We start from the raw sequence: 124720 nt of genomic DNA on the forward strand, positions 1-124720 counted from the left end.
CCTCATCAATCTCGGCCCACAAGCCCACCGAGTTCCTCTTTCGATCACCAGTCGTTTCCTCTAGAGGCACCCTCGTCCCTACCTCTAGAGGCACCCTCATCTCCACCTCCTTCTCTTCGGCCTTCACGCCTCCGTCGTCCACCGGCGCACCTATACGATTGTGTTTGTCACTCCTATCCTTCTTCTACTGTTGACTATCCACACACTAACTATCTTCACTTCAATCAATTTTCAACCTCTCACCAGGTTTTCCTTTACTCTGTAATCTCTACAGTTGAGCCTACTTCATTCTCTCAGGCGGTCAAATCCCCTCACTGGCGTGAGGCAACGGAACAAGAGATTGCAGCCTTGGAGGCTAATCAAACATGGACCATTACAAACCTCCCTTCCGAAAAAAGGGCAATTAGTTGTAAATGGGTTTACAAAATCAAATTCAGAGCTGATGGCTCTATTGAACGTTATCCATCAATTAGATGTGACAATGCCTTTCTCTAAATTAGTAACAGTTCGCGTCCTGCTATCCATTGCAGCTGTTAAAAAATGGTCCCTACATCAATTAGATGTCAACAATGCCTTTCTCCAAGGCGACCTCGACGAAGAGGTCTTCATGAAACTACCTCCCGGTTTTTCAAAACAGGGGGAGTCTAAAGTTTGTCGTTTACAAAAGTCTCTATATGGCCTAAAACAGGTCTCCTGTCAATGGTTCTCTAAATTCTCTTCAGTCCTTATCAAAAAGGGCTTCACACAGTCCCTTTCCGACTACTCGTTATTTTCCCTCTGCTCAGATTCTGTCTGTCTCTACGTATTAGTTTATGTAGATGACATCGTTATTACTGGAAATGACGAAATCGCCATTTCTCAACTAAATTTTTTTCTTCACACCACTTTGTCTCTCAAAGATTTAGGTTCTCTTATATACTTTCTAGGAATCGAGGTCTCTCGCTCCTCTACAGGCATCTTCTTGTGTCAGCGAAAATATGTCCTTGACATTATTACAAATTCAGGTCTTTCTGCCTGCCGTCCCTCTCCATTTCCAATGGAACAGAAACTTCGTCTAAGTCCTTTTGATGGTGACCCTCTTCCGGATCCCACCATCTACAGACGACTGATTGGTCGTCTCCTCTATCTCACTATCACCCGACTTGACATCAGTTATGCAGTGAATAATCTTAGTCAATTTCTTCAAAAACCTAGCACCACTCATCTCGATGCTGCTCATCGTGTTCTGCGATATCTCAAAGGGTCCATTGGTCATGGCCTACTCCTATCTTCCACCAGTTCTTTTCACATATCTGGATATTGTGACTCGGACTGGGCTGGCTGTCCATCCACCCGTCATTCTACAACGGGTTATTTCACTATGTTGGGTTCTAGCCACTCTCTTGGAAATCTAAAAAGCAACCTACCATTGCTAAGTCTTTTGCTGAAGCAGAATATCGTGCCCTAGCACATTTAACTAGTGAACTTCAATTGTTGAAGTATCTACTTCGCGACCTTGGTATCGACCACTCTTCTCCTATGTCGGTTTACTGTGATAATAAAGTAACACTCCACATAGCTGATAACCCAGTTTTCCATGAACGTACAAAGCATATTGAGATTGACTGTCACTTCGTTCGGGAAAAGATTAAAGCCAACGTCATTGCTCCCCGTTTTACACCTACTTCTGAGCAACTCGCGGATATTTTCACGAAGCCACTTGGAGCAGATGCGTTCAAAAATATTATTGGCAAGTTGGGCATCACGTCCCTTTCTGCTCCAATTTGAGGGGGAGTGTTAAGGTATATCACCAGGCCCAATAACACACAAGCCCACCGACGTCATGAGGATGACCGGCCGACTAAGAAGAGCAAGCCCAAGCCGGCTATAATTAGGGTTTCCTAATTATTAATAGTTTCCTAACTATTAATTGTTACTTTATGTTATAACTTGTATAAGGAAGTTTCCATGTTTCCTAGATTTACTTCTATATGTAACTTACATGTAAACCTATAAATACTTATGTAAACTATATGAATAAACACACAGAGAAGTCTTTCTCATATCTCTCTATCTCTCTCCCACACGATTTCTCTCCCTCTCTCTGTGTTCAAGTTAACTATTATCTCAATTATTCAAGAGGTGTTTCACCTCTTCACAATAATGAAGTTTGGTTCAAAATTTGGTGAGTTTATTCAACATTTTCAAAGTTATTTTGGGGTTTTTTCGGTTTGTTGGGTTTAGGGTTTATGTTGTTCAACCGAATTTGTGTTTTTTGTGAACAAAAACGTGTTATGTATAATGAATTTTTTTAGAGCTTTTGAATTTAGGCTTTCTATTTTTATTTTTCGTATATTATTTGTAAGAATGAAAGTTTATAGACAAAAATGAGTTCCTGATTTTTTAATAGTGTATCAAATACTGAAATATTGGTGATTTATATAAAATTTCGAATAATGTAAAACAAGTTACCTTGTTTATGTATGTGCAGGAGATTAAACATGGCACCTAAGCCAAAAAACACTCCAAAAGCTAGCAAGGTAACCAACAAGGATAAATCATTTCAAAAGAAAAAGCAATGTCGAGGAAAAAGTGCAAAGGAAAATGGTTAAGAGCAAAACACTTTCGATTGAAGAGGTAATATATGTGAGTCTGGTATATATTTTATTTTGAATGATACATTATTACTAAGTAAAAATAGATAAAATTGATTTTACAACCTTTTTGTTAGCTTAAAACAGATGCAAAGATGTTTTTTACACTACATTATATGAAACTAGGGCACAGACACTTGTATCAATCAAATGTTACGAAATTTATTGTTATATTTTATTGAGAGAGGAGACATTTTTATTAGTTATTATTATTTTTGTTTCTTTTCTCTTAAATTAGTTTATATTTTATTGAGAGGGAGAGATTTCAATTTCTTTTCTTCACCCTTGAAATTTATTTTGTTTCTTTTTTTTCTTAAAGTAGTTATTTTATTTCTACGAAGGTAAGGATTATTGTTTTTTAAATAGGTAACTTTATTTCTACAAAAGACTATATCTTAAATTTTGAGAAGGGTTTCTAGACAATATGTTTTATTACAAAAGGATGTTTGTCCTAGTAATCGTTTTCCCTTCTGTTTTATTATATAGATTTTCAATAAATGATGAATATTGTTAGTCTTATGAGGAACATTCTATGAAATTTCATTATAAAATCAAGTAATGTATTATGAAGAATGTGTTTTGAACTTCTTATTTTTGTTTCCTTCACAATAGTTTTGGGTATGCATGCACACTGATTTGTACAAGAAGTCCTCAACTTATACTGATAAATACACAAGGCTTGTGAGATGGTTAGTTCATGACTTCATAGATGGGACGGAGAAAGATCTGACTGGTCTTGAACCAGAAAAGGTATATATTGATGGAATTAGTACATGTTTTTTATTAGGAACAAAACATGTTGATTGAAAAATTTTCACCCAAATATATTGTCCATTGTATTTCAGAATCTGTTAGAATAGAATGGTACGGAAATCTAGTTTGGATCAGAAGATGAAGATAACTATGATGAACACAGAGGGTTTATAAAAAAAATCTAAAACTTAAAACTGATAGATAATGAAAATGAACTAAAAACAAGGAGATGAAGAAAACATGATCGAAGATATTGAAAGGGGAACGGATTTAAACATGATGAATACACAGATGATGCATTTTAGAGAAAGAAAACGTTAAGTTGAGACGATTCGACTTATATAAGCAGTTGGAGTTCTTTTCAGTGATACAAAACTGAAGATTTAATGATGGAGAATCAAATATCGATAAACGATGGTGGTTTCTGGAGCTGGAATAAGGTTGAAGAAGATTTGGAGATTCAGGAATGGAGAATCGATGGTTGTTTCAATTATGAAGTAGGGTTTCGATTTTAAAGAGAGATAATAAAGAGTTCGGTTACGGTGAGAAGATTGGAGAGAGAAAATGTGAGATAAAAAAAGAAATAAAATTTTGGGGATTGATTTTCAAAGGAGGGTTATATCTTATATGTAAGGTCATAATGGGTATTATAATTAAATATGTAACATAAAGATCTGTGTTTTCTATAGAGATTGACCTATTTAGACTAGATTTTCATTTTTATTACTCCCTCCGTCCCATTTTGTTTGACCCTTTGGGAGATCCAACTTATTAAGGATTTTCATTTATTGCTTCGTAACTAAATGTATTTTCCTAAATTACCCATATTTAATTTAGAGTATTACAATGAAAACTACATTGGAACTAGTGTAGGACCAAAATAATATTTTTTATTAGTATTAAAAGTAAGGGTAGATTGGGGAACATCAATAAAACTAGTAATAAATGAGTCTTATTTAAAGTAAGTGGACAAACATTTTAGGACTTCCTTAGAAGGAATAACACCCAAACAAAATGGGACAGAGGGAGTAATATCTTGGCTTAATATCCTATATTATTGTTAGAGTGGACTGAATGTGGGTTTAGGGGTAGATTTTGTTGACTACAAACCCATAATTTATTGTTATTTTCGTAAGTTTGATATAAATAAGTTTAAAAGTAACGTGTAAAAAACGGAGAAATAATTCATAAACTTTTTATGCAAGTTTTTGTAGACTAAAAACCTAAGGCAATAAAATGCCTTCTAAAAACTAGTTTAAAGTATGAATTGGAAATTTGGAGTGTGTACAATACCTAGGTTAACAATACCTTGCTTTACAAGCATAAATTAATTATGGATTGACACTTTTTTACTTTAAACGGAGTTCTTATGCATAAAAATGGTTGTAAGCACAACAAAAATGTTTTTTATTTTTTCGAGAAATTGACTATGTAGTCGTTAGAAGGCCGACAACTTATTATATTATTTATTACATATTGTCTAAATTACATGGGGTAAATTTTGATGACAAATTACTTCGACCGAAATTTGATCCCACGACCTCATGGATTTAAGAGGGGTGTCCAACCGCTACACCAAAGGTCGGTGGACAACAAAAATGTTATTGTACACCACAAAAATATAGGCAAGAAGTCAACCTACAACCTTGAGCTTTCACTAACAATTTACTTAAGAAGTGTGATACTCTGGTATCAATATCAAAATCAAACACCTCCTTCAATTTTTTATTTCTTTCTACTATTCAACTTCTCTACAAGCCAGGGGTAGCACTGTAAATACAAAGCAACTAAAATTTGAAAAACTATAAAAAAATGCTTTTAATTTCGGCGGCTTTTGCTTCATATTTCAAACGTTGAAACCCCCCTAGTAAGCAATAACTTCCTATAAATACAATTCTCTAACCGATCAAACTCTTCATCTTCTTTTTCTTCTATCACTAGATATCAACTAATTCACTTGCACATTCTCTCTCTCTCTCTCTCTCTCTCTCTCTCTCTCTCTCTCTCCCTGTCTAAGGGCTAAGGCAATAGTGAAGAATGGGTTTTCCAAAGAAATTTATTCTAAAATTAATGTATTTGATGATTATGTACTCATCGTCAGCTAATGCAGTTTACAATGTACAAAAACTAGGAGCTAAACGAGACGGTCGAACCGACTCATCTAAAGCCTTCCAATATGCATGGACTAGAGCTTGTGGTTCATTTAAACCCTCTCTGATTTATGTACCACCAGGAAGATATCTAGTTACAAATCTATTATTTTCCGGGCAATGTAACAATACTGATATCACTATTCGGATAGACGGAACCCTAGTCGCTCCGTCCGATTATTGGCTACTCCATAATAGAAATATTGATACCTGGATTTCTTTCCAGTCAGTCACCGGTGTTTCTATCCAGGGAGGGAGCCTGGACGGTCAAGGCTCGTCTCTTTGGGCTTGTAAGCTCTCCCCAAATAGCAAATGTCCCGGTGGTGTAACGGTAATGTCAATTTTAATTACTTTTATTTAAATTCCATTACGCGTTGACAATCTACTCAATTTAGTATAAAAAATGACATTTCTACTTAAAGGTATTTTTGGTTTGAAGTCTTATAGTTTGACATTTTTATCTAATAGTTGACTTCTCTCCCCAAATTTCTACCCAATTAATCACTTTTTTATATGATTTTACATGAGATTGGATTATTAATAAGATATATTTGCCGCAAAATGCAGTCTTTGATGTTTACCAACTCGAAGAATATATTGATCCATGGATTAATATCGCTAAACAGTCAATTGTTTCACTTGGTGATCAACGGTTGTGATAATGTGGATATAAAAGGAGTGCAAATAAGTGCGTCTAGAAATAGTCCTAACACAGACGGCATACATGTACAATTATCCACCGGAGTTACAATTATGGGCTCAGGTATTAAGACCGGAGATGATTGTATATCTATAGGTGCGGGTACCCGTAATTTGTGGATTCAAAATGTTGCATGCGGGCCTGGACATGGTATTAGGTAACACATTTATCTCTTATTAGAAGAACCATAATTTCTCTACGAAATGAATGTTTTTCCGGCCGAGTATCACGGTTGTTTCTTTAACTTTAAATGAACTACTTCGTTTCGTGCAGTATTGGAAGTCTTGCCAAAGATTTAGATGAACCTGGTGTGCAAAATGTGACAGTTAAAACTATTGTATTTACTGGTACTCAAAATGGGGTGAGAATAAAGGCTTGGGCAAGACAGAGTAAAGGATTTGTCAAAGGAGTTCTTTTCCAACATGCTGTGATGAGGAATGTCCAAAATCCCATAGTAATCGACCAACATTATTGCCCTAATAATGAAGGCTGCCCAAATGAGGTATTCTTCTTGTCCGAAAGATAAATTTTAATTAGTTTTAAGTGAAATTATTAAATAAAATTTCTATTAAAATGTTATTTTTTTTCTTCCGTTTTAATGTATAGGCATCTGGAATAAAGATAAATGGAGTAACATACCAAGATATTCAAGGAACATCAGCAACACAAGTTGCCGTACGATTTGATTGCAGCAACAAGAACCCGTGTCGAGGGATTCGATTAGAAAATGTTAAACTTACTTATCAAAATCAACCTGCACAATCTTCTTGTGTTAATGCAGTTGGATCGGCACATGGTCTTGTTGTACCAGCAAGTTGTTTGTAGTTGTAATTGTTTCTACTATGTCCTTATGTATATTATACTGGAGCTTTTTTTTTTTTTGAGTTAATTCCTATTTGGCCCCCTACTTTGTGACCAGCTTCTTTTATGGCCCCCTATTTTCTGTAAATTCAAATTTAGCCTCCTATTTTCATGTAAATACCATAACTACCCCTCACATTAATATATTTTCAAAATAAGTTTAATTAGTAAATATCTCTCTCCACCTCACTTCCACCTCACATCCCTCTCCACCACACATGTCTCTCCACCTCACTTCTTTCTTCTCCGATGAAGGTTGCCGACCGGAAATTTTCCGGCCGGCGACCTTCAACATAAAAAAAAATAAAAAATCTCTCTTCCTCTGTCCTTTCTTCTCTCCCTCTCTCTCTCATTTCTTCTCTCCGTCTTTCCATCCCTTCTCTCTCTAAATATTGCGGCCAATATCACTTTGTATCGTGGTGAGTTCGTCTCAGTTCCAGATTCTCGAGACAAAGGATTTTTAAGGGAATGGGAGAGAGAGAGAGTTTTTAGATTTTTGTCTTGTAAAGTAGATTATGATTGATCAATATTCAAGGATGAACATCACAATCTAGAGAGAGAAACCAGATTAAGTTCTGAACAAACACCTAATTTCTTCATCTTCCTTGCATTCTTCTGATTTAATTTTTGTCTTGTAAACACCAATCAGCGAGAGAAAACCAAATTTAATTTCTTCATCTGAACAAATACCAAATCTAGAGAGAGAAAACAACATTTAATTTTTGTCTTGTAATGATGATGATGAATATTTAAGGAAGGCCACCCTAATTAAACACCAAATCATCAGAAATCTAGCCCCTATACAAGAATTACGGCGGCTAAATGATGCATCTAATTTCTCAACAAACAAACATTCAAATATGACCTTCAAAATCTAGAGAGAGAAACCATATCATAATATCCCAGATCTCTTGTTTTACAAGGTGATGTAATCGATCTCTGCAACTCATAGCAACATGAGAGCATCCATATTCATCATGACCATATAATCAATTCCAACCATTATTAGGCAATGTAATCCCACCATGCATAATTCAATCATGAAAAAGAAAATATCACCTACCTCAATCCCATGAACATTTCCAATCCTATTCCTCAAATTTGTTTTGAATGAATTCTTCATCGTTATTAATTGTCCCTGCTTTTAAATCTGGTCGGTTACTAACTCATGCTCCTGGTTGTTCAAGTTCGGCAAAGGAAATAGCAAAAAAGAATATGATTTAGGAAGGAAAATTCTATGCCGAGTTGGGAAGCAATTCAAAATCATCTGCTTCTTGTTTTGTATCGTAAATGGAGAAGAAATTTGGACTATTAACCTAAAATTCTACCCCCAACTTGTCATAGAATTTCCTTAGTTCATCACTATTCATAGGTTCATAGCCTCATATCCATATGAGACGCCCGGATGCCTGGTGAAGTTCATCAAATCCCTTACTTTGGTCTATTTCTGTCTTTTATCAAATCACAACAAAATCTAAGGGTATTTCCAGTGGTAGTATAACACAAAGATGGGGAGGAGAGAGAAGGTAAAGAAAGATCTAAAAAACAAAGAAAGAAGAAGGAATTTGGGGATTTTGGTTTCAACCAGACCTTGAAGGTCCGCTTTTTCCGGCGAAGAGGAACCCCCTTCGCCGGAATATTTAGAGAGAGAAGGGAGAAAATTTTTTTTAGAGAGAGAAAGAGGAGAGTTGAGTGAAATTTTTTTTTTTTTTTTTTTTTTTTTTTTTAAGTTTGAAGGTCGCCAGCCGGAAAATTTTCCGGCCGGCAATCTTCATCGGAGAAGATAGTACTGACTTGGAGAGAGAGAGAGGTGAGTTGGAGAGAGAGGTGACGTGGAGAGAGATGAGTGGTGGAGAAGGAAGTGAGGTGGAATTTAGGTTTTTGTTTTTAATTTTATTTTGAAAATATATTAATGGGAAGGGTAGTTATGACATTTCTATGAAAATAGGGGGTCATATTTGAATTTACAGAACTTTGGAGGCCATAAAGGAAGTTGGTCACAAAGTAGGGGGCCATATAGGAATTAACTTTTTTTTTTGTTGAAAGGAATATTATACTCAAGCTAGTAATTTAGCATTAGGTTTAAAGATAGTTTTTTTTCTTGTCTTGCAAATTGCAAAACTTATATATCATGCATGACCTATGGGCTTTGATTGGCATTGGTTTTAGGGTTTGAGATTAGAATATGTAAGTGGTGTTTCTCTGACTAAACATTTGTCTTACTGTCTATTTAAAACATTGATAAATCAATAAAGTTTTTTAGATTTTTATTTCCCAATGCAGACTTTTAAATTCATTTTGAACTACAAATTTACTTTTTTTTGTTTTGGATACATATTTTTAATTTCTCATTAAAACGAGAAGTTAATATAAACATGCAAAAGAAAACGCATATTGAAACCCTTCCAAACTTGTACTCTCTATCCTTATGATGATGGGTCAAGGGGGTGCCGCCCTTGACCCTGTGAATTTCATTTCATTGAATCGGAGGTCACGTTACGCACTTGTTCACCACTTTGTTCTCAAATGTTCCCACCTCTTGGGTGGGTAGCTTTATCCAAATCAGAAGCAAACTGTGCAAAGGCTTCTAACTTTGCGAACGTTTAGAGGATACCCGTGAATTTTTCCTTATTATGTTAAAACTTTTCAAAGCCCGCATCATGGTATCCACGTTGAGAGAGACTATATTAAAAACCAACCACTGACACCGTTGGACTAAAGAAGAAAGATATGGCACATAACCCAAAAGCTAGCTCCCCTTTTGTTATATGGAGACAAAAAAGAGATCATCTCTGATCTAAAACATATGCTAAAGAAAACCATAATGAAAAGGATTAGCAAGAGGAATATATTCCATCAAGAGAAAGGAGGCAGACTGGTAAAGTGCCGACCTCTCTTTCTGTGGCCAGACATAAATCTAAGCATAGTGAAGCCTTTCTGAATCCCTTATTTTCGGAATTTCCCCTCGGGGTTGAAAGAGTGGTTTAAGTTTTTCCCTCTTTCATATGAGCTCCCCTCCGATCTAAGCCCTCATTCTAGTATGAGATAACATAAATTAATCAGGATGGATCGATAGGTTTTCCAAACCAAACCTACGGGTCTATTCCTCGGACCTAGCATTGTTACCTGACATATCAAGGCGATGGGCAGGGCAATTTCATGGGTCAATCACAAGTCTGGGGGCTGAGGGCGACACTTGGCCTACGGAAGCTCAGGGCTCTGGTGCAATTTAAGTCAGGAAATTTTCTCAAGAGGTAAAAAGCGCTCAAGAGCCCGTCGATAACTTTTTCTTTTCTGGAGATGTAGCCCTTATATATGGAGAGTGCTCTTGCCAGCTATCTAGTCTGAGATAACATAAATTAATCAGGATGGATCGATAAGCTTTCCAAACCAAACCTACGGGTCTTTTCCTCGGACCTAGCATTGTTGCCTGACATATCAAGGTGATGGGCAGTACAATTTCATGGGTCAGTCACAAGTCTGAGAGCTGAGGGCAACACTTGGCCTAGGGAAGCTCAGAGCTCTGGTGCGATTCAGGCCAGGAGATTTTCTCAAGAGGTAAAAGGCGCTCAAGAGCCCGTCGATAACTTCTTTTTTGGAGATGTAGCTCTTATATATAGGGAGTGCTTGTGCCAGATATCTTCGAGAAGTTGGGAATGTCCGTGAGGGATTAGATTGAAGTTCTTCAAGTTCCCGAACCCTCATTTTGTAAAATCTATATGCTAGAGGCTGGTTTATTTGGTGGAGAACTTGAATTTTCCTAGGTACGTAGGGAATGTACCTTAGGGCCTTTCTTTTCTTATTCACTTTTTCTCCTTTCACTTGGACGGTCCGGGGAGGGAGAGGTTGAGGTTTGTCCAGGGTTAGCCATGAGGTTTATCACTACTCTCGGAATTGAATTTGCTTGAGAGTAAAAATGTCATAAAGTGCGAACCAGCATTCGTGATACGAAAATCAAAACTATAATAAGGAAGAACATGATATCGTGATGCAAGTTCATTATTCATTGTATCATAGGTAACGTTAGTTTTTCTAGTGGTAGTACAGATTCGTTGAATACTGATTGAGGCGGATGACTTCTATAAAAAAAAGTAAAGGTTGGGGGTTGTTCACCTTTGTTAACTCGAATAAACCAGCAGAATAAACAGGGTTGTTTTCCTTTGTCAACTCTATGATGCCTTGGATTATCCACATCTCTGGGCCAGGCGTTGATGAGCACAGGGTCTGAAAAGAGGAAATAGAAAACCATGCTAGACCTTTGTAAATTGAAATTTGAAGCAAATTTTATGTCTATGAAATTTAAATGTAGGTTATTTAAAGACTTGGGAAGAGAACGAAGTGAAGTTGCTGAGCATGATATAGGCCATCTCTCTTACGATCGCGAAGTACCCGCTTTCCCCTTAGCCAATCTCGTACAAAAGATAGATCACGATTAAATACTACAAAACTTCATTATCAGAAGTTAACTAGGAGACAGAAAGTAAGTTTTTAGTGAAAAGGGAACATGAAACACATTGTTGAGAGTTAGGGAAGAAGCGAGTGACGTTAGAGTGAGTTTATCGGTGTTTTAGACGGATAAAAGAGAACCATTTCCTACAACCACCTGGTCAGGTCCATGTTAAGGATGCAAGTTAGTCATCATTGATGCATCACTAACCATGTGATTTGAGGCTTTTGAATCTGCATAAACACTTCGATCATAATAGGGGTTATTTTGATATGAAGAAATTTTTTGGGGAACATCACAAGGTTAATAATTTTGATTTTGTCGTTGATAACAATATAGGGCAGTATTGTGACGTCCAGTGCCCTAAAATTAGGCACGAGCATGCCCCGACAATTCACAGATGAGACTCAAATCCGGTAGAATCTCCTCTGTAAATCGAACCGGTCGCACCTGTAAAATTTGTCATGCAAACCATACATTCGCATACACAAACACAAAAGAAGCTAAAAAGAAACAAAAATCAACTAACAGACTCTGGTTCCAAGCCGAACCACCAGAACTCGGTTAACTCATCCTGCACACAACCATATATCTCTGTACAACTTATGTGATACATAGTAGTAATTCCGGTAAGACCAGGTCGATCCGCAAGTATACGACCGGGTGTCAAGTAATAATCCCCGGCAGTGGCGCCAAAAACTTGATGGGCCTAGAATGTTTCCTAAAAAGGTCACCACCCGCAAGTATACGGGCGTCAAGTAGTAATTCCGGTAAGACCAGGTCAATCCGCAAGGACTAAGTGAAACTTACTCTTAAACCTACAACTAACTTGGTTTTCGAATTTGATTTTGACGATTAAATAGTAAGTATTAAAATGACGAAGATAAGTAATAACGGTGAACGGATAAATGGGGGTGAAGTTTAGGGTTTTGAATCTATTTTAGTCATGCATAAATGTCGATTTAAATCTATTATCTTTTTGTAACTAAACAAATAATCAATTCTTAAGGACTCTAACTATTATCTATCAACTATCAAGTATCCAATATTAAAGAATCTAATCTAAATATAATGGATGAAGACTATCGAAGTATAAATAATGAAAGACTCAAAACAAAATCGAAATATGTCTAACCACCTAAGTTGTCAAAATAATCATCTAATAATCAATCATGCATAATTAAAACGTCATCAAAACCCTAAACTAGGTGTTTAGCTACTCATGATAAACAGATAAAAACTAGTAAGTATGAAAGAGAACAAGAGAAGCATAAGAGAATTACCACAATTTTCTCGCAAATTTTCCTCTGACAGCCAAACAGAGCCTTAGGGAAGTATTTTCCTTCTGTTTTTGCTATTTTCCAGATAGACAGACCAAATCGACCCTAAAAGAAATCGATTTTCTCGTCGTCTTGAAAATGATTTCTCTGTGGGAAAATTATTTTCCCACTAATTTTCTCGTCTTCCCCAACTCTATTTCTCTCTCTATTTTTTGAAAATTCTCTCTCTCTCTCCTTATAAACTCTTCTTTTCTCTCTTTATAACTCTCTGTTTCTTTCTTTCTCCCACAAAAATCAGAAAACGGGAAAAGAAGAAGAAGAAAAGATGATTAAAACTCTGAATTACAATTTTCTTTATCAATCTCTTTACAATTCTTCTCACTCTCTCTAACTCTCTGTTTTTACTGAATACCTCCAATCCTCTCTCTACAATCACTCTTTCTCTCTCTAGTTATTTCCCTTTTCTTTCACAAAAAAGAAAGAATACAAAAGAAGTAGAAAGTGAAGAATAGATGATAATGGTGGTTTTCTGTCTTTGTTCTTTAGCCGTGAGTATCCCTGCTCTCTCTGTCTTTCCTGTTATATAAAGAGAATAAAAATTCCAAATCCTCTCTCTGTCGTTCCAAAGAAATCTCCAGCCATCTCTTTCTATCTTTGCCAAATTCTCATGATTTCGTTCTCCCTAATGTCTATTGTCATATGAGAAACAAATAGATATGAGAGATAGATAAATATGGTAAGCATCCTTGGTCGACTTCTTTCTGTCATAATGTATCTTCATAATCTTTCATTCAAAACCGACTTCTTCATCACTCTTCCCATTTCTGAGAAAGTTTATCTTTTGTTTCCAAAAGATAGAAACGAGAGAAGGAGAAAGATGGTGATAAATCTGCCCAATCGAATCTCTGTTTCTTTCCAACCTTAGCTTCATCTCTTTCTCTCTTTCTATTATTAAAGTATCTCTGTTGAGAACTCAAAAAGGAATGAAATCCTTTACAAAAAAAAACAAAGATAAGAGAAGAAGAAAGGGATAAGTACTGTCTGGTTGTCATCGGCTTCTGGTTATGTCCAACGATTCCCTACATCGCTGCCTATCGAGAGGAGAAACAACAATCGTCTGATCTGGACGCTTCGATTCAAGCTCCGTTGGATTTCCGCAGGGAGTACCGAAGTAAGAATATGTAATGCACCGAATCATGTTTCTAGGAAAGCCCAAGTACCGTCTCGCTTCACCCGACACCATACCGAACATTTCACGTAACCGTCTGATTGGACCAAATCATCTACTGGATCATTGCCACGTGTCCTGTAGTACATTGTCAATTGATATTGGACCCAAACTTTGTCTTTCTCTAATTTTGTCCTCCGAACTCCGATTCAACCCCATTTTCTCCTACGGACTCGTCATGGACCCCTCTATTCATCCGAGCATCAACATTATCCAAAATTACCATGCTACCCTTGTCACCAAATGACCAAAATGCCCCTAACATCAATTTCTCCCGATCTCGTCTATTTTTCACACTGAACCCTGTAAAGACAACTGAGAAAGAAAAACAAGTAATTCATCAGAGTAGCTGCTCGAAATGGACTAACTAACCCGAGGTAAGAGATTCAGATGAGACATTTTCATGTCTCATCAATATTTATATGGGTTATTTCCCCAATAACCCCCAACTTTATGACCAGTTTCCTGCCTAGCCCCCTACTTTATCGAAAATAGATGGCCCCCTTTTTCAGTTACCGTTATATGTCCGTTAACTAGTCATCACCTCCATGGCTCCATACCTCTCTCTACCACCTCATCCTCACGCCACCTCATCGTCTTCACTGGGAAAGGTCGTCGACCGGTCAATTTTCCGATCGGCGACCTTCGAGCATAAAAAAAATTCTCTTTTCTTCTTCTTCTTCTTCTTCTTCCTCTCTCTTCTCTCCTATTTTTTTTCTCTCTAACTAATCCCTCCCTCTCCCCAATCCCTAACTGAAACTACATCAACCCACTTTTTAATCCAGCATACATCAACCTAATCACAACAATTCGATTTCCATTTTTCCTTCCAAAATAACCAGGTGAATTAAGAATCCTATTGGTCTTTAGCTTCAAAGTATCATCTGTACCAAAATCAATCCAATAAGAAAACATGTTCAGACATTTAGATGAACTCAGAGAAATTTCACCCAAAATTCAATCTTGATGTGTTTTGAATAATGAACTGATTCATTAATGAAAATCAATCAAGACCCTTGAAATTATATTAAAATTAGTGATCAAGCATTAAAATTGAAGACTGCAATGAACATTACCTGGTTCTGAAGCCTTAACGCCAATGATTCAAGTGGTAACATGAAATCCCCCTCTTTCTCTACACTAACCATCTATTTCCCTCTCTAAGAACTAAATAAAAAAATGCTCTCAACTCGATCTCTTATCATCATCGGAAGCAAGAAGCTCAGGTAAAAAACTGGTCAGATACCACTTCAACCTAAAAATGTTCCAGCCAATCCGGTTAATGAATCTGCAAAGAAAAAGTCAAATCAAGACAAGATCGAGATCTCATTAGTTGGAAACTCAGACAAGGAGAATCATCATACTGTTGATACTACACCACCATCACGGATAACTAATGAGGTAATCGAATCAATTGATTCATCACTTGCCGAGGAACTAAGTGTAATGTAAGCTTCCTTAATAGAAAGATTCAGATCAGAACTTAAACTGCTTCAAAAAGAATTTCATGTATTCTCGCACCGACAATCTGAAATTAGAGACTAAAAGAACTGTGGCAGTGGTTCTTTAATTGATCTCTCATCTCATCATGATTTGAGGTTAATTAGGCAGCTCGGCGACGGGCGCAGGGTTGGAGTTGAGATGTGATCTGGTTGTTGAAACCAGATCCCGGTCTGGTTTCACTTCGAAACCAGACCTTTAAGGTCTGGTTTTTCAGCGAAGGGGCTCCTCCCCTTTGCTGGAGTCATAGAGTGAGAGAATAGTTAGAGAGAGAGATTGGAGAGAGATAAGAGAGAGGGAGAAGAAGAGAGGATTTTTTTTTTTTAATGTTTGAAGGTCGTCGGTCAGAAAATTAGTTGGTCGACGACCTTCGTCGGTGAAGACGATGAGGTGGTAGAGAGAGGTAATGAGATGGAGGAAGGAGAGGTGATGAATAGTTAACAGACATATAATAATAACTGAAAAAGGGGGGTATCTAGGTATTTTAGATAAAGTAAGGGGGCTAGACAGGAAGGTGGTCATAAAGTTGGGGGCTATTTGGGAAATAACTATTTATATATACATTATATGGTTCTTAGTGTATAAAAGTATAACTTTGAAATATAATGAGAAGAAAATCAAAGAAACCAAATAAGACAACTGTGAAGCCACCCCACGCCCTCTACGGACCACGAGCCTCAGCTGTCTCACAACGCACACTAAGAACTGGTAGGGGGTCAGTAACTAACCGACACGAGTTAAACCGGTAGAGGAGTCCCAACACAAAACTACGATAAAAACCTTTTTTGCAAGTAAAACATGCACGCCATAAATATATAACAATCTTACTCTAGCATACAATAGCAGACTTAACTGCCCACCCATGGTATGTTCCACAATCAACAGAGAGTTACCCACAGAACTCTATAGTGCTTTTGCTAGTACTATCCCATACCAGCACTAACCAAGGTACTAGCATTCTCTCGAGAAAGTGTCTTGCCCCTAGGTTGGTATGCCACTATCCCACTACGCGACTCCACAGTCATTGAAAAGCCAACTTCGTGATAAATATATATACCTAGTTTAACTAGATACGTTTTAGCTTCACCGAAGTTGAATAGTCAAGAAGTCCCTCTAGTATTCGTGTGAGGACAAAAGGTCTATTCTCATCGGTACCCTAACATGCAACTATTTTGTCTGGTTTTGGAAAAGTATTTAGTATGTCAAAAGCAGAAATAGTACTTTTTTCTTATAAAACATCCTTCACCCACAATCTCAGCAGATTCAGAACTCGCCCGTTACGCCCTCGACTGAGATATGCTTTTTAAAACATAACTTATCTTAACACACAAAAGTGTCACACCAAAGAATAATATCATAATGTGCAAAGGGATCCCAATCACCAAACCCGTCGGGTGGTCCGAGGTGTTTAGCCCCTGAGCCCCGAGGGTAAGAACAAACAGACATACATGCCAGTCAAGTGGTCAGAGGGTAGCAAATCCCTGAGGCCCGAGGGAGAACCTAAATAGAGAATCCTAGCCAGAGAGTGGAGCACTACAACTTCCAAGACCCTCATGACTTGTCTCAGTCCACTTCACCAATTATATACAACATACGAAATCTTTATGTTTTCAAAACATCGATTGTTACAATCCGTTTCAAAACCCGTTTATCTGCAAAATCATTTGTAAGACATTTTTGCATATATAAAACCATCTCATTAAGTAAGTAAAGTTCACGATACGAATCTCATCGAAAAGAGTCTAAATCATCAACACCGTCAGTAATCAAAAGCAACGACATAAGTTCCATTGAAATCAAGGGTTTAAATCATGTAGATATGATCACCTACCATCTACATATAGTGATGCATGCATATCTCCTACTACTAGCACGAATCTAGACAATGATATAAAAGAAAACAAGAGATCACCCCTACCTAGCGAGTCAGGACTCCGTCCTCCTTCGCTTCGCCTTGAGCAACTCGCTCTACACTTGTTTCGACTCCCCCTCTAACAAAATCAGCACAATAACCATAAATGTTGGATATTACAACAAGTACTTTGAAATAAAATAAATAATCAAGAGAACAAGACCATAAAACATTCATAACCCAAATCAAACTCGCTTAACATTGGAAGAACCCACATGTGACTCTATCCTGTCTTAGATTCAAAACAACTACAATTTAGGTTCCTTTAGATCATACCATATATTGATGGAAAGCTTATTCAATTTCTAACATTTCACTTCTAGTGTCTCGGTCAAATTCCAATTATATAACCCTCAAAATAGCTAAATATACGCAGCAGCAACACAGATCTTTCCTTACAGCGCGCTACGCACTATAATAACCATAACTCCCTCATACGAACTCGAACCGACTATTGCCATATCATTCTGGAATCCTCTTGAGACAAGTTACAAGTTTGTAGAGAAGACTCTAAAAGCTTCTGAGCTCTCTATATCGAGCTACGGACTCAAACAGTATACTGTTACAACCTGAAATCTGTGTACCTCGCTAATTTCGACCTTATTTTTATCTCTATGTTCAACCATCACTCTTAAATCAAGCATCACACTAAGACTACATGAAATTCCCACTCATTCAAACCCTAAAATCAGAAAACCCCAAATCTCTAACCATTTAACCCTAGATTTTCACAACAAGATAAATCAAATCATCAAAAACTACAAATGTTACCTAGATTAAGTATTCCTGATTTGCTTCTTCATGCATGCTTCACACACTTCCTACAATTTCGAATTCAAACTCAATTACAACTCAAATCACGGAATCAATCTAGAGAGAGAAACAATAAATCTCTTACCGAAAATCAATAGACTTAGGTCAAATCACATCCCAATGCTCTTAATTTGACCAAAACAAGATTTCCCCTTTGATTTTCACTCAAAATACTTCCTTTCATCGATTGATTCATCTTCAAACTGTAACCCTAAAATGAAAATGACGACTAGCTCAATCCCATCTGAGTTCTCCTTTAAACAATCGAATTTGCACTTTAGTCCCCATATTTGTTCTGATCGCGAAACACCCCTTATTCTGATCTGATTGCACGTTTAGTCTATGTTTTGACTTAGTCTGAATTCAGAAGGGTCCCTCATCTAACTTAAAACTTTTGGATGTTACAAGTATGCGCTGTCGGTCACAAATTTATCATATGACAGACCCGGTTGAGGCGAAGGCAAAGCCAAGTATTGATTTCTGAGATTGATTACCAAAGGGACCAGAAAAAATATGGTTTGAAGTAGATTGTCCATGACCACACCATTCCTTCCTCCACGAAATCCAGGACGAGAGAAACCCGAATTGGAAGACCTTGGTTGATTTCCTTCACGAGTTTGGGCTGGGAACTGCTGAGTTTTAGCCACCAAAGTCGATGGTTGAACCAAAGAAGATTGAGATTTTTGTTGTGATAACCTCATCCCGTGATAAAATAATCAAGGTAGCAATTGAGCAAACGTTGGGAAGTTCTCCTAGTCTCAATGGCAGTCATGAATGAGGTATACTTAGAGCCGAGTCCTCTAAGAATATGGAGGTAAAATTTGGTGTCCTGGTGCATTGGAGGCAGCAATGGCATCTGAGATATTCTTGATCTTTTCCACATATTCGGTCATTGGCATGGTGTGCTTCTGGATTGTCTGAAGATGGAGTAATAGTTGAGACTCGTGTCTGTATTTTACGCTGAAAAGGAGGACTCTAGGTGAGAGAAAAGAGCTTTGGGTGTCATGAACTCTAGTGTTTGGGAGATAACTGACAGTGATAAAGTGGTGTTTAACCAACTTATTAGAGTCTGATCCACTCGATTCTAGTGGTGAAATGCCGGATTCAGAATCTGTTGATTTGTGGAATCGTCTGGGATAAATGGTGGTGGTGGTTGTGCGGCATCATGAGATATGAAGTGGAAGATATCTTGTGACTTCATGATAGGAAGTATTTGCTTCTTCCGTGTGAGAAAGTTGGTGTTGTCCAATTTTAAGCGAGACAAGAGGGACCAAGTCGGTAAGAGAAGGAATGGTGGTAGCGGGAGAGAAAAGGGTGGGGTGTTGTTGATAAACAGAATCAAAGGAGGTTGTTGTGGTGTTTGCGGCAGCCATTAAAACCTTAGAGATGACATACCATGAAAGATTGAAAAGTCTCGGTTGCTTTTCTTAGACAAACCTATATGAATTTATAGATTATTGTAATTGTTTATACATGGGAAAAAAGAGAAAGACAGTGGTAGTTCATACTCTCTCTCCTAAAAAAACTTTTTCTTAGAGCTTCTTACAGCGAGTTTGTGCTTCTCCGGCGAAGGGTCTTCCCTTCGCCGGATTCCTTTCTTAGTTTTCACAATAAAGTTGGCTACACCATGTTTTGGTAGTCAACCATTATAGCGGTGGAAGTATTCCATTTGCCATAAGGGCGAAGCCTTGGTGAGGATGAAGAACCTCCGAAGGATTTAGGGCCATGGATCTCTTTGTGGTAAAAAATGTAAGTTTGTTTCATTAGGAAATGAAACCTCTCTGCAACTCTGAGATCATAACTCCGGTGTGGATGGATGGGTTTCCATTCCACCTCTGGATCGACAAGGTTTTTGCTCATTTAGTGGAGGATCTGGGGGAGCTGGTAGCTTTCAACCACGTAACCACTCGCCTCCCGAATCTTAGTGTATGTTACCAGATTTGGATCTCGACGGAAGTTAAGGAGAGAGGCGACAGAGTGTTCAGGGTCTCTCGCCGGTAACCATGGAGCCTCAGCCGAAAAATCATCAGAGCAGTACGAGTAGAAGAATAACCCCTGGGTTTGATGAAGGTAAGGTAAATGTTGATCGCTGATGGAGAAAGCTATAATATTGGATCTAAGCAAAGATTTCAGCCGAAAATAGACAGGGAGATCAGGTAATAACATCGCCGGAAAACCAGAAAAGGAGGGTAGCTTCACCGGAGAAGATAACGATTACTGGTAATCCGGTCGTTGATAAGCCAACCTAAATCAGGTAATACATCCCCGGAAAACCAGAAAAGGAGGGTAGCTTCACCGGAGAAGATAACGATTACTGGTTATCCGGTGGTTGATAAGCCACCATAAATCAGGTACTAGGCATGGTTGAAACAGTAGGGACGTCATACTCATTTGGAGTTGTTGGAGTAATGCTCGATTGTGACCTATCAATAGGAAAAGTAGTTGCAGGTGATGATATCCTGTCTAGGATTGATGGCTTGGGTATCTCCCAAAAGTTTAAGGGTAAAGTAAAGTTGGATGTTGACATAAAGGCAGCAAAGTATGAGTCAGCAGTAAAGGGGGACAATGGTAGGGTCGGCGTGGGTACTTGTCTGGTGCCAGCAAGAATAGTATGATGTGGTACTTTGGGAGGTAGTTTTGATGGCTGAGTCAGTATTTTCGGCTGATCGGGAGGGGGTTGGGTGTTGGTTGTTAAGGTCCCCCGGTGGGAGGCGTGGGTTGTGAGTAGTGGTAGCAGTTTTTTGTTTTGTTAGTTGATGCCCCAGTGGGCTTTTGAGGTCTGTCCTGTAGGTGCCTTCCTCGGTTGGGTGAAGTTGGCTTGTTTTGTTTTTGGTGCGCACCGGTGCGGCCTGTACGGGGGAGAGTCCAGCTCGTTCCCCCGTCTACTGTGTTTTCTCGTTCTTGGTCGTTGTTTTTGTTTGTTTACTTTATCTTGTTTCATTAATATATTAATTCAAATCGTTCAAAAAAAATACATGGGAAAAATATAATTTTTTACAGAATTACAAGATGCAGAATTAAAAATAAAATATTGCAATATTGAGAATAAAATATTGCAATAAAACATTGTAATAAGTATCTATTTTATAAAATAGGTGGATGAGTGTTGACTAGGACAAACAATGGACAAACAAGGGACAAATATATGGATAAATCCAGTCGTTCGTTATCCCGTGCTAAATCTCACCCTCTATGTATTTTAAGATTAACATGGAAAAGAAAAAGTGCATAACTCTAATTTATTGCTATTGTCATTAGCTTTCTTTAATGGGTTATAACTATTCTATTGACCAATCTAAGTCGTTGATCAATCAGATTAGCCAATTGAACTGTTGAATCATTTCAAAGCTCATAATCATGATTCTTCCGTTTCCCCTGAATACGTTACACTACCCATCCTCTTCAACAATAAATTTTTTGAAGAGAGTAAAAATTTCGGTTACAAATCAAATATTTTCACCAACATTCAAATAAGTTCATAGTTTATAGTATGATAACATGTATGCGTGGAAGTGATTTATTTTGTACTCTAAGGATTTGGATATGGGTTTCTTCTTAGAGTAGTTAAATGGATAAACCTTGATATGAACAAATCACATACCCTCGAATTTGAGTGGGGTGGTCCGTAGTGTTTATTCGTGTTTTAATCGACAATTTCTGAAGAAAAACGAGTTAGATTTTGACTTTGTTTCTTATGTTTCTACAATTCAATGTCAAATCAATATCTTCGATCTATATATTGAGTTATTTTAGGTTAGGTCTTTATTATTTTGGTCACTCTTTGTATTGTACTACTTCTACTTCAAAGACATTGAAGATTTGATGAAGGTTCCTTGAGAAACGGGACAAAGCTTGGTTGCCTGTCTTGGTTGTTTACTTTTTGGATGGTGTTCTTTGCTATGTTCTTCTTTAGTGGTGTTTTTCTTCAATTTTGAGGATTCCCATCTCTATATCTCTTCAATGTTGCAGGTTTCACCTTACTGTATGTTATTCTTTTTAGCATTGTTTTAATTTTGAATGGTAGTAGAATTAAGTATATTGAGTGGTTCCTCAGTTTTTTTAATGGTGGTGGTGTTTTTCTCCCAATTTCCAATGTTGCAGGTTTCTATTTCTATCTCTCTTACTATACATCTTTGTAGTTTAGAATTCCTCAGAAATTGATTTAATGGTTGTTTTAAGTTTGTAGAAACCCGCTGATGTGACACGAAAATGTCACATTTAGAGAGCCTAACTTAGACTAATTAGTCCTTATCGAGAGTTATCAATAATATTTTATGTGTTTTTCTTGTTAGGTATCATTTTTGGAGATAAACATGTAAACCGGAATAAAGGGAACGAATTTTCACTATCATTTCATGTGCCGAAAACGAGAGAAAAAGGTTTCAAGCAAATCATATGACAAGTGGAGTCAATGACGAGTCCGACGGTGAAAACGGAATTCAATTCGGAGTTCGGATGGGAAGATATGAAAGAAAGAAGCCAAGGTCTTTTCTTGAAGGCACTCTCCTTTGTTTCAAGTTGGGAATCAAAGTCAAGCCCAAAGAAAAACCAAAAGCCCACAAAGAAAAGGATTAGAGATTTTAGAGGCACCTCTTTAGGGTCCAAGGTGAAATGGTCTTAAGACTTAGTCAAACTTTGACTAAGTTTAGGGTTTGACTCAAGTTAGAGAAAGGGGTCAAAAGAATCTTCTATCTATGAATCTACTATTCATCATCTTCTAGCTTGGGAAAGAAACAAAGGAGAGAGAGAAGGAGGTAGGGCTTGAAGTTTCTAGGGTTTATTGTTCTTGAGAGCTAGAAAGAGAGCTTGAGGAGAGGCAAAGAGAGAAGGTGAAGGGGGCCGGCCAAGCTTAGGCCGGCCAGCACTAAGGCCGGCCAAAGCTTGGCCGGATCAGCAGCACGGGACAGCAGCTGCTCCGGCATAGGAACATCACGGGAGCAGCAAGGTTAGCTCGGGCTACTATTCATCTGTGCACGGGACAGCCGGACGCGTCCACGGGAGCTTCTACAGCAGCAATGGAGGTCGCACAGCAGCAACGCACATCAGCTGCTCCGGCGCGACAGTAGCTTACGTGGAAGCTTCCCATGCTCGGTTTACTCGGCACAGCAACACGGGACTCAAGGGACGGCTCAAGAAGGCTCGGATTTGCTTGATTTGGCCGGAAACTCCACTTTTCTTGGCCGGGATTTTACCATCTTTGACCGGAAATTTCAAGGGTTTCCGGCAATCTTCTTGGTCCAAAACCTTAGGGCTTTTACTCCCCTCATCCTTGGCTAGCTTCCCATGTAGTTTGATTTTGGTTTGGATTGAAGATTGCTAGAGAGAGAAAACTAGGGTTTAGCTTTAATGGAGGTTGAGTTCTAAATGGAGAAGATGATGATGATCGCTATAGGGAACCCAGAAAATTGCTAAGGGGAGATCGGCTGCAACTAAAAACTCATATTTTCCGACGATCTTAGCCTCGAACCACATCGAAAAAGGGGGATTCTCTCACCATTTCCTTTCCATTTCTTATTCAATCACCATGTTTAGCTAATTTTAGTTTGTCGATTATATGAGATGAAATGTGATGAATTCGTGACTATGTTTAATATGATTTGATGTTTTGATTATAAATTGATGTTCATTTATTTCGATTATCGTTTTGATCGTATTTTCATGTGTCTTGTCAAGCACTTCGCATAGTTAATAGACGAAACGAAGTATTCGATATCGATCGTAGTCTAAGTCATAATTTCATGTGTCTTGTCATGCACTTCACATAGTTAGGCGACTAGACGACACTTTCGATGACTCGGGATTAACCGATTTAGACGTTTGTTTGACTAAGTATGATCTCCGGATATACATAGTACTTAGAGACATCTACTTTAAGAGTCGAATATCGATTGTACCTCGACACATCAAATCGGACTATACATAGTCGTAGGTTTATCATTATGGATTCTCGGACTTCGACACCTCTCTCACTTATTTGTGCCCGGATCGAGTCTTACCGTCTCCCGACTCTTGTTGCCTCCCGACTCTTGTTTCCTTCGACACTTCTCTCGAATCTCTCTAACCCGTTTACATATATCGTTTAATTAGTTTATTTGTTTTCTTTATTACTCTCACAATCAAAACCCCCCATTTATCTTTGTTTCTCTTCCTTTTTAGTCTAAGTTAGCTTTTAATATCTAGATCGAGGGATAACACCCTTCGATATCCAAATTACCTTCCTATCCTTGGATCGATCCCGGCTTTGCCGGATTACTACTTGATACCTCCGCTTGGGTGTGCAACCTTTTCGGGTGCATCACCCGCCCTGTGTACAGTTTCTGATGTTATTTATTTTGATTATCGATTTTTAGTCCATATTTTTATTGAGGTTTAATATATGGGTCTCTTCCTTGAAAAGTATTAGGTATATTTCTACACCCTCACTCTTCACTCTCATAAAATTTTTGTTGTTGTTAAATGTTTTGATCTTATCACAGATTCCACTCCTTATCCAAAGGATTTGGTTTCAAGTTGCAGTATGTTGCACCATATAGTTCTTTTGTTCATCTTGATAATGACAATGTGTCACAATTAGAAAGAATATTTCCATCTCCTCCTTTCGTTTTGTTGGTGTGAATTAAGTAGACATTTTTTTGTCATTCTATCAAAAGATGTTAAAATGATTTTTAATCTTGCATACTGTGAGGAAGAATACAAAACATTTATTCAGTAATTCGAAGTTGTTGATGTGAATTAAGTAGTTATTTTTTTGTCCTACAATGAAACGATGATCAAATGAGTTTTTTGTCTTACGTCGCGAACTCCATAAGAGAAAATAAAAACATTTTAATGAGTAATTTGGAGGCAAACAACTAAGTTAGTACATACTGATAAGCAATGATCGACGTCAAGCCTCAAATTGGCGTAAGCAAGGGGCTCAAGAAACAAATTCAGTATGTTTCTTTTCAAAACTCCACATTGCAAATTGCACTTGGCATGGGACTTCAATTTGTTGTTTTTTCTAATGAATTTCAGGTTTCTAAATCCATCGACGAACTTGAAATACATGGTATAAAGATACGAGGTCTTATTGCAGATAACGTTGGAAACTACCATCAATATAGGGTATCGAAATTCAAATGTTATGATCATTTGCAGTATTATGTTTACCATTTTATGTATCAGTTAGCCAACATTGGTGTCTCGAACATATTTTATACATTTTCATGTAGTTTGTTTAGACAAGGACATGAAACAAATTATTACGAATTCAAAGACTACACAAATTAAGGCAACGAGAAAAAAGGTATCAGGTCTACTATCAGAAGGGTAAGAAATCAAATTTGATTTCCTCTCTTTACTTTTTCTGATGCGAGATTTGAGCCAATAGCGCTAAATGGTTACTTCATTTTTATTGGTGCGCTAGCCATTGTGCTAACTCTAAGTCGTTAAAGGAAAGTGTAGTCCGTTAAATAATCGACGCAAAGATATTAATCACTTCGTTTATAAGAAGCTTGGATGCATTTGATTTGATTATTGACGGGAAATTACTTGTTAATGCTCTAAAAGATGTGAAAAATCATTTTCTCGATGTAGCTATTGGTCGTGCATATTTATTACCAGTTCTTTCCTGAAGCAGATCGTAAATTCTATTAGTTGTTGTCAATTTTTCACCAAAGAAGAGAACACTTATATGTTCGTAACCCTCAAATAAATTTAATAAGTAATGCTCAAGGATTGATTCAGCAATTAAGTGGTTTGTAATCTCTCATTTTTCTGCAACAACATTATCTTATGTATTTTTGCTTTTTGCACTTGTTCTTTCTAATTCATCATCTGCACACACGTAAAGTGCTCAATCTAAACTTTCGTGCCGAAGGCACGGGTTATACCTAGTCTATATAACAAAGTAACCTGATTGTGGCAAGGACAAGGTGATTAGGACAAGCTGACTAGAGAAAAATTCCCAACTAGATTGGAAGATTATACTTTGTATCTAATCCTCAAACTTCACTTTGTATTAACACTCCATAATTGCTTAGATGTGTTGGCATTCCATAACCCTTCCAACTAATGGCAATCTCTAAGCCATTAATTACATATAATGGAATTTCAACCAACCACTTCTCCTCCATAAACCCCAAAAAGTGTTCTCCCAAAATTCAAAGAGAAGCGTACCTTGATCCATAGCTTGAAGATGGTTGGGTAGGGTTGATATTCCACTTAGTTCTTCTTCCTCTAGAATCTCTCTTGTGATGAAGGGATTTCACACTTAACCAAAATTGTAGAGATTAGGGAAGAAGCCCAAATGGGGACCATAACCCCTATTTATAGACTTTTATTTCTAATTTGTCCCCTCATCAAATTAGAAATCACTTAATGGTCTCTACACGTTTATTCCATGACACTTTGATACCTACTGGTCAAGTCAATCCATATTAGACCACTTTACGAGTTGACAATTTACTGAGATAGCCATACATATGTCTATGCATATGTGAGCCCACATATGTTGGAATTTCTTCCAACAATCTCCCACTTGGGCCACATATGCTATTTAGAAATGTCTACATCCTTGTGAGCTCAAAATGTGCAATCAAATTATTAGGTATCCCAAACAATCTGGTCTATCAGTTGTGCTAGTACGGGATTAAAGGGACTTTCGTAACATTCAATCTTCACTAAATCCATCAGTAGTCACGCATACCAACATCACCAAATGACATAGATCCATCATGGACGCATAGCATGGAAATTACATACAATGTGATCTTACCATGTCTATTTCCAACTGGTCCACCCTTAACTTTAGCGAGATCGACCTTAGCATAACATTATAGAGTGTAAAATAACTGAATAACTTATTTCTGCAGAAAATTCCAAAACGTAGAGCAATGTCCAAATAACACCAAACCATATGTGTACAAACTCCCACTAAACCTTATTACCATATAGTGATATAACATCAATGAGAACAATGTTCTCATTAAACACCTTCGGTGTTAATCCCTCCGTCCGCGGATCCGCAATAATGGAGTTTGTCTTAATATGCTCTATATGAAACCCACTCTATGTTCTTTTATTCACAACCGAGAACTTTATATTTTAGTTCTCATTGTTGTTAATCTGAAACGGATGCAAAATAATTGTCACAACATGACTTTGATGGTATTTTGATACCCTTAGAATGTCAGTTTTAGTGACAAAATACTGCAATCCTAATAAAAAATTGGATGTCTTATAAACGGCTACAAATTCTATTACATAATCCAAAAGAAGCTATGAGTGTTTAATTAACACTCTTCCTAACATAGCTCTTTCAGTAAATAGACGAATGTAGCCTTATACTGGTTTTGTAATTATTTACATCCACAATAGTCGGAATTAAGTGCTTTATGATCTCCCAGAGTTCATTACAAAATGCAGGAGTATGTCCTCAGACAACTCGAGCTTCGGTGCCTTAAGTTTGGAAGCTATATGAGACATATTCATGATGTACTCCCTTATGTTTCCCTTGCCTTTATACCTCATAGAAGTCAGGTTCGCCAAAAGCGTTCCAGTTTCTACCTTATCACTCTTTTCATACCTTTTTTCGATTTCGGCAAGGAAATCACTGGCCTTAGTTACCTCAGCAGAGATTGCGCTTCGAAAAGCTTCTGGAATGCCACGCTTAATGATCATGAGACTCATGCGATTTGAGCGATCCCACCTCTCATAGTGTCTCCTTTCATCATGAGAACTATCATCCGTAAGAGGGGCGGGTTGCTCCACCCTAAGTGCAAGATCCAGATCCATGCAGCCCAGAACAATCAGAATGCTCTCTTTCCAGTCCTTAAAGTTATTCCCATTGAGAATGGGAATGTGGTTAGCATTCATTGGTATATTTGCAATAACTACACAGAGAATAGACATAATAAATTTACATGTTCACATCGTGAGATTTAAAATTTAAACGATAACGAGATACATAGCAGAATACCGAGCACAACATTAATATCAAGTCTTTGGATAGTAATACTAATTTGTAAGTGGTATCTCTGTTGCAGTAATCAAACATAGACGATAAATCTTGTCAACCAGTAAGTCTATCTTTGGACCAACTCATTATTCACATGGACACCTTACAATCATCTCACATTTATTACCGCATGTGTATATGTAGTTCGGCCAAATATTAAACTACCTTTCGGTCGACTTAATACCCGCATGAATTTACATACACACGACCTACTCCAACATTGTCATTGAACTAATCTACATAAAAGAGGTCACTTTGGCGACTTTTTACTTCAATAAATTCTATCAAATGTCAGATATTATTTGAGGGATGTATTAGTTATTCATTGTTTAAATTTTACAAAATAAATGTCCAAAAAGAACCTTTAATTTGGTCTGTAATTGACCCAGTCAGATCGGTCTGGCTCAATAAGTCAGACCGGTCTAACACACTAAATGATCTGTCTGACTCGGTCGAGTCAGATCTGACTGACTCCTCCGAGTCAGATTTCTGGCTGACCAGTCAGTTGGTCTGACCAGACCAACTGACTGGACTGCCCACGTTCCAATTAATAAGGAACGTGGGCACTTTCCATCCCCACTTTAAAGTGGGGCGTTGCAACAGTAACCCCACTTTAAAGTGGGGTTGGCCAAATAACGCACCCCACTTAATGTGGGGTGCTGTTTCATTCCCCACATTAAGTGGGGAATTAAAAACTAACCCATATTTTTTTTTTTTCTTAAAATAAAAAAACAGGAACTTGATCCATATATAAAAAAAACTTTATCCCAAGTTTTGGCAAATAATTTGTTTAAACCAATATCAAAATTGTATTAAAATGTGATTTCACCGAATCTATAAAACTTTCAATCCAAATATGTAAGATCAGTATGTCTTAATTTTATAAAAAAAAAACTTTGATCCTTAAACATTTAAATGGAACCAAATCACATGATATACATATTTATATGTCAAGATAACCTATCTACAAATTATCCGAATTTAATTTTCATGAAAGATCATGATAACCCCAAGTTTTAGACATAACAAAACCTTGATATATGTTCATAAGATAAATTAAATATCATAGACTTCTAAATTTCTCAATGAATCTTAAAATTGGAGTGGCTCTGATACCAATTGTTAGAATATTTAACCTTACACATGCATATAGTAAAATACAAAACCACCATATAATATGTCATGTATAATATAAGCTAGACATGTTCTCTACAAGATTCAAAGAGATTAAACTTAATCACAGAAGCGTACCTTGATCCATAGCTTGAAGATGGTTGGGTAGGGTTGATCTTCCACTTAATTCTTCTTCCTTTAGAATCTCTTTTGTGATGAAGAGATTTCACACTTAACCAAAATTGTAGAGATTAGGCAAGAAGCCCAAATGGGGACCATAACCCTTATTTATAGACTTTTATTTCTAATTTGGCTCCTCATCAAATTAGAAATCACTTAATGGTCTCTACACGTTTATTCCATGACACTTTGATACCTACTGGTCAAGTCAATCTATATTAGACCACTTTATGACTTGACAATTTACTGAGATAGCCATACACATGTCTATGCATATGTGAGCCCACATATGTTGGAATTTCTTCCATCAATCTCCCACTTGGGCCACATATGCTATTTAGAAATGTGTACATCCTTATGAGCTCAAAATGTGCTATCAATTATTAGGTATCCCAAACAATCTGGTCCATCAGTTGTGCTAGTACTGGATTAAATGGACTTTCGTAACATTCAATTATCACTAAATCCATCAGTAGTCACGCATACCAACATAACCAAATGACATAGATTAATCATGGACGCTTAGGATGGAAATTACATGCAATGTGATCTTACCATGTCTATTTCCAACTGGTCCACCCTTAACTTTAGCGAGATCGACCTTAACATAACATTATAGAGTGTAAAATAACTGAATACCTTATTTCTGCAGAAAATTCCAAAACATAGAGCAATGTCTAAATAACACCAAACCATATCTGTGTAAACTCCCACTAAACCTTATTACCATATAGTGATATAACACCAATGAGAACAATGTTCTCATTAAACACCTTCGGTGTTAATCCCTCCGTTAGCGGATCCGCAATAATAGAGTTTGTCTTAATATGCTCTATATGAAACCCACTCTATGTTCTTTTATTCACAGCCGAAAAATTTATATTTTAGTTCTCATTGTTGTTAATCTGAAACAGATGCAAAATAATTGTCACAATATGACTTTGATGGTATTTTGATACCCTTAGAATGTCATTTTTAGTGACAAAATATTGCAATCCTAATCCAAAATTGGATGTCTTATAAACGGCTACAAATTCTATTACATAATCCAAAAGAAGCTATGAGTGTTTAATTAACACTCTTCCTAACATAGCTTTTTCAGTAAATAGACGAATGTAGCCTTTTACTGGTTTTATAATTATTTGCATCCACAATAGTCGGAATTAAGTGCTTTATGATCTCCCAGAGGATCCGACTTCTTGTATGTGAGCATATAATCTTTATTTCTCTTTTAGTATCTGAAAACCCTTTTGGCTGCTTTCTAGTGATCCATTCCAGGATTACTTAAATATTTACCTGACATACCAACTACTGAAGCATAAGGAATCTGTTGAATTTCTTTAATTTCACATTGGTTTCAGGGCACTGGTTTAGACTAAATTTGTCTCCGTTAGCGACTGGGGTGTCTTCTGGTTTCGACATACAAAACCAGGAATACAAAGCTACTTCCACTGAACTTATGATACACATAATCCTCAATAATATTTGTCTCAATACCAAATGAGACTACAACTTGATGAAATTTGTAGTACCACTGACACGAAGCCTGCTTGAGCCCATAGATGGATTTCTTTAATTTGCAAACCATATTCTTTGGATCAACAGATACAAAGTTTTTGGGTTGCACCATATATATTGTTTCATCAATGTCTCCATTGAGAAACGCCATTTTGACATCCATTTGATGTAGCTCAAGATCAAAATGTGCAACAAGTGCCATAATTATCATGAAAGAATCTTTCGAAGAAACTGGAGAGAAAGTCTCTTTATAGTCCACACCTTCCTTTTGAGTGAAGCCTTTAACCGCAAGACGAGCCTTATATCTCTCCACATTACCTTTCGAATCTCTCAATGAATCCTGCAAGGCTTGACGAAAGTTGATTAGATCATCTTCTGTCAATCCACTAGTGTCCTCATGTTTTTGGAGATATACTACGTAATTATCCGAAGTAGCACTTCTCCTCTCTCTGTTGGATCTCCTTAATGACACTTCCTCTTGAGGTTGTTGAGTTTGTCCGTCAGGAACAACTTCCTGAACTGGAGTAGGGAGTTGTTCAACATTGTCTTTTAAGGGTTTTAAATCTCCTTCTTCGACAATCGTACGCATGAAAATTGGTACATTGTCAGAAGTAGTAGTAGGGATCACAATTGATTCCTCCTCAAAGACAATGTCTCTAACCTTATTTCTCCCCCCAAACTCAACATCCTCAAAAATACTGCAGTTCCCGTCTCAAAAAAATAGACTTTCTTGTGGGATCGTAAAATTTGTAGCCCCTAGATCGCTCTGACTATCCAATAAAATAGCTGTTTATTGTTTTGGAGTCCAACTTCTTAGGCGTTTGGCCTATAAAGTGTTGCCTCAGATGGGCATCCCCAAATATGTAGATGCTTAAGACTTGGCTTTCACCCTATCCAAAGTTCATAAAGTGTTTTAGCAACTGCTTTGGATGGTACTCTATTAAGGATGTAAGCTGTTGTCTTTAATGCTTCTCCCCAGAGTAACTCTGGTAAAGTGGAATGACTGATCATACTCCTTACCATATCTTTAAAAGTGCGATTTCGTCGTTCAGCTACACCATTCATGCTAGGAGAACCTGGCATGGTGTACTGTGGGACGATTCTGCATTCTTCTAGGAAGTTAGTAAATGGCCTTGGACGTTTATCTCTTGAACCGTCATATGCCATATTTTTGCTGAATTCACTTAAGTAATTTTCCATTTTGTATCCCGTGTTTCCACGTGCAAGGTTTCATTATAGTATTCAATAGTGACACATGCGTATAGCTTATCATAAGCACTTAGCGAACCAGTACCACACTTATTTGAATTTAAAGAAAGACTAAACTGATTGTTTCCAAATGAAAAATGATAACAAGATTTGTCCAAAACTGAAACTGAAACCAAATTCCGTCTGAATGACGGTACAACAAAAGTGTCTTTCAAATCCAAATAAAAACTAGTTCCTAATAATATCCTGAAATGACCTATTACCTTGACCTCTACCGCTTGCCGTCTCTCACATAGATGTATCTTTCACCATCAATTGGCTTTCGGTAGCTCAAACAACCCTGCATAAAAACACTAATGTGAGTAGATGCACCTGAATCTAATCACCACGTGTTTCTAGGTACTGAAGATAAATTAACTTCAGAACAAACCAAATTAAAAAATATATCCTTCTTGGCACGCCAAGTAGCATACTCGGTACATTCTTTTTTCATATGCCCAGGTTTTCCACAAAAGAAACAATTGTTTTTTTCCTTAGGTTTCTTTTGCTCTGGACCCTTAGCAGCTTCATTATACTTATTCCTTTTCTTGACCTTCCCTTTTGAGGTACTGGCCAAATGAGCACTTTCAGATTTCTCATGCTTCACTTTTTCTTCTTATTGCACACAGTTTGAAATGAGCTCATTAAGAGTCCACTTCTCCTTCTGACAGTTGTAACTGACCTTAAATTAACCAAATTGTGCGGGAAGAGAGTTCATTACAAAATGCAGGAGTATGTCCTCAGACAACTCGAGCTTCGGTGCCTTAAGTTTGGAAGCTATATGAGACATATTCATGATGTACTACCTTATGTTTCCCTTGCCTTTATACCTCATAGAAGTCAGGTTCGCCAAAAGCGTTCCAGTTTCTGCCTTATTGTTCTTTTCATACCTTTTTTCGATTTCGGCAAGGAAATCAATGGCCTTAGTTACCTCAGCAGAGATTGCCCCTCGAAAAGCTTCTGGAATGCCACGCTTAATGACCATTAGACTCATGCGATTTGAGCAATCCCTCATATCATAGTGTCTCCTTTCATCAGGAGAACTATCATCCGCAAGAGGGGCGGGTTGCTCCACCCTAAGTGCAAGATCCAGATCCATGCAGCCCAGAACAATCAGAACGCTCTCTTTCCAGTCCATAAAGTTATTCCCATTGAGAATGGGAATGTGGTTAGCATTCATTGGTATATTTAAACGATAACGAGATATATAGCAGAATACCGAGCACAACATTAATATCAAGTCTTTGGATAGTAATAATAATTTGTAAGTGGTATCTCTATTGCAGTAATCAAACATAGACGATAAATCCTGTCAAACAATAAGTCTATCTTTGGACCAACTCATTATTCACATGGACACCTTACAATCATCTCACATTTATCACCGCATGTGTATATGTAGTTTGGCCAAATATTAAACTACCTTTGGGTCGACTTAATACCCGCATGAATGTACATACACACGACATACTCCAACATTGTCGTTGAACTAATCTACATAAAAGAGGTCACTTTAGCGACTTTTTACTTCAATAAATTCTATCAAATGTCGGATATTATTTGAGGGATGTATTAGTTATTCATTGTTTAAATTTTACAAAATAAATGTCCAAAGGAACCTTAAATTTGGTCTGTAATTGACCCAGTCAGATCAGTCTAGCTCAATAAGTCAGACCGGTCTAACACACTAAATGATCTGTCTGACTCGGATCTGTCAGAACTGTCTGACTCGGTCGAGTCAGATCTGACTGACTCGTCCGAGTCAAAATCTGGTTGACCAGTCAGTTGGTCTGGTCAGACTAACTGACTGGACTGCCCACGTTCCAATTAATAAGGAACGTGGGCACTTTCCATCCCGACTTTAAAGCGGGGCGTTACAACAGTAATCCCACTTTAAAGTGGGGTTGGCCAAATAACGCACCCCACTTAATGTGGGGTGCTGTTTCATTCCCCACACTAAGTGGAGAATTAAAAACTAACCCATATTTTTTTTTTCTTAAAATAAAAAAACAGGAACTTGATATATATATAAAAAAAACTTTATGCCAAATTTTGGCAAATAATTTGTTTAAACCAATATCAAAATTGTATTAAAATGTGATTTCACCGAATCTATAAAACTTTCAATCCAAATATGTAAGATCAATATGTCTTAATTTTATAAAAAAAAACTTTGATCCTTAAACATTGAAATGGAAAGATAACCTATCTACAAATTATCCGAACTTAATTTTCATGGAAGATCATGATAACCCCAAGTTTTAGACATAACAAAACCTTGATATATGTTCATAAGATAAATTAAATACCATAGACTTCTAAATTTCTCAATGAATCTTAAAATTGAGGTGGCTCTGATACCAATTGTTAGAATATTTAACTTTGTACATGCATATAGTCAAATACAAAACCTCCATATAATATGTCATGTATAATATAAACTAGACATGTTCTCCACAAGATTCAAAGAGATTAAACTTAATCACGAAAGCGTACCTTGATCCATAGCTTGAAGATGGTTGGGGACCATAACCCCTATTTATAGACTTTTATTTCTAATTTGGCCCCTCATCAAATTAGAAATCACTTAATGGTCTCTACACGTTTATTCCATGACAGTTTGATACCTACTGGTCAAGTCAATCCATATTAGACCACTTTACGACTTGACAATTTACTGAGATAGCCATACACATGTCTATGCATATGTGAGCCCACATATGTTGGAATTTCTTCCAACATTTTTATGAAACTTCAAGTAGGTTATAAAGTGATATGAAAAATTCCTTTCTTTTTGTTGAAGCATATTACAAAGTGGGAAAAATCCATTTTGTGCACAAAAAAAAACTAATGTTTGTTGTGTGATGTTATATTTACATGAAAAGTTTTATAGTCCCCCCTCTTAGATTTTTGTACTTCAGATAAATTTTCTTTTATCTTTCTTTTTATATCAAACTAGATGCTTTTCTGTATCTATCTAATTTGTGATGTAATGATCTGACTAGTATCTTTAATTTAACCATTATTTTAACGGGAATTTGGCCAAAACTCCCTAAGAAATTATGACTTTGGTTAAAAAGGATCAAAGTTTTTTTGGCTTCACCTCCCTGATGGCAATTATGTAATTTTCAATTTCAGTAAAAAAACCAAGCTAACCCTAGTCTAAGAAAATACCTTGCAAACACCTTGCACTGCCTTGCAAAGCCTTGCAAACACCTTGCATGGTTTTTGCAAACACCTTGGATAGCCTTGCAAACAAATTGCAGAGCCTTGCGAACACCTTGCAAAGCCTTGCAAAAACTTTGCAGAGCCTTGCGAACACCTTGCATGACTTTTGCAAATACCTTGCACAACCTTGCGAACACCTTGCAAAGCTTTGCAAATACCTTGCAGAGCCTTGCAAACACCTTGCAGAGCCATGCAAATGGTTTGCAAATTAGTTTTTGAATTGATTTAACATGAAATTGGTTACAAATTATTATATTTTGTCTAATAGAATGTTGTATCAAAAAACTAGCTAAAACCCTACAAATTCATAATAGTCATTTTATAAGCTCTAGCACCATCATTTTACATTTCTTCGAAAAACTTCCAAAGTTTTCATGAAATTCTCAATTTGAACATAAATATCAAGCAAACAAAACACAGAGATGAAAAACAACTAGCCTAGTGCGTATAAATGAAGTTAAGATCCAAAAGAATAAAGGGAAGCCCCAAGAATACAAAATAAGACAATGTCGAAAAATATACTCAAGAAGTCAACGTACAACCAAGAAACTTTCAGTCAAAGTATAACCAAAATCAAACACCCCATTCAATACGTTGAAACTCCCCTAATAACTTCCTATAAATACAATCCTCTAGTTGATCAAACTCTTCATCTTCTTCTTCTTTATCTCTATCTCTTGATATCAACCAATTCATTTGCACATCCTCTCTCCATCTCTCTCTCTCTAAGGGCTAAGGCAATTGTGAAGAATGGGTTTTCCAAAGAAATTTATCCTAACATTAATGTATCTGATGATTATGTACTCATCATCAGCTAATGCAGTTTATAATGTACAAAAACTAGGAGCTAAACGAGACGGTCGAACCGACTCATCTAAAGCCTTCCAAGATGCATGGACTAGAGCTTGTGGTTCATTTAAACCCTCTCTTATTTATGTACCACCAGGAAGATATCTAGTTACAAATCTATTATTTTCCGGGCAATGTAACAACACTGATATCACTATTCGGATAGACGGAACCCTAGTAGCTCCTTCTGATTATTTGCTACTCCATAATAGAAATATTGATACTTGGATTTCTTTCCAGTCAGTCACAGGTGTTTCTATCCAGGGTGGGATCCTGGACGGTCAAGGCTCGTCTCTCTGGGCCTGCAAGCTCTCCGGGAGTAGTAAATGTTCCGGTGTCCATGGTGTGACGGTAATGTCAATTTTAATTATTACTTTTATATAAATTCCATTAGGCGTTGACGATCTAGTTAATTTACAAAAAGAAAAAAAGAAAACCTTTCTACTTAGAGGTATTTTGGTTTGAAGTCTTATAACTTGACATTAATAATCATCAATAGCTGACTTCTCTCCCTAAATTTCCACCCAATTAACACTTTTTGTATGATTTTACATGAGATTGGATTATTAATAAGATATATTTGTTGCAAAATGCAGTCATTAATGTTTACCAACTCGAAGAATATATTGATCCATGGATTAATTTCCCGAAACAGTCAATTGTATCACTTGGTGATCAACAGTTGTGATAATGTCGATATAAAAGGAGTGCAAATAAGTGCGTCTAAAAATAGTCCTAACACAGACGGCATACATGTACAGTTATCCACCGGAGTTACAATTATGGCCTCAGGTATTAAGACTGGAGATGATTGTATATCTATTGGTGCGGGTACCCGTAATTTGTGGATTCAAAATGTTGCATGCGGGCCTGGCCACGGTATTAGGTAACACATTTTTCTCTTATTAATTACAAGAACCCTAAATTCTCTACGAAATGAATGTTTGTCCGACAGAGTATCACGGTTGTTTCTTTATCTAAACGAACTACTTCGTTTTGCGCAGTATTGGAAGTCTTGCAAAAGATTTAGATGAACCTGGTGTGCAAAATGTGACAGTTAAAGCGGTTGTATTTACTGGTACTCAAAATGGGGTAAGAATAAAGGCTTGGCCAAGACAGAGTAAAGGATTTGTTAATGGAGTTCTTTTCCAAAATGTTGTGATGAGGAATGTCCAAAATCCCATAGTAATCGACCAACATTATTGCCCTAATAATGAAGTTTGCCCAGATGAGGTATTCTTCTTGGCTTTTACTTTAATGGTTTGGTTGTGAAATGATCTGTGTGATAGTTTGAGCAAGATGGAGCTAATCAATCTCCCATAGATTCCTACTAGAGAGGATAGAGTTACCACCTCTTAGAACTATTATCTGGTACTCAAATATAGAAACTTTAGAACCAAGTTATTAAATAAAATATCTATTAAGATGTTAATCTTTTTTTTTCTGTTATAATGTATAGGAATCTGGAATAAAGATAAATGGAGTAACATACAAAGATATTCAAGGAACATCAGCAACACAAGTTGCCGTACGATTTGATTGCAGCAACACAAACCCGTGTCAAGGGATTCGATTAGAAAATGTTAAACTGAAGTATCAAAATCAACCTGCACGATCTTCTTGTGTTCGTGCAGTTGGATCTGCACATGGTCTCGTTGTACCAGCAGGTTGTTTGTAGTTGTAATTGTTTCTACTGCCTTTATGTATATGACACTCGAGCTAGTAATTTAGCATTAGGTTTAAAAATGTTTTTTTTTCTTATCTTGCAAATTGCAGAACTTATATATCATGCATGACCTATGGGCTTTGATTGGCATTGGATTTAGGGTTTGAGATTCGAATATATCTGTGTTGTTTCTCTGGTATAGTAAGACAAAACATTTGTATTACTGTCTATTTAAAACATTGATAAATCAATAAAGCTTTTTAGATTTTTCTATCTTAAATACAAACTTTTAAATTCATTCTGAACTACAAATTTACTTTCTTGTTTTAAAAACATGTTTTTAATTGAGTTAATTCCTATTTGGTCCCCTACTTTGTGACCAGCTTCCTTTATGACCCCCTATTTTCTGTAAATTCAAATATGGTCCCTTTTTTTGAGGTAAATGTCCTAACTGTCCTTCCTTTAAATATTTTTTCAAAATAAAATTAAAAATAAAATATTAATTCCACCTCACTTCCCTCCCCACCACTTATCTCTCTCCACCTCACCTCTCTTTCCAACTCACCTCTTTCACTCTCTCCAACACACTCCTCTCTCTCTCCAACTCACTCCTCTCTCTCTCCAACTCAACATCACCTTCTTCGACGGAGGTCGCCGGCCGGAAAATTTTCCGGCCGGCGACCCCCCTTCAAACTTGTACTCTCTATAGGAATTAACTCTTTTTAATTTCTCTTTAAAACGAGAAGTTCATAAAACAAAAAGAAACATATACCGGGAACCCCTCCAAATTTGTACTCTCTATACTTCTAATTGAAGGAAATGTCCTTCTGAAGGAATGTCCTTTGACCAAGATGACAATGCATTCAAGTTGTGAAATAGGATTATGATAACTTTATCCAGAAGATCATCTAGTTCGGTCAAATTAGGGGTCGTAATATGTAGCTAGAAGCCAACTACGACCAACGGGGTACACCAAAGAGTGACGGTTTGATCAGAGAGATAAAACTAGAGGGAACAGGGTAAAAGCTTGGATTAGATCTAACTTGATAGGTTCAAAAAATTCTGATAAGATCCGGACAAAGATAAGAAGAACCAGGCCCGAAAGAGAGGCGCAAATCAAGTAAAAGGGGCCGACCATGTGATAGTCGGCTAGAGTAATGGGCCGTCCAGGCCAAGCCCACTAAAAGGGCTGCCCTGGCCGGCCACATAAAGAGGAGTCCCAAATGGGACAGAACTCCCATTTGGGAATTCACTCAGAATAGGATTTTGAGTCTTATCTTTTTTGGAGTTCTTAATTGGATCCTAATAGGAATTGGATTTTAGAGTTATCTATATAGGACTATTATAGTACTGAAAAGGTGTGATTTCTTCTCAAGAGAAAATCTATCTCTACAACGTCAAGTAGAAAAAGAGATTTTAGAGAAAAGGCTTTCATTCTATCTATCTAGTAAAAGAATAAAAGTTTTTCGTCTCAACCTCACATAAGGTCCTAGCTGACTCTAAAAGCGGGAGATCAAGTTGATTGCTTGGGTGTTTCAAGTAGGGCGCTACAATTGGAAGCTCTCATCTTCGGGATAAAGACATCAGATTTAGTTGGAGAGAAAGCGATTCAGGTAAATCTCCATCCCGTTCTAGTTCATCTTTAGTTGTTGCATGTGATACTGAAAACTTGTGTTAAACGTATTAGACGTTTGAGATTCCGCTTAGAATACTAGGTGATACCATAACCCAACAATGATGATGTGTCAAGGGGACGCCGCCTTTGACCCTAGTGAATTTCATTTCATTGAATTTAGTCGAAGGCTCGCGTTACGCACCCGTTGACCACTTTGTCTCAACTATTCCCACCTCCTAGGAGAGAGTAGCTCTATCCAAATCAGAAGCAAATTGTGTGAGGGATTCTAACTTTGTAAGGATCTAGAGGATTTGTGCGAATTCCAACCTCTGGTATCCAAGTTGAGAGAAACTATATTGAAAGCCAACCTCTGACCCTCTTGGACTAAGAAGAAAGATAGGGCGCAACTCCAAAAACTAGCCCCCCTTTTCCCGGAGTGACGACAAAAAAAGGGATCATCTCCAATCTAAAACATATGATAAAGAAAACCGTAATGAAAAAGGCTGGCAAGAGGAATATATTCCATCAAGAGAAAGGAGGCAGACTGGTAAAAATACCAACCTCTCTTTCTGTGGCCAGATATAAATCAAAATAGAGTGAAGCCTTCCAGAATCCCTTCTTTTCGGAATTCCCTAGGGGTTAAAAGAGTGGTTTAAGTTTCTCCCTCTTCCATATGAGCTCCCCTCCGATCTAAACCCTCTTTCTAGTTTGAAAAAACATAAATTAATCAGGATGGATCAACAGGCTTTCCAAACCAAACCTACTGGTCTTTTCCTGGGACCTAGCATTGAAGCCTGGCATATCAAGGTGATGGGCAGTACAATTTCATGGGTCAGTCACAAGTCTGGGAGCTGAGGGCAACACTTGGCCTGGGGAAGCTAAGGGCTGTGGTGCAATTCAGGCGAGGAGATTTTCTCAAGAGGTAAAAATCGCTCAGGAGCCCGTCGATAACTTCTTTTTCTGGAGTTGTAACCCTTATAGTTGCGAAGTGCTCGTGCCAGCTATCTTCGAGAAGTTGGAAATATATGTGAGGTATTATATTGAAGCACTTCAAGTTCCCGAACTCTTGATTCTTAAAATCTATCTACTAGAGGCTGGTTTATTTAGGGGAGAACCTGAATTTGTCTATGCGATGTTTATAAATATGGCCGAAATCAACTCTAAATGGGATTCCATTTTTTTTAAGAGCATTAAACATTGTTAGAAGCTCATTTTAGTAAGTCCCACTAGAATATTAAAAAGAGTTTTCAAAGAGTTTCATAGGAAGTAAGTCTGGTCCATTAGCATCAAAACAAAGGTTAGTCCACTTTCGAGTTTGACTGGTTCCTGAATTGAAGTACCATCTAACCAAAAGGTTCATCGTTTTAATCAGGGAGAAATTCGTCGGTGACTGTGTGATACTATACACGACGTCAATTGTCTTAAAGAACGAGGAATATCTCGCCTTGATTGAAATATTCTTTGTCTAATCATCTGATATAACACTAAGTTACTAACTGTATTACATGTTATTTATATAGAAGTTCATTTATATATTTATTTTGTCCGTGTGATATAATACTAAGTTACTAACAGTAATTATGTTATTATGATGTAATGATCTTTTAAAAAAAAATAACTTGGATGATTCATAATTCCACATAAAAGTAGCAGGTAGTATGAGTAATCACAAAATGAAAATCTAAGTACTTTGTAAATCAGAACAAACCTCCTAACCAGACCCAATCCAATTGTAGCTTTGGTATATTGCAAATTACATTATACAAAATATAGTTATCGAGGAATGTCAATGGATGTCATCATACTTGTAATCTCAAAACTGTTTTGCCCAGAATCATCAATGGTGTAAGAAGAAATCGATGGTACACCATAAAGGTCCATCGCCTCAGAGTCGTCGTAGGTTATATTTGTTACCTCATTAATAATAAGGTGTCGTTGTTGACTAGTCACCGGGTGTGCCTCTAACTTTCTCAAACATTCTAGATCAGCTGCTACTTGTCTCATTGTAGGCCTATCTTCACTTTTCAAGTTTAGGCATCTCCTTGCAAGTGTTGCAACTTCAAGTACTTGTTCTTGATTCCCTTCGTTCACCACCCCAGCATCAAGAAGTTGAAAAATCTCATTTTCGTCCATAGATAATATGAAATAAGAAACAAAATTTTTTTGTTCTTCGGATCTTTTTATACAAAGCGGTTTTTCTCCTGTTAAGAGCTCAACCATAACAACCCCAAAACTATAGACGTCGCTTTTTTCCGTTAGTTCACTAGTATTGAAGTATTCAGGATCCAAATAACCTAAAGTTCCTTGAACTAATGTGTTTAAATGAGTTTGATCTAAAGGAACTAACCTTGATGCTCCAAAATCAGATACTTTTGCCGAGTAGTTTTCATCTAATAATATATTGGTAGACTTGATATCTCTATGTATGACAGGAGTAGAAGTCACAGAATGTAAATATGCAAGTGCATTTGCTGTCTCAGACGCAATCCTCAAACGAGCTTCCCACGAAATAGATGTCCCAAAACTATCTTTGCTATGGAGATGATGGAACAAGGTTCCGTTTGAAATGAACTCATAAACAAGCAAGGGAACTTCAGTTTCTAAACAACAACCGAGGAGTTTTACCACATTTCGATGGTTAATTTGAGTGAGAATGACAACCTCGTTTATAAATTGCTCAATCTGACTTTGATCAACAACTTTGGACTTTTTAATGGCAACTATATGGTTGTGTGACAAAGTTCCCCTATAAACTGTGCCATAGCCTCCTTGTCCAACAATTTGACTTTCATTGTAATTGTTTGTTGCCAATTCTAGTTCTTCTGCTGTAAAGAGTTTTGTTGGCTCTTTACCACCTTCATATGAGCATATTTGTTGTTTCAGTAAAAATCCACCGTTTTGACGAAAGAATTTCTCTTTCACTAGCATTAGCTTTCTTTTTCTTACCATCAAGTATAAAAAGGAACAGGCAATTATAAAAAGCAACAACGATATGCCTGTACCTGCATCAAAGTAACAGTTAGTTATGTTTAAATAATCGTATTGACATACTTGAAGCTAGAATTATAAACAAAAACGGATTTTCAGAAAGAAAAAAAAGAACAAAAAGGGATTTGGAAACCACTTTGATGTGGATAAATTGAGCTAATACTACAAATCTGTGTGTTTAGCCAACTTGAAAATGACATTATTTATTTGGTTAGGTATTGGGACTACATAATGCAAGAGTGGCGCATGATTTTCTCCATGTCATCACAGCTGAATCTTGGCCAACGGATGGGATGAAGATTGTATCTAAACTGTTATTATTGTATTTCACTTTTGACTTATTCAAATTAAATTAGGTTAGATTAGTTTTGGTTTAGATTTTAAGTTATCTTATGTAACAATACAGAGAGATCTCTGCACTCCATGTATCTATATATACTCAATGAATTAATCAATCTTCTCTCAATTTGAGGAAGAATTTTATATGGTATCAGAGCCTAAAACCTATTATCACTCAATTCCTATTTTTTTTTCCCTATGGCCGACTCCTCTCAAACCAGTGCGAATCTCCCACCTACGATGATTGAACCTTATGTTGTTCACCCTTCGGACAACCCAAGTTCAGTTCTCATTTCTCCTTTGTTAACAGGCGACAACTATGGAACTTGGGTTCGAGGCATAACTATGGCGTTAAGTGCTAAAGACAAGATGGGGTTTGTTGATGGATCAATTGTCAAACCAACCTCTCCCGATGAATATCGAAGTTGGAAGCGTTGCAATGATCTGGTAAGTAGTTGGATCCTTAACTCAATAGGATCTGATATTCGCTCAAGTGTTCTTTATGCAGAAAGTGCACACGAAATCTGGATCGACCTTCGTGATAGGTTCACTCAATCAAAATGGAATTTTGCACCAAAGAAGTTGTCCTTCCACGCCACAACAAAATAGTGTTGTGGAGCGGAAACAAAGACATTTATTAAACGTTGCTCGTGCTTTAAGATTTCAATCTAATTTACCACTCGAATTCTGGGGTGAGTGCATTTTAACGGCAACTTTTCTTGTAAATAAAATGCCTACACCGATCTTAGGTAATAAATCTCCTCATGAAGCTCTTTTTGGATCGATTCCTGATTATTCATATTTAAGAGTATTTGATAGTCTCTGTTTCGGCTGTAATACTACTATTAAAAATAAATTTGATGTCCGTGCTAAACCGGGTATCTTCGTTGGTTATCCATATGGAAAGAAGGGGTATAATATTTTTGACATAGAAATAAAGAAAATATACACCTCGCGAGATGTCACTTTTCATGAGAGTACATTTCCATATCAGGATATAAAATCACCAACTCCCACATCAATTGAATTTCACCCATTTATGGATTCCGAAAATCATCAATATGTTGATTCTCCCATTCCCACGACATCATCACACTCTTTAGATGTCTCAAGTGCTTCCAAATTTTTGGATACTTCAAACGAGAGTTCTCCTCATGTTGAAAATGATATGTCACCTATTAGTGGTCATGACTCCCCTATCTCTAAGGATCTCACATCATCTCCACATTCCAATTCTGGAAACATTTCAAACAGTGAGAGCCCTGCCGTATCCTCCAATTCAAATTCTAGTAATGAGAATATTAATTTACCCACTACGGTTGTTCCACGATCTCGACCAACACGAAATTGTCATCCCCCTGTCAAATATAAGGATTATATATGTTCTACTATGACAACATCAATCATGGAGGGTCCTAAATACCCTTTAAATCATTTTATTTCTTTTGATCAATTTTCTCCTACTCAAATTTTTTTTCTAACTAATGTCCTAGGTATAGAGGAACCCACATCCTTCAAACAAGCAATGAAATCCTAAGAATGGCAAGAAGCCATGGCAAAAGAAGTTTGTGCACTTGAATCCAATAATACATGGTCATTAACAACCTTACCTCCAAATAAGTCAGCAATTGGATGTAAGTGGGTATATAAGATCAAATATAAGCCTGATGGCTCCATTGAGAGATACAAAGCTCGTCTCGTGGCGAAAGGCTATACTCAAGTAGAAGGTATAGATTACCATGATACTTTCGCTCCGGTTGCAAAATTGGTCACAGTAAGAGTACTCCTTCCACTTGCCGCTATCAAAGAATGGCCTCTCCATCAAATGGACGTCAATAATGTGTTCCTTCAAGGGGTCCTCAATGATGAAGTATATATGAAGATCCCTCCTGGATTTGCTAAATCTGGTGATAACCGTGTATGTCGTCTTCATAAATCTTTATATGCCTTAAAACAAGCATCAAGACAGTGGTTCGCAAAATTTTCTACTGCACTCCTTGATGAAAGATTTAAACAATCCTTAGCCGATTATTGCCTTTTCACCTATCATAAAGGTTCTGTATCTCTTTTCGTTCTTGTTTTTGTTGATGACATAATCATTACTGGCAACAACGCCGATGCCATCACAAGTCTCAAAGAAAATCTTGCAAATCGATTTTCTATTAAAAATTTGGGGCAATTAAAATATTTTCTCGGGATCGAGGTCTCTCGATCTGCCAAGGGCATTTTCTTATGTCAAAGAAAATATATTTTAGACATTTTAAAAGATTCGGGTCTCACCGTTGCAAAACCTATATCTTTTCCCATGGAGCAACATCTTAAGTTGCGACCAACAGATGGAAATCCTTTACCCGATCCGAGCCCGTATCGAAGGCTCATTGGGCGTTTTTTAAATTTAACGGTTACTCGTCCTGATATTACATATGCCGTCAACACCTTAAGCCAATTTATGCAGACACCACACACTGCTCATCATGATGCTGCCCTCCGTATTTTACGATATCTCAAAGGAACCATAGGCCATGGTATTTTATTATCCGCTACTAGTTCCTTACATCTCCATGGATATACAGATGCTGATTGGGCAGGATGTCCCATGACTCGTAGATCTACGACGGGTTATTTTACAATCCTTGGTGATAGTCCTATCTCTTGGAACTCTAAGAAACAACCTACCATTTCTCGTTCTTCCGCAGAAGCAGAATATCGTGCTCTAGCGAATCTGACTACTGAAATACAGTGGTTGAAATATTTATTTGATGATCTTTGTATTCCTTTCTCTGATCCAGTTAAGGTCTTTTGTGATAGTCAAGCTGCAATGCACATTGCAGGCAATCCAATTTTTTATGAAAGAACAAAACACATTGAACTTGACTGTCATTTCATTCGATAGCGTATCAACTCTAACTTAATTGAAACTCGATACATCACATCTGCTAATCAAATTGCAGATATTTTTATTAAACCCCTTGGGGTTGCGCAATTTACTCATTTTACTAGCAAGTTGGGCGTTCAAGATATTTCCCCCGCTCCAACTTGTGGGGGGGGTGGGGGTGGGGGTATTGGGACTACATAATGCAAGAGTGGCGCATGATTTTCTCCATGTCATCACAGCTGAATCTTGGCCAACGGATGGGATGAAGATTGTATGTAAACTGTTATTATTGTATTTCACTTTTGACTTATTCAAATTAAATTAGGTTAGATTAGTTTTGGTTTAGATTTTAAGTTATCTTATGTAACAATACAGAGAGATCTCTGCACTCCATGTATCTATATATACTCAATGAATTAATCAATCTTCTCTCAACTTGAGGAAGAATTTTATATTAGGGGAGTGTGTTGTCTATCTAGCTAAGACTATTGAAAGGAAAGATAATTGTATTGATACGGAGACATCAACAAACAAAACCTATGATTGACACTAATGACACTACCGCCGCTGGCTAAGTAGAAGACTATGATTGACTAACTATCCCAAAAAAGAAACCTGAGCGTGAGCTTATAAGTTATACCATAACATCTTTATAAAGATTTTACCAGAGAGAAGTTTTAACAATTGTACTATGTGAGACTACATAACTATTCTAATAACTAAATCTTCTTAATTTTTATTAACCCAAGAACACTTAACTATACCTTCTTAATTTTATTAACCCAAGAACAGTGAACACAAAAAACCAATCTATTAAGTGACTGAATGGAAATATGAAAGATGAGTTTAATTTGATGATTAACATCAGATTCGAAAGGAAGTTTTACATTATAGTTAGAATTCTAATCTTCATTATATGTTAATCATCTGGTTCTTTGGAGTCCTAATCTACTTAATCTCCTGTAACATAAAATTTGTAGTAATCCAAAGTCTCCTATTACTATACCTAATTTATTTAGCAATTCTAAATTGTATTTATCATTTGGGTAATTTTAAAGGTGTGTTTTTAAAGTGTTATAGGCGCTCCTTTCCTTCATAGTCTCATTCTAAAATTGGTCTTAAGGGGCGCCTATAACACCTCTTCATATAAGAGATAATTATACCTCTTGATCTCATGGGATGAAAATTACCCTTGGATCTGAAGACAAGCTTGGTTTCATCAGTGAGACGATCCCAAGATCCACTTTTCCAGTCGGCTTACACTTATGGAAACGGTGTAATAAATTAGTTCCAAGTTGGATCATTAATTTTGCCAATTCAGATATTCCTTCTTCAATTCTTTAGGCCGACCCTTCAATATTTGGCGAAAGTTATGCTATTATAAAACTAACGCTCTTTAAGTGTTTCAACTTAAGTGTGTCATTTCCTCCTTGAACCATGCATGTGTGACCACAACAAATCATTAATAAATCATTCAAATAAAGGAGCCATGAAATTTTACAAATCCATGATCTTTTTATGTCATCCATTGTCAAATCTTAATCATAGATCATTTTCAGTCCATCCTCTATATTCACAACCTTGTTAAACTACAAGAGGTGCGACAACTCATCATGCTCGAAACCACCGTTAGTACAATGTTGTCACCCATGCGGTTGGGCACCATGAATCTAGTAACCGAGTTAGTCGGACCGCTCTTACGCACCAAACAACAACGTCCATTTTGCAACCATTTTCAGGTGCATGGAGTGTGGACACATCCGATTGACCTATTACTTGCTCCATGGTTTTAAAATGGGTCCACGGGTGTTAGGTCCAAAATAAAATTCAAAAAGGGATTAAGGTCCAATCTTCCCAGATAATAGGATTTTAGTCATTTTCTCTTTTGGAAGAAACATTGTTGATACATAATGTATTATGTATGACACACATAAAAAAAATGAAATAAAGTATGAAACAAAACAAGAATCAATAAACAGAAAAACACTGTAACTTTGACATCTAGACATACTTTAACTATACTAGATGTGTTTTGTTGTAGAAATATACGTGATGGACACTAAATAACGTGTATATTGCGAAACAGACATCAAGTTTGAAATCAATCGAAAAATCTGAAGGAAAAAAAAAATTGGGAGTGGTTTTCAAAAGTTGGGTTTTCTTATATAAAAGGTTATAATGGGTATAATGAATAAATAGAAATGATAGAGATTAGAGATCTATTTTTCTATAGAGATGGGTCAATTTGGACTAAATATCCATATTAATATTATATTAATATTACGGTGGACTAAATGTGTGTTTAGGTGTAGATTTTTGGACTAGGAACCCAAAAATTATTTTAAAATTGAATTTAAACCGTTAGATCTTCTGTGTGATTAGATCTGTTCGATTAGGGGGGGTGGCATTTTCGTCTACATCAACATTTTGGGAAAATGAAAGTGCATTCCTAATATTGATATTAGAGTGGGGTTTATTTAAAAATCTTCATGCAAGTTAGGGTTAGGAAATACCTATAATGACCCTTATTAGTAGTGGAAAGTCTTGTTTATTCACCCTGCAACCACTCCCATTTCTCTTGCCATCCCCACGCATTCCTTGTGGACAAGTGCACATATAACTGCCGACGGTGTTGGTGCAAATTCCTTCACATGGATTCTTGTCTTTATCCCTACATTCATTCACATCTGCCAAACATTCAAACATAAGGAAATCGAGAAGACATGAAAGCAGTGGGCCAATAAGAAAATGAATCTGAAAGAACTAAATGTTTCTGCCGCAGATTATTACCTTGACATCCATTAACTAGATAAGGATTCCCCTCATAACCTTGGCGACAAACGCAACGATATCCAGGATTGTTATCCGCATTTTCACAGTAACTGTTCTCCTTGCACGCATAAGTAGTATTAGAAAAATGATTTTGTACTTCGGTGCACGTCTTGTTCCCTATCGCCCAATCAAGCACCACAGGTATATTTGCGATTTTGGCATAGAAATCAGTAGCACTACCAGTAAGATCCCATGCGTCGAACTTGTAACGATCTTTCTCAGCGAGAAAGGCGTAACTACAAGGATTGAAGGACCAAACCTTTTTATGATTCTCAAAACTGTCCACTACTATTGTGAAACGATTTAGTCTCTTGGGAATAGCTGTTTGGCAACATCCATGGCCATCGCAAAGTCCTTGTGCTACATCGTTCCGTCGGTCACATTTTGAACTACATTGCGTTGTAACATTCGGCCCAAGTGCGGCTAAAGTGTCACACCCGATTGCAAAAAAGTTATTTTTCACATATGACACTGTAAAATGGCTCCTATTCAGGTTCCTCATAGTGTACCATAACAAACTGTCATCCTCTATTGCTTTTCCGGACTTGCTATAACATTGGGTGGCTACTTGGTTTTTTATGCGAATTTCGGTGTCTGAGATACTTACAATTTCGAAACCACCGTTGCCAATGAAGGGCTTTGGAGGGTGATATGAAGTGTTGCATCTTATGCTATATCCATACCCAGCTGATGCTGCCTCGACCGAACAACCTTCACCTATACCAAATGGGTACGGAATAATAATGCCTCCACAGTTGGATTGGCAGCCTTCCTTTGTTGTACTCAACGCAGCTAATGTTGTAACCCATGAAGAACCTAAAAGACTTAACCAACATGTGAGATGGAATATTACAAGCAACGACATAACTTCCTTTGCTAGCTAGGGAACTATTGTAGCATCTTGTGTTCTTTAAATAATATGTTTTTGATCACTAGCAGGGTTGCACATCCCCAAATATGAACCAATTAATTAACCAAGTTGCAAGTATTCTATTTCGTCGTCAACTTGTAGGATTTGACTTTGGCAAACTAAACAAGTACTTTCAGCTCGTTGGACTACTTGACCGAGTCAAGATTGGAAAATTCAATGGAAATGAGCACTATGCTTGACTTTGGCTAACTACTCAAATAATTTTTTGTGTAATCCTACTATGCTTCATTTAGTTATTGAGAGAATTTTTTGGTAAAAAGGAAAGGTAAAATAGTAATCTAATTTGTAAGTGAAAAGAAAATATGCTTAGGGAAACGAGAGCATGAAAAATTATTATATAATTCTGCCTCACAAGTAATTGACACCATTTTCGACAACAAAAAAAAAAGTAATTGACACCAATCTACAACCACATAAGAAACTTCAACAAAGCGGGAACTGCCTAAGGAACACTTCAGGCAATAATATGTTAGAAAAATTTAGTAATACAACAAATTAATATAGGGATTGTAGAGACTTGAAACGTGTATTTAAATACACTTTCCTTAAAGCAATATTTGCTCCCTCTCCACTTGAGATTACTTATAGGTTATGAGCAAATTGCCTCCCAAGATATGACAAGCCTTATGTAAATCTGCACAAAGTAATATGTGAAGATTTACTTAAGGAGCACAAGAGCAATCAAGATTTGGCTAAGAGTTTATTATAGAATAAAAAGATATTTCTAATTTTCTAAGTGAAGTGTTCTCTTGTTAATTCTCTTATTTATAAAGAATGAAACAACTTTTATGAAAGTTTGCAACCTTTCATAAAAGTAGTTAAAGTTGTAGAGATACATTTTTTTAATTTGAAATAAAACTTATAATTCAAATACAAAAACTAGTAGACATATATTTAAAGTTCAAATGGTATTTTCAGACTAAAGTATATTCAAATTAAATTAACTTTACAAATCAAATTGTTCATATTTTTCAACAATCCCCCACTTGAACAATTTTATTAGAAACCTACTTAGCCAAATATATTTAGGTAGTATTAATGCATAAAATATGGTATCTTTCGATTTGAACCATACCTTAGTGTAAGTGCACAAAGTTCTATCGAAATCCCAGGTAGCTTGTAGCTTTGAACCAGTTATTCCTTATGATAAAACCGGTTACACCACACACACAATACATTTGTTCTTTTGCTCCACACAATTCTCGCTTAGCACTTTTATGGCCATGTGCTTCTTGGTTTCATGAACTATCCTTAGACAAACTCTAATCTAATGAGAGGCGGCACCACCTCTAAGTTCACATAGTTGAAGTTCTTTCAGTATCTTTGCTACTTTAGAGATACTTGTCATTATCGACTGAACTTCATTAAGAGTATTAAACTCAAACTCACTTCGTAGCGACCAACACTTTTCATCTTTTAATGGGGTTATATATAAATTAAAGTGTTGAACTAGTCACTTATCAATAACTTGTTGTTACCCATTGAACCTAAGACTAGTTATTTCCTAGTATTAGGTTGGGTTGCCATCATTGGTGACTTTTAATGTAAGAGTTTCAACCCCATCCCACTAGATGTTGATTTTACCATATCTCTTGGTAGAGGTTTGGTAAAAGGATCCGCTAGATTTTGATTTGATCTCACAAATGTAATCGAAATAATTCCATCTTGAATTAATTGTTTTACATACTCGTGTCGTAGACTAATATGTCTAGACTTGCCACTATATACTCCACTATATGCACGTGCTAATGTGGCTTGACTATCACAAAAAATTGAAACGGGTGGAATTGGTTTTTTAATGAATGGAATCTCAATGAGTAGATCTCTTAACCACTCAGCTTCTTTTCCCGTTGCCGCTAATGCTATGAATTCGGATTCCGTAGTAGAATGAGTTATATAAGTTTGTTTGGATCCCCAAGAAATTGCTCCACCACCAAAAGTAAATATCCACCCCGTGGTTGATTTTATCATCTCCACTAGATATCCAACTTGCGTCTGAATATCCTTCCAAAATTTCAGGAAATTTTGAATATTGAAGGTTTAAAGCTTTAGTCTTTTTAAGATAACCTAAAACTCTTTTGATTGCTTCCCAATGTGAAATACCTGGGTTACTTGTATATCTACTTAATTTACTTACTGCATATGCTATATCCGGTCTTGTGCATTGTGTCGCATACATAAGACTTCCGATAACACTTGCATACTCAAGTTGAGCAACCGCTCTTTCACTATTTTGAATTAATTTGATACTTGGATCAAATGGGGTATTAGTCTCTTTTATATTAAGATGAATAAATTTGTTAAGTACTTTTTCAATATAATGAGATTGACATAAAGAATAACCCCCACTATTTTTCTTAATTTTTATACCCAAGATAGTGTCAACTTCTCCAAGATCTTTCATTTTAAAAGTAGAAGACAAAAATGTCTTAGTTTCTAGAATGCCTTCTAGTTTATTACAGATTAGTAACATATCATCAATATACAAACAAATAATAATTGTATATCTATCACAAGTTTTGAAATACAAACATTTATCCGCACTATTATGCTTAAAACCATTTAAAGTAATAACACTATCAAATTTATTATGCCATTGTTTAGGAGCTTGTTTTAAGCCATATAAGGATTTTTCAAGTTTGCATACTTTATTTTCATTTCCTTGAAGAATAAATCCTTCCGGTTGTTCCATATAGACCTCCTCATTAAGGTCTCCATTTAAGAATGCGGTTTTTACGTCCATTTGATGTACATGAAGGTTATGAATAGATGCAATAGCAAACATTAATCTAATGGAAGTAATTCTAGCTACGGGTGCATATGTGTCAAAATAATCTATTCCTTCTTTTTGTCGAAAACCCTTGGCTACTAATCTAGCCTTAAATGTTTGAAGTGTGCCATTGGTATGGTATTTCTTTTTAAATACCCATTTAGAACCAATTGTCTTTGAACCGGGTGGTAGATCAACTAATTTCCAAGTATGATTTGACATAATTGAATCCATCTCATCATTTATAGCTTCCTTCCAAAACGCCGAATCTCTAGAAGCCATTGCTTCTTTGAAAGATTTAGGATCATCTCCAATTTCTAAATTGATTTGACTCACATTAATCACATTTTCTCTATTTCCTTCAACTAAATTGAAAGAAATTCTTTGAGAGTCATATTGATCCAAACCTAAATCTTTTTCTTTTCTTATTCTTTGACTTTTTCGAGGTTCATTCAGACGTTCATGAATTTTTGAAGATATCTCATTTTGAGATTTATTTTGATGAACATCTATTTGAGAATTATTATCACTAGATAACAAGTTCTCAAAAAATTCTACTTCTCTTGATTCAATTACAACATTAGACTCTAAATCCAAGAGTCTATAGGCCTTGCTATTTTGTGAATATCCAATAAACATGCACTTTATAGCCTTAGCCCCCAACTTAGTCCTTTTAGGATTAGTAGTTCTACAATACGCAAGACACCCCCACACTTTAAAATAGTTAATGTTTGGTTTTCTTCCTCTCCAAATTTCATATGGAGATATCTTAGTTTTCTTTGAAGGAATCCTATTTAAAATATGGCAAGCCGATAAAATTGCTTCCCCCCATAATGAAAATGATGACTTAGCATTTAATAACATAGCATTTACCATTTCAACAAAAGTACGATTTTTTTCTTTCGGCTAAGCCATTTTGTTGAGGCGTAAAGGGTGCGGTGCATTGATGTATAATTCCATGTGTCTCACAAAATTTATTAAAATCATCACTAAAATATTCACCGCCTCTATCACTCCTAATTATCTTAATTTTCTTTCCCGATGTGAATACAAGTTCAACATTACCTTTACCAAGTACCTTAGAACGCACTTCATTTCCCATTTGAATTTCTTGACCATCATTTATTGAATCATAGGTTTTGAATACTGCTCTATCATATGATACATGAACCGTGGCACATGTATCGTACCACCATCCTGGAACTTTTCCATGAATTGCATTGATTTCGCTTAAAACTGCAACAATCTCTTCATTTATTGCATTTGCCTCTTGCATTTGTTCCTTACGAAATTTACAATCTCGAGCATAATGTCCCACTTTTCCACACACAAAACAACCTTTAGGCTTCTTTATGGTTTGGAAAGCCTTTTTAAATTTTCCTTGAACCCTCTTCGGACCCGAAAATTTTTCTTTATTCTTCTTGGGATGATTTGATTTTTTCACCATGTTAGCTTTAGATATGCCAATATCATTCTCCACCTTGTTGTCTCTTGACCTTGATTCTTCTTCTATCCGAAGATGTTTTTGGATTTCCTCCAATGTAAAATCTTCGGATTTGTGAAGAATCCTATTCCTATAGTTTTTCCAACTTGGTGTTAATTTTGCTATAATTGCACCAACTTGAAAAGACTCAGGAATGTCAATTTTGACAACTCTCATTTTATTCACAATAATTTGTAATTCATGAATTTGGGGTAAAATAGGTTTATCATCAAACATCTTAAAATCAAAATATTTAGAAATAAGAAATTTTTTTCGTACCTTCTTCTTCAGCCTTATATTTAAATTCTAGAGCATTCCAAATATCTTTGGCAGAACGAGTATCCGTATAGAGATCATACAATCGATCAGACAAAGCATTTAAAATATGACCTCTACAAATAAGTTCATCTTCTTCTCTCTTCTTTCTTTCATCCTTTAATTCATTAGTATCTTCTTCGCTTGGTTCAGGAATTGATTTCAGTGTAGGATCAAGAATATAGAACACTTTCAAAGCAGTTAAAAGAAATTTCAGTTTGTCTTGCCAACGAGTAAAATTAGTACCATCAAAACGATCTAATTTCACCAAATCTTGATTCATCAATTTAATAGTTGCCATAGTTGTCTCGGTCTCCATCAAGATATTGCTTTAAGATTGTTAGAAAAATTTAGTAATACAACAAATTAATATAGGGATTGTAGAGACTTGAAACGTGTATTTAAATACACTTTCCTTAAAGCAATGTTTGCTCCCTCTCCACTTGAGATTACTTATAGGTTATGAGCAAATTGCCTCCCAAGATATGACAAGCCTTATGTAAATCTGCACAAAGTAATATGTGAAGATTTACTTAAGGAGCACAAGAGCAATCAAGATTTGGCTAAGAGTTTATTATAGAATAAAAAGATATTTCTAATTTTCTAAGTGAAGTGTTCTCTTGTTAATTCTCTTATTTATAAAGAATGAAACAACTTTTATGAAAGTTTGCAACCTTTCATAAAAGTAGTTAAAGTTGTAGAGATACATCTTCTTAATTTGAAATAAAACTTATAATTCAAATACAAAAACTAGTAGACATATATTTAAAATTCAAATGTTATTTTCAAACTAAAGTATATTCAAATTAAATTAACTTTACAAATCAAATTGTTCATATTTTTCAACATAATAATTGTGTACGACATTACTTGCATAAATGATATATTGGTCGTCACTAGCAGAGCAGGGTTCCAACTTCCACGTCTGGTATTTGATTAGAAAGTTACAAGGATACTACTACATTTAGAAAGTTACAAGGGTGTTAGGGTTACCAACATCCAACACCCAGCTAAATAAATTTTAAGGTGGATTCCTTAGGACATTCCTAATAAGTATCTAGGGCATAAAGACTTATCCAATTAATATTGACTTAGGAGGCATCCTGATTTTTTTTGTCCAAAAATTTGTTTCCCTCAATTTTGCCCTCTATTCTTCATCTTCTCATCACCCTCGTCACGACAATTTCTGACCACTACTGTTAGAATAGTTATATAGTCCCACATAGTATAATTGTTAAAACTTCTCTCTTGTAAAACTCTTTATAAAGATATTATGTAACAGCTAGAAATGTCAAGTCATTCAATGCAATTCTCTTTTCTTACATGGTATAAGAGCTTAGGTTTTCTTTCGTGGCAGTAGTTAGTCAATCTTAGTCTTCCGCTTAGCCGGCGGCGGTAGTCCCATTAATGGCTACCGTCCGCCGGACTTTCGCCGAATGTTAGCTTATGTTTCTAATTTAGTTTTTTTTCAATAAGAGTAGTTCTCTTCTATTATTCGAATCTAGTCATTATTCAATGCTTTTCTAAATAGTATTCGATAATGATGAAGATTAATAAAAAGAAGAAAGATCAAAACAAGAGTGATTTGTTGAAGAAATCAAAAGATACGCTCTTAAATGATCTCAAGCATTTCAAATACCTCAAGTTCTCCACAATATGAAACCTATGTGCATCAATGGTCATTTAAATGCAGCTCTATTTAAGATGTCCAAACAAAGAGAAATTGGAAACCTATTAGAGAGGTGGAAAGAATTCTAGCTACTTACTCCATGTTTATATTGAAACTAGACTTATAGTATTCCAAAAGTTTGATTTACAAAATGATGCACACCACATGTTCGATAGAATATTTCACAGAGGGTTTGCTTTTGATGCTTTAAACATGTTCATGGGTTTGTTCATGGCAAGCAAGTTCGATCTCTTACTTGATTTGCCATTGGAGTTATGAAATAAGGAATATTGATAATGGTGTAGGTGATTTGCTCATACTTCTTATATCCAAGTTGAAAACTCTCAAACCTTTATTCTGGTAGGTAGTTACTTTGTTCCATTAGTTTTTCCATAAGATCAAATGAAGAGGAGATAAGAGAAAGAGTACAAAGAAGAATATAAGTGGGAAGAATCATGAACTATGATTGCTAGTGTTTATGTTTAACAAGAAAAAATCAAGTAGATCAAAGGCTTGAATTTTATTGCATTGATGATGTTGGAGTAATAATCATGTGTGAGGGCTATTAAAAAAAATAGCAAGATACCAAAGAAGATAACAAACAAGATAACAAGATAGCAAGCAAGATAGCAAACAAGATAGCAAGCAACAACAGCAACAGCAACAGCAACAACAACAACAACAACAACAACAACAACAGCAACAGCAACAGCAACAGCAACCGACAACCGACAACCGACAACCGACAACCGACAGCAGACAAACGACAAAGACAAATGACAAATGACAAACGACAAATGACAAACGACAAATGACAAATGACAAATGACAAATGACAACAACAACAAACCACAAATGACAACAACAACAACAAACAACAAAAGACAACAACAACTTTTTATAACAACCTCACAATGATATCTCCATATCGATAACAAGTCAAAATCTACAATTTGTTTTTAACAAAATCATAAAGTTTTCACTAGCAAAAGTCATTCGTTTGAGGGGAATGTTAGAATAGTTATATAATCCCACATAGTACAATTGTTAAAACTTCTCTTTTATAAAACTCTTTGTAAAGATCTTATGTAATAGCTAGGAATATCAAGTCATTCAAAACAATTCTCTTTTCTTACAACTACTACTACCTCTTCTATCTCTTTCTTCTGTCTCATGCTATCTCACTTTCTACAACCCCTTCTCTCTCTGACAATTTTTTTTTTCTCTCTCTCTTTGTCTCTTTCTCTCTCTTCGACCATTCTCTCTCTCTCTCTCTCTCTCTCTCTCTCTCTCTCTCTCTCTTTTTCTATCTCACTCTCTGTTGTTCATTCTCTCTCATTATTTCTCTCTCTATCTCAGTATCTCTATTATTATTCTTTTTTTTCCTCTCTCTCTCTCTCTTATAGTTCTGGCGTATGAAACATTTTCCTTCACGAGAATCATGAGCGAGAGACAAAGGTTGAGAGAGATAGAGAGAGGCTGAGAGAGAGAGGGAGAGAGAGAAAGATGGAGAGAACGAAAAGAAGGCGGTGAAGATTAAGGAACAAAGATAAAAAAAAAATCAGTTTTTGTACTCAAAATGAGTAAGCCCCTAAGTCAAATCTAGTTGACTAAGTTTTTATGTCTCAGAGACTTTTCAGGATGCCTAAAGTCGAGAACATTTTTAATTAAAAGCACATCTCCTTTTTCAGATACTTTTCAGGATGCCTAAAGTTTGCCACTATTTTTAATTAAAAGCACATCCTCTTTTTCATGTCCTTGAGGATATCCTTATTTTGCTTATTTATATGTGGTACACCCTAGGGAAAAAGAACACCCTAGTCGTTTAATTTTTCTCCATCTTCCTTGTCTCCCATTTGAATTTGTTAGAAGAGTCTTCGAATCTTCAACTGTCCTACCTTCATCTTTTGATTCTCTCCCACTTGCTTTCTTCTGCTCTTTATCGTGCACAAATAAATTTGTAGATCTAGTGAAGGGGATGTTTATTTCCTTCGAACCCCCTTCACTATAGAAGCCGTAAAAAAACCTTTCGCCCGATATGGTAGGGAGGCCGCGAGCCCGAATCCGCCCACAAACCGCCTGCGCCTGATGTGTGTATGGGTGTCGGGTGTCCGAGACGGACATTACCCGTCAAAACTGCCAAGTTTTGTCGGACGGGCACTGTGGGGGCTGAAATCGCGGATTATGAAGTCAAGAGGACTGGGCCGTTGACCGGAAGTCAAACCTTCACTCGTTAATATTTTTATGGACACCACCAAGACAAGAAACGAAACACACGGGACCATAAGATGTTTGAAGACATCGGGATGGCGCCAGCCAAAAGGACTATAACGGTCAAGTCAGTAAGCTTGCAATAAAAGTTATATACGCGTGAATGATATCCCTGGAATGTTGCCATTGAGGGGGATGGTCGGAGTATGGCACGATTCATAAAGTTGTCAGATCCCGATCTCTACAGATTGGACTGACTTGGTTGGTGAGTTAATATGACAGCCTATAAAGTCTGTCCTTAAATAAGACAGAGTGGAAGGGGTACGTACCGTAAATAAAGTGGGATGCATGCCTTAGTGAAGGGTCGACCTTGTATAAAAAATCATGTGGGTGATGAAGGCTGACCTTCTAGCTGAAGTGAGCAGTCTCTTAGGAGAGTTAAAGTAGTCTACCTCCTTGGAAAGTAGCCTGCCTAGTTGGATAGATAAAGTAGGTTGCCTCATTGGAGTGATAAAGTGGGTAGCCTCTCTGACAAAGTAGTTGTTCAGGTGAGAGAAAAAAAGGCCACTCTCCTTGGTCGCCCTTTCTTGATAAAGCGGTTGCAAGAGAGACAAATGTAATGACCGTCGTAGACTGCTTGGCAGAGGTTTGAACAATCGATCACAGATTAAGTTATCAGTTGCTTTGTATATAATCAGATGTATGGATGTTTAGATGTTGTTCGATAAATGGGTGCCTTAGGTGATAGTTTGATGTGTTTGTCGATGATCTGATCCCTTGTATCATCTTCTTCTCAATCATTTTATAATGTTGGTGGTCGACTGTTACCTGGCGATGAGTTGTCGTCTTCAATGTGGTAACGCATGGAGCTTTCAGCATAAATACTGATATTGTAACTCCCCTAACGGGTATATTCAGGATATTATGGTCTTGAATTACCATAAAGTTGAAGGATATATTCCCTCGGTCAGAAGGAATGGTATCCTTCCGAAGGAATGGCCTTCGACCAAGGTGTCAATGCGTACGATTTGGCAAATAGGATCATGATGACCTTACTCGGAAGATCATTAGTCCGATCGAATTAGGGATCGTAATGCTTAGCTAGAAGCCGCTTACGATCGTCGGATAACTTCGGTAATCTGCGGCTAACATAGACCGGATCCTACAAGGGTTACACATAAGAGTAATGGTTTGAACAGAGAGAATTGACTAGAAAGAGAATGGCAAATAAGTGGATTGGATCCATTATTGGTAAGTCCAATTAGTTCGGAGGAGTCCGAATAGAGATAAACACATCCGGGCCCGAAAGGGAAGCCCGGAAAGGCTTTAGGTGGGCCGGCCATGTGATGGCCTACCAAAGCAAGGGGCCGGCCAAGGAAGCCCATAAAAGGGCTATGTTGGCCGGCCACTTCATGGGAACCCTAAAAGGGTATTTTGGGAAATACTTCTAATTAAGTCTTTATGAATCCTAGTTTGGGTCAAACACCTATTCTAGGGATTTCTATATAAGGACCTAATTAGACAACCTAAACGGAGAGGGAAAAAAGTAAGTGTGCGTGTGTGTGAAAATCAAAGGAACACACAAACAAGTAAGTTATTCTCAGAGAGAAAGAGAAAAGAAGTTTCTCTCAATTATCTAGTCAAGAAGAAGGTGTTCTTCATCCCAACCTTAAAGAAGGTCCTAGCTGACTCCAAGGAGGGAATTCAAGTTATATACTCGGTGTCTCAAGTAGATGAGCTACAATTGGAGCTCTTATCTTCTGAATACTGGTCGGGATTTAGTTCGTGGGAAAGCGATTAAAGGTAATCATCTTTCTATTCTAGTTCATTGATATGTTCATGTATAGATCCTGGTAATCTAGTGTTAAACATATAGATGTTTGAGATTCCGCTTAGAACACTAGTCAATTAGTTGTATTAGATACTTACAAAACCTTACAGTGTCATCACGAGCCGTTTGCATGAACTATCTTTGACTAGACGAATTAGATTCAAACTTGAAATAACTAGATAATAGTGTTATTGGTGTTTGAAGGGAGATTTAAACATGTTTTGATTGAGATCAATTAGGGTTTTTGATATGATTCGATGACCTAAAACACTAAAAACTTTGTTTTTTGAAACGGGTTTTCATAAACTAGCTTTAAGGTTTATAGTTTTTGATAAAAATCATCAAAAACATGGGTTTTTGATGATGAAATCATCAAAAAGGACAAACAGCAGCTAGGAACAGTAAAAAAACATGACAAAGTAGTTGGAACACTTGGGTTTCCAAAAAATTTGGAAACCCAGCTAGCCGGACCGACCAGGACGCGTCCAGGCCGGACCAGCACGTCTCCGATGGGAGTCGGAGACCGGGTGGGACACGGACTAGATATCCCAGTCCGGACTGGACTAGGAGTCCGAGACAGGAGCCTCTAGGACATCCCAGCGCATGAAAGACGCGTCTAGGGTATCCCAATCCAACATGGACTAGGAGTCCGAGACTCGAAAGTCTCGAACATCCCAGCGCGTCCAGGACGCGTCTGGGATATCCCAGTCCGAGACAGACGCATCTCGGGTTTCCCTCACGTGTCTAGGACGCGCTCTGAGGGGAATCCTAGTTGGTCTCTGTCTAGGACCGAGACCGTGGACTAAGGTCCGGACGCATCTAGGATGCGTCTGGAGCAACCGGACGCATCTGGGATGCGACTGGAAGCTGATGCGTCTGGAGCAACCGGACGCATCTGGGATGCGACTGGAAGTTTCCAAACGCACCCAGAATGCGTCTGGAGCATCCAGATGCGTCTAGGACGCGTCTGGAGCAACCAGAAGCGTCTAGGACGCATCTGGACGCGTCCAGAAGACATCTCATGCAGGGTGCCTGTGTCGTCCATGCACAAAAGCGTCTAGGACGCGACTGTGGTGCACCAAGGCATCATAGACCTTGCATCCGAGATGGCCCATGCACTGTCCCGACCCGAGACGTGTCTAGGACGCGTCTCACTGTTCCAAACTCCTCTCGGACTTAGCATCCGAGAGGGTATACATAAAGACCCGATGGTCCCATCCGAGATGCCTACGGTCTGTCCTAGGTCAGAAGCGTCTAGGACACATCTAACATGGTAAGGACGCGTCTAGCTAGGCTAGGACGCGTCTGACCGAGGGACAGAGCGCGAAAGGAACGTGTTGTCCCTTGGTCCGGCCTATGACTAGGCTGATCCGAGACAAAGTCTAGGGTTGACCCGAGACCAGTCAAGGGACTTTGACTAGGGTTGACTTAGGTCTTTTCGAGTTTGACTCTAGGGCTTTTGGGCGTTGACCCAAGTGGGAGTTTTTCAAACTTTTTTCTCCCGGTTCCAAGCATATTTTTCCGACATTGACCCGGGCCATCGGAAAGCCCAAACGGAGTTTTTCCTTGAATCGATTTTGAAAATCATTAAGGAAGAAACATAATGAGCTTTTAGTCCGAATTTTACGAAAATACATTTCATAGCCCATTAGACATAGAGATGTCACTATTTCCCACGATTAGCTATACGAAACGTAGCGAACCTATAAACGAATTTAGGATACATACTTTGTTTTAATTATGAATGTAATATTATTGTATGTATGGATATATGTGATTGCGTAGAATAGTATACCTTTAGATAAGTAATTGTTTCTTGTTTCTAAGCACAAGTAAATGTGCCTGAATAATACTTAGAGTATAGGGTCGTAGAATCTATTGACGAACCGAATGATGAGATCATGGTTCAAGTGGGAGTAGTCAATGGAGGTTCAAGGATATGAATCCAAACGAACCATAGGCGAAAAAGAAATAACCTAAAAGATGAGATCTTTTAGGGGTTATACTAAGATTCAATAAATCATTACGCAAATCCACATAAACTTTTACGTAATAAATCATGTATAGTTATGCAAGAGTTCACAATAACACAACTTGATAAATTTTGTAATAAGTCTCAAAAAGAATTTTGAGTAATGCCTACCCAGATTAAGACACTTGTTGAGCCCTTGTTCATCGATGGTGGGTATACCAAAGCAGGGTGCCATCTTTTACCTCGGGACAATACGGGTAGATCTATGAAGAGGTCTACATGTCTAAATGGTTATTCTTAACGAGTCAGCAAAAGAGTTTTGGATTTCGGGGGTAAAGGACAATTTGACACTCAAGTGTGAAACTCGTCAACCAAGAATCATAAGTGTATGATCAGTAAAATGTTACTCACCAAGGACAACAAGTTAAGGGCAGTGCCAAAGTACGCTTAATCTCGAACGAATGGGATCTTGGAATTATATTTTTCTTAGGGGACAATAAATATAGAATAATATAGGCAAATTAAAAATTATGCCAGGATAACAAGGTTAAATCACTTTCGCATTTCTTACATATAGTTTAATTATGGCGTCAAAATATTCCACCAACATACGTTGGCTTCTAGAGAAGTTGAATGGAGACAACTTCATTGTTTGGGAACGGAATTTGGGACTCGTCCTCAGATCCTAACACAATGCAAATGTCTTAGACACACCTATTCTGATAATCACTGAAGAATCAACTGATCAAGAGAAGGAGCAGGAGAGAAATATTCGGAAGAAGTCCGAACCCGTAACATGCCTCATGTTAGCATCCATGGAACCTAACCTTCAGGATAGGTTCATTGAAATGGATGCTTATACCATGATACGACAACTTAGGAACTTGTTCCAAAAGAAGTCAAGAATGGAGAGGCATGAGAATTCAAGGGCAATATTGGATATGCGCCTTGAAAAGGGAAAGCCTGTAGGGCCGCATGTTTTCAAAATGATTAGTCTTTTTGAGAAACTGAATAGACTTGGAGTCGACAATGGTCGGGACTTCGCCACTGATATTATCCTGCATTCACTTTATAATGGGTTCAGTCAATTTAGAATGCACTACAATATGAATGGATGAGATAAATCTTTGGAAGAACTACATGCTATGCTTCAGACAGCCGAAGAGAATATCGTAATAGTTGAACCTAAGAAAGAAGTTCTGATGGTTCATAAGGACAAGGGATTTAAGAGGAATGGAAAGCAGAAATTCAAGAAGAAGAAAATGGGCAAAGGGAAAGGCAAACAAGTTGCCAAGAACAAAGGTGTCCAATCTGATTCCAAGTGTTTCTATTGCAATGGCACAGGCCATTGGAAGAGAAACTGTCCCAAATTCCCGAAAGACAAAAAGAACGGAACCGTGGTTTTCGCTCAAGGTAAAAATTATTACAAGTTTATTCAATTAAATACTATTTCCTTCTAAGGTATAGGATACCTAAAAAGCTTTTTTCATTATGAATGACAGGAGCAAGTGGGAGCTGAGTATTTATTGAAGAGGAGATGAACCTGTCAAAAGCTAAGGAAGCAAAAGTTGCTAGAAAAACTCAAGAAGGATCATGGACTCCATAGGCATTACTTTAATTAGTGCAAGTGTTCTTTTTCTTTTACGAACATTGACTCTGTAATGAGATTATGGAGGTAAATAAAATATTTAGTATTTTATGATGTTCTTAAAAGAGCCTATTTAACTTTTAAATAATTATACCAAACGAGCAAACTTAGTTATTCTAATCTAGTCAAATAAACTTGAAAGAACATGGATGAAGCTAAAGTTGTTTGATCACGTATCTCTCAACGATAGTTAATCATGTTGTAGACAAACAAATATGACAAGATCTCTTATGACAAAACAAATGTCAATTAAACATAGAAACTCATGTTAGACATGAAACTATGAGTAATGTGACTAGAATAGACTAAAAACTAGATTATAGGAAAAGTTTTGGAAACTAAACCTAAATCAAGTAAAGGATCAATTTGACTAAGGATATGATGAGATCACATGTCTAAAAGTCATAAATCTTCCAAAACATAAAGGTCTAATACAAATTTGCCGACGCACTAAAACCTAGAATAGCTATAGTGAATTAATGATTTCATACAAGTACGGATTTTAGAAAGAGTTCTAAAACTAGTCTTTTATTCGAAAGTCTAAAACATTTTAGACATAGGTTCTTCGAAAGAAGAATAACGGGGTTTTCCCACAAATCATCGAAACACAATTAGATTGTTGCTCTCGATAGTGTCTTACTTGAAAGAACGCGTTTTTCAAAGAAGACAAGTGGGTGGAAAATATTCGAATTGAATTCGATTAGAACAACAAATGGGAGCAAAAGTACTCGCCTTATTAAGGATATCGCCTTATTGGGAATAAGGGATCACTCGCCTAGAAACTTCTTAAGGAGTTAAGGAAGTTTATCGAAATTTTCTCAAAAACCCCGGATGAGTCTTAGATAGATTCAAACACAGTATAGCATAACCACTCCGAAATTAGACTGGGAGTCCAAAGAGATAAGAGTAAGAATGGTTAAGTCTTGTTCGACACGAAGGTAAGTGGGAGTGAAACAAGTTCGTTTCAAGTCCTGTATGTAGGAAACATACTGGGGTTGAGAAGACAATTAGAAATGTCAAAACAGTTAGAGAACAGACCCAATAGGACAATAGATGAGGGTAAATTAATTTGGGCGTCAAAATATATAACGATAGATCAAAGAGATGATAAGACTCGTTCGAAAGGAGTTTTGAAGAGATCTGAATAGAAGAACTCTTAGAGAGAGGTTCTACCCATCTCGCATGATAAACTGTCAAGCAAAATTCGGAGTTTGGAAATTCTGATGAGCGAAAGCAAACATGAGAGAAATACTTTTGTTTAAAAACATAAGATCAATCATGAAGATGATTGATGTTTACCCGCACATCTGAGAAATACTTGGAGTATAAAAGATGTCGTCACCCATACATGTCAGAGAACAGCCTAGAATGCTTGGAGCATTCAGGATTAAGTCTCTGAAATCATAATCATAGATTGGAGAAAGTCATAAAAGCAATCTTCCGAAAATAAAGATATGAATCTTTTAGGGAGGACAAACAGATGAAAAGGAGTATTCATGCTAGGAGTCGTTGCTGACTCTACCAGATAAGAAAGTAAAATTAGAACTTAGGAAGTACTGATTTCAGTTTAAGAAACTGATATTATCATAAAGGCTTACCAAAGCGTTCTGAAGCACGATAATAATAAGCGAAGTGAAAACGTAACTAAACTGTCATTGTAGAACGAACATGGAGGATGTACGGATCTAAGGAATTAGGATCAAGGTAGAGAATCCTAAGAGACTTGTAAAATTGAGAACGTAAAGGAGTTTACGCGGGTGCTCAAATTTTACAAACTCTTGTTATCCGAAATAAACTCAGTTTATTTCGTCATCTAAATTGTGGTTTAGAATTTAGACGACAGTCCAAAATAATAGAGTTTTCCAAGTAGGTTTATTAGATACATGATCTAATGAAAGAGACCCTACAAAGTGAACATGGAAGCACACCATTATATAATCTCTAGTCCAGGTCATTGGTTGGACAACAATGACTTAAGAAGACTAGCATGAGTGATTGACGAGATAGCGCTGTTTCATGGGCTATGGGAATAGGAGTATTCAAAGTCAACTTCATGGGTGTATAGATGATACACTGGAAACCTGCCAAAATGAGAATACTTGAAAAGGTTGAAGTTATAAATTGTCATAACTCTCAGTTAAGCAAATCGAAGAAATTCCTTAAAACATGAGTACTCACTCAGTTTATGTAAGGAATGCCGAACTTTGGTATCGTTAAACGCCAGTCGTAAAAAGAGGTGATAAAGGCGGATTACTAGGGGAGACAGGACATACATGAAATTGAGTGGGAGTACAAGAATGGAATATGTCTTCCTGAGTAAAATCAGGATAAATTATCTCAAGGCCACTTGATGAGAAACAACTGAAAAATGCATGGCCATGCTCAAATAGATTAAGAGTTAATCGTTTGATTTGAAAGGTTGTTCTCGGGATCAAGAGAGTCTGATAAATATGACATATCAGATAAGATACGAAAAGACATGGGAATCGAGCATTGCACTTGTTTTAAGTACAAGTGGGAGACTGAAGGATATATTCCCTCGGTTAGAAGGAATGGTATCCTTCCGAAGGAATGTCCTTCGACCAAGGTGTCAATGCGTACGATTTAGCGAATAGGATCATGATGACCTTACTCGGAAGATCATTAGTCTGGTCAAATTAGGGATCGTAATGCTTAGCTAGAAGCCGCTTACGATCGTCGGATAACTTCGGTAATCCGCAGTTAACATGGACCGGATCTTACAAGGGTTACACATAAGAGTAATGGTTTGAACAGAGAGAATTGACTAGAAAGAGAATGGAAAATAAGTGGAATGGATCATTATTGGTAAGTCCAATTAGTTCGGAGGAGTCCGAATAGAGATAAACACATCCGGGCCCGAAAGGGAGGCCCAGAAAGGCTTTAGGTGGGCCGGCCATGTGATGGCCGGCCATGTGATGGCCGGCCATGTGATGGCCGACCAAAGCAAGGGGCAGGCCATCTCATGGCCGGTTAGGCCCTAAGTGGCCGGCCAAGGAAGCCCATAAAAGGGCTATGTTGGTCGGCCACGTCATGGGAACCCTAAAAGGGTATTTTGGAAAATACTTGTAATTAAGTCTTTATGAATCCTAGTTTGGGTCAAACAACTATTCTAGGGATTTCTATATAAGGACCTAATTAGACAACCTAAACGGAGAGGGAAAAAAGTAAGTGTGTGTGTGAAAATTAAAGGAACACACAAACAAGTAAGTTATTTTCAGAGAGAAAGAGAAAAGAAGTTTCTCTCAATTATCTAGTCAAGAAGAAAGTGTTCTTCATCTCAACCTTAAAGAAGGTCCTAGCTGACTCGAAGGAGGGAGTTTAAGTTATATACTCGGTGTCTCAAGTAGAGGAGCTACAATTGGAGCTCTTATATTCCGAATACTGGTCGGGATTTAGTTCGTGGGAAAGCGATTAAAGGTAATCATCTTTTTATTCCTGTTCATTGATATGTTCATATGTATAGATCCTGGTTTTCTAGTATTAAACATATAGATGTTTGAGATTCTGCTTAGAACACTAGTCAATTAGTTGTATTATATACATACAAAACCTTACAAACGTCTCCTCAACGGATATACGGAGGGAGGAGCATATCATCAACGGATATACGGAGGGGCGTCTACTGAAGAGGTGACGACCGACCTCTTCATTCAGAGCTGGATTTTTCATGAGCGCTTGCGCACTTTACTAATGCTTTGTGTGTCCTAAGGTAGACAGGTCAAGCCCATTTGATATGTAGTTCATTGGCTTGGTTATCTCGTAGGCTCATTAATCGGGGATTTTTAGGGGTGCTATTGATGACGGATTTTGGCCCATACATGCTCAGAGAAAAGGCTCTGACCGGCTTTCCGTCCGAGTCCGACCTCTAAGCCCGAACGATTGATATTTTTGACTTACTTAGACATTTTAACTGTAAGATAGTTATAATCAATTAATATAGTTAGAATTTAGACTACACACTTACACTATGTGCAAGAAAATGCTACGTTTCTTATTTATAAGTCTTGTATCTCTTTCCTCTCAAAGAGTTTACAATGTGGGACTATGTTACCATTACAAAATAAGTTTTGGTCTCCACATTTTAATCCTACATCACTAGTGATAAAGAAAAACGTGATTGAGATTTCTTATAAAAGGGTTGAGGGATAGAACACTATTGGTTGGGCTACATTTGTGAGCTTTGCTTAGGTGAAATCTTAATAAGTATATTTTATGGACATTTAAACCAAACGAATAGACATTTTGCTCGCGCAGATCGGTTTGGTGCCTGGATTGCCCGACAATTTAGGCGGGCTGGGGTAGGTAAAGAACAACTAAACTTTGTCAAGTGCCCGCCCGCCTGATTTGTCCGGATGTCCGAACAAACAAATTGAGAATTTGCCCGTTCCACCCGAACAAGAAGAGCAAGTGACCGTGGACTACCCATCCGGTCTGTTCGACCTCTAGATATGGGAAAAAAGAAAAAATTTAGGAGCTTAAAATAATATTGAAGATGGAAAATGAGACGGAGGGGGAGGGGTAAAGACAAAACTAAATGGAAGTTTTGCTCTAATAATATGATGAAAAATTCCAAAATAACATAATCTTATGGCTGGCTATTTCCACCATAACTTTTCTTCACCCACACAGTGATGTTCACATTTTTTTAAAATAGACAAAACTTCCATCGTGTACAAACAATGTTTGCTATCTACAAACTTTTGTTTGTTTTCTACAAACTATTAATTATTCTTGAAAATCATATATGTTCTGAGTTATGAATATGTTTTTTTTACCTGTTTTGTTCTTTTTTCATGATGTTTTGTTTTTAATTTTTTTCTTAATTTGTTTGTATACTTAATTTGTTGTAAATATCTTTGTCATGTTTGTAAATCATATATGTTTCATCTAATAGTTCGTTGCAAACTGTGGGTTTCCCCCTGCAAACTGTTGTGTGCTCGATGCAAACAGTTTGCATAAAAAGTCAGTTGATTGTTCTTTGTAAATTGTTGTTTGCTCCATGCAAATGGTTTGTGAATAAAAGTCAGTTGATTGTTCGTTGCAAACAATTATCTCAAAAAAGAATGAAAAAGGAAAACGAAAAAAATAATAAGCAATCAACACTTCATTTAAGACAAACAAGAGTTTGTTCAAGACATATAACAGTTTGTTCAAGATAAATTAACAATTTGTTCAAGACAAACAAAATCGAACAGTAACCACTTGGTCTCGAGTTTGTAATTCTTTTACATTGCCAAAGGTAATTTCATAATTTTCTCTAGCTTATAAATTTTTTTGGAGTTAATTCTCAAATGACCACTAGTTTATGGCCCGCTTCCAGCCTATCCCCTTAGTTTATCGTGAATACCCATATGACTCCTTTTTGTACTTTTCTGTTAATTGACTTATTTTTTAAGACTTTCCATAAATTTCTTCTTTTTCATTATTTCACATCAACTCTTTTTTCCTCTCTCTAAAAACTCTCTCTCTATCATCATCTCTTTTTCTTTTTCTTCCCTATGTTTTTTTTGACATTCCCTGTATTTTCTTTCTCTCTAAAAAGCCTACTCTAAGGGTCCGTTTGATACGTTAGAATGTGTGAGTAAGAAAATCGACTTTTTCTGATGGGTAAGAAAATGACTTTCTTTCTTATATGAAAGTCAAATTCTAGTGTTTGGTTGGTAATGAGAAAACGTGGGGTGCTTTTAAAATTCAAACCAGTTACTTCTAAAATAAAACTCAAACCTAATTCTAGTTAGGCTTTTAAGTCTAACCAAACAGTGGAAAATTGATTTTCTTACGAAAATCGAATTTCCCATCCTATTTTCACACGTATCAAACGGACCCTAATAGTATCCAACAATCAAACACAACACACACACACACAAAGATGTGTTTATTAGTAACAAAACCTAGTCTGTGTTTTTCCTTCCTCCCCCAGCCTTCTTTTACCATTTCTTCCCTCCATATCTTTCGAAAACAACACAGATTAGAGAGGAGGAAGAAGAAGATTAGAAATTAAATTGATTTGTCACATTGTCCGTTAACGCCCTACTTGTTACCATTCTCTTTGCTATATCATTATTAATTATCTTTCAACCTTCAGATTCAATCCGATCTTTCTGTGATACAAGAACAGATCCAGGTTCAATCGAATCATTTTTAACATTTTCTAAAGCATCGGAGTACAGAAACGATGTTGAGTGTTCGATTTCATCTTCATCGATTGTCATCTTTGTGTAATCCCTCTCATGTTCATATGGCAATGAAGTTTGGTTTAGATTATCTCAGACATTTAATGGCGACAGCTCTATCGATACTAACTCATGCTTCTTGTCCCAAGAACATTTTCTTTCACTTCAGTGTTGCAGATGATTCATCTAATCAATTCCACTCACTCAATTAGTATGCTCAACTTTTCCTTCTCTTAATTCAAAGTTTATCTTCTTAAATACAACCTACCTAAGAATTTAATTTCATCTTCATTTCGTCAAGCACATGAAAATCCATTAAACTACGCTAGAGATTACTTATTTGATATCCTCGAAATTGGCATAATCGTGTGATTTGTCTTGATCCAGATCTTTTAGTTGTTGGTGATATTCAGAAGGGATATTTTGCAAAAGGGCCAAAGTAATGTTCCAAGTGATGAGTTTGGAGCACAAATTTGATTTTTTTTTTTTAGTTTGGAGCATTGACTAACTTTGACTTAATTTTCCATCCAAAGATAACAAAAACTAACTTTTTAACTTAACTTTCCATCCAAAGTTAACGGAGACTGGCGGATGTTACTGTCAATTTTTCATTACTGTTAGTTCTAGCATCGAAGACTCACATTATTTTGCATCAAATGGTCGAAATTAACTCATTGCTGACGACCAAAACTTTTTCTTCTGTAGAAGAAGTCCATTTTTAAACCAATGCAAACTCCATCAATTCATCAATTCATTAAGAAGTGACACCAAAGTTAGTAATTAAGGTGGATGCAACCCTGACTTGCTGAGAAAAATTGTTATGATCGATGATTGAACTAGATTAGTAACTCTTATATTTTTTTGATATTTTGGATAACATAAAGATACTTAATTGATTTAAAGATTGTTATTTTTTGGACGAGCTAAGTTACTTTGAGTTAAGAGTTTACGGTTGTAATTTTTTGACAAAACTAAATTCCTAGGTGGATGAATGTGAACTAAGTGTTGGGAACATTATATAGATATTTCAATATTTTTGAATGAAGGTTATGTTCATGTTAATGAATTGATGAATGCTACGTATGGATGAAGCATGTAATTTTTTTAGTGTTTTATACTAAACTTAAGTAGTTTATAAAAGTTTATATGAAAATAAAGAGTTTGCATTGGTTCAAAAGTGGACTTCTTCCACAGAAGGAAAAGTTTTGATCATAAACTATGAGTTAATTCAGACCATTTGATGCAAAATAATGTGAGTCGTCGATGCTAGAATCTAACAGTAATGCAAAATTGACAGTAACATCCGTTAGCCTCCGTTTGGAAAGTTTAGTTAAAAAGTTAGCTTTTGTTATCCTTGGATGGAAAATTAAGTCAAAGTTAGTCAATGCTCCAAACTCAAAAAATTTCAAATTTGTGCTCCAAACTCACCACTTGGAATATTACTTTGCCCCTTTTGCAAAATATCCCTATTCAGAAACTATGGAACATTTCGTTAATAGGTCAAGGGTAAGTAGTTCAACAAAAAAAAGTTCAAGGGTAAGTGGAGGTCATGTATATTGTAAAGCAACTTCACAAAGTATTCCACCGATGTATGTGTGACACCCAGATGTTCGAGTCACAAAATCGGACGAGTTAGAGCGGCGAGCAGAGATAGTGGTTTGTTTTGAGATTTGGTTTTGAATACTTATTTGGTTGACCTAGAGCATTTATCGGATAGGTCTCAAGAAACCATGACTTTGCCTGGTCTTATTTCATACAGATGTCATTTTGACTTTGGTCGATAATTAATTAGTAGCATTACCGTTATCAATGAGCGCAGACGCTCGGTTTGGATTGGGGACGTTTGGAAAATAATATTTATTTATTTTCTTATTTACTTCACCCAAAATAAAATAAAAATTGTTTTTTTTTTTGAAGCCAAGGGAAACATTTCCATTCATAAGTGATAAAATCACGAGTTTACATGGACGATAATTCTTATTTCTCTCCTCTGAAAACTTCATGAGATTGCATGCCTTTAAATGCAAAGTGCCTCGTGAAGGGAAAGAAATTGGACTAGACACAGAGACATTGATCCTAAAGACGAGAATAAGAGACCATAAAGGTCGACAAAAAGATCCTAAAGATCGTGAAAAGAGACCCCAATGGTCTGACAAATACTGTAATAATAATAAAAGAACCACCACCGCTTTCACCGAAAAATCGTCGTCGTCAGAAAACTGTCTCTGTCATCGGAGAACAATCTTCATCACCGGAAAACCACCGTCATCACCGGAAAAACCGTCGTCGTCTAATTACCAAAGTATAATGAAAAACTAAATAATCTTCCTCTTCATCCTCTCGCCAGACCACCACTACCTCGAGCCCTCCATAATAACACACCACCATGTCTAAACCACCATAACCCACCCAAAGATCAAATAACCCACCACCACCACCACCATTAAAATCCTCTTTGTTCCAAACCCCACACTAAAACCACCACTACCACCACAGAAATACGACTCCACCACCATCAACATTAAAATACTGACATCACACTAACTCGGCAAATTGATGAGTCAATTCCTTATTCTTTATTCTTCGCGAAATTGATTCTTTGTTATCTTAACAATCCAATTGATTGGTGCGTGCAGATCTTTTTATTCACAACAAAATCGCTGAAATAGAATTCCCAAATGAAGTGATTTGCGAAACAATTCTTCACTTCGCAACATACTTAATATCTAACCAATATCAAGGATTACAAAAACCCCAACTTTGAATCTTTTTTCCTTGAAAAGGAACGGATCCTTGTAAATTACCCGATGAATCATCAGAGGAAGTGGTTGAATCTTTTCCAGGGTCTTCGATGAATACACATGAAGAGGTTTTAGGAGAAAATTAGGCTTGAGGGAATTAGGGTAAAGATCTAAATTAGGTTGCCAGATTGAAATTTTGTTGGATCACATGAGGAAGAAAAACCACAAGTCGATTGGGAGAGAAAATAATAGAAAACAGAAAAGAGGGAAGTATTGATCCCTATCTCTCTTTCTCTCTCTAGAAACGGTTATGCAGAGCGAAAGAGATTACAAAGTTCAAGTTATCCCTTCCGTAAATAAAATTGTTTTGTAATTTATTTTTTTTTGTTGAAAGAAAAATAACTAAGACATGAGAGCACAAGGAAGATCTTGTAACGCAAACCAGATACTTCTATGTCGGTGTGTCCTTCCCCATTTTGCTAATTTGGCTGCTTCCTTGTCGCTGTTTCTAGGAACATGGTAAAATGTGATGTTGTCGAATTTATCTTTGCTTTTGGTGATAACCTCGAGGTGTTTCTTTGGTTGCCATTGAATCAACGAAGCTCTGTGGTTGAGGTGGCTTATGATGTTGTGATTATCACTTTCTATAATTAGATTCTTTACTTGCAGTTCAATCGCCCACTGGAGCGCCTTTAGAATTGCTAAGCATTCACATTCTTCTGAGTTCTGACCTCGAATGGTATCTGCCAGAGCTGCTATGAAGTTTGTTTGGTTATCATTCACAATACATCCAACGCCTGCTGGATCCTTAAGGTTGGTGAAGGAGGCATCCACCTTGATTTTGATAAAATTGTCTTCTAGAGCTATGCCTTTATGTTCATTTGGATTGACTCGCTTGTTCTTCTTGCATTTGATGCTAGGTACTATATTCTTTATTGCCGTTATTACCTGCATAGGAGATTGATCTATCTTCGAGAAAATTTTGTCACATCTGGCCTTCCATATATTATTGAGAATTTTCGAAAATAACGTTACCTGTTCTGCATCCATGTCTTTCCATTGAATTATCCATTCTCTAAAGTCAGGAGTATTATCTGTCTTTATGTTAAAGTGGAACCATATTTGTCTAGCGTGGTAGCAGTGAAGTAGAACATGAGATAACGTTTCATTATAGTCACAATAAGCACAAGTAACCACATTGCCGATATATTTGCCAATTTTGTCTCTTATTGGTAAACTATCGGTGCAACATTTCCAGAGGAATAATGTAATTCGCGGGATGGTATTGATATTCCATATAAATTCCCATTCGATAGTTTCGTATTCCTGGTTGTATGTTCGTAAATAATTGTACATAGATCGTATTGTTAAGTTACCTGATTTTGTCAATGTCCATCTCATCTTGTCTTCTTGAGATTCTTGCAAATTGATACTGAGAATAGCATTACATATATCAGGGTTAAAAATCTGATTAATACTCCCTCCGTCTCATATTAAGAGTCTCGCTTTCCTTTTAGAGATGTCTCATATTAAGAGTCCCACTTCCTTTTTTATCATAGAAAATCCATCTACTTTCCCACAATACCCTTACCTCGAGTCAACTATAATTTGTTGGAATTTATTTTTGCAATAAAAGCACTTCAATGTTTAGTGAGGTGGAATAATGAGACTCTTTTGAATCTTAGACTTTTTTCAACAATAAATAAGGGTACAAATGGAAGAACAAAATATATGAAAAAAAGTTTGAGTTCCAAAGCGGGACTCTTAATATGAGACAGAGGGAGTAACATTTATGTTCCACATATTGTTGTTGATAAGTTGAGACACCATAGAGAGGTCACTATTACTTTCGTTGTTGATCGGCGGAGGGTGGTTTGGGATCCAATAGTCGTGCCAGATATTAATATTGTTGCCTTTATTCACATCCCAGAAGATGAGATTTGAGACCTGATCAAACTGTTTAAAAGGAGTTTTCCAAAGCGACGAGTGATTCGATTTTACCGATTTGGGTTTGGGATCTTTAGGTAAGTATTTAGCTTTTAGGATGCGAGCCCACAGAGTATCTGGGTTCCTTAGAATTCTCCAAACTAGCTTGCTAAGGAACGCTTGGTTATCAATAGCTGGGAGTCTGATTCCTAGACCACCTAATTTACGAGGGCGGCAGATTTTGGACCAGTTGATGGTATGGATAGATTTTGTTTTTCCCCACCAGAAAGACCTTTGAAGGGTCTCGATGCGATTACTTATGCCTTTTGAAATGGCAAAGCATTGCATTTGGTATCGGAGAACGACCACTGCTATTGTGGAAATCACAACAGAGCGGCCAACTTGAGATAGAAGGTTTGTTTGCCACTTAGAGAGCTTGTTTTGGATCTGAGTGATCAGCGTAGAGAAAACTTGTTTCTTGTTTGCTCCAATGAAAATATGGGTACCTAAGTATGTGTCGAAGGTGGAGGATTGGCGCACTTTAAGATTACGGATAATCATCTGTTTGAACTTGGGGTGGGTGTTTTTGGAGAATAAAATAGTGGACTTCGAGTAGTTGATCATCTGCCATGGAAGACGTGGCGATACAGGAGTGACTCATATGAATCCAGTGCTCATCAAAACCTAACTGAGCCATGACCTCCTCAAGATAAGACCATTCGACCCGGTAAAAGGCTTTGGACATGTCCAGTTTAAGGCCAAAACATCTTTTAGATCCCTTAATGGTTTTGTAGTAGAGAGAGCTCCTGACTAATAATGATATTATTTGTAATTTGTCTACCTGGAACATATACTGCTTGGAAGGGAGAGATGAGGTCGGGAAGGGCTCTTTTCAGGTGGTTGGCAAGAATCTTAGTGATGATTTTGTAAGTGGTATTAAGGAGACTAATGGGTTTATAATCCGCAGTGGATTGGGGAGTTTTGGTTTTGGGTATGAGTGTGATTAGACAAGAGGGGAGTTGGGTCGTCTGGAAGAAATCACTAATAATCTGGAAAACATCGGATTTAACCGTGGTCCAGTTGGACTGATAGAAAAAAGGAGGGTAACCATCAGGACCAGGGGTCGCGTCCGATTTGAGAGCGAAAACTGCGCTCCTGATCTCCTCATCATTAGGAGTAATATTAAGCATGAGGTTTTGTGCTTAAGTGATTTGGAAGGAGAAAAGCCTCAGGATATCAGTCGGCACCCGAGTTTCATTGGTGGTCGAGATCTGTCTAAGGTTAGAAGAGAAGACATTAGCTATTTCACTGTGGTCGCTGGTCCAGGAGTTGTCATCTTGTTTGATGGACATAATCTGATTTTTCCTGATCCTATGAATAGCTTTAGAGTGAAAGTATTTCGTGTTTCTGTCTCCGAGTTGAATGTTCGCTATATAAAATTTCTCTCTCCATAAGCTTTCCTGTTGGTTATAGGCTTCTTCTAGTTGTTTGGATAGGTTCTGAAAGACCACTTGGCTGCGAACATTCTGGAGATTCACTGTCAAGCTCTTGATCTTGCTCTCTATGTAGCCAAAAACTTCTTTATTCCATTTCGACAGCTTCATCGCCAGAGAGTTAAGTTTATAATGGATTTGGTAGGGAGCTGAAATCCAGTTGTTATTGATGAAGCTGCTGCAATCGGGATGAGACATCCAAGTTCGAATAAACTTGAACGGTTTAGGACCAAGGTGAGGTCTAGGGTTAGTATTCAGGAGGATAGGGTTGTGGTCAGAACCTATACCGGGAAGGTGTTTAAGATTAGTGTTAGGATAGTCTATGAGGTACTGGACGTTGGTTAAGGCTCGGTCTAGACGTTCCTGGATCAAGTTCTCTGAAAATTGTCTATTGGACCAAGTAAAGGGGTGGCCACTGAAACCTATACCATGAAGGCCTAGATTGTTGATATCAGTTTTTATATGCTTTGCATGAGTCGGAAAAACTTGATTTCTCCTATTTTATCATCGGGGGGGGGGGGGGGGGGGAGGGGGAGTATAGTATTGAGGTCACCAATAATTGTCCACGGGTTGTTTTGGATCGGGGCCATACTCTCTAGGAGATTGTTTTGTAATTGAAAGTGGATGATGGGTTTAAATTGGAAATGAGTTTTGGAATTGGTTGGCTTATATTATTTCAAGACAATTTGGTGTAAGTTTTTAAACTAATTATATTTATATATCTATTATTTGGACTAAATAACTGATTAGCAGAGATAACACACCAAAGCATTAATTATAAATGATGGTTTTAATATTAATATTATATCTATTATACAAAACACATAAGTGTGACTGAGACAAAATGAATGCCGCTAGATGCTTATTAGATTGCCACATAGACTTATGATGATTAGAACAAACTCTAACTATGACAACATTAACGACCTTCTATAGAATGAATCTCTATCATTGATTAAATTGAACGGTCCATATTCTACCTGTTTGTCTTCCTCACCCTATCACGTCTCTCTTGCTCTTTTGATCACAATAAACACCAAATGCCCTCCTATCTGAGAATGCTTCATTGAATCTCTTTTTTGAAATTCAACGGATGAATTTTCCTCAAACAACCATTACTTTCTCCCTTTATTGCCTATGTAATTAGTTTCCTTTGTCTCTCATTCAAGCTCGATTCAGATGGACCCTCACGGAATCCGGCCGTTTCACAATCAAATCTATGTATAATCACATTAGAACAAGTAATCTACCTCCCCCATCTCCAAACTATAACTGGAATTTTATCTGGGCTCTTCCTACTATTCCGAGAATTCAACTGTTTATTTGGAAAATATACTCCAATACGCTACCTGTAAAAAGTAGGATTGGAAAATACATCGGGAATAACTTCATGTGTAACAAGTGCACGATAGTTGAAACAATAGAACACGCTCTCCTGCATTGCCCCATGGCAAAAAACATTTGGTTCCATTTCAACGTTATCTCTGAGAGGATCACGTCCATTACGGATTGGATCTTCTCATGGCAAGACTCTACCCAAACTAATACCACTAATGGAACTCACTTTGTTACCATCCTTTGGAATATATGGAAAATGCGATGCGACAACTGTTTCCAAAATACCATTAATGATATTAATACTGTTATTACTGCGATCAAAAGCTTTCTGAAAAAATTAAACCTCAAGGTGAAAAATAATAGAGTACAACTAGAAGACTGGAAACCTCCAGTAGACCCTTATCTTAAAATCAATGTTGACGCCTCATTTGTGTCTGTTGAGGCTTCCATCGGCACGGGGCTTATAGTCCACAATGAGGAATCCAGATTTATGGAAGCACAGGCCTCCACAGCTAGAGCAAGAAACAGCGAAGAGAGCGAAGCGTTAGCTATACTTAAAGGACTTCAATGGGCAGAAGAACATAAGCATGAATACATTATCTTAGAAAGCGATAACATCAACCTCATCAAACATATTCAAGATCGTCGACATTCCATACAATGGCAATCAAAAGTATATATGGATAGAATTAGAGAAGTCATAGATAGACTAAAGCATGTTCATTTTAGCCACACCAAAAGACAAAAGAACAAGCAAGCCGACAAATTAGCAAAATGGGCAAGGAAGAAAAATAGATCCAAGACCTGGAAGAATGTACCTTCTTTTTTAATTTCTAAGTATTGTAATAGCTTTCTGATTTAATTATATGGATATTTCAACAAAAAAAAAACTCGATTCAGCGTTTGATTGAAGGTCAACTGCTATCCCCCATTCAAGCTCGATTGGGCTCTCATTGTTCCATTTTCACCGCCCTCATTCAACGGACACTTCCCTCCAAAATTTGTTATGTTGCTTTTGGAGTTTTCTTTTACAGTCCCTACATTATCATTTTTTTTGGTCCGCATCCATATTTCTTCTCTCTCTAAGTAAAGAAAAAGATGGTTCTTCTGCGAATAATCCATGTTAAAGTTGATGAACGATAGCTTTGGTGGTCTGATTTGGGCCAAATGTTGTTATGGGACAAAGTTGGGGCGTCGATTGTAAAAAAGAAAAGACATCGTGCCGAAAAACTAATGGAGTACCACGAATTACAAAATTTATGGTCTATAGATTTTGAATTCCTATCTTAGTTTATTTTTGTTAAAAACCAGTTTTTGTTTCTTCTCACTTTCAGTTGTTGTGATGTGGTTTGACAATCCAGTGAACAAGAAAGAAGGGAAAGTGAAGTTACGTAAAAAATAAAAAATAGTTTTGTAGTTTCAAAAATCTTAAATTACTTAAGATAAATCTTATACATCTGGATCATTGTAATTTTCTTTAGTAAATACTGATTTAAAATAGTTAAACTACAACGAGAAAATATCAAATTTAGAAAAACAAAATTAAATAATCTAATAAGCATGATAAATTTGGTAAGTTTAAAATATTAAATGCACAATTTATACTAGTGAATTCAAAATATTAATTACAAAATTTATTTTACTAGAAATATTTTTCGACGTAGTACTGTTTATTTCATTATATAAAAAAATATTGTTTACAGTTTATTTTTAAAGATTATCAACTTATTAAAAAACTTAGAGTTAATTCATATATGGCCCCCTACTTTGTGACCAGCTTCCTTTATGGCCCCCTTTTTTTCGTAAATTCAAATATGGCCCCCTATTTTCAGGTAAATGTCATTACTACCCTTCTTAATTCTAAATTTAAAACATTTAAAAAATTTATTTCAACCTCACCCCTCTCCCTCTCCACCTCATCTCTCCCTACACCTCACCCCTCTCTCTCTCTCTCTCCAATTCACCTCTCTCTCTCTCTCTCTCCAACTCACCTCTCTCTCTCTAACTCATCTAAAAAAAATATTTCTCTCTCCTCTCTCTCTCTAAATTTTTTTTATTTTTAAATCTCTCCACTCTCTCTCTCTCTCTAAAACTCCGGCGAAGGGGGTTTCCCTTCGCCGGAGGATCTGTTCACGAACAGAGAGCTGTTCACGAATAGAGATTAAACGTTGAATTCGACAATAGAGATTAAACGTTGAATCTGATTGTTTACAGGACAAGAACAACGACAATGCTATCAAATTCCTTAACAAAAGATTAGGGCAGATGAACCAAAACAACAATTAGGCAGTGATAACATAAACCCTACTCCAATTCTCAATTAATCAGCATTTGTCAAATTCATCAAAAGTGAACAGATTATTCTAACAGTTGTTAAAGATGAAAACTTTTTAAGTAACCTCAGCTTACTTGTAAATCATCATCATCAAAGATTAGAAGCAGATTGTGAAGAACCAGAAACAACATAATCAAGATCGATCATATCTTCAATTGAATCATTAACATCCACTGTTTGTTCCTTCACTTCTTCTTTGTTTGAGCCCAATCCATCTAAATCTTCTAATCCAGGTACCACAGCAATAGAAGCAATTGAAAACCCTTTTGACCTAGCTGGCGAAAAATTCTCCCCAAAACTAAGTTGCTTAATTGAATCAACCCGATCTTTAACCCCACCAATTAAATCCAAAATTTTACTTTTCTCATTTTCCCCCAAATTTTCCTTCAATTTCAAGAACTTCAATCTCAAAGCAGATCCGGACTTGATAATAAACGGATCATCAAGATCTGAAACCCAATCAACAGCCATGATATCATTAATGATTGGTAAAATAGATTCTTTAACAACAGATTTATGATCTGGATGAACTGTATAAGCGTTCAAATCTTCTTTCGATTTGTATCTAGTATGTAATAAATGAGTGAACTTGAAGGAAGAAGAAGAAGATAGGTTTCGGAAAATAGGTCCGGCAGTTAAATGAAGAACTTGATCAAGTGAGATGAGAGAGTTCAATCCATTAATCATTTAAAAAAAAATTTAGAGAGAGAGAGGAGAGAGAATTTTTTTTTTTAAGGTTTGAAGGTGGCTGGCCGGAAATTTTCCGGCCGGCCACCTTGCTGGAGAAGAAAGGGGTGAGTTGGAGAGAGAGAGAGAGAGAGGTGAGTTGGAGAGAGAGAGAGGGGTGAGGTGGAAATAAATTTTTTTACTGTTTTAAATTTAGAATTAAGAAGGGTAGTAATGACATTTACTTGAAAATAGGAGGTCATATTTGAATTTACGAAAAAAAGGGAGCCATAAAGGAAGCTGGTCACAAAGTAGGGGGCCATTTAGGAATTAACTCAAAAACTTATTTATCAAAAAAAAAGTATTATTTTATTTTTAGAATGGTTACATAATAAAGTATGAAGAATTTTGGTAGTTTATTAATGAATGTCAACCTCTTTCATTAATGAGTAAAAAGTGTTAACTCTTTTTATAAATAATTAAAATGAGTAAACAAATTTTCTATAAATTCTACAACGTCTCTACTTTGATACAAAGTTATTCTTCTATTGTCTTTTGAGTTGTAAAATTATTTATGATGAAATAGTTGAATAACATGTAGGATTGTGGGCAACCAGTGCCTATACCTATTCGACTTCAAGTAAATCACCACGACTATTGCGTCTCCGATAGTAAACCTATTGCCCGGAGCGGTCCAAGCACAAAGCAGCCAAAGCGGCTGATTTGGACCTCCCTTTGTAAAAAGGCCTCAAGATTCCAATTAACTAAAGATACCTCCAGGCAGAAAAACAGAGAAGCCAAAACCCAGTCAAAATAAAAAGGTCACCGCTTTGAGGAAAGCTAAAAAGTTTCCGGGGAAGACGGTGGAAAACCAAAAAAACTCGATCCAAACGCACCTTATCTCTCTTCTCCGGCCAACTCTTCTTCTCCGACCAACTCTCCCTCTCCGGCGACCGGATCTCTCTCTCTCCCCTCTCTCTCCTCTCTGGCAACTCTTCTTTCTCATCTTTGTCTTCTCTCTCTCCTTTCTCTCTCTCTTCTCTGTATTTCTCTCTTCTCTCTCTCTCTCTAAGTTCCGGCAAAGGGAATGGTCCCTTCGCCGGAACCCTTCTTCTGGAAATAATGGTCGACCATGAAAGCTCAGATAACTTTCTCTCTCTAAGAAATCTAGTATGAATCTGGCGATCAACACTTTCAGTAAACCCTAGCCAAAATCCCATGCTCGAATACGTTGAAGAACTAAGCCTGTTCGAGCTCTAGATGGTGATGACGTCGACTGAGATGAAGAAAACCGAAGGGTTTTATCAGCTTGTTGGGTGCGGTCGTTGTTGGTCATAATTCCGGCCACCGTAGGGTTGTTAATGATATTCCCAGCTATGCCGAGTTGATAAGCCTCTCGAATTGAATCAACCAGCCGATGGAAGCCCTAGATTTTGCTTTCTTTTCTCTTCTGTATCTAACAATTTTTGATGAATTTGGCCATTTCCACGCCTATTAAAAATTGAGTAGCTATTTGGTCTCCTAATGTGAACTACTGAATTAGGGTTTGGATCAAAATCTTCTTCCATGAATGGCTTGTAGTGAATCTTCATTGGAAAGAGAGAGAAGATGGAAGAAAGAGAGGGATGAAGAGAGAAATAGAAGATAGAGGAAAGAGAGGGATGAAGAGAGAGAGAGAGAGAAAAGATAGAGGGATGAAGAGAGAGAGATGGATGACCGGAGTTGTCGCCGGAAATAATGGGCGTCGGAGTTGATGTTGGTGAAAGAAGATGGTGGAAGAAGAAATGGGTAGTGTTTGGAGGAAACAAAAAAAGTTTGTTTCCACCCAAAATTTATTGCCCCGAAAATTTTGCTTATTTCCCCAAAACACTGGCCAATAAAAACTAAGGTTGTGTTTGATACATGTTTTTCCAAGAGAAAGTAGAAAGAATTTCTCAAAAATTTATATTTTTATGTGTTTGGTAGCTAATTAGGGGAAAAGTAAAAAGAGTGTCACGTGACTGACTTTTCCCGAATTTCCTTAAAACGAGGGGAATTTGTTACCCTGCTAATAGGAGAGTAAAACTTTCTTTGTTCCGTCAAAACAAAAACTCTCTCTCTACTACCGCTTCTTTCTCTCTGTATCCTATTATTACCCTCATCTCTCTCTCTCTCTATACTCTTGTTTATCTCTCTCCCTCTCTCTATACTCTTGTTTATCTCTCTCTCTAACCACATGGGTAAGTTATCAGCAAGGGTAGAGAGAGAGAAATAGTGAAAATCTTTTATCTTCAAAGTGTGGGAATTCAAACTTCATTTCATGGTTTTACCTCTATTTCTCATTTTGGATAAATGAAATTGGATCAGATCCATGACTTAAAACGACTATATTCACTTATTCAACTTGATTGAAGTTTTGAATCTAAGTTAGAGAGAAAAGAAATAGAAAGAGAAAGAGAGAAACAACTCGGATTTTTATGTGCATTGAACTCTCTAAGTTATGGATAGTGATCTATTGCGAAAAGAAAGATTTTGTTAAAGGAATTGATAAATCAAAAGGAAATGGAGGATGTTGGCTTAGCAAAGGTAGTGGATATGAGAACTGTGACAAGGAAGAAAATAAAAAAAAATCATCTTTTTCGTTTTCAAAGAAAGAATTCAAGACAGAGAAAGAAGATGGATGAGTTAAGTCATAGAGTTAGAGCTAAAATGTGTATTGTATGGGGGACAGATCCATTGACTTGTTGACAGGTGCACTTTTTTCTTTTTTTTTGTTGAACGATTGACAGATGCACTTCGTGTATGTCTTCTATCCAGCAAATTGGTGCTTGATCCTTAACAAAAAAAAAAACAAATTGGTGCTTGAAATTGGACGTTTGTCCTCCTCACCCAGATAGTTTGTAATTCTCGATTATGATGCAAGGTATAACCCATGTTCTACTAGGCTGACAATTCTATAACCTCACGACTAGAGAAATGTTTTACAAGTGTAATTTCAGCTAAATGAATAAGTACATGGAAATTTGGATACAAAACCGACTGACCCCGCTGTAAAGTTTGCGTTGGATTAGATACCACGAGTGCCACCAATCTTGAAGGTAATTAATCTCTCTTTATAAGAATTAATTTATGTCCTATTTACTGAAAAACAATTGTTGATTTTATTAGTTTAAAATTAGGTTTTGACAAACAACAATTATATTTTCTCTTATTGAATTTTCCTTTTATTCCTTATAAGATATGTTCTTAACGGGTTAACTATGTTATCAGTTGAACAAGATACGACGGAAGAATTGAAATATGAACAAATAATTAGTAATTTTGCATCTATAAAGGCAAGATAAATATTTTCAGACGTTTATATCATTTCTCTATGTAAATTTGATCTTCTTATTAAGTATATTGTACGAATTTATGATTTTTAGTCCTGTTTTTCGTACTAATTTATTTGTTAGGGAAAAAATTAATATATATTTAGATTGTGTAAAAAGGACCTCAAATTTTTCTTCGCTTTAGGCCTCCCAACTACTTGGGTCGGCCCTGCCTATTGCCTAGATTTACTTTTGGCATGAGCGTGTTATTTAGGACAAACCGTGTTCAATTTAATGTTGACACAACATTCGTTTTTATTGAAGTCAACACTAGTACGTCTTGATCTAAATATCTTTCGTTTTAATATTTGAAAATGTTATTAAAAGTATTCCCCATATAATGTTACTAGGGTATATCCCGTGCCCTAGGGCACGTACATTTGTATCAATCAAATGTTACAGAATTTATTGTTACTAGGGTATATCCCGTGCCCTAGGACACAGGCACTTGTACCAATCAAATGTTACGAAATTTATTGTTATATTTTATTGAGAGAGAGAGATTTTTATTAGTTATTATTTTATTGAGACAGAGAGATTTTAATTTCTTTTTTTAACCCGTGAAAATATTTTTTTTCTTTATTTCTTAAATTATTTATCTTCATTTCTAAGAAGGAAAAGATTATTGTTTTTTAAATATGTATCTTTATTTCTACGAAGGACTATATTTTATATTTTGAGAAGGGCTTCTAGCCAATATCCTTCATCGTTTTCCCTTCTGTTTTATTATATAGATTTAGTTTACTATTTATAAATAATTTTAACTTATTAAAAACAATTTTGTGAAAAATGTTTATTAAAATATTGTTTATAGTTTATTTGAAAATATTTAAAATATTTTTATAGTTTGTTTCTAAAGCTAATTAACTTAGAGATTATGCATACGAAATTATGTACCGATTTCACATGTCAGGAGTACTCATAATGTATGACATATTAATGACATCTGGAAATTTTATTTGATAAATGAAAAAAACCTCCACATTCAGCAGTAACCACCAAAATACAAATCTGAATCTTGTGCATACAATGCTTTCACTTGATTAAGCTACAATATTTGAAAATATAGATCGATTATAAATGTGCGGATAAATGCTTTCAAACTTAAGAATTGGGGAATCCACAACAATTGACTCCTTAAAAAGATTTTGACGTGCCATTATTGAAATTTATGGGGAACAATACTTGAGAGCGCCCAATGCTAATGATATTGCAAGATTACTCCAAAAAGGAGAAGAAAGGGGCTTTCCAGGAATGTTGGGGAGTCTTGATTGCATGCATTGGGCTTGGAAAAACTGCCATGTTAGTTGGGCTGGACAATATTCTGGACGTAGCGGACACCCAACTGTGATTCTGGAGGCAGTTGCCTCTTACGACCTTTGGATATGGCATGCATATTTCGGACTTCCTGGATCTAACAATAACATTAATGTACTACAATCATCTAATTTGTTTGCAGATTTAACCAATGGTAAAACTCCGCCCGTACGATATATCTTAGGAACCGAATACAATGTTGGCTACTATTTGGCAGATGGTAGGGGTGGGAATTCTACCCGAAAGCCCGATACCCGTCACGTTTACCCGCGCCCGAAAATGTCCATGGACGCCCGCGCCCGAAGATGGGTACTACCCGCCCAGCCCGATGATTTTTCGTGGGCGGGCTCGGGTATAAAGCTCTGCCCGCCACCCCGCCCATACCCAAGCCCGATATGCTCACCCTACGGGTGCCTATAGATGCCAATCACTTTGAGTGTCGATTACTTCACTATAAAGCCCAAACTAGATTTAAGGTTTCTCCTAAGATATATAAACTACACATTGAAGCAACCCTAATGGTTTACCACATTGAATCTGAAAAATTCGGTAGCATAGAGAGAGAAAAAGAATCTACGTTGTCTCTGTAGCCGTTTCTCTCTTATTTACTAGACTTTCTTGTGCCAACCTTCTTCTCTATTAAATAAGTTATTGGGATCATCTTCCATCTCTATGTAGTGGTCAAATTTTTAGATTATTTTGATGTGAAGGAAAAACAAAGAAGAACTAATGAAACATACAAAGACAAGAAAAAAAGTGGAAGACAACCAAGTCTCATGTTTGCATATATAGATCTATATCAGTTGTTGATTTCTTATGTTACGGAATCTGAGTATTTCTTTCATTTTTGATTTATAAGTTTTGTAAAGATTTGGTATCAATTTGTTTAGAGAAGCTTATTAACAATATCAAATTTCTAGAGTTTCCTGATCTGGTAGAAAAATATCAGATAAAGAAACCCGATGCCCGATTTGCCCGAAGCCCGACTTGCCCGATGCTTTAGTGGGCTTGGGCGGGCTTTGATCATAGGAGATTTCAGAAAAGCCCGCCCGAGAACCCGAGTGGGCAGAGGAGAAACTTACCCGACCCGCCCGAGCCCGACTTAGAATTACCCGCGAGTGCCCATACCCGCCCGATTCCCACCCCTAGCAGATGGTATATATCCGAAATGGACAACTCTTGTTCAAACTATCTCTAACCCTCGGGATATGAAGAAAGGCATTTCGCAATGATGCAAGAAGCATGTCGGAAAGATGTTGAACGGGCATTTGGTGTTCTTCAAGCTAGACTTGCCATTATTAAAGAACCTGGACGTTTTTGGGATAAAGAGGTGCTCCATGATATAATAACTGTGAGCATTATAATGAATAACATGATCGTAGAGGATTAACGTGAAAAGGATTTTGACCATATTTATGAAACACTTGACCCGGATGAAGATATCCAAGAAGAAGACACTAAAAGTTTCCACAATTCCTATCTCGACATAAAAAAAATTAAAGATAAATATGGCCATTACGCGTTAAGAAATGCTTTGGTTGAGCATTTATGGGCAAGACGGGGTGATACTTCGTCTTAGAAAAATGATTAAATTCTACGAGACGATATGATCTTATTTATTATCTAATTTTGTATTTTGTTACGTATTTTATGTTTATTAATAAAATTTTAATTATTGTCATTTATAATTATATAATTAATTAAATAGTATTATTAGTTTACTAGAATACAAAGGTAATAGGACACAAGTGTCAATTCATAAAACATATTAAGGACTCAAGTGTAAATTTATGGGAATCATGTGAAGGCTCACTATTCACCATTCTCTACATTATAGAGAAGTAGAGGAGCCCTTGGAGCTTCAAAATCTCTATATATGAAGAAATAGAGCACGTTTGGAGATGCTGTAATTCTCTTTCCGGATTTATTTATTTAACTAATTCCTGTTTTCTCTCCAATCTTTAACCAATTTCTAACTAATTTAATTAGAATTTTTCTCTCTCCAATTTCTAACCTATATTTGTTTTTTAATTTTCTCCAACACATATTTCTCTCTCCAATCTCAACAAATTTCTCTCTCCAATCTCAACAAATTTCCCTCTCTTTAAAATTCTCTCTCCAATCTCAACAAACATTTCTCTCTTTTTTCCAAATTTATATCTTATCTCTTTAAATTTAAATTTTCCTCATTTTTTGGTAGTTTTTCATTTAAATTTAAATTTCCCTCATTTCGAATTTTTCTCTCCAACTTTCCAGATTTATTAATTTAACCAATTCCTAATTTCTCTCAACTTTCAACCAATTTCTAACAAATTTCAATTTTTCTTGGTTATGTACTAGGAGTTTTCTTCTGTACCGAAAATTGTTCTGTGTACTGGCCATTTGGTTATATACTATAAATTTTTGTACTGTGAATTTTCTTGTGTACCGGAAATTGTTCTGTGTACTAGCCATTTGGTTATGTACTAGACATTTTTGTACTAGAAACTTTCTTGGTTACCAAAAGTTGTTTAATTTACAGAGAATTTTCTTGTGTATTAGACGCTTTTGTACTAGGAATTTTCTTGTTTACTGAGAATTTTTTTACTTACTGGGACTTTTCTTGTGCACTAGGCACTTTTCGAACTTGGAATTTTCTTGTGTACCGAAAATTGTTCTGTGTACTAGCCATTTGGTTATGTACTACATATTTTTGTACTGGGAATTTTCTTGTGTACCAGAAATTATTCTGTCTGCTGACCATTTGGTTATGTACTAAACATTTTTGTACTGGGAATTTTCTTGCGTACCGAAAATTGTTCTGAGTAATGCCCATGATGGGCCTAGAAAGTTTCCTGAATAGGTCACAACCCGCAAGTATACGGGCGTCAAGTAATAATAAATTCCGGTAAGACCGGTTCGTTCCTCAGAGACTAAGTGAAACCTATTCTAAGACTTGGAAGTAAGACGGTTTTGAAATGATTTGGTTTTGGTTTTTTTAAAATTAAATATTAAAATAAAATTACGGAAAGAAAATAATTACAAATGATACAAGGAACTCAAATGGGGGAGAGGCTAGGGTTTTCTGAATCCATCCTTATAATAATTCTAACAATGATTCATTATGATTTAATTAACAAGTTCTTTATATAACTCAGATTTTTGGTCCATGAATGGTCTAAAAATCCGGGAGATTTCATCATGAAAAACAATAAAAATGATTAACAAATCATATCGTTAAAATTATTTATGAAGAACTTCATCTAAGACCCTAGATAACAGATTAGTTACTCATAGACATTATATAAAAAAAATATTGGAAAATAAAGTAAAGAATCGGAGAGAAAACACCTTTTTTCGCCTTTTTTTTCCTTCTCCGCAGCCAAACAGAACCTTAGGGAAAATTATTTTCTCGTCTTCCCGGAAACGATTTCCAGGTGAGAAAATAATTTTCCTTCCCTGGTTTTTCTTCTCCTTCTCTGTTTTCTCTTTATTTCTCTTTCTATACTGTTTATTTCTCTCTCTAAACAAACTATGAACACTCTCTAATGTTTATAACCGAGTGATGATAAAGAAAGAAGAAGAAGAAGAAGAAGAAGAAGAAGAAGAAGATGATAATGGATTTTATAAACTTTCATTCAATCTTTCTCTCTCTACAACATCTCTCTCTCTCTCTCAACTCTCTTAATCTAACTCTCTCTTTCTCACTAAGAGAAGAACTAGAAGAAGAAGAAGAAAAGAAAAGAAACAGAAAACTGCAAATTTCTTTCTCTCTCTATAGCTCTCGGCTTTAATCTTCAATGGTGGAGAGATGATCAAAAATGATGGATAAGCTGAGTTTCTCCTTTATGATAATGGTGTACTGTTCTTCTCTGTCCCCAGCCGAGTGATCTCTTCCTTTCTCTCTCTCTAGCTCTCGGGTTTTTGACTGTTAATGGCCGAGCTCCTCTTCTCAGCCGTGGAGAGATGATTAATGGTGGTCGTTCTCCCTCTTTTAATTCCCAACCGTGAGGAGATAATCTCTTTCTGTTGCTGTCCCAAGCTATATAGAAGAAGAAGATGACCACATCCGAATTCCTTCTCTCCCTCTAGATTTCCTTCCTTCTTCATCCATCCTCTCTCTCTGTCTATTAAGAGAAAGAAAACTATTTCTTTCTCTTTAGAAATAATCTCCATCTATCATCCTCTATAATATCTCTCTGTTTCTAATTTTGATGGCCCGGTCATAAGGTGAAGATAGAGTGTATAGCGGAGCAGTTTAAATAGTTTGCAGCGCCAATCTCGTTGCTGCCATGTGTGCTGGTACAGTTTCAACCGTTGCATTTGAGAGATACTCTCGGGTACATGGTAATATCTTCATACTAGTTATACTGAATCGTAAACCCCCTGGAAATACCGACCTACCACTGCGTATTACAGAGAGTAACCCGAAATTCATCCGAGCCGTTAGATCTGGCCATGTATCTCTGGATATTCTTTGACCAACTTTAGTTAATGACTTTGACCAAAATTTTGACTCGATATAATTTCCGCACTCGGACTCCGATTTCACTTCCGCTTTCGCCGTTGGATTCGTATTGGACTCTACTTTCACATGAGCACTAATATTGACCAGAATACCCTTGTCATTAACATGCCCAAAATGCCCCTCAAGTATGTCTTTATCACAATGTTTCCGCATCGAACTCCATAAATGAGACCTGAGAAGGAAAATCAAACAAATCATCAGAGTAAACGCTCGAACTGGACTAACTAACCCGGGTTAAGAGAGTCAGATGGGACATTTTCATGTCTCATCAGCCCATTTCGTTATGTAATAGACACTTTACGAATTTTTCTCTAGAGTTTTCTTATTGTTGATAATCTTATATGTTTCCTTATATGTGTTAATAATCTTATATGTGTACCGGAAATTGCCTTATATGTTGGTAGATTTTTCAAAAGATCTTTAATGAAAAAGATAGATTTTCAAAAGTTGATAATCTTTCAAAAAGATAAAGAGGGCAAGAATATAATCGATTTCAGAATATTTGTATAGAGAGAAAAACTTTACAGAAATTTTTTTAGAGGGAGAGAGATATTAGAAGTTGATAAATTTTTAGAAAGAGGGAGAAGAAGAAGATAATCTTTCAAAAAGATAGAGAAGGCAATAAATAAGAACAGAACTTTTAGAGCGCATTAATATAATCAATTTTGGAAGATTTGTAAAGAGAGAGGAGGAATAAATAAGAACAGAAGACTTTTAGAGAGAGAAAGAACAGAAAAATCTGATGTTTTAGAGAGAAAGAAGGAAGAAGGATGCAAGAATTTCGGTTGAAATTTCAAAAATCTGGGCGGGATGCAAGAATTTTGGCAAAAAATTTCAACAAAATTTCAAATTTTGAAAGATATAAAGAGGAAGAAGTTGTTGTGTGAAGGTTTTAGCGAGAGAAAAAGACAGATAAGAGAGATTTTACAAGAAATTTCAAATTTTGGGCTGGGAATTAAATGATCCCTTCCAATCATCCTGAAATCTGTCAGTAAACAAGACAGATTACCGTGCAGGGGCAAAAAGGGAAGAAAAAAATTGAAGAAAAGTAAATTGTGAGCTGTCCCTGACAGAAGGACTGGAAATTCATTTTTTGCTGATTTTGGTCTGCTCCCTCATTTACCCCCTAATTTTGGACCCCTCTCTCATTTTTTTTTTTCTTTTTTTCTTTTTTTGAGAGAGGTAGGGTTTAAGGGAGTTGGGTTTGAGCCTTCCAGGGAATTGGGAAAGCCGACCAGAACAGTAGGGAGAGAGGAAGCTGAGTCAAAGAAGGAATCCAAGGAAACCTAGCTGAAAAAATCAACTATTTCACTCTTACTGTTCAAAAATCAAAACCAAGTTCAGGTTAGCAGTTTTCTGTAAACAAAGCTAGTTTTAATTTTTTTGAACCATAATTTGATGTTCTTCAATGGATTTCAGTTTTTGTGTTTAGGGTTTTTGGTGTTCTTTAATGGGTATTACTTTTCACATTATACATAGTTATTTGATCTAATCTTATAGTTTGAAACGAAAATCTAGTGTAGAAACCCTAATATTGTTTTGGATCTTATTGATAATCTGAATTGACGGTAAATTAGTTTAGATATTTCTCTCAATTCAGCGTATTAGATGAGCTACAATTAGTATTAGTTTAGCATTCATAAAATACTTAACAATTTAATTGAATTGCTTTATCACAACTCATTTCAAAATCCCCAGGCTTCGCTATGGTTATTATATGAATTTGATGTTCAACTTAATAAAATTGTCGATATTGATGTCTTACATCGTGTGACTCATTTATGTTTTTTATGTAGTTCCCGAATTGCAATCCTCTTATATTAAGATGTTTCTATGGGTTGAAGAACTTAGACATCTGATCGAAACTTTACGACCAAAGACAGATTCGTTCATTCAAAGATTAATCTCTTTACACATCTGGTTGATACTTATTTATTGTAGTCTTTTCTTGCTTTTCTGCTTTTGCCTAATTAATTTTATCAGTTTGTACTCTTTCTCTACGTAACTACTTTAGTTCAATCTAATGGTCGATTTGTAATTGCATTAATTTTGAATACTCAGTATTCAATATCCTACAAGTGGGTATATGATGAAGGAGAAAAGCTATTTTTTATTGCCTTTAGGTTTTAATTTTAGAAGTATTAGATGATATGTAGATTATATAGTAACTTCCTCATAGTTCTTTTTTACTAACTTTAAATGAGGTGTCTGCCGTGGACCTGAAATCCTAGTTCCGCACCTGGTCTAGTAACCAATAACCCAGAATTCCCCTCGACAACCTATCTTGCCCTAAATTTTTTTTAGCAAACTGTGGCTGAAAATTATCTTCCTTCTATCATTCTGTGTGAGCAGTGCTTGTGAGAGTGAAACCAGAAGCAGAGGAAGAAGAACATGGTACGCCCTTATGGAGTAAACAGGTTGAAGCGGAAGAAGAGAGAAGAAAGGCACGATTTTGACGAACAAGAAGAGAAAGAAACAACATTAGGGGAAGAAGCAGAAGAACTGGTAGATGAAGATGACGATGAAGAAAATGATAAGAAAGCAGATGAAGAGGAATATGAACTTGCTGGAATTCCAATACTACCTTCTTCCAATCAGAAACCCAAGTCTGGTGTCGTCTTCGTTCTCGAGAGAGCTTCTTTGGAAGTCGGCAAAGTCGGGAAGGTAATCAAATTTTTTTTTTATCTCTAAGGCTAAAAAAACTAGGTTGATTTGGGTTTTACATCTAGGGTTTTTGACGTAGAGTTGTTAATTATTTGTCACTTCACATATCTGTGATTTACTCAATGTGAAGGGTTGTCTACTAACAAAGGGTTTACTTTTCTGATTTTTGTTGATCATTTCCACTTGCAGACATACCAGATTTTGAACTCCGACGAACACTCCAATTTTCTTAGAAAGCATAACAGGGATCCAGCTGATTACAGGCCTGACATTGTTCACCAGGTGCTTAAATTTATCATTTTGCTTGGGTTGTACAGTAACAAGTCTTTCTTTTTTTGCAGCATCTATTTGATTTTTCCCAGTTTTGACGTTATTTCGAGGTAGTGTTTGCTTTCCTTTAAGTCAGATCTCAAATCTGACTCAAGGTCTGAATTGACTGGAGACAGATTTCAGAATGTTGGTTTCTGTATGACTTGATATATCTGATTCGTGATGTTGGACTTGTTTGACTTGTTGAAATGGCTGATTTGGGTTGATATTGGGTCCATTTGAGTCAGACATTTCAGATTAAGAGGGCGAGAGAAAAAGTTGAGTATAACTGTTTATGTGAAAATTGAGAAAGGGGTCCTTTACTCCTTTTGGTTCTCATGTATGATATCAATTAGATCTTGAACTTCATCCTTTTTGCACTATTGCTTGTGTCTTTAGGCCCTTCTTGCAATATTGGATAGCCCTCTTAATAAGGCTGGAAGGTTACAAGCTGTTTATGTGAAAACTGAGAAAGGGGTCCTTTTTGAAGTAAAACCTCATGTTCGTATGCCGAGAACATTCAAGAGGTTTTGCGGTATCATGTGTAAGTTGAACCAATTTCACCCATTTTCTCAATTTATTTGATTGTTTTTGCTGGGTTGCTTATCGGTTTTTGTATTGTTCATGTTAATGCTTACTTCAGTACAGTTACTACAAAAGTTGAGTATAACTGCTGCTGGCAAACGTGAAAAGCTTTTGCGAGTAATAAAAAATCCAGTAACTCGGCATTTACCCATAAACTCTCGCAAAATAGGTGAGAGTTAATAGTTCTTGTCGCACTGCTATTCGATTAGTTGATTATCCTTTTAATTATGACTGAGGAAAGAACCGGTTGTTTCTTCAGGTCTGTCACATAGCTCCGAGAAGTTGGTTCAATTACGAGACTATGTTGCTGCAGCTAGTGATGATACAAACCTTGTTTTTGTGGTATGTCTTTTATGAAGTATTTAACAATTTTATTTCCTGGGTTGCCTCTATGGTTGTTTTATACGATAAAGTTAGCATATAACTGTGTATCCAAGTTTCTGAGAATATCTTGTGTTATTTTAGGTCGGAGCAATGTCACATGGCAAGATCAATACAGACTATACTGATGATTTCATTTCAGGTAAAGTTTTTTTGAAAAAACATGATTTTATGGAGTTTTCTCTTACAAATTAGAAATGGTGGTTGATAATATATTCTTGCTTCAGAAGGCCGTTTAGACATATTTCTTCGATTAATCATCTTAGTTTGTGTTAGAGATACTAAAATAGGATGGAATTTTGCTTGTTCGAGATGCCTAGGATTTAGTCTTCTCAATTTACTGGTTCACATTACTTCTCTGTTCTTTCACTTGTTGTAATATGCTTGTGGGGATTATCCACATTATTCGTTCCTGTTCCTAGTTAACCAAACTCAGAGATTTTTCAGAAAGAACACCAGTAAACGTATGAAGGCTCTATTTGAGTCAACATCTACTGTTATCCATGGCAAACTGTTTGCCAGGAGTAGAACCCTTGAAACTCTCAGTCATTTATAGTACTTCTACACTTAACGAGTGGGCTCCATCTTATTTCTTCGACTTTATGTTTGTAAGTTGTATGAACTGTGATTGATAGTTATGACAAAATTACTCATCTGCTTTATATATAATATATATAGCTGAACTGCAATTTATAAACAATAGATTGTTTCTGGAACTTGTCGTGACTCTTTGTTTCTCTTGTGAATCTGCAGTTTCTGGTTATCCATTAAGTGCTGCATGTTGCATTGGCCGGATCTGCAACTCCTTGGAGCTGAAATGGAAGATCTTGTAAACCCATTTCACTATTTTTCACTTCAAATTAAAATCTAAAGCGGGAATGGACGGATTCATGTAGCGAGATATCTCTCAAGTCAGTATAGTAATCTTCCGTCCGGCACTAGAAAGTGCATGTAGTCAGTCTACAAGGAGTTCCTGTTAGTTATTCTTCTAGTATTAATACTGAATAGTCAGTCTACAAGGAGTTCCTGTTAGTTATTCTTCTAGTATTAATACTGACCCAGGGTTGGGATTATTTAGTGTTTGATTATGATGGAAGAGGTCAATTAATATTTTGAGTTATTGTGGCAATGTAAGCATATACTGGATGAAAACTAAAGAAAATTGTACCTGGATGTCTTCCATAACCCTACTTTTTATATGTTCCAAGTTTTTTTCTTTAATCTTACAGCATTTCTAGCCCAAATGCCCAATACTATTCTCTCTCTTTCTCAATGTAGAGATGTGGTGGACCTTCCAATGGAAATGTGAGCTTTCCTAAGACAGTTGTGGAGGAACCTTAGCTTCGACAGTTGGACTTCAAAGCCAATTGAGACCACTGAGTTGTTTGAAAAGGTTGGGAGATCTGTGGAGAAAGCTGTTATTCCTGCAACTTTGTGCTTTGTGGTAAAACATATTGTGTTGGAAAGCTATCCTTTTTACCCCGCTTAAACATTGCAATTGACGACTAAGAGTGTAACGTGATTTTCTTGAAACATTGTAGTTCATTCACGTAACAAGAATAATACGTAACGAAGTACATAAAAAGATTAAAAAAGTGAATCACATAATAAAATAACTCGCAATGACTTGCTTACTCCATTTTAAAATTTATGCGACGTACACGCCTCATCGTACTAACTTATCCCTGGCACCTTGACTGAAAAACAAAAAAAGGTGGATAATGTGTTGAAGAAACCTCTCTGTGAATAAAAATGACTGAATACTTTATCAAACATTGGCGGCTTTTATGGTAAAAATAAATTCCCAACATGAGTTAATTTCAACTACGTAATTATTTATCTTATGCTTTTCCCAACAAGCCCGTCTAGCTCAGCTGGTAGAGCGCAAGGCTCTTAACCTTGTGGTCGTGGGTTCGAGCCCCACGGTGGGCGAGTTTTCTTTTGAATTTATTTTCTACTGCGAAACCCTAAAAACAGCGCTCTGAGCCTATCACTGTAAAACTTAGTAAAACCCTTACCAACTTCCCCTATATCAATTTTCTTCAATCATATAACACACTATCACTTAAATTTCTCATTGGAATTTAGGTTTGTTTCCTCTCTTGTGAAGTGTACATGCTCTCATAAAAAAAAAAACGGGGGATGTGTTTTAAGTCCAAAATCGCATGATCAATGAGTCTAGAGACCAAAGATAATCTGAAATAGAAAATAAATCCACTCAAAGTAAATTACATGTCTATCCTCTCATTCTTTTTTACTACCTAACCTATCCTAAGTTAAAAATAATAACCTAAAATAAAATATACCATAATATTTAGAGATTCATTAAATGATTTCCTTAAAAATAAACTTTCCTTCCGGAAAAATAGTTGCCTTTTTCGTTTAGCAGAATACTTTATTTTATATTTATATTAGAATTGGTCAAAATCAAACCGAAGAGAGAGAGAGAGAGAGAGAGAGAGAGCATCGTCACTTTCTAATATACGAACTAGGTTTTGATTTCATTCATCATCGACGCCGAATTAAACCGAGTGAAAAAGGCAAAAGCATCGAGTGGGAGAGAGAGAGAATCGATTGCTGGTTTCATTCATCATCTACAGTAGTGAAGAGTAAGAAAAAACAAACGTTAAAAATGTTGTTGGACTCGATAATATTCTACCAGCATAGAATTTTATTAGAATCGACCTATTGTAACAAATTCATATCAGATGGTAACAGAATCAAGAAAATGCTAGTAAAATACTGAAAATGTAACAAAAACAATTTCACATAATATATTTTAATTACTAAAAAGTATTTGTTAACCTACTGTAACAAATTCATAAGATGCTAGCAAAATATTCTTGCTTTTTAAACTACTGTATTCATATTCATTCAACAGATGCTAATAGAATGTACAAATTGCTATGAGAATCAATAAGATGTTTGCGAAATAGTATTTGCTTTTTAAACTACTTTATCAAATTCAATTATCAGATGCTAGTAGAATGTAAAATATGCTAGTAGAATCAGTAAGATGCTAGCAAAATAGTTTGCTTTTTAACCTCACAAACGAATTTGTAGATGTCTAATTGGATCGAGGTAGAAATAAAAAGCAAATCACAAATTCATACTTTCTTGAAATTCAAAGAACATAGAGTTACAGAGAGAGAAAATCGTTTTTGGGAGAGAGCATCTCGTTTTAGGTAAATATCCATCGAATTGGTAGGTTAATTTAGACAAATATCAGTTTTGGAAATAATATATTTTCTTGAACTCAAAGAACATATAATTACAGAAAGAGAAACTCATTTTTAGGAGAGAGAAACTAATTTTTGGTAAATATCCATTGATTTGGTAGGTTACTTTAGAAAAAGTATTTGTCAACCTACTGTAACAAATTCATAAGATGCTAGCAAAATATTTTTGCTTTTTAAACTACTGTATTCATATTCATTCAACAGATGCTAATAGAATGTAAAAATTGCTATTAGAATCAATAAGATGTTAACGAAATAGTATTGGCTTTTTAAACTACTTTATCAAATTCAATTATCAGATGCTAGTAGAATGTAAAATATGCTAGTAGAATCAGTAAGATGCTAGAAAAATAGTTTGCTTTTTAACCTCACACACGAATTTGTAGATGTCTAATTGGATCGAGGTAGAAATAAAAAGTAAATCACAAATTCATACTTTCTTGAAGTTCAAAGAACATAGAGTTACAGAGAGAGAAAATCGTTTTTGGAAAAGAGCATCTCGTTTTAGGTAAATATCCATTGAATTGGTAGGTTAATTTAGACAAATATCAGTTTTGGAAATAATATATTTTCTTGAACTCAAAGAACATATAATTACAGAAAGAGAAACTGATTTTTGGGAGAGAGAAACTAATTTTAGGTAAATATCCATTGATTTGGTAGGTTACTTTAGAAAAATATAAGTTTTGGAAATAAAGATTAACATTAAATATCCACCATAAATATTCTTTCATAAAATTTATGGAAAGAACAATTGTATTAACTCAACCATCACAAACCTTTGGTTTACCAATGGTTAAAAAATATGAAAGGGCAAAAATGAGAGAAAATTAAAGGATTGATGCATGGGGCCCACCAAATAGTGAATTTTTGGACTTATTTTACATTTTTTATTTATTTTGGTTTTATTTTATTTATTGATTTAGGAGTGGATATATGATTAATTACCCTCCTTATTTTTGGACCTTAAACTCAAAAATCCAAAAAAAAAAGTGTAAATGCGACTTTAGTTTTTTTTTTTTTTTTTTGTTGAAAACATGGCAATTTAGCTGGAGACGTATTATAATATAAGGGGAGTTTTAAAGGTACCTCCCTCATAGCAATTTGGAAGGGAAGTCCATGAAGGAAGGAGGCACCTTTTAACACTTACATGGGACACTTTAAAACTTCCCTCCATACAAAATTGTATGACCAAAGTAGGGTTAGCGGGCCGTAAGAGATGAGTCCATGACTAACCAGACGTAACAGAAGTTGTAAAAATAACGTAGCTAGGGGTTTTCTCTCAAGTCATTTGACGTTTCATAAGGAGAAGGTTTTGGGGGCTAGAAAATTTTTCATCCTTTTTTGAATCTCTAATCAATTATTTTTGGAGCGATTTTTCTAATTCTTACCGATTTGTAATAAAATGGTAAATATAGGATAAACTTTTATAACCAACAGAAGAATCGATTTTCATTTAGCTAGAAAACCGTTTTCTAATTTCACTACCGGTAATGGAAGTTATCATTTTCACTTAGAAATGTTGAATCCCAATGTTAATAGTTTTCAAAGACCAAATATTTGAGAGCCAGAGCAAGATTTAAGGCGCCTAAGAGACTCGTGCCTCCCTCCTAGTTATGGGTTTAGGTGATAAAGCTCTTTCGGATTCACATCCGTCGTGATTTGGACACAGGTTGACCAGTTCGATTCACAGTATTTTGTTAACTTTGTCAACTGATGACCAATATTTGAATCATCAAGGTGAAGACAAATTTCCCACTTATTCTAAAAAAACGCACTCTCTGTCCTCACGTAAAGATTCTCTCACCCACTGTTCTCTCTGACCCACTGTTATATCTCTCTCAACAACTCCCTTTTCTCTTTTCTTCACATGTCCTTCTTACCCGGATCCTTGTGCACTCTTTTATGGATTTGTCATGATATGGTCTTTTCGAATTGAAAGAATTGAAACTTGTCGACAAAAATAAAACAAAAATTTGAAGGTGGTGTCCATCGATCAAGATAACAATGTGCTCAATTTGTCATATATGACAAATGATGAAGAAGATCATCAACTTTTTGTTGTTTTAGGGATCATAATATTTAGCCAGAAGCCAACTACGATCGACGAATTACTCGGATGATTCACGGTTAACTACGACCAAATCCTACATCAGGATTCACCAAAGAGTGTCGACTCGATCGGAAAATATGACTAGAGGAAATGGGATGAAAGGGCTCGGCTTTGATCCACCTAAAAATGCCCCAAAAGGGTCCGATTAAGTGTCGGACAAAGATATCACATACCAGACCAAGTGTCCGGACCAAAATAGGTTGCCTCGCACATGGGTTGGGCCATGTCAGGGTCAGTCCCATGGGAGTGGGGCTGCCTTGGTCAGCAACATTAGGGAATTCCAGAATCCCACTCAAATTAGACCTTTGGGTCTTTATATTCTTATGGTTCTTATTGAATCCTAATTTGATTAGGATTCTAAATCTAGGAGTCATAAGGACCTCATTACAACAGAAATAGGTGCGAAAATTTGATGAGGAGATCTTTATGGGCCCACTTGCTGATTAGAATAAGGAGTTATTTTATTTACAGTTCTGTCTTTTTTGTATTTTAGTTCTAATTTTGGTTAGTTATGGTATGACATGTGTAAGAGACATGTGGAACAAAGGGTAGTTATAGGTGGTTTCCCATGTATCCATGACATGTGTAAAGTAGGTAGTTCTAAGTAGTTATTCCCTAAATATATAAATAAGGATGTAATCTGCAGAGAAAGGATAGAGATTAGAAGTGAAAGTTTGAGAGTTTTGGAGTGATTCCTTAACTTTGGTGTGAAGCCACTTGGAGAGATTCCAAGAAACTGTTCTTGGTGTGAAGCCATTACTATTACTATAGTTATGTATTTGATGTTTGGTTATAGTAAACAAAGAAGCTTGTTGTTGTTCAAAGATATTTATGCCTTTACTTTCTCAAACTTTTTGGTTAGACAAGATTTTCTATCTAACATTTCTTTCCGAATAATCTCAGGTACTTAATCCATCTATCGTTACTTATCTTTCATGGTTTAACTACTGCCTTAGACTTGTTATTTAGAATTGTTTCAGACCTCAACATCCTAGAGTTAGTGTAGATCCCTAGACCATTTTATTGTTAGTAAGGGACATTACGGTAGGAGTGTAACAGGCTGCCTATCGTGCATAAGATCTCATGAAACTCTAAATGGTTATATATATATATATGAAGTCAGCACTGTTTTACTCTTTTATTGCTTGTGTTAATGCATGATTGATCTTAGATTTGCATGACATAGTCATCTACGCTGTCCTATATCAATTTTGGTATCAGAGCATGGTTAGTTTAGGGTCCATGTCTTAAGCTCAACATATAGGCATTGTTTAACTGCATTACATAAGTATATTTCAAGTCTGTTTTGCTTTCTTTCATATTATTTATTATATATATAAAAAAAACAATAGAGTTTGCATGTGCACTCGTAGTGGTAGAAATTATCAGTCTAAAATGGATACAACCCAAATCACTCAAGCCTTACAAGCTCTCACTTACCGTCTAACGAACATGGAAGCACAATTTGTTGTCGTTAATACCCGATTGACTAGTTTAGAAAATTCTCATGAGAATTCTCTTAATGGTGAAAGTTATAGGGAATCTTATGACCAACACCATGAAAATGACCATAGAATTGGTCGTAGAAATGGTGGTGGACGAGGTGGAGGACGATACAGACCACCACCACGTAAACGCAACATGAATCATGATGGTTTTGACCCCGATGCAAGGGTAATGAACACAGTTAAGGTAGAGGCCCCGTGTTTCGATGGACGACTAGACCCAAAAGTGTTCATTGATCGGATGCCAGACATGGATCACAACTTTGACTGGTACGAAATGTCAGAAGCACGTAAGGTCAGGTTTGCTAAAATGAAATTGGTAGGTCAGGCAAAACTGTTCTGGAACTCTATCAAACGTCGACTTGAAAGGGCTGGTGAGGAGCCAATCTCTTTTTGGGACGAAATGAAAGAGATGCTAAGAGAGAAATACATTCCTCTGTCTTACAGAGAGCGTTTGTTGGACCAATGGCAATCCCTTCGCCAAGGTAACATGGCTGCTCATGAATATATTGCAAAGTTTGATGAATATATGATGCGTTGCAATATCAGGGAGGATCCTCTTATGAGACTCTCTAGGTTCCGAGTGGGTATACGCTCGGAACTTCAGAAAGAATTGATTCCCCACAATATTAACAGCCTGGAGCATGCCTTCTAAATGGTTCAAGAACTATAACGATATTTAAAACCACAAGCACCCCAACGTGGTTTAGAAATTCAGCCAGCTAATGCGAGTACAAGACCAACTTATGAAGGACAATCCTCTAAAGGGCAGTCAAGTACCCCATCCACTACTAGAAATGAAACGGGAAAAGGAACAATTGAGCGAGCCAAAGGGACTGAACTAAACTGGTGCTACACTTGCCAAGGGTTTGGTCATTATGCCTTCCAATGTCCTTCTAAACATCAGGTAAGACCCTAATGATTGAAGGACACGAGGGCGGAGAAGAAGATGAATTTCAAGAAAAAACTCATGAGCCTGAAATTGGGACAGCGAAGAAGAAAGAGACTGCCCGCGCCATGGTAGTTAGGTGTGTCTTAACACAACAAAAGATGGATGATGATTGGCATAGAATTTCCATATTTTATACTTATACCAAGTGTGGTGAAAAAATTGCAAGGTTATTATTGATGGTGGTAGTTGTACTAATGTGATCTCAGCCAACACAGTCTCTCGGTTAGGACTAACCCCAGTTGCACATCCACACCCATATCGTGTAGAGTGGATTGACGATTCGTCAATTCCTGTTTCCAAAAGGTGTCTTGTTCCCATTCAGTTTTCATCTTACAAAGAGAATTTATGGTGTGATGTGGTCCCTATGAATGTGAGTCATATCATCCTTGGCAGACCTTGGATATTTGACAAAGATATGCAAATGTCTGGTCAGTCAAATGTGCATTCCTTCATTCACGAAGGAAAGAAAATTAAGTAGAATCTTCTTCCACCTAAGGCTAACAGTGGTACGAAAGAGGCGGGTGCAAATAAGGGTGTCAATGACTCTAAGGGTGTCTTTGATTCCAAGTTGGGGAAAGGAAAAAAAAAAGAGAAAGTGTTTCTCTGAGAAACATTTTCATCTAGAAAATGATTCTTTTAAAATATTTTCCAAAATTTCTACTGTTTGGTTCACCGAAGAAAATAAAGTTATTTTCTCGTGTTGTTAGTTTCTGTTGTTTGTCTGGCATATAGAAAAATATTTATTTATTAAATAATCTATTTATAAAACATTGTCGGTAACATAATACTTCATTAAATTAAAAAGACATTTATTTTAAAAAGTTTAAAAATGACTCAAATACTTGCCCTAAAAAATTTATTAAATAACTTAATAAATATCATCATAGTAGATGTCTTCACTTCAAAGAATGTCCCTAAGAAACTAAAAACTTAATAAAATAAATACAAAAGTTTTTACCCCTTTATCACACTTTGGACAACTTTCTTCTTGGCCATGTTCCTCGAAATTTCTCAGAAAGTTCTAAGAATAGGGGTGCAAGTTCTGGGTTATCTAAAAACAGGACCAAAGCATCTTGAAACTCGGCCGCTTTCAAGCTTGGAATGGCCAGTAATGCATCTTCTATTCCATCAAGTGAAGGAGTTTGACATGCTTCTACAAGTTTATTTGCAGCATCTGCAAGCAATATAGTTGTATCATCTGATCCTGATCGCCGTGTACGCTTTGGTATTACAGATCAGACACGTTGAGTGGAAGCAGGAGAGCCACGACCATCATCTTCATCCAAATTGATTGACTCCACATTTGCACTTTCACCTAAACCAAAATTAAGTAAATATGAAAATTTTAGGGGAAATGATAAAAGTTTTATAAGTTAATGTTGACATTAACCACTAACCACGTGTCTCGGTCGAAATATCATCACCTTCAATTTGTCGACTGCTAGTGACCTGTTCTGTTCCAATAATTGTTCCTAATCTTTCTTGATATGAAAAAGTCCTAGTGCGCAAGTCTTTTGCATTTGGGTGCTCATACAAAACAAAAGTCAACAATATTAATAAAACTTATTGTTAACAAATTTTGTATATGAAAAATAACAAGTTGAGTACACCTTATCGCTACATAAGCATTCCATGAATCATCATCAGCCTCAATGTGAAAAGTTTCAGTATTAAACGCAAAACCGCAAGAATTGATTGCAGCTCTCGCGATAAAGTAATGCTTTCTGAATGTTTTCATTCGAGCTTTGATGTTTTCAATAGTAATGGTAACTCCAACTCTCTTAAATATCTCATCTATTACTTGTTGGTTTCCATTTTTTCCGACCAATATACTCTCGTAAAGAGTATGCACTAAAATGTCGTCTATTAGATTGCTTCAAACTACAGTGGGTTTCTTAGTCTTTTTGGTTGAGTCCATGTTATCAGACTGGAAAGCCATCTTCATTGAAAAAGCACTCACAATATCATCAATTTTGATTAGACAGATTCAAACTAATTGCAGTTTAATACTAAAAACTAAACAAATCAAATATTCTATTTTAATTTAGAAATAACAAAAGAAATATCTCTAAAAGAAAATCATAATCTTTAACATGCTAGAAAATACGAAACACATCAATATCAGTTTGAATAATCGGCCCACATGTCTTCTGCAAGCAAATCCCTATTAGTTGTCCACAATTGTGATGGAACAATGTTAATTTCTGCGTCTTGCACATCCTGATCTTCACCTTCTTCTTCTTCTTCTTCATCACTACTTATATCTTCAGGATCTCCATCTCGTAAAAAATTATGCAATGCACAACATGCTATTACTATTTTAGCTTGTGTGTCGATGTCGTGGAACGGAGAATTTCGCAAATATGCAAATCTTTTCTTCAACAACCATATAGTTCTGTCTACAACATTGCGCAATGATGAATGATAATAATTAAATAACTCTTTGGGTGTTTGGGGACGATGACCAACGTGATCCTTAAGATGATATCTAGTACCACGGTATGGTGTGAGGAATCCAAGTACCAGGGGAAATTCCGCATCAGCAAGATAATATTTGCCTACACGGACGAGGTTCATTATGTTTATTATTAGTAACGTAAAACTTAAGTAGTATCTTTCAGTCAATATACAACTAAATCAAACTATCTACCTATTGGAACAGTTAGTTTTCGTCTAGAACGACTGCACATCTTAATAGAGGACCATCATGAGCAGACCCTTCCCATCCAGCAAGTACGTATTGAAATTTCATATCAAATCCACATGCTACAAGGACATTTTGAGAAATGAAACCTTTCGATATTTAGGTTGGTCCTTGATAGAAACATTTGCTCTGATGTGTGTACCATCAATTGCACCAACAACATCTTATATGATATCACATAGTGTCAATTAAAACTAATTAAGTAAATAAAATTTAACTAGATCAGTTAATCTCATATTCTAAACTAACCTTGAAGTTATCATGCCAAGATTTTCAACGGTTTCCATCTGCAGGAGAGTTTGCTACTGTTGTTGGTTTTACAATATCTTTGTACAGTCTAAGTACGGATGTTAAAACTAAGTAAAAATACCTACTCACAGTTTCTCTCGATCGAATGAATTGAAGAACTGAATTGCGGTTACGTTGGACATGACCAACAATATTAAAAAAGATGGCTACTTGTTCTTCTACCTTTACATGGCGTTTGTCAACTAACCCATAACCACGCAACCTAGCACACAGACGTTGAAACGAACCTCGTTTCATTCGCAGTTGTTCATGACAATATCGGTCACTCTCTAAATACATCCTCTTTAAGACACTTGTTCTCTCTTGATCTCGATTAATATGAGGCATTCTATTGAGATTTGCATTTCTTCTACGACGATGACTCAAGTATGCATACATGATAATAATCATCATCATACACGCAACCATTAAGCGCAACTTTCGTGTAATCATTTTACACCGTCGACTGAACTAGAAAAAATACTGATAAAAATAAAAAAATAAAAAATAAAATACCGTTATTATATTTTATACCATTATTATCCCAATCTATAATAAGACAAAATATACATGTTTAGTTTAAGTTGAACTTGTCAATCAAAATTTAAAAGTAAACATGGTCAGTACTTAGAGAAGCCATCGTTAATTGATAAAAAAACACTCACAATGTCATCATTTTTCATTAAACATATTCAAACATTTTGGTTGAACAATGTCAGTCCTTTAAAGGTAACGGGGACACTATAACCAAGACAAAGACATACGTAATCGGATAGTAGTACCGGTGTTCCTTGGTTTGCAAAAAAACAACAAAACTATCTTTATCTCTCTCAAGAAACACATCAAGATCATAAACCCACCTTGAATCTAGCTTATGGGTTTAAACCTTTCCTGATATGTAAATATCCAATTTAAGTTCTTATTGACACACACAACAAGATCATAAGGCCACCTTGAATCTAGCTTATGGGTTTAAACCTTCCATGATATATATACACAAACTCAATTTTAGTTGAAATTGTACCATTTTTTGCTCTCATGAGAACTGTACTAACCATGTGATTTTGAAATTATAGAGATGTTTTAAAACACATTTCATCATTTGTATTAATCTACCAAGTCAATGATATTACTAAAATAAGTATATGGACAAGTTCACTCTTCTTGACATTTCATCAAACATTTTGTCTACAATAATGTGATGCAAGATAAATGTGATGCTAAGCTTAAAAACTATTGTTAAACAACCAATTTTTCTGCATCATGTGTATTAATATACCAATCAATGAATTGTAAAGAATGGGATGATCAACCAAATCAATGAAAGAAAATTTTATGACTTCGAAAAACTTAATCATTTGATAAAATAACCATGAAACATTACTTTCATGAGAATGAAAACTTAAGTTAGACCTTGAATTGAAGAAACCAAAATGACATAAATAGGGATGATATAAAGGAAATGTTAATTGGGTATGTTTATAGCTATATACAGAATTTGGTCTTTCATGAACAATAAAGTGTCTAACTAAGAACGAGCCATTTACAAAATTTATTCTTTATGAAATGTTAATTGGGTCTAGCTATAAACAAATGCAAGATTAGAGATGCCCAAAAATTTAGTCATTGGAATAACATACCTCTATATAGAAATAATGAGAGAGAGATGTTCACATGTTCTTCAAAAATAGAAAATGGGTAATTACTGCAAGAGGAGCTGAGCAATCTCTAGAGATTTTTTTCACAATTTCATCTAAAAAAGATGCTTCGGAGGAAGATTATTAGCAGGTATGAGGGTCAAAGTAGTTGAGAAAAATGGGGAAGGTGGGAAAGAGGTTCTAGGGGGGAGGTGAGTCAAGGCTTTCCCTTTTTTATGAAAAATTAGGAAAGTTTTTGTCACGTGAGGGGAAGTTTATGATTCCCTAAAAAACCTAAGAAACACATGAAAATTTAAAATTTTAAAGAAACTGATTTCTACGCGAAACTCCCAATCAAACACATCATAAATCTAAATTTGGTCATATAATCAATGCAAAGAGTTTGTAGAAGAAACAAAGGGAGTTTCTGTAATTTATGCCCTTGTAGGGAAGGAACCATCTTATGACTCAGTCTTAGAGACACATCGAGATGTTATTCCTTTACTTGAGGAATACCATGATGTAGTTCCTGAAGACCTTCCCGAGGAGCTCCCTCCCATGCGTGACATTCAACATGCAATTGATCTTGTCCCTAGAGTTATCTTACCCAATTTGCCACATTATAGATGAATCCTAAAGAGCTCGCAGAGTTGAAAAGACAAGTGAGCTTCTAAAAAAGGGGTTCATAAGAGAGAGCTTAAGTCCTTGTGTTGTTCCTGCTCTTTTACACCTAAGAATGATGGAACTTGGAGGATGTGTATAGGCAGCAGGGACATAAACAAAATAACAATTAAATATCGGTTTCTTATACCGAGACTTGATGATATGCTCAATATGATGGCAGGGCTACTGTATTTTCAAAAATTGATCTCAAGAGTGGCTACCATCAAATCCGTATTCGTCCAGGGGATGAATGGAAGACAACCTTTAAAACCAAGGATGGTTTGTATGAGTGGTTAGTCATGCCCTTTGGACTAACTAATGCTCCAAGCACCTTTATGAGGGTAATGACACAAGCTTTGAGACCATATATGGGCAAGTTTCTAGTTGTATACTTTTATGACATTCTTGTTTATAGTACGTCTAGTGAACAACACCTGGGACACTTAAAACAGGTATTTGAAGTCCGTAGGAAAGAAAAGTTGTTTGGCAATCCAAAGAAATGTTCATTTATGTCAAATGAAGTTATCTTCCTAGGATTCACAGTGTCATCCAATGGCATGTCAGCTGACCCTGAAAAGGTAAAAGCCATTGCAAACTGGTCTGAACCGAAAACATTCATGACGTTCGTAGCTTTCATGGGCTAGCTACTTTCTATCGCCTGTTTATTAGGGGTTTTAGTACCATTATGGCACCCATCACAAATTGCATAAAGAGGGAGGATTTCCAATGGACTAAAGCCGCATCTAAGGCTTTCCAAGATTTCAAACGTAAGATGGTTGAAGCACCTGTTATGCGCCTTCCAGACTTCTCAAAATTCTTCGATTGTTGCATGTGATGCGTCGGGTGTTGGCATAGGTGGAGTCTTGAGTCAGGAAGGGCTCCCTATTGCCTACTTCAGTGAAAAACTCAATGAGGCGAAACAGAAATACTCAACCTATGACAAAGAATTTTACGCAGTAGTTCAAGCTTTAAGATATTGGAGACATTACTTACTTCCCAATGAGTTTGTGTTGTTTTCAGATCACGAAGCATTGAGGTACCCTAACTCCCAAAAGAAGTTAAACTCACGACATGCCCAGTGGGTCGAATTTCTTCAAGAGTACACTTTTGTACTCAAACACAAAGCAGGGGTTGAAAACAAGGCGGCTGATGCCCTTAGTCGTAAGGTAGCATTATTGGATACTATGACTGTGCAAGTGACTGGATTTGATAGCATCAAATCAGATTATACAACTTGTCCAGATTTTAGAAAATTGTGTACCTTGATGACGGAAAATCAGCAAGTAAGCATTGATGGTTTTCATTTATAAGATGACTTCCTTTAAAAGGAAACCAACTTTGTATTCCACGTACATCACTACGTGAATTCTTGATTTGGGAACTTCATGCAGGTGGCATGTCTGGCCACTTCGATCGTGATAAGACCATTGCCCTTTTAGAGAATCGTTTCCACTTGCCACATCTCAAGAGAGATGTTGGCAATACCATTGGGCAGTGTAGGACTTGTCAATTGGCTAAGCAATGCAAGCAGAACACTGGGTTATATACACCTTTACATGTACCTCAATCTCCGTGGGAAGATATCAGCATAGATTGCCAAAGACTATTAGGCAGCACGACTCTGTCTTTGTAGTTGTAGACCGTTTCTAAAAAATGGCTCATTTTATTCCTTGTTCAAAAACTTTTGATGCTACTAATATTGCTAAACTCTTCTTTCGGGAGATTGTTCATTTACATGGTTTACCTAAGACAATTGTGTCTGATAAAGATGTAAGATTCATGAGTTACTTTTGGAAAACACTTTGGCATATGATGGGAACTAGACTCAAGTTTTCATCTGCATATCACCCACAAACTGATGGGCAAACAGAAGTTGTCAATAGAAGTCTAGGAAATTTGTTACGGTGTCTTGTTGGTGATCATGTTAAGACTTGGGACATCATCTTGCATATAGCTGAGTTTGCATATAATAGTTCAGTCAATAGGACCATTGGCATGAGTCCATTTGAAGTTGTTAATGGGTGCATCCCTAGGACCCCCATAGATTTGATCCTTATGTCTATATCAGATAGGTCATCTGAATCAGATGACGCATTTGCACATCATATTCATGAGTTGCATTCTGAGATCAAGAAACGCATTATCACGGACATTGAAATATATAAGACAGCTGTTGATTTACATCGCAGACACAAAGAGTTCTCAGTGGGATATTATGTAATGATACGGGTAAGGCCAGAACGATTCCCACAATGAGTCGCAAAGAAGTTACAAGCCCGTAGTGCTGGCCCTTACAAGGTACTAAAACGATTGGGAACTAATGCATATTTGATAAACCTCCCATCAGATCCCGGAATCAGTGCTACATTCAATGTGGAAGACCTTTTATCTTTCAAAGGCCCGATAACCCCACCCATAACCCATCTTCTAGGGACAATCTTGCTTCTCACCCATCCATCATTACCAATGAGCCATGGTACCCACCAGACCAACCTTCACAACCTTTACCTTCTCTACCATCCATCCCTTTGAGTAACGATGAGGTAGTGGATATTTGGATGCACAAGTTGTTTTTACCAGGCATGAAGGATACCCGAAAGTACCTTGTCAAGTGAAAGAATCGACCAGTTTCAAATTGTACTTGGATGACAGAACTGGAGCTGAAAACACTTAATCCTGATTTGTTGAAGCAGTATCACCAGTTTATTTCACCGGAGGCGAACCTTCTCTCAGCCAAGAGAAATTGATGAGGACATCTTTATGGGCCCCACTTGCTGATTAGACTAGGGAGTTATTTTATTTGCAGTTCTATCTTTTTTTTTTTTTTTTTTAGTTCTAATTTTGGTTAGTTATGGTATGACATGTGTAAGAGACATGTGGAACAAAGGGTAGTTATAGGTGGTTTCCCATGTGTCCATGACATGTGTAAAGTAGGTAGTTCTAAGTAGTTATTCCCTAAATATATAAACAAGGATGTAATCTGCAGAGAAAGGATAGAGATTAGAAGTGAAAGTTTGAGAGTTTTGGAGTGATTCCTTAACTTTGGTGTGAAGCCACTTGGAGAGATTCCAAGAAACTGTTCTTGGTGTGAAGCCATTACTATTACTATAGTTATGTATTTGATGTTTGGTTATAGTAAGCAAAGAAGCTTGTTGTTGTTCAAAGATATTCATGCCTTTACTTTCTCAAACTCTTTGGTTAGACAAGATTTTCTATCTAACATTTCTTTCCCAATAATCTCAGGTACTTAATCCATCTATCATTACTTATCTTTCATGGTTTAACTGCTGCCTTAGACTTGTTATTTAGAATTGTTTCAGACCTCAACATCCTAGAGTTAGTGTAGATCCCTAGACCATTATATTGTTAGTAAGGGACACTACGGTAGGAGTGTAACAGGCTGCCTATCGTGCATAAGATCTCATGAAACTCTAAATGGCTATATATATATGAAGTCAGCACTGTTTTACTCTTTTATTGCTTGTGTTAATGCATGATTGATCTTAGATTTGCATGACATAGTCATCTACACTGTCCTACATCATAACTTCTCAAGAAGATCTCCTGACTACATCAAGTAGAAGATAGAAATAGAGAACTATTCCCAGCTATCCATATACTCTAAAGAAGAATCAGTTATCTTTCTTAACTGCTGAAGAAGGTCCTAGCTAACTTGAAAGGCGAAAGATCAAGTCGATTGCTCGCGAGTCTGAAGTAGAGGAACTGCATAAGTGAAGCTCTCGATCTTCTGGAGAAAATAATCAATTTAGTCTGAAGGAAGCAATTTAAGGTATATTTTTTTATCCTAACTAGTTCATCTTTGGTTTTTGCATGAGATCATGGGCAACCTAATATTAGACGTGTAGACCTCTAAGGTTCCACTTAGAACATTAGGAAACTCCATATCCCAACAAAACGCATCAGTCATTTCTAGATTTGTAAACCTTACTGCTACCTATCCATCTGATTACCCTTCATAAAGAAGATAATCCGTCCAATACCCAACCAACCCGTCTCTCTCTGCTGCACAGTCGTCTTCTTGTCACTAGACTCCATGTTCTTTTTCTTACTTCTCCGCAACTCTCTTTGGAAACGCTAGACTGCACATCTCACTGTCGTGTTCATGAATGGTAGAAAAATTGAGATAAAGAAACCCAATTTGTAGTTTTGAAAACTCCAACCCAAATTGGAAGAGATGTCTTTGAAAACCGAATCGTCATTTTAAAAAGGCCACCGCTTTGGGGGAAAAAGAATTTTTTGGAGTGCAAGAGAGATCAAGAGAAGACTATGAGAGAGGGAGAAAAAGAGTGAGAGTGGCGGGAAAAAAAGGGACAAACGGAAGAGAAAATGAGGAGAGGGGAGAAAGATATATGGAGGAGGTGGTGATGGAAGGTAAAGAGGAAGAGAAAAATAATGAGAAAAATGGTGGGGTTGTGGACAGAGTTAGTAGCCGGAAATGAGAAGAAGAAGCCGTTTTATTTTCTCTTTATAATATTGTAACCTAAAAAATTTGATAAAAATTCACAATTTTTTTTTTAAATTTGCACCCCGGAGAATATTTTCATTTCCCCAAAGTGTCGGTCTTTTAGAAATCCTAACCCAACTTTAAAAGAAATTCTAGCTCCGATTTAAAATCCTAACCCCTAATTTTGATGAACAATTTTTTTTTTGAGAATGAACTACGTTCTACATTAGTCATTACATGAAATTGATACACCATCAAGATGTGTTAACAACCACGATAAACGACAATGAAAGAGGCCTTAAACTCCAACAACATTTTATAAAGAGGCCTAAGAGCAATCTCGATGTGGGGTGGGGTTGGGCTTCCCAATTCAAATTTGGGAGCCCCAACCTCAGCCCTTGACTTCCAACCCGGGAGCCCCGGGGCTGGGCTCCCGACCCCCAAATATGGCCGTTGGGGACTCCCAACGACCATATTTGGGTACTTATTATTATTTTCTTTTATTTTTTTTAAACTGTTTTTTTAATCTAAATTGTTTTAAATTTATTTTTCCAATTGTTTCTCTAATTTTTTTTTTTATTTTTTTTCATCTTTTCAAAATTCTCTCTCTCTCTAGCATAATATTAAATTTCAATTTTATATTTGAACTTAATAATTTATAATCGAAAATTGAAACTAAAAGTCCGTACACGTACACTACACACGTACATAATTTATATTTGGGAGTCTCTGTTAGGAGCCCGACGCTGGGATTGAAAAAAGCTTCGGGGCTCCTAAAATTCAAGGGCTCCCACAATTGAGAGCCCGAGCCCCACGTTGATTTTGTCCTAACAATCTTATTTGTACCTTTTAACAACCCAAGTTCAATAACCATAAATTCCACTTCCCGTGACAATATTATACCAAACACTAACATTTATATTTCACATAAAAATTTTGGTTTCTTTTTTCTTATGTGAAAAAATTGATCACATCCAAATATTTTGCACCAAACAAACATATGGGTGGGAATTCTACCCGAAAGCCCGATACCCGTCACGTTTACCCGCGTCCGACAATGTCCATGGACGCCCGCACCCGAAGATGGGTACTACCCGCCCAGCCCGATGATTTTTCGTGGGCGGGCTCGGGTGAAAAGCTCTGCCCGCCACCCCGCCCATACCCGAGCCCGATATGCTCACCCGACGGGTGCCTATAGATGCCAATCACTTTGAGTGTCGATTATACTTCACTATAAAGCCCAAAGTAGATTTAAGGTTTCTCCCAAGATATATAAACAACACATTGAAGCAACCCTAATAGTTTACCACATTGAATCTGAGAAATTCGGTAGCATAGAGAGAAAAAAAAAATCTACGTTGTCTCTCTAGCCGTTTCTCTCTTATTTACTAGACCTTCTTGTGCCAACCTTCTTCTCTATTAAATAAGTTATTGGGATCATCTTCCACCTCTATGTAGTGGTCAAATTTTAAAATTATTTTGATGTGAAGGAAGAACAAAGAAGAACTAATGAAATATACAAAGACAAGAAAAAAAGTGGAAGACAACCAAGTCTCATGTTTGCATATATAGATCTATATCAGTTGTTGATTTCTTATGTTACGGAAACTGAGTATTTCTTTCATTCTTGATTTATAAGTTTTGTAAAGATTTGGTATCAATTTGTTTAGAGAAGCTTATTTGAACAATATCAAATTACTAGAGTTTCCTGATCTGGTAAAAAAATATCAGATAAAGAAACCCGATGCCCGATTTGCCCGAAGCCCGACTTGCCCGATGCTTTAGTGGGCATGGGCGGGCTTTGATCATAGGAGATTTCAGAAAAGCCCGCCCGAATCCGCCCGAGAACCCGAGTGGGCAGAGGAGAAACTTACCCGACCCGCCCGAGTCCGACTCAGAATTACCCGCGGGTACCCATACCCGCCCGATTCCCACCCCTATACCCAAGTTTGGAGGCCTATTTTCAACAAAAAAAAAAAAACAAAGTGTGGAGGCCTATTTATCTGTAGACGCATTATAATACAAAAATGTTCGACCAAAGGCTAGGTAGGGTCGGCCCGTAACGAGACGAGTCGATGACTAGCCAGACGTAACAGTAGAAATAACGTTCTAGGGTTTTAAATGGTTTATGTCTTTCTCTCAAGTCATTTGATGTGAGAGAAAGAGAAGGGTTTGGGGGCTAGAAAATCTTTCATCCTTTTTGTGAATCTCTATTCAATTCTTTTTGAAACGAGTTTTCTAATTCTTCCCGATTTGTAACAAAATGGGCGATATAGGAGAAACTTCTATAACCAGCAGAAGAATCGATTTTCATCTCGCTAGAAAACCATTTTCTAGTTTCACTACCAGTAATGGAAGTTCTGATTTTCACTTAGAAACGTTGAATCCTAACGTTAATAGCTCTAAAAGACCAGATCTTTCAATGGGCAAATCTGTTTTGGCTGAGAAGAAATCTGATGGTGGTGATCTTTCTGAGCTTGGGTTAGAAGCAGAACTCTTATATGGAATTACTTTCAGAAGAATTGTGAGTTAGATTTATGTTTTAATGCACTTCTAGGTTTAGGTTGCTGATCTGAGTTGGGTTGTTGTTTGTTTTGATTTTCTTAATGTGAAGTTCTAATTTTTAACGTTTATATCTCTTTCTATTTGATTAATATTTTATGGTTAAAAAATCAATTAGGGTTAAGATTTGAATAGGTTTAGTAATGAATTGTATACTTTTGTAGGGTGCTGGTTTGGAGAATCTTGGAAATACATGTTTCCTCAATTCTGTGTTACAGTGCTTGACTTATACACAGCCTTTTGCAGCTTATTTGCAGAGTGGGAAGCATAAATCTTCTTGTGAGTAGTGTTTTCCGATTTCTCTTACATTGTTTTAGATGTTATTGACATGTTGAAGAGAGTTTATTTTTGTTTACACAAAGGAAAAAAATCCAGCCCAAACCTTATAATATGTAGTGCTACTAATCTAATGTACCAAAGTGAAGTCCCGTTTTGAGCCCTATTGCTAGTATAGTAGTATCTAATATTCGAAATGTTATTGAGATACATTTGTTTATGTTGCTACTAATAGTGGATGGCGTACGAGAATGTACCTATAATAGTTCTGTTGTTGCATATGCAGGTCATATTGCAGGTTTCTGTGCTATGTGTGCCATCCAAAATCATGTTGGTCGTGCTCTACAATCAACTGGGAGGATATTAGCACCTAAAGATCTTGTCATGAACTTGAGATGTATCCTAAGCATTCCCATTTTCCGTATTTGAGATATGATTTTAATCATTTTGTCGTTTTCAATTTATTTATACAAAATGACAAACGAATTTAGCTAATGAGTGAAAAAAACAGCCTTCTCTAGTTACTTTGATAAGGGTAACAATGAATGTTTTTCTTGTACATAGTGTTTGATGGCCTAATTCCAAGATGAGATTTATTTCCAAAGTATGTTCAAGTAACTTGAAGCTTACGTCGTAATTCACTGTTGTACAGTTTAGTAGAGTATGGGAACTGAAAAAATATAAAAAAACAGTATCTCCTGGTTAAGAAGTTTATGTCAAACTCAAACCTGATGGAATCGTAGTAAAAAGTAAATGATACTATCTTCTCGCTTCAGTCCAATTTTCATGTAACTGTTATACTATTCCAAGAATCAGATCTTGTATTTCTTGACCTCGTATCAGGCATATCTCGAAATTTCCGAAATGCTAGACAGGAAGATGCACATGAGTACATGGTTAATTTGCTAGAATCAATGCATAAGTGCTCCCTGCCTTCAGGTGTTCCAAGTCAATCTCCCAGTGCTTATGAGAAGAGCTTGGTCCATAAGATCTTTGGTGGTCGCCTCAGGAGTCAGGTAACTGTTACAGATCTTCTGATGAACGTACCTTGAGATCTAATGCTTTTGGCCACCTTTCTTAACTGTCTATGCTTGGGTAGGTGAAATGTACTCAGTGTTCGCATTGTTCCAACACCTTCGACCCATTCTTGGATTTAAGCCTTGAAATACTTAAGGCTGATTCCTTGCGCAAGGCACTCTCTCATTTCACTGCCACAGAACAGTTAGATGGAGGGGAGAGGCAGTACCACTGTCAGCGGTGCAAGCAGAAGGTTAGGGCCCTCAAACAGCTCACTGTTCACAAGGCCCCTTATGTGCTAACCGTTCATTTGAAGCGGTTCGGTGGGCATGTTCCAGGACAAAAGATTAACAAGAAAGTTGAGTTCAGTCCCACCTTGAACTTGAAACCATTTGTTAGCGGTTCTTATGTAAGTAAACTCTTTCAATTTGAAATTTAAAGCTTATTATGATGTTGTGCATTGTTCATGTGGATATGTGGTTGACAGTTCAATTTGACTTTATTATAGTAGCTCCTGTAGGCTGCTTAGATACCAAAATATCTATGTTTGGTGAACTGTTGCTCAGTTTGATGGTTAATATATGCAAGTTGTTCTGCCTCACTTGTAAAAGACTATCATTCATGCCAGACATGTACATTAGTTTTTACAACAAAACAATAGGTAGAAATGTAAAACAACAAACTGCAAGTTGGTTTTATGCCTGGACCCCTATAGCCATATTAAACTATAAAAGAGAGCAGATCATAGCGTCCTATATATATACACACATTCAAGAACATAATTTTATCAACATTTAGAAACCATAGACAACCAAGTCTCATTGAATGCAAAAGTTCTATACAAGTCTAGATGTTGTGTACATAGTATTGTTTGGTTTTCTTTACTCAAAGTTATGACTTGGTCTCCCTAATTATTTATTAGTTCACTATTTTCAACTTTGCAGGAAGGGGATCTAAATTACACTCTTTATGGGGTTCTGGTTCATGCTGGCTGGAGTACCCATTCAGGCCACTATTATTGCTTTGTCCGCACATCAACTGGAATGTGGCACTCCCTTGATGACAACCGGGTACAGAACATAACTTATATATTAGTGTAGTGATTTGTAATCTTCTTTCCATTTCTGTGATTTTGTTATGTAAGATTTTACCTTTCTCAAATCAATTTCTGATGGAATATACAGGTTGTCCAAGTTAGTGAGAAGACTGTATTAGAGCAGAAGGCTTACATGCTCTTCTATGTTCGTGACATTAAAAATCTCAGTCTGAAGAAGCCGGTTAATGATGTTCGTAAGGAAAACTTGACGCCCAGTGGCAGTGGGAACAAGGGAACTCTTCAGACTGGTCCAGTTCCTAAAACTTTAAATGCTTCTGCTTGCTCATCTGCAGCAGCTGTAACCCAGTCATTAGGTAGTTCATTAAAGGAGGCACAATTGAATGAAGCCTCACAACCGGAAATCAAGGTCCCAGATTTGGAAAAAAAATCGGACTTACTGAAGAACCCTCCACCAAACTCGTTGAAGGAGCATGCTATGGGACCTTCAACTGATGGTCAATTAGTGAAAAAGGACTCGCGACCATCAGTTTTGTTACTTGGTAAAGGTACTGTTAGCACATCTCAGACCGTGGTTAAAGATGCTAGGGACAACAGTAAGGAGAATTCCTGTATCACTGTTCCTGGACCACTTGCTTCCATTAAGGATCAGAACTCGGGTTCGAAAATGCTCGTTGCAGTCAAGGTCACAGAACAGGTAGTTATCCATTCTGTTTGCATATTATTTTAGCTTATTCTGACTTAGTAGTTCTTGTTCTAAGTTTTTCTTCTGAAATACACTGTTTTGTATGCCTTTAGGTTTGTGACATTGTGGATAAGGGCATGTTGATTGAATTATCAAATCAATCAGGTTCTGAAAGCAATCAGGTAGCTATGGTTATCATTTGTTTAAACTTTGTCTGAGTGAGGTATTCAACTGGTAACCACGTTCAATTTGTGCTTTCAGGATAAGGTTATCTTGAGTGAGAAGGGCTCAAGTGATAAATTGCTCCAGAAGGCAAAAGAGAATGGTGTGTCGAGCCAGTTAAGCATGATCAGTAAATCCGTTCAGAAGAAAGACATTGATGTTCCCAAACACAAGAAAGGTCTGAAGCCGAAGAAGAAGCTTATGAAGTTCCATTCTGGAAGTTTGGTACTTAGCTCCAAACTAATGATAAAGGCATCGTTAGGCATACGTAAGAAAAAGAAAGAGAAGAGGAACAAGAAACCTAGTTCAGATCTTAGAAAATCTACCAAAGGGGACTTGGACTTTCCCTCGAAAATTCAAGGGCAATTGGCTGCAAAGGAAATCATGCAAGCTGATCTCCATTCAGCTCATCCTGAAAGACATATAGAGAAATCTGCTAAAAAAGATGGTCTCTGGGATGAGGTGGTCAGTAGCTCCAAAAATAACTCCAAGACAAATACCATGAAAGGAGATTTCAAAGAGAGAATCCGTTTGAATGCCGCTGTCCTTGCAACCAATGAATTGCCAAAAGAGAGTCCCAACCTTGCTTCTGCCCCAACAAAACTTAATGCTAGGGAGCCAGATTGTTCACAACAAAAGGTTAAAGACCAAAACGGTTTGATGAACCTGCTTACAAGAGGTCTAGAGGACACCACAGGTTAGTGGAGTACTTCTTTGCAGTATCTCCCTGCTTCTATTGAACATTGTAGTAAATTTAGTCTTGTTGCCTTTTTTTTTCTATTGCCTTTTTACATCATCTTATTTTTATGTTCTTGATTATTATTATAGTGGCTCGTTGGGATGGAACAGAATCACGTTCGTCTAATATACTAGGATCAAGTGCTCCAGGGAGCATCAGTATTGGTTATGTGCCAGATGAGTGGTGAGTTGCTTCTTACTGCACATATATTACATTCGTTAGTCTATTTTACCTTCAAATAAAATATTGGTAGGATTAATACATAATACAGTCTTGTTCAAATTTTTGCTGTATGAACAACACCCGCGGACAAGTAAAAACATGACATGGACCCTGAATCTCACGTGCATGCTGCCATGTCATGGGAGATCTGTGGTCAAAAGCTGGAAAAGGGCAAACATTAGTTGGAGAAATTTTGAAAAACTAAGAATGAATTTCATGGACTGAAGTTTGATCCATGCTTTTAGCAACCAATGACTAATGTCTCAAAAAGCCCCTACTTTTTTTTGCAATGTTACTGGAAAGAGCAATCCAATATAACATCTTGGGCGAGCTGCGGTTATGCTTTGATAATAAGCTCTCTAAAGTCAAACATGAGCTCTAATTTGGATTTACTGGCTCTGAGCTTGCAACATGGTGTTAAGAAAACATTAAGTACAATGAGTGTTTTTTTCTTCTTCTATGTCCACTCCACAGGGCCCATCATTTCGGTTTTGCATTTATCCTTGCTTTGTGAGTGTTAATATTATTAGTTTCAGAAAAGACCACCCAAAATTGTGGATTTCTTTTAATGGTGAGGGAAGAAGTACTGGAAGTTGGAAACCAATCTGTCTGTCCTATTATTTTACTAGTAGTGTGGATTTGTTACAATTCAAAAGCCTTATTATGTCTTCAACAATAATTTTACAGGGACGAAGAGTACGATAAGGGGAAGAGAAAGAAGGTAAGAGAACACAAGGACGAATTTGGTGGACCAAATCCATTCCAAGAAATTGCGTCCATGAAAGCACGAGTGAACAAGAAACAGAAGAAGATGGACAAGAGCAGTTCAGCTAACCAACCTTTCAGGATATGACTGCGAGCACAAACTGTTAAGGGAACGCACACATCAATGGGTTATCAGAAGCGATATCCATGATTCTTTTTGGCCTTCACTGATACTTGTCCTGAGTAAGCTTAAAAACTAAAGATTTTTATGCGTACCTTGACTTCCATGGATAGGTAAATGAGATGTAAGAAATATTGTTGAGTGTGAGAGAGAAATTGTGAGAGTTTGCCATGTTGATTGGAGTTTAATTTAAACAAGAGACATTTACTTGGTGCTTCTGTTTTTAGATGAGGTATTTTTAGTACTCTAATCTGCAGTCTTTAAGACAAACAGAAGAATAATAATTATATTTTTTTTTTGATAAACTTATTCCTTTGTTGTTGGGGGATTTGATTACACCATTTTTGTGCTACTTCCGAACTTTATGAAAGTAAAACTCAATCACAATTCCCCTTACAATGGTCAATATTGATATGCTGTTTAGAGCAGGTTGTAGTTATCACTTATTCCTCCACTCTTTCATAAACACTCTTTCTTAGAATAAATCATTCTACCCAGCACCTGAATCAACTAAATGCAACAAATACATTAAAGTCGACCATAGTTAAAATTAGCTTCAGATATTATCCTTCAGCCTTGAAGAATCCTCAATGGGTGCTTCTAAAGGCACCGGGCCAAAAGACTGTTAGCATCTGGAAATTTTATTGACTCGGGTCAATGGCTATTAACCCAAGTTCTCTATAAGCACCGATTTTTAATGTGGGTGACGAACACCTTCGTTTGCTTCCATCTTCTTCTTCCAAAATAATAAGAGTCCAATTCAATTCATTTTACTAGCTGGATACATGGGTTCAATCGAGATTAAGAAATCGGGAAGGGAGGGCGGGGTCTATTTTCGATGAAGAACATTGAAGCTGAAACTCTGTTGAAGCTGAAACACAAAGATAATAAAAACCAATATTCGAAGAACCATTGGGAAGTATTCTGAACTCAAGTTTGTGGCATGTAGGTAACTAAGTTTTTGTCACAACTCTCATTACATGAACTCAAGAATAGCTAATTAGATTGAAAAAAAAGGGATTGAACAAGAACAAAAAATTAAATAAGAAGATAAGATGAACTAACCATTTTCCTTTTTAGTATCTTCCCTCCTTTCCTTCCTGTTTCTATTACAACCTTCACCATCGGATTTAGGATAAATCAGAGGCGATTTCGATTCTGAGTACTTTATCAGAAAACTTACTTTCATTAAAAGCAAATCCAAAATCCCAATCTTCAGAAGAATAAGCACAACTACAATTAACTGAAACTTGGGATTCCATGATTGATTTTGGGTCAAATAAGTTTGAGTTATTTTCTTTCATACATTATCATCTCCCAATCACTTTCGAGGCGTCTTCATGTTAGAGAGAGAAAGTTTGAAATCGGGAATTCGGGTTGGTTTTGTGAGAGATGGATGGAGGGGTTAGGGTTAACTGAGATAGGACCGGTACCTACATAGTTGGTTGGTGCTAATAGAGAAAGGAGCGGTTGGACCTGGTGCTAACAGAGATGGATGCTAACAGCCTTTTAGCCTGGTGCCTTTAAAAGCACCCATCCTCAATTGATTGCAACCACAAATCCAAATGGTTGTACCTTTGAGAAGTTCTCAGTTTAGATTCGTCGGATGACGGGTTTAGAGAGAAAGAGAAGCTTTACAGATTATACCAATTTTAGAGGTTTCAAAGATTTATCGGGCAAATAATCAAAATTAAAGAGATACTAAGGTTTGTAATTTTAGGATTTGGACTATAGAGATTTGAAGAATAAGAAGAGGGGAAAGCATTTCGTGCCCTACTAAAATCGGTAGGATTGAGGCGATTTTGTGAACCAATTTCTGATCGCACTCATCAATTTTTGTGTCAAACACAAAGATAGATGTATTGCGTGCAGGAGATTTTAGCCGTTTTCTCCAAACGGGAGGACACTAATAGAAGAGAGGCGCTGCTAGCATTCGGGGAGGCGCAATTAGAATTTCCCATAGGCTCAATACCCCTTGCAATTATGTACGCGAAAAAATCATTCATTCTTGTGGGTTTTAAGACAAAATTTTGTGCACCTATGGCTACGGAGCGGCTAAAAACACCCTCTAAAAAATGTTGTTAGCCCCTGGTGGTGGAGATTGATCAGGTTAATATCTTTTGACCACAAACATCTGTTAGCACCCGCTGAAATTTTTGTACACGGATCAACCTATCCGAAAATCAAGGACTAGGTTGAGACTGGGGCCAATTCGAAACCTTTCAGACTGACCCGAGCCCGAACCTAGTCCGTGATTAAGGTTCTCGGGTGTATTTTTAATGGAGATTTCGGATCAAGATTCTTTCTCTCTCTAATGCCTCGTCATAGATCAATGATAATTTACCAAGTAAAATAGTTCATGGGGAGGCCTTTTAACAAAATTGGGGAGGCCCTATAAAACTTCCCATGGTTTGGGATATTTTATAGGGCCCTCTCATTTTTGTTAAAAGGGCCCCCCTCAATGATAATTTACCAAGTAAAATAGTTCATGGGGAGGCCTTTTAACAAAATTGGGGAGGCCCTATAAAACTTCCCGGATGGTTTTACCCTCTTTCTCTCTCTAAAACAGGGTTCTTTATCTCTCTAACTCTTCATTGTTGATTGATGATAATGGTATTAGAAACAAGATTTTTTTCATGATATAGTGTTGATTATGATCCGAAAAAAGAGAATAGATGAAGAAGAAGATCAAGAAGAAGAGAGAAAAAAAGGAGGGGGGGTTGGGTGGGTGCCTCCGTAATAAGCACCCAGTCCATACCGGGTGCCTACAGGGTCGAGGGTTAACAACACTTTTAGCATGTGCTAGTAGCAGCCCCCTACTAATATGGTGGTGTTCCATAATATTCCACAATTTATTTGAGCTAATAACCATGGCACATCCTAGGTGGTATTGCACTAGATCTATATGCAATTTATGAATGTCTTAGATCCTAAAACCAACCCGACAATAGATTTGCTGTTGGGATGAAATCAAGTTATCCAAGAAAAACAATAAAAGATGTAAACAATCAACCAAAATAAAGAAATTTACGTGATTCGGTTAGTGAGACCCCCACTGTGAACAACAACACAATGTTTTTCACTAATAAAAAATAACAAGTTACACAAGGAATTCGTGGGAGTGTGTAAGATAACCCTAGGATTTTAGTTTATATCTGCGCTAAAACCCTAATTTCACAAACCCACAACCTCGCTGAATATCTATTTCTAATTCCGAAATATACATGGATACCGCTATCAATAATAACCTTCTTAACATAAGTCATGCCTCGCATACCAGCCCCACTTCAGAGAGCAACTCAGCTAACCGGTCCAAAAATCGTGTCGAGAGTTCGATACCCTAAAAATGGGTTAGCAGGTCGTAAAACGGACTAGATATTGACCCACATTCAAGAGACTTTCAACATTTGTCGCCTTTTACTCTTTATAACGAATTTGTTAAATACATTCTTTTGATTTCTATGTCATACTTATCCAATTCTTGTAGATGAAAAGAGTGTGATTGAAAGGTTAGAAATCTAAATTGGTCTATAAATAGTCCTAAAGTAAAAACGAATTTGTAAAACACATTCTTTTGATTTCTATGTCATACTTATCCAATTTTTGTAGATGAAAAGAGTGTGATTGAAAGCTTAGAAACCTCAATTGGTCTATAAATAGTCCTTAAGTAAACTAAAACATCTCATCAAAAAAAAAAAAAGTAAACTAAAGCATGAGCTTCACTTTCAAATGTGTCCCTAGATACATATATTCATTTTGTCCATATCTTTTTACAAAATGGTTTAGGTGGCTCATGATAGCGGAAAGAAAATATGAAAGTTGACATGTTGGAGAAAATTGAAATTGGGGAAATAAAGAGACATTATTACAACATTTACCATAGCATATAAAGAATTTGATTATCACATTGGCATTTTTGTGACCAATAAAATGCTATCCAATTCACCCTCCCATTTTAATGCTTAGGTAGGCCATCCAATAAATAAGTTTCAAAAGTTTGAGCAGCATTGTATAAATGAATGGAGAAGATAAGTTCTATTGCTTTGTTGGATGATGTGGAAGCTAGGGTTTCGGCTGAAGAAGAGAAGAGATAAGATTAGGGCAAACAGGTTAATAATAGGGTTTTATATGGTCAACCAAAACCCTTTTCTAGTCTTCCCAGTCAAGTCAACATTATGGACCAAGACCAAGCTCCAGAACAAGTCAACGGGATTAGACCGACTTCCATTGTGTCTAAAGGCACCTGTGTGAAATCAAGAAAGTTAGTTAGACTTGTTGTTTTCTGTTATTCTGTTTTCTGTTTTAGTTTTTCTGTTATAACTAAACTACAACTTTCTTATCACTTCTCCTATATAAGGAAACTTGTAAACCAAAAGAGATCATTGAAAATAAAAACGAGTTAGAGAGTTTCTTACATGGTATCAGTTAGGTTGTGATCCTTAGCTAGGGCTTTCTTTCTCTCCAACTCAAGAACAATCATTCCAAATCTCGCAAAATCAAAACAAGACATGATCAAAATTCAGATAAAATGGATCATTACTAAAGATAACAAGGATCAAAATTAGATAACAAAGATCAATATCAAGTTTCAAAATCAAAAGTGATAAGTGATAAAGAATCACTTACTGTTTTTTCAGACTTATCTCCAGCTCCTCCTGGTTCTTTACTCATCTAGTCAATTCACTAATCATGGCAGCCTCAAATCAAGGTAATCTTCCACCAATCTCTTCTGTTACTAACTTTATAACAGAGAAACTAGATGATAGCAATTATCTAATGTGGAAAGACCAAGTTGAAACTATGCTTGGAACCTATGATCTATTAGGGTTTGTTAATGGTACTATAGAAGAACCTCCTCAACTTAGATATATCAATGGTATACAACAAGTAAACCCTGATTTCCAAGTATGAAGATCAAAAGAGAGTTTTGTTAGGTCATATCTTAAGAGTACTCTCTCAAAGTCTGTTTACTATGATACATATGGGCTAAAAACAGCAAATGAAATATGGGAATACCTTGATCTTACCAACAATGAAGGTCTAGAATCAAAAAAAGACCAACTTAGAAGAAAATTACAAACAATCAAGAAAGGAAATGCATCTATTGCTGAATATCTCAGAGAATTAAAGCTAATTGCTGATTCTTTAACTTCAGTACATGATAAAATCAGTGAATCTGAGCTTGTCAGACTAGCCATTCATGGCTTAAACTCTGACTATGACCAATTTGTCATTGCTATAAGAGCAAATAATGAACAATTGACTTTAGCTCATCTAAAATCAAGCAACATGAGCAGTGGTTATTACAAAAAGAAACTGATCAGGAGGCATATTATGTTAGGAGACAGTATTCAAAGCCACATCAAAGACAACCTAGTAAACCCTCACCATCTTGCTGTAAAAATCAAGCTTATGCAAAGAGAGATGGGTCTCCTATAAAGGGTCAATCTTCAGTAAATAATCAACTAAAAGGTCAAAAGGCTGAGGACTTTGATTTCTCTTCAGTCCCATGTGGTTTGTGTAAGAGATGGGGACATACTCCTGGTGTTTGTTATTTTAGATACAAACCAAATAGAAATTACCCTACTTATCATACTGAATCTCAATGTCCTCAAGATGATGTTGAAGAAGTTCATCATGAAGAAGATACCACAAACATGAAATCATATTCTTATATAGAAGAAGGTATGCTAGAATGCAATAATACTGTGCTATTACCATATGAAAACAGTGATGAATATGATGAATTTCATGAGTGTCATACTTCTGTAGTGATTACTGATTTAGAAGATGAAGTCTATTATGATTGTAACCCAGAACAGGAACAGTGTTTTGTCACTACAGACTCTACTTCTATATCAAAAAAGGATAGTTCTTGGCTGGCTGATACAGGAGCTAGTAGCCATATGACTCATAGTGAAGACAATCTTACACTAATTCAACCCTATAATGGTTCTGATGCTGTTATGGTAGGCAGTGGTAAGTTTTTACCCATTTCTAGCACAGGTACATCAACACTTTCAACTTCAACCCATAATTTTGAGTTAAGTAAAGTTCTATGTGTACCTAATCTGAAAAGGAACTTGCTATCAATTTCAAAATTCACAAAAGATAATGCATGCTCAGTAGA

The 124720-nt window shown here is 36.5% G+C and overlaps 5 protein-coding genes, 1 long non-coding RNA gene, 1 other non-coding gene and 4 pseudogenes across 9 annotated transcripts; 6 read left to right on the forward strand and 5 right to left on the reverse strand.

The window, feature by feature from the left end:
• The first annotated feature begins 5447 nt into the window (after positions 1-5447).
• LOC147566764 (polygalacturonase-like) lies at positions 5448-7269 on the forward strand. The gene is made up of 4 exons (XM_086668610.1): positions 5448-5867; positions 6104-6393; positions 6510-6738; positions 6843-7269. Exons 1-4 carry the CDS (start codon positions 5457-5459, stop codon positions 7059-7061), a joined length of 1149 nt encoding a protein of 382 aa, XP_086524736.1. The 5' UTR covers positions 5448-5456; the 3' UTR covers positions 7062-7269.
• A 5881-nt stretch (positions 7270-13150) lies between these two features.
• LOC147566765 (uncharacterized) lies at positions 13151-15965 on the reverse strand. The gene is made up of 3 exons (XR_015237474.1): positions 15417-15965; positions 15129-15340; positions 13151-14936 (listed from the first exon to the last, which is right to left on the reverse strand). It is a non-coding gene; the product is annotated as an uncharacterized LOC147566765 (long non-coding RNA).
• A 16640-nt stretch (positions 15966-32605) lies between these two features.
• LOC147566766 (uncharacterized) lies at positions 32606-33513 on the reverse strand (annotated as a pseudogene).
• Positions 33514-36335: 2822 nt separating this feature from the next.
• Positions 36336-38162, forward strand: LOC147566767 (polygalacturonase-like). The gene is made up of 4 exons (XM_086668613.1): positions 36336-36761; positions 37007-37296; positions 37415-37643; positions 37870-38162. Exons 1-4 carry the CDS (start codon positions 36345-36347, stop codon positions 38086-38088), a joined length of 1155 nt encoding a protein of 384 aa, XP_086524739.1. The 5' UTR covers positions 36336-36344; the 3' UTR covers positions 38089-38162.
• Positions 38163-41464: 3302 nt separating this feature from the next.
• Positions 41465-49590, reverse strand: LOC147566768 (wall-associated receptor kinase 2 pseudogene; annotated as a pseudogene).
• Positions 49591-72892: 23302 nt separating this feature from the next.
• LOC147566769 (uncharacterized) lies at positions 72893-73540 on the reverse strand. The gene is made up of 2 exons (XM_086655535.1): positions 73526-73540; positions 72893-73438 (listed from the first exon to the last, which is right to left on the reverse strand). Exons 1-2 carry the CDS (start codon positions 73538-73540, stop codon positions 72893-72895), a joined length of 561 nt encoding a protein of 186 aa, XP_086511661.1.
• Positions 73541-79418: 5878 nt separating this feature from the next.
• On the reverse strand, positions 79419-80269 carry LOC147566770 (stress-response A/B barrel domain-containing protein UP3 pseudogene; annotated as a pseudogene). The gene has a single exon (XR_015237476.1). The product of XR_015237476.1 is annotated as a stress-response A/B barrel domain-containing protein UP3 pseudogene (transcript).
• A 4421-nt stretch (positions 80270-84690) lies between these two features.
• LOC147566771 (uncharacterized) lies at positions 84691-86305 on the forward strand (annotated as a pseudogene).
• A 4265-nt stretch (positions 86306-90570) lies between these two features.
• On the forward strand, positions 90571-94582 carry LOC147566772 (uncharacterized). Its single transcript, XM_086653323.1, has 9 exons — positions 90571-90766; positions 91775-92086; positions 92276-92368; positions 92795-92939; positions 93039-93149; positions 93240-93322; positions 93446-93503; positions 94115-94315; positions 94370-94582. The coding sequence occupies exons 2-8, from the start codon at positions 91814-91816 to the stop codon at positions 94192-94194; spliced, it is 843 nt and encodes a 280-aa protein (XP_086509449.1). The 5' UTR covers positions 90571-90766; positions 91775-91813; the 3' UTR covers positions 94195-94315; positions 94370-94582.
• Positions 94583-95220: 638 nt separating this feature from the next.
• On the forward strand, positions 95221-95293 carry TRNAK-CUU (transfer RNA lysine (anticodon CUU)). Its single transcript has one exon. It is a non-coding gene; the product is annotated as a tRNA-Lys (tRNA).
• Positions 95294-112934: 17641 nt separating this feature from the next.
• Positions 112935-118895, forward strand: UBP23 (ubiquitin-specific protease 23). 2 transcript variants are annotated; one of them, XM_086653325.1, is made up of 11 exons: positions 112935-113451; positions 113654-113768; positions 114052-114162; positions 114609-114781; positions 114865-115191; positions 115727-115852; positions 115967-116533; positions 116635-116703; positions 116783-117440; positions 117572-117665; positions 118392-118895. In XM_086653325.1, the coding sequence occupies exons 1-11, from the start codon at positions 113191-113193 to the stop codon at positions 118555-118557; spliced, it is 2667 nt and encodes an 888-aa protein (XP_086509451.1). In that variant the 5' UTR covers positions 112935-113190; the 3' UTR covers positions 118558-118895. The 2 variants fall into 2 exon arrangements, with proteins under 2 accessions (XP_086509451.1, XP_086509452.1); XM_086653326.1 differs by having other exon boundaries at positions 112957-113451; positions 115967-116521.
• Positions 118896-124720: the final 5825 nt, after the last annotated feature.

Source organism: Eschscholzia californica, unplaced genomic scaffold (genome assembly GCF_041429995.1).
Source record: "Eschscholzia californica isolate CP2 unplaced genomic scaffold, dmEscCali1.0.p SCAF_1, whole genome shotgun sequence".
Taxonomy (NCBI): domain Eukaryota; kingdom Viridiplantae; phylum Streptophyta; class Magnoliopsida; order Ranunculales; family Papaveraceae; genus Eschscholzia; species Eschscholzia californica.

Excerpts from the sequence above, each read along its gene's own strand:
- LOC147566764 (XM_086668610.1), top strand. The coding sequence starts at position 5,457 with ATGTATTTGATGATTATGTACTCATCGTCAGCTAATGCAGTTTACAAT. Across the intron at positions 6,394-6,509 it reads GGGCCTGGACATGGTATTAG|TATTGGAAGTCTTGCCAAAG; the intron begins GTAACACATTTA and ends CGTTTCGTGCAG. Across the intron at positions 6,739-6,842 it reads ATGAAGGCTGCCCAAATGAG|GCATCTGGAATAAAGATAAA; the intron begins GTATTCTTCTTG and ends TTTAATGTATAG.
- LOC147566767 (XM_086668613.1), top strand. The coding sequence starts at position 36,345 with ATGTATCTGATGATTATGTACTCATCATCAGCTAATGCAGTTTATAAT. Across the intron at positions 36,762-37,006 it reads CCGGTGTCCATGGTGTGACG|TCATTAATGTTTACCAACTC; the intron begins GTAATGTCAATT and ends TGCAAAATGCAG. Across the intron at positions 37,644-37,869 it reads ATGAAGTTTGCCCAGATGAG|GAATCTGGAATAAAGATAAA; the intron begins GTATTCTTCTTG and ends TATAATGTATAG.
- LOC147566772 (XM_086653323.1), top strand. The coding sequence starts at position 91,814 with ATGGTACGCCCTTATGGAGTAAACAGGTTGAAGCGGAAGAAGAGAGAA. Across the intron at positions 92,087-92,275 it reads AAGTCGGCAAAGTCGGGAAG|ACATACCAGATTTTGAACTC; the intron begins GTAATCAAATTT and ends TTCCACTTGCAG. Across the intron at positions 93,150-93,239 it reads CATAAACTCTCGCAAAATAG|GTCTGTCACATAGCTCCGAG; the intron begins GTGAGAGTTAAT and ends TTGTTTCTTCAG.
- UBP23 (XM_086653325.1), top strand. The coding sequence starts at position 113,191 with ATGGGCGATATAGGAGAAACTTCTATAACCAGCAGAAGAATCGATTTT. Across the intron at positions 114,163-114,608 it reads TCTTGTCATGAACTTGAGAT|GCATATCTCGAAATTTCCGA; the intron begins GTATCCTAAGCA and ends ACCTCGTATCAG. Across the intron at positions 115,853-115,966 it reads ACTCCCTTGATGACAACCGG|GTTGTCCAAGTTAGTGAGAA; the intron begins GTACAGAACATA and ends TGGAATATACAG.